The sequence below is a fragment of the Lissotriton vulgaris genome, chromosome 1_2 (genome assembly GCF_964263255.1).
Source record: "Lissotriton vulgaris chromosome 1_2, aLisVul1.2, whole genome shotgun sequence".
Lineage (NCBI taxonomy): Eukaryota > Metazoa > Chordata > Amphibia > Caudata > Salamandridae > Lissotriton > Lissotriton vulgaris.
Window position 1 is genome coordinate 358,435,535 of NC_141686.1, and position 144,179 is coordinate 358,579,713.

The following is a 144,179-nucleotide window of genomic DNA, read 5'->3' on the forward strand; positions in this document are numbered from 1 at the left end:
TCTGCGTAGACTACAGGGGTCTCAATGCAGTCACTAAGACTGACGCCCACCCAATACCAAGGGCAGACGAGCTTATTGATAGGCTGGCTTCGGCCAACTACTTAAGCACGTTTGACCTGACAGCTGGGTATTGGCAAATCAGGTTAGCTGAGGACGCCAAGCCTAAGACAGCATTTTCAACCCCTGGTGGGCATTATCAGTTCGTGGTGATGCCCTTTGGTCTGAAAAATGCACCTGCCACCTTCCAACGGTTGGTGAATCATGTCCTTACTGGGCTGGATGACTTCTGTGCGGCGTATCTTGACGATATTGCTGTCTTTAGCTCCACCTGGGAGGATCACCTGGTCCACCTGCGGAAGACGTTAGAGGCACTGCAAGCAGCAGGTCTCACTATCAAGGCCACCAAGTGCCAGATAGGGCAGACACAGGTTGTATACCTGGGCCACCTTGTAGGTGGAGGTCAGGTTCAGCCACTGGAGAGCAAGATACAGTCAATCAGGGACTGGGCTCCTCCAACCACCCAGACTCAGGTTCGAGCTTTCTTGGGCCTGACTGGATACTACAGGAAGTTTGTCAGGAACTATGGGTCCATCGTGACACCATTAAATGAACTGACAAGTAAGAAAATGCCAAAAAAGGTTCAGTGGACAGCGAGCTGTCAAAAAGCATTCGATGACCTAAAGCAGGCCATGTGCACGGCGCCTATCCTCAAGAGTCCGGACTACTCCAAACCATTCATTGTCCAAACAGATGCTTCTGAGTTGGGTGTGGGAGCTGTTCTTTCTCAACTGAATTTTGATGGTCAAGACCAGCCCATTGCTTTTATAAGCAGACGGCTGACCCCTAGAGAGAAGAATTGGTCAGCTATTGAGAGGGAGGCCTTTGCTGTGGTTTGGGCCCTGAAGAAGCTGAGGCCATACTTGTTTGGCACTCACTTCAAGATTCAGACCGACCATAAGCCCCTCTTGTGGCTAAATCAGATGAAGGGTGAAAACCCCAAACTGCTTAGGTGGTCCATTTCCCTACAGGGGATGGACTTCACAGTGGAACATAGACCTGGTACTGATCATGGCAATGCTGATGGGCTCTCCAGTTATTTCCACTTAGAACAAGAAGACTTACCTGGTCAAGGTTAGTTAGTTGTTCCGACGTTTGGGGGGGGGTCATGTAGGAGAGTAGGGTCTGCAATCCTATGATCACCCAGATTTTTTGCTTTTGTTTCACTGGTTTACGACTTCCTCTGGCTGTGGGCCTGCCAATCAGACCCACAGCCTGGCTGTTCTCTTTATAAATTACGAGATGTACCCTAGGTGCATTTACCAATTGGTACTGGGCCACCTTATCAGACCCTGTAACCCAGGGCGTAGGTGTACCCAGGGCCGTCAGGGGCTGCAGCATGTATTATGCCACCCCTGGCTGGCCTCCTAAATTTGACACAACTGGCTGCATGACAGCTGGGGCAAAGTCGTGTAATCACCCTTTGCTGTAGATATAGTAGCCCTATATCTAACCCTCCAATGGACACCCGAGTTCCTATCAGTCACTCCTATGGCAGGCCTTGACAATCCTGAAGGCAGAGTGCATGGGCTCGCGTGAACTAAGCTCTGGCCCGAGCCGAGCCCGGTTGCAGCTTGCGGAATCGAGACCCAATGGCTGTTCCATGATAACGCGTACCACATCGGTAACTCCGGTGTCGCGTTATCAAGACATGTCGAGTAAGGTGTCATACGAATCGGGATGCTGCCCTCTCACCACCTCTGGCGACGAGGTTAGCATTCCGCCCTTCTAGAGGGACACGACATGTACGTAACTGTGAACCCCGGTTAAAGTTAACGAAGGCCTCAGCTCCACAAAATGGATGCTGCCACCACAGACACAAGTCTGACCTCCTGCTGCTGGGAGTCCTTCCAGCGAGGAGCACTTGGACAAAGGGTTTCCTGTCAAGGGCGGTGTTCGCACCGTCCCAGACAGGGTTTGTGTATTCTGGGTAGGTAGGGCTTTTGCGAGAAGGTGACTGCGGAGTGGCACCCCGGTGCTCACTACGCATCTGCCGGTTAGAACCAGTTCCAGGGGCGACAGCCCTGGCCTGGGGAAAGTCCGGCAGGGGAGAGGGGTGTAACTACCCCCCTTCCTGGTCCCACCCTTAGGGCAGGACCTAGTCATGTACCCACCCCTTTCTTTAGGATAAAGGCCGGAGCGGGGACCCTTCCAAATTAGATCATCTTTGAATCAAGAATACTTTCTACGAAAGGACTTCAAGACTCTTCTTAAGATTTCTCCCTTGTGGCTAAGGAGTAGTCACCCTGCATCAGCGGGCACCATCTAAGAACTCTGCGGTTTGCTGTAAGTCCTTCCTCAAGGAATCCGACGGCCCAGCTCGACGAGAACCGGCTTCCCTGGCACCTCTGACCTCTACCCACGTCATCAGCTCAGCTGTGATCTGTGGGTGCGACGAGACCTCGAGGGACCGGCCATCATCAGAACCTGCACGCTCTTAAAACCAGCACGACCATCGAGGTAACTCTCTGGTGAGTGCTCTGGGGTCCGAGAAGCCCCGACCCTGAGCCGCTCCAGCACCGAAGTGCAGTCTCCCAGCATCTCCACGATCTGCGTGGGGCCCTTCTGCTCGCTGCTCAGCACGTTGTCTGGTCACTTGCCGCTGGCTTGTGCCCTTCCGTGACGACGACCAAGAATCAACACTGCCGGTCTGGTTGCTCCAGACTGGCCCTTGCTTCCATCTTTCCGAGAAGCACCCCGGACCCTCCTGGTCCACCCAAGACGCCGACAGCGACATCCGTCGTGGGACAGCTCGCACCTCCACCGTGGTCGCCGACAACGCCTCCTGGTCCGTGAGACTGCAGAGCCGAGCGTCGCCCACTCACCTGGTCGAGGTGACGGCCAACCGGTGCCTTCCTGGTACCCTCTGACTACTGGCTAGTAGTACGAACTTGGTCCCCTCTGCTTTCAGGTTTCATCAATCTCTACGAACTATACACCACTGGTCGCCGGCCAGCAACTCCTTTTCTTCCGGCTCCTGGCTCGTCAGCGAAGACCCCGACGCCTGTAAGACTTGCAGCCGCAGCCCTCGTGGCTAGGTAACTCGGCATTTCGGTGCCTGCATAGCCTCCTTACTCTAGGGTCCCGAGTCCCTCGCTTCCGACTTGCCTTAACCTTTCCGTGTCCTCGGACACTTGTCTTTAAACGTGCACTTGAAGTATTTGCTAAAGAGATTTGGTTGTGCTTAGTACCCTGTCCTCATAAAGAGTACAGGGCTGTTGTGATTCTTAATAAATATACTGTTTATTTTCATAACACTTGTGTGGTGTCCTTTCACTGGGTGTTCAAGGGGTACATGTGTGGTAAACAGCTGGCTTAACGCGCCCTCTCGAGTCTTTAGCCTTAGACTGCTCGTATCCACGCTACTAGGATAGCTGGTCTATAGGTTGACTTACAACCAAACACCATAAGGGTCGTTGGAACGATACATAGCGGTCGCTAGAATAGCGAACGTTGCATATCGGGCCAACTTCTCACAATCACTACCAGATGCCATGAATGTATATACTAGTGCCGGGGATGGGGGGGGGTGTGGTACTGCAAATCCGGACCCTGCTGTTTCACAGATATCGAGGTCCAACACTCGTGTCGCAAAATATCGTCATACCATGATGAATTTGGTATCTACGGACCGGTAATGATTAGGACATTATCCCTATGCATTTGCGTCATGATTGAGTGATGCTAACACCCTAAAATCGTAGTTTCCGTCCCGAACCCTCAGACTCCATTTTGTAAACGGCATCCATCTTATGACTTGCCCTCATATAAGTCAATTGATTAAAGCCGAGCTTGATCTAAAAGGACACATCCGCCGTGGCTGACTTTCCCATGACCTGGCCGAAGCTGTCTCCACTGCCTCCAGCCAAGCCTGTTTGGGCAGCTCCTCGCCCAGTGGCCGAGCAAGATATCATCAAGGCACAACATGTCATAAGCCATCCACTACATACAGACCCTGTTTTCCATACACATACACCTGTCCATGATTTTTGTTTATGACCCGTTTTATGATGGGAGGGTGCCCGACCTTATTGGTGTTTCATCGATATCTGATGGGAGTTCTGGATCTGGCGGGGTAATCCATCACAAACTGGACATCTAAAATATGTGCTGACCAGCATGACTTCGCTCTTTGTATTATTGTAGAAATATTTGTATAGCCATATCATAAACTCAAGAATTCTTGCCTGCAGCTGTTATTTATGTATATAAGGAGAAGGCTGGTTCTGTAAAAACGAACAGTCTCCTGAGAACTTACGGCCCGTGTTGTCGTACTTCTAGGACGCATGTTACTTGGTTGCAGCCAATAAAACTCGATCACTGACTTCAACTAGAAGACTCTGTGTTTCTGTAAGTCCAGAACAGGGAGAACTCAGAGGTCTTCGGGTGTGGTCCCCTGGCACCACCGGGTCTCTAAAAACCCGGCACCTCAGTTGGCGCCCAACTTGAGGCGATATCAAGCGGTGACGGTCCAAGCCAGATGTTCGTGAGGAGCTTCGTGTGAAAATTCCGGAGGACGGCCAGCCACTTCAGCGACCCCTGCATGTCGACGTGGTTCCGAAGGTCTTTGCTGCGAGGTTCCCCGCGTCCCGACGGCTACGAAGGACTGCTGCCCTGACTATCGCCCTGTTTTGGACCCAGTGATCCTTGGTAGAGCGAAACGATAGACGAGTCTTCTAGTGACGTCACCGATCTTCAATATTCAGTTAAGTATAAGTGGAGCGTCTCCCAGTTCTTAGTTTGGTTCTTAGTTTTGGTATCCCAGAGATACGGTTTGTATTGGTTCTTGCAAGCACCAAAACCGAGGGATTTGTGTATTCACGACAATATCATAATTAGATAATCCCTTGAAGTTTGAAGCTAGACTAGTGAGCGAAGATGCCTGGTCTCAGCAGACTTGGAAACTTGTTTTGTCTTGGTTGTAGTAAGGACTCCCGATTAGAGGATTCGTGTCCGGTTCCTCCGATTGGAACTCCAACATATGAGTTATATATAAAGCACGGAGTAGGTCCTATCACGTATAATGAGGTATGGATAAAATACACCTGCAAGGATGGTGTTTTAAAATGGCCCCAATATGGTAGTTTTGACTCAGAAATATTAGATAACCTCGAGGTCAAATTGTTCAAGAAGAAAGCCCGGCCGGCGATGTTTGACTCTTTTCGCTTATGGCGCAAAGAAGCCAAACAGAAAGAAATAAAATTAGCAAAGAAGAATAAAAGAGGTATGTCGATGGTACAAGCTGCCATCGCATACAGAGATAATGAGGAAGAGCAGGAAAGTGAACAAATGCTCAGAAGCAAGAAACTAGCAATAGATAAATGCTACCCTATGTTACCACATGGGGGACAAGACTCAAAGGGAACATCCGAGAAAGATCCATTAATGTCCCATTTATTGAACTCACCACTCCCATATACATCGAGTATTGTTGGACCCCCGAGGCGTATTGTTATACCGCGCCCTGGCGCACGAAAAGCAGCTCTTGCACAAGCACCAGCTCCTCCTCAGCTGGTTCCTACTTCTCCGGCGCAGCCTTTTCAAGGGCCGCCGCCTTTGCTACATACTCCATCTACTTCTACAACTTTGCCTACTGCTCCAACTATTCACTACGATACTACGTCTGCTACTGCCTCGACTTCCTCTGCTGTTGCTTCGACTTCCTCTTTACATCAGCCTGTCTTTTCTGGCGCATCTGCCTCGCCGCAAGCTTCTCCTTCTGTCAGACAGAGAGTGGCAAGTACTGTCACTGGTCTATTCTCGTCCTTCTTTGGGTCACCTAAAACGACCCCTAAACCAGAACGTAGACAGTTGCGTAGTCAACTACCCGACTACGAGGAAAGACAAGTACTGAATGAGTTAGCACGCAAATGGGTTACTGATACTGTAAGATATGATGGTCAGTCTGTTATGGAAGTCTTCCGTCAGTGGGATTCATCCACTCAAAGATATGTATTTGAAGAAATGTGTGTGTACCTCTGGGAAGATTTACAAGACAATGACCCAAAACGCAGAATGCAGGAACTAGCCCGCATGCGATTCAAATTTTACGAAGGCATGATTATAGGTGCAGATGTTGAAAAAGCAATGGATCTGTTGTTATCTTATAGGAGTAAGGGAAACAGCTCTAGATCGTTTAATGAGGATGATATGTCGGGTAGGAAAAAGGCGCGACAGTACCCCATGAGAGAGGTTCCTCCGGTATGGAGGGAAGGTGATGCGAATGCACAACCACCTGTTCCACCGCATTTCCAGCGTGTATGGGTACATGTCCCCTGGAAAAGATCCGAAGTTTTAGCACTCAAACAGACACTACCCGATCCCCGTAAAAACCCAACTGGGTATTACAAGGAATTAACAGAGACTGCCAGCTCATGTATAATGAATTTAGCAGATATAGACATGTTGTTTGGGAATGTTGTTCCGCATCCTTTATGGAGTAAAATTCGTCATGTAGATCATGATCAAGAACTAGGTGACTCATGGGCTAATATTACTGCTACAGATGCTAGACAAGTAGGTGGTTCTAAACCCGAGCCTTTAATAGCAGATCTTCCTGGTAGGATTATCGCGTACATGAAAACGTTAATGCCTGAATTACGTGTTAATTGGGACAAGCTATCTGCGTGCAAGCAGAAGAAAGATGAGAATGTGTCTGACTTTTTCACGAGGTTTGAGGAGACTTTCACTGATCATAGTGGTCAGGACATGGCTACCGAGGGTGGCCAAAGATTGTTTGTAGACAAATTTGTACATAATCTACTTCCTGAACTGTGCAATAAATTGAAAGATTCAGAGAGTGCTTGGGCTGTTTCCACGTCAGCACAGATTTTAGCCACAGCCCAGTACTATGAAAATAGACGCAAAGACGAGCTAGATAAGTCAGACAAGAAGACTAAAGAACTAAAAACTAAAGTTCTTCTCCAACAAGCCTATCCGCCTCGCACTCCTAGTCAGCCCAATTATCAGCAACCACAGCAGTATTCGAGAAACGCGCAAGGAAACGAGTTTTCCCACCAGCGTTCTCCGTATGGCCCGAATCAATGTGCATATTTCAAAGAAGAGGGTCATTTCAAAAGTAATTGCCAAGCTCTTGCACGATGTTTAAACGGTGTCTCTGGCGCAAGAGGTAGAGGTGTTCAACAGGCTCCTCGAGGTAGGGGCCGTGGAAATTTCTCCCAGAATACCATTTCTTTTCCGCCTCAGAATTCTATGAATAGCTTTGACCAACAGAATAATGCATCTTCCAGGTCAGCTCAGTACTATGCAGATGACTATTACGCAGAAAACGAGAATGAGGGTAATAATTGCTAGGACAGCCATGGACAAAGAGAGGGAGTTGTTTCAGTTCCAGTAGATCAGAGTGGACCTTATATTGAGGTTATTACATCCGGAGTGTCGGAGCCATTTCTGCTGGATACTGGTGCTACAAAAAGTTCTATTATGCACTCAAAGCTTCCTGGCGCACCTTTGTCCGGCAAAATGAATGTTTCAGTAGGTTTTTCTGGCGCCCCTGTTAGAAACCCGATCTCCAGTCCAATGCCCCTTTCTGTTGGCCCATGCAAATTAGAAGCACCCCTCATCCTTGCAACAGGTTGTGGCGAAAATTTGTTAGGTTTGGATTTGCTGAAGAGATTATATGCGACTTTGTATTGTTCTCCTTCGGGAGTACAACTCACCCTTGGTAAGAAAGTGATTTCCCCGATGTATTTGTCAAAGGAAAGAATTCCGACTGAGTTGTCATCTCTTCCAGATGTACTTTGGGCGAATGGTTCAAATGATGTAGGTCGTTTGGAGATAACACCGTATGTCATAACATTGAAAGCTAATGTCAGGTTGCCACGTATTCCCCAATATAGAATGTCAAAAGAATGTGAAACGGCTTTGCTAGAGATAGTCCACAATCTGATTGCGAAAGATGTCATCGAAGAGACTACAGGCAACATTTGTAACAGTCCTGTTTTGCCTGTCTTAAAGCGTACCGATCCTTCACAGCCCCCTGTGTACCGATTTGTGATCGATCTAAGGGAAGTGAATAAGATCGTTGTACCACAGTTTCCAGTCGTCCCCGACATTACTGCCTTATTGACAATGGTTCCAGCCTCAGCCAATTGGTTTTCAGTGATTGACCTGAAGAATGCCTTCTTCAGCATCCCGATTGCCGAGGAGAGCAGAGATATCTTTGGCTTCAATTTAGGAGGACGAAGCTTCCGCTTTAGACGCGCTCCTCAGGGCTACTGTGAGAGTCCATCAATATTCAGTCAGGCTCTGAAAATACAACTAGATATGATGGTTCTACCTGGTGGCGCGACTCTGATTCAGTATGTAGACGATTTACTGATCGCTGCAGATACTGAAGAGGTTTGCAAGCAAGCTACGTTGTCCTTGTTGCGTCATTTATGTGACATGAAGCACAAGGTCTCGCTTTCCAAATTACAATTTTGCCGACAAGAAGTAACCTACTTAGGTCACATCTTATCGAAGGAGGGAAGGAGACTGACCCCAGAAAGAATACAGGCAATTGCAGAACTGAGTGTCCCAAGGACACAAAGAGAAGTGCGTGCCTTCTTGGGCATTACATCATACTCTAGACAATGGATACCGAATTTCTCACTGTTGGCCAAGCCCTTGCTGGCATTAATGCGTAAAGACACACCCAATCCTTTGCCTTGGTCTGAAGATTGTCAGGCAAGTTTCCATGAGTTGCGTGAGGCATTATGTTCGGCTCCTGTGTTGGGCAACCCCGACTACAGCAAGCCCTTTACATTATACGTCCATGAGAAGGAAGGTTGCGCATTATCAGTCTTGACGCAGCACTTTGGGGACAAACAACGCCCATGTGCATATTTCTCCGCGACTCTAGATCCTGTAGCTAAGGCATTACCAAGTTGCTTGAGGGCCACTGCCGCAGCGGCTGTCTGTATTCGACAGTCGGCTGGGTTAGTCATGAATAATACTCTGACCGTTATGGTCCCACATGCAGTAGATATCCTACTAAACAGGACGAAAACGCGACACCTAACTAGTGCTCGACTATCCAGTTATGAATTGACCCTGTTAGCAAGTCACATTCACATAAAGAGGTGTGATACACTCAACCCTGCTACGTTACTACCCATTCCACCAGCAGAGACAGAAGAGGTCGACAAACATGATTGCTGCTTTAGGACAGAGGAAGAGACAAAAGGGAGAGTAGACTTGCAGGACACTCCCTTCCCTGAATGTAATGATAATTTATTGGTTGATGGTTCATGTTTCAAGTTGCCAAATGGTGATACGACTGCAGCATATGCCGTGACAACATTACACACGATTGTAGAGACAGCTCGCATCCCCCAGAATTCTGCACAAGCAGCAGAGTTAGTCGCACTCACAAGAGCGTGTGTGTTGGCGAAAGGAAAACGAGTGAATGCGTACACTGATAGTCAGTACGCCTTTGGCGTAGCCCACAGTTTTGGAAGATTGTGGCGTGAACGTGGGTTCCTGACGTCACATGGTGCGAAAATCCAACACGGCCAGTTAGTACACGACCTTCTCGAGTCACTGACCCTGCGCCTACAGGTTGCGATTGTGAAGTGCAGCGCGCATAGGAAAATCCGAGATGATGTTGGCCGAGGGAATGCATTTGCCGATGAGGTCGCGAAAGAGACTGCAAGGAACACAATGAGTCGGATGTATGTTGTAGGTCCTGCTAGATGGACCCCTGATGTGGGTATGTGTGAGGACACCATCGAAAGTGTGAAGTCTATACAAGCTGATGCTACTGAGAAAGAGGTGAATGAATGGAGAGAAAGCAAGGGTAAGTTAGACGCGAATGGTTGTTGGGTCGAACTGTCAGAACATCAGCGATGGTTGTTACCTGATGCCTATGTGCTCGCAGTGGTAACAATGGCCCATGGAATGGCACACATCAGTGTGAAAGGAATATGTAAGCTGTTGGCCCCAGTATGGCAGAATAGTGGTATCCCAAAATGTGCGGAGAATCTGGTCAGAAATTGTATGGTGTGTTTGAAGCACAATCCCGGTAGGGGAACCCCAACCCCAGCTGGTCATTTTGCACCTCCAACGTATCCGTTCGAGGTCTTGCAACTCGATTTCATTCACATGGAGAGGGCAATAACCTGAAATATGTCCTTGTTGTCGTTTGCGCCTTCTCCAGGTGGGTAGAAGCGTACCCCCTTAAGAACAACACTGCATTGTCAACTGCCAAAGCCCTTGTCAAGGAATTCTTCCCTAGATTTGGCATGCCTAGAATTGTCTGGAGTGATAATGGAAGTGAATTCGTGGGACGAGTGATGAAGAGAGTGTGTGAGTGTCTAGACATCCACCAGAAGTTCCATGCTGCAAATCATCCCCAATCGGAAGGATTGGTAGAGTGCTATAATGGCACGTTAAAATTGAAACTGGCCAAGATCCAAGCCAGCACAGGTCTCAAGTGGCCAGACGCCCTGCCTTTAGCACTCCTGTCTACCAGGATGATTGTCCATTCCAGATTAGGACTTAGCCCACACGAGATCGTGTTCGGACGCCCAGCAAATATATGGGGAGTACCGAGACCCAGGAGGCTCAGTGAGATAGAGTACCCTGCACTGTTTGACTATTTGCACGAACTGACAACTAAACTGCATGCTTTACATCAACAGGTCCACAGCTCCTCTCCACCGGCATCTGACGATCCAAGCCACGTCATCAAACCCGGCTCCTGGATCCTGATTCGGAATTTCAGACGAACCAAGAACGAGGAGCCTCGCTGGACCGGACCTTTCCAGGTTTTGCTGTCCACCTGCTCTGCAGTACGTGTCCTCGGGAAGAAACACTGGGTGCACGGCGCCCATTGCAAAAGGGTCCCGCTCCCCCTTCCATATGACCGATGGGTCCGGCAAGGAGTCGCTGACTCCGAAACTGAGTTTACACCTCGTTTTGTCCCCTTCAGCGATGCCCGATTAAAAGGAACTGGTACCGACAAAGAGAGCGATTGTATTTTGCAAGGATCTGTGCCTCCGTCGATGCAGTTGGACACTACAGAACCTGAAACATTGTTTGAAGATCACACCGTGCCTGGAAAGGAACGATATAATCTGAGGTCAAGACCAAGGAACTGACATAACCGAATTTGTGCGATTTTCCCCCTTTTTCCCCATGAACTATTTTTGATTTCACAGCTCTCTCGCCCAGGGAACTAGCTCATTTTTGATTTTCGAACCGCCATCCGGTTCTGCTGCTAGGGCCGCGGTTGAAGTCTGAGGAGTGCAGCCTGGGACGCCTAGGTCAACGGTTCTGGTCAGTCTGAGGGAATTACCCCGGACTGGACAGAGCGCACATCTTGGCAGAAGCAACCTCCCACCGCGGGCAGCAACCAGAGGATGGAGTTTCCAGGGGTTGAGAGACCTGCTAGACACATGACCTTTGGAAAGAAAATATGTACTGTAATGGCAAAAAGGCGAACTCTAGTGTTAAGCATCTCAATGTTGTGTAGTATAATAATGTTTTTAACTGGCTATGCTCTGTCCATTTTTCAAGTTCCATTCATACACAACACACAGCTCGCACCTCCTCCTACTGTTCCCGCACACTCCTTTCACCCTCTACCTGAACACGAGTCTGCCAGAAGACTAGAATTCGTAAATAACTCCTTTATCCAGCTCCTACACCAGCACCAGTCTATAATGAACACATCGAATTGTTGGATATGCGGACTCATGCCACACACTACAGATAAGGGCATCCCTTACTTTGTCCTGCCATTTAGTTATTTCGGTTCTCTGTGGGCTTTCCAGACCATGTTCCTGTTTTCCCTTGAACCATACGTTCGAGGGGAGAACTCAAACAATAAGGCACTAGTGGCAGGGATCCTAAATATGAGTAGAGATATTGACACGGGTAGAGCAACTCCCAAAGATGAGTTTACCCCATACAGCAGGTGGAACATCACCAAGTATGGGATTTCCTTAAGTGAGAGCCAGAAATCAAAGAAATCCTCCCCAGTCTGGATAGTGCCCCACCGAGGTCACTTATGTCTGCAAGGTATTGGCAGGGATCCCAAAGCACAGTTGGGGAAGAGCATATGCACGGAGACGTATGTGTTTGCCTCCCGATCTTCCCCTCCATTCTTGGCGGCTAAAGGCACCTATTTCATCTGCCATGACAAAGCCTACACATGGTTGCCCCCTGACTTCTCGGGCACATGTTTTATCTCGTTTCTGCTGCCACCCACCTACACGGCCGGGGCAGATTACCATCGGAACAGGACAGTTAGGGGTGTCGTGAGTCAAGACGGCACTGCGGGTCAGGAGTTTGGAGACTTCGCAAAGGGTTTTCTGCCATTTTGGGGGCCCATGGTAAACAGCAGGAACATTCGACAATTGACGAGCATAGTTGAATCCGCCGTGACTGAAACGGCCGGTGCCCTTAGCAACTTGACAGCTGAGCTTCAGTCGGATCGACTTATGACCCTTCAGAACAGGGTTGCCCTAGATGTCATACTTGCAGACCGTGGTGGTGTATGTAGAGTGATCCAATCTAGTTGCTGCATTTTCATCCCCGATAATGCTCCGACGGTATACCAGGCCATCTCCAAATTACACAAAATCTCTGACTCCCTTCACATGGAGAAAGGAGACTGGTCTCTGCTAGGGTGGTTCTGGGAACTGATCTCTGCCTGGGGATGGAAAACTCTGATCTTCATCGGGATGATCTTAGCCGTTCTGTTTATGTTCTGCCTGTTTGTGCAGTGCGTTCCTGCAATATGTGGCCTCTGCACCACTTCATGTGTAAGAAAGCCTGTGTCAAGGGACGAATTGAGCAACAGAATGATGCTACAGCAGCATCTCCATGAATTCATCAATACAGATTTGGACTCAGATTAGCGTGAGTTATTGCCTAATATGAGGGCAAAAGGAGGTCTGTGGTACTGCAAATCCGGACCCTGCTGTTTCACAGATATCGAGGTCCAACACTCGTGTCGCAAAATATCGTCGTACCATGACGAATTTGGTATCTACGGACCGGTAATGATTAGGACATTATCCCTATGCATTTGCGTCATGATTGAGTGATGCTAACACCCTTAAATCGTAGTTTCCGTCCCGAACCCTCAGACTCCATTTTGTAAACGGCATCCATCTTATGACTTGCCCTCATATAAGTCAATTGATTAAAGCCGAGCTTGATCTAAAAGGACACGTCCGCCATGGCTGACTTTCCCATGACCTGGCTGAAGCTGTCTCCACTGCCTCCAGCCAAGCCTGTTTGGGCAGCTCCTCGCCCAGTGGCCGAGCAAGATATCATCAAGGCACATCATGTCATAAACCATCCACTACATACAGACCCTGTTTTCCATACACATACACCTGTCCATGATTCTTGTTTATGACCCGTTTTATGATGGGAGGGTGCCCGACCTTATTGGTGTTTCATCGATATCTGATGGGAGTTCTGGATCTGGCGGTGTAATCCATCACAAACTGGACATCTAAAATATGTGCTGACCAGCATGACTTCGCTCTTTGTATTATTGTAGAAATATTTGTATAGCCATATCATAAACTCAAGAATTCTTGCCTGCAGCTGTTATTTATGTATATAAGGAGAAGGCTGGTTCTGTAAAAACGAACAGTCTCCTGAGAACTTACGGCCCGTGTTGTCGTACTTCTAGGACGCATGTTACTTGGTTGCAGCCAATAAAACTCGATCACTGACTTCAACTAGAAGACTCTGTGTTTCTGTAAGTCCAGAACAGGGAGAACTCAGAGGTCTTCGGGTGTGGTCCCCTGGCACCACCGGGTCTCTAAAAACCCGGCACCTCAGTGGGGGGTGAGGGTTTGTTTGCAATGTGAAGTTATTTCCTAAATGTAAAACAGCTTGTGCGAGGTGTGCTGACACTGTAGGAATTGCTACCCCCCCCTTGTTGGGGGCTTGGATTGATATATTCAACAAGAAACTCAATAAACATACTTTAAAAAAATGTTAATAAAAAAGAATTCAAAAAACAAAAAACAGCAGCAAGGGAGTTGGGCAAGAAAAGAATGGAATCTCCTGAGTGTGAAAGATTTTTCTGAACTGTACAGCCATTTCTGATATTTCAGGAATTGCCTTAAATAAATGGAAGCTCCAAACTACCTGCTTGTGGAACGGTGGAGGATGAGTGGAGTCTGCAACCTGCTGTGATACTTTGACAACTGAACAAGCTATTAACAATGTTCTCTACAATTTGTTTCCTCTGTGTGCGGCAGTGCAAGATCTCTGTGCGCTGCAGCCAAGGCTATGTGTGCCAAGGAACTGCCCACGCATGCGAGTGCAGCTGCAAAGACCTGTGGCAAACACTATTCTAAGCATTTATTTACGATGAGAGTGAAAAATACCCATTTCCACACATGCGGCTCCACGTAGCAGGGTCTTGCGACAGGGCTGCATTGTAGATTCATACACAGTGACATGAATTGTTCACACAGGTACGTACACTCCAGGTTTACCAAAAGACAGGGCTCTGAAGGTCGTGCCATTATATGATTTTACTGAACGTTCTCAATTGGAATACTGTTCATTCGACTTTCCCAACATCAGTATGTACAGAGAGTTTGAATGCACGTGTATGTGTGGAGGAGCTGAAAAGATGTGTAAACACTTTGATCTTGGCCCTTCGGTGAGGCTACAGACATCATGCGGTACCATTCTCAGCCGTGACAGTACTTCAATGGACTGAAATTGGTGCATAGCCAAAGCAGCGTAACTAAGAATCCTTTGAAAGGTGCAGCTGGAAACATGCAAACAAGAATCCTGTTCTTCACTGAGAACCCTACCAGTATTTGGGCGCCTCTGAGTTTTCTTTTACTACATCCGGACATAACAACAATAGACCAATGCCTAAACAAGCCAGACTTATTGGCTTTGTCAATGCTTGTTACCTGTATCAAATAGATGAGTAACAACGATTTTGTTCTGATAACAATAACTGAAAAGTTCTGCCATTCACACCACATTCATCTGCAGTCTCTCACTCTGTTAGAGGCACCTTGACCCCTTTTTTCCCCACATCTTTTTTAAATCCTTCATATCACGAGCATCGTCTCTTTCCTCCTCTTCAGCACCATCCTTTCATCTGATTTACTGCAACATTCCCCCACACAAACACCACCGCCTGCAGTAAGCACTGCATTTTGTTACCCAGTGGCACTGTTGTGTAACTCCTCCAAACACGTTCCCACAGGTACAATTTGCACACGTGTGACCATCACTCTCTGTGGTGTGTGGAGAGGACAAAGAGTGGAGGTGTGTGCAGTCTGTACAGCAAAAGGAGCCACTGACGGGAACTGTGAGAAGCCGACACTGCACTCTGCCTCAAATCCAGAGCGGCCAATCACATCCCATCATAATCACACACCCACAATTTCTACTCAATAACACACCTGGATGCAGCACAGTTTACAGTATACACTGCACAAGTGCCATGTGTTGCATACTAAACTACTACACAACATTTGGAAACACAAATCTTCTTAGGTAAAGCAGGGTGAAATAACGTGTCACACATCCAGTGCATTTTGTTTTTGGTGGACTGGTAATGCTGAGTGGCAGCACAGTGAACATGAAATGCAAAGTGCTACAGAAAGAAAGTACTTGTAGCTACTAAACAAAAAGGTTTAGGTGATCCTCTAAACCAAAACGTTTGTTGAGCCTCAGTTACAATTTACACACATACACCATTGTTCCTGTGTCGTAGTAAGCATGTAAGGTAGCGCAGATGGTTAACGCATCCACGCCGGACATCTGCAGCACGCAGAGCACAGGCCACTTGTACAAAGCATTTTTGCAGTCGGAAACGTCCAACCGCAAAAATGCTTTAACAAATGTACCAAATACAAGTTGTGATTCGGTAACACGCTACCTACTCGTAATTAGTGTTTGTGATTTGGTATTTAAAAGGGGCGTGTTTACGGCATTTCTTCCAATTACTGAATCTGAATGGGCTGTATGAATGTTTTGCGACCAAATTAAGGTCAAATTTTACTGACTCCCTTAAGGAGGTGGAAACCCATTTGCAAATAGGTTGGGGTCCTTTGAAGAATGGAAATAAAAATATTTTTAAGTGCAGGCATCTGTCCCACGGACCCCAATGTCTACTCTTAAAAATGTTAACAATAAAGTTTATTTTTTTCTTTTTAAATGCATCCCATTATCCTTTAAGGAAAATAAGCTGCATTAAAAAAATTAAAAAAACAGACTGCTTTATTAAAAATCAATCATAGACATGGTGGTCTGCTGACCTCAGCAGGCTGCCATCTCTGTGATGGCTGTGATTCCTAATGGGTCTCAAATTGCGACCTACCACACTAAAATGCATGAGGTAGGTCTATTTGTCACTCAATAGCAATCGCTAATGAAACTCAAGAGTTTCATACATTAGGAATTCCAATTTCCAAATTGCGACTCAGAGAGAATCACAATTAGGAAATCGGTGCCCCTGATGCTAGAACATCCTGCCCTGCCCTAAGTCTTGTTTTATTTTGCATTCTTCGAATGAGGAAAGCAAAAAAGGGCTGGGATGAAAAAAAGAAATTAAAAAACAGTCTGGACACAGTACTCACTCCTTAAAAGAAGTGAATCAAGTTATACCTGGCGGCACTCATAGATACGGGCTGCTTGGTGGGTTCACTGCTTTCCAGTTGGTTGCGGTAGCACTCTTCACTACCGAAGCCTGAGGGCGGTAGAGCTTACAGAGCGACTCAAAAATAAATGTGCGCCCTATAGGAGGGGATCTTAAATGCACAGAATGCTGACTCGAACCCATTGCAATGCAAGATACAGCAGGATTTATTTAGGAAAAGATGTCTACATACATTTGGAATAAACACAGTTCAACTACTAGCTCCTAAACATATGTGGTAAAAGGTATGATGGGAAGGGAAAAGAGCCCACGTTTCTTTCTGCAGCTCCAACGGTATTCACGCACCACAAAGAGCGAGCAGCACCTGGGCTGAAGATGGAAGCAAGTCCGTTCCGAGAGGCGAGTACCTCTGTGCGCTGCAGAGGGGTACGGTCTTTGATTTGTTGGGACTTTGGCATCTGTGAATAGGGGGCTGTGCTGAGAGCCCTAGCTGTGAGCTCAAAGTTGTTGTGACGTGTAAGTAGTAGTTTAGTGTGTGTTTTGTAAGACGGCGTGATAGCGTTGCCGCTGTGCCCTCATGTAATGCATGAGAGAGGTGTTAATGAATCCTATATTCGGTTGGTACAATAGAATCAACTAGCAGTGAGAAATGCTCAGCACATTTATAAAGAAATAACACGAGGATGCGATTGGTTACCGATCATAGTCTCTTTACATTCTTGTACTGCTGCTCACAATCACGCTTCACAGGTGACCAGAGCTGCAATTACAGAGCCCAGGTCTAGGTCGAGAAAATGACACATCTTAATGATGCTGCCTCACTGGGGGCACATATGCCTTAGCATGCTTGCGGAAGGGTCAGAAATGACTTCTCTAAATAAGTTTAGCTCAGGCATACCATTATGCACGTGCTTGCCTTTGAACACTTTTAGCTGGGACTTAAACATCAGTATGCCGCACATTATGCCCTTAAATACCGAACAATGCTAATTAGTGCTTAGCCTTTTAAAATAAATTAATCTGCAAGGCGCGGATCACGCCCAGAGAGGCACAGCTGCCTGTAAAGTCCTGCAGCCTCTCTCAGAAACTAGTGCAGCAAACAGCATGCGAAGAAGAAAGATGCTGCACAACTTGTGACCCTCGGCAACCCGATAAACTGTGGTTTAAGAGGCACGCTGCTCGTTCTCCCCTCTTCCACCGTGGTATGTTGCTAGGCCCAAGATCTGCTCTCTGTGCTCCTTCACGAAAGAGATCTTTTTTCCACGCTGCTCGCTTTATAAAAGCAAGAGCTGCAAATGATGCCTCAGTGATGTGTGAAGTTTATGCGCTTTGCAACGGAGTTTGTGCACTCGTGGTTATTACACTAAATGCACGTACCCTACAGGGAACACTGGCCATTAGGCATTTTTTACTATAAGCCCTCGCTAAGTTACAACATTCCAGTAAATCTTACTTTGGGGTAAGCAGGACATAAGATTGTTACAGTGAAAATGGATCTATCTTGTTTGTATTAATGGTGTTGTAGAAAAGTTCGTTTTGAGTGAAGTTCCTGGCATAAACTGTGCAGTGATAGGGTTCAATTTAGTGGGTATTATTTCGTGCCGTTGCATATGTGTCTTTCGAGTAAAACTCTTCTCACACCCAGTGCAGCGATGAGGCCTCTCACTGGAGTGTAAACTTCGGAGCCGTAGAAGATGTGCCTTACCAGAAAAGCTCTTCTCACACACAGTCCAGTGATAAGGCTTCTTTCCTGTGTGTGCACTTTGATGCCGTACATGGCCTTTCTTTCTGAGAATAGCGCTTGGACGACAATTTGCAGTGATAAGGTTTCTCTCCTGTGTGTTTGGTGTTACGAGACTTGACTTTTGAGTTAAGCTCTTCTCGCACACAGTGCAGTGAAAAAGCTTCTCTCATGTGTGTACGCTTTGATGCCGTACAAGGGATCCCTTATAAGCAAAGCGCTGGGAACACTCAGTGCAGTGATAAAGCTTCTCTCCTGTGTGTACGATTTGATGCCGTACAAGGGATCCCTTATCAGCAAAGCGCTTGGAACACAGAGTGCAGTGATAAGGCCGCTCTCCTGTGTGTGCTCTTTGATGTAGTACAAGGGTTGCCTTCTGAGAAAAGGTTTTGGAACACACAGTGCAGTGATGAGGTCTCTCTCCGGTGTGTGTTCTTTGATGCAGTACAAGGGTCGACTTACGGGAAAAGCTCTTTGAACACACAGTGCAATGATGAAGTCTCTCTCCTGTGTGTACACTTTGATGCCGTACGAGGTCTCCCTTTTGAGAAAAGTGCTTTGAACACACAGTGCAATGATAAGGTCTCTCTCCGGTATGTATTAGTTGGTGCTTTAGTAGATTTGCCTTTTGATTGAAGCTCTTCTCACATATGGTGCAGTGAAAAGGTCTCTCTCCGGTGTGTATTAGTTGGTGCTTTAGTAGAGTTGTCTTTTGATTGAAACTCTTCTCACACATGGTGCAGTGATAAGGCTTTTCTCCTGTGTGTATGTGTTGATGATCATGAAGAATTTTCTTTCGAGTGGAGCTCTTGGCACATACAGTGCAGTGATAAGGCCTCTCTCCAGTGTGTACGCTTTGATGAGGCCTCTCTCCTGTGTGTACGCTTTGATGAGGCCTCTCTCCTGTGTGTACGCTTTCATGAGGTTTCTCTCCTGTGTGTACGCTTTGATGAGGCCTCTCTCCTGTGTGTACGCTTTGATGAGGCCTCTCTCCTGTGTGTACGCTTTCATGAGGTTTCTCTCCTATGTGTACGCTTTGATGAGGGCTCTCTCCTGTGGGTACGCTTTGATGAGGCCTCTCTCCTGTGTGTACACTTTGATGAGGCCTCTCTCCTGTGTGTACGCTTTGATGCCGTACAAGGCCTTTCTTATTAGCAAAGCGCTTGGAACACACTGTGCAGTGAAACGGCCGCTCTCCAGTGTGTGTTCTTTGATGCTGTAAAAAGTTGCCTTTGAGTGAAACACTTTTTACACGTTTCGCAGGGATATGGCCTGAGGCTGGTGTGTCCTTTTTTGTGCCTCACAAGAAGTGTCTCATTGATAAATCCTTTCTCACACACATTACAAGCAAAGCTTCTCTCCCTCACTTGCATTCCGCGCCGTTTTTTTAAGTAGATATTTTCAGTAAAATTTATCTTGCCTCCGGAACCTTTATGGCTTTCTTTCCCATTCATACTTTCTAGATGTGATTGTTGTACTGCAAAATAGAAAAATAATTGAAAATCACATGAAGAAAATATTTCTTGAAAAAGCTGCATTGTTATAATATGGAGAAGTGAACAGTTACAATTCAGGGAAAAATCGTATGTTCTAAGAAAAAGAGTCACACTTCCCTTTGAGACACAAATGGAGGCTAGTCCTCCTACACAAAGTGTGTTTACCTAGTCCTGCAGCAGGAGCATGCTGGGAAATCAAGTGATTCACAAGAACCACTGTTGGGCATGGGGTTTCTGGTTGGCTAGGGTAGGCACGTAAGCCAGGTAGAATCCACCACTCTAGTCAGGGTAAGCCACAAACACACCTGAGATAATCTGCGCTCACCCTCTGGTAGCTTGGCACGAAGCAGTCAGGCTAGTTTAAAGAAGAAATGTGCAGAGCATTTGTGAAACACGCTAGTGCAGCAACACAGTGAGTAAACCACAAAAGGGAATCGACGCAGGATTATGTAAAAATAAATTATATATTGTACATCAAACAAGACCAAAATGACTTAAATCACACCGTTAATGCAAATAATGCAGGTTTGACAGAGAAAAACACAAATTACTATGAAAACATACGTCACAGCGCACCTACGCTCCTATTACACTTCATATGGTAACTGTAGTGAACGTGGTTGAAGTGATTGCATTTAGAAACCAAACGTACGGCGCAGGAGCACCTACTAAAAGCTAAACAGTAATTTAGCTTGAGTCTTCCAGCAGTTCTCCTCTATGGACGGCCCTGCACCATTCTTGCGGTCATCTCCAGAGCAGAGACAATGCTGAACAAGAAATGCCCCTCACGCTCTGGCGAGTCCGGAGCCCGCCGGGGCCGCTTGAATCGCGTCTCTTTGCCCAAGGGAAACCAAGCCACCTGTGAAGGAGAGTGGGGCGGCTTTACCACTCTTCTGGACCCAACCCGCCTCACAGTACCTTTGTGGGTGCAGGGTCACTGTCCTCAGGGCATCTGTAACTTGCTAACAATGTTGTCATGTCTCGGGAGAGGGACCCGACATTGAGACCTTCGGGCAGTATACACGTTAAAACCCGAGGGCGAGGCTGGCTGGAATGAGCCTCAGAATGCTGGCCCGCCGCATGTTACAGAACAACGTGTCATCGAAAGGCCTGCCTTGAAGGCTTTGTGCAGCTCCTATAGCTCTGCAGCCTTAGACGCTGGACTGTACCACCTCAGAGCACTACAAGTCTTCATGGGGCTGTTCCTCGAGTCTCACGACCAGAGGGGCCACACTAGTTTGTTCTTGGTGGCATCTGACTGTGGTGATATCTTGCCTAACTCCGGGGGTGAGGTTCACAATACAATTCAGCTGCAGTTCAAGGATGTGTTTGTTTCTCTGGTAATGCCTCCAGGTGAAACAACGCTGTTCTCACTAGTGAGGAATACAGGCATTTTTACCACTGTTGACAATTTCTCAACTTCCTTTTTAAGGAGATTTAAACCGATATAGCTCGAGAATATATGGACGGCGTCAGCACTATACAAGCCACATCTAGGGCAGTGTGTGCTTGTTCCGCTCATCCATTTAGCCATTCTATCCGGGGTGTAATATAGTCCAAAACATGTTTTATAAAATTGCGCTTGCACTTTGGTGAACATGAGAATTGAGCATCTGTAATCCCCACTTTCTCTTGCCGTTTCAGTGACGCTTTTGTCATATCATCTGGAAGATAATCTGTTATTTGTGAATAGATCCCTCCAATCTTGTCTTTTTTCTTTTCGTGAATCAAGGTCTCGACTAGTTCATTGCTTCTGAGGCCCACCCGTTCCCCACTTTATGTATCAGAAAATCTCTCATTTGCAAATATTTAAAAAAACCTTGCCAGGCTAAATCAAATTTATTCTTTACCACTTCGAATGACAGAATCCCAGCAGGAGAGACAAGACACCCAATTTGAATAACCCCTGCCTCGAGCCATCTATTCATGTAGTTATCCCTAAAGATTTCTGGAAGGCTTGAATTATTACCTAAGGGAGAGTAGAAGGACCATCTTCCTAGCCCAATTAGTTTTTTAACAATTTTCCATACTTTTAAGCTGCTAAGGAGTGCTTTAAATTTTTCTTTCTTGTGGTAACTATCGGATTGATGCTTCCAAAGGTACCCTCTGTTTTCATACCCAATAAGTAGTTGAAAGATAGAAGGCATGCGGTGCCGTGTTTCCTCAGGTTCTCAGGTGTTCTGCAGCAATTCGCTACTATATAGTAGTACAGCCGCCCAATAATACGCTTTCAGGTTTGGGAGGGCAAGTCCTCCTCTATCCTTCGGTAGTGTGAGAAATTTCGCTGCCCGCCTGGGTTGTGAATAGGCCCAGATAAAATTTAGAAAGATTCGTTCAAGAGTTTTAAGCCAAGCGGGTAAGAATTTCAAGCATCCTAAATAAATATAAGATTTTAGGAAAGAAAATCATTTTAATAACATTAGATCTACCAATAAGGGAAAGATGTAGATTATTTAATCGTTGCAATTCCTTTTGAATAATTGGTATCAAGGGTTTCATGTCAACCAGTTTGTCTAAGTCTGCGGTAATATTAATTCCCAGATAGGTAGCTTGGTCCATAACTCTGGGATCCCCCATGGTGCTATTTTTGTTCAGGACAATCTGCGTTTTCCCCTGGTTAAGGGCATACCCGGATACTAGGCCAAACAGGCACGCCTCTTCCTCAATGATCCTTATGGCATTGCTATGTCATCTGCATAGGCCAATGATTTTGTGACAAAATTTGAGAGATTATGGGTTGAATTCTCCCATTCCCTTCTAACCTACGAATAAAAGGGTCAATATAAATGGCAAAAAGCAATGGTGAACAAGGGCAGCCTTGCCGAGTTCCCCGTGAGATGTTCAATTCCTTAGTTAGGTAACCATAACTGAGGCCCTAGGGTTCAACGGTGCCTGGGCACAGCAGGGGATTCCCTGAAGGGCCTGGCTTATGTTTCTTTATTTTTTATTTTAAAGGGTTCCCGGACACTTTCTTGGGGTTCTCGGACCCTTGCAAACTTGTGTATCCTTATTGGACATCGATAGGGTTTCAGACCGAGCAGCAGGTCTCCCAACATCACAAATGTCCACCAGGGTACAAGGCCAATAACTGTGCCTGCTCAGACACCTGCCTAAGGTTTGCGGACCTCAACGGTCATGATGTGGAATCCAACCTCTGTTCAAAATCAGCAATTTCTTTCTACATTTTAACATTAGGCAGCCCCTGTGCCAGGGAGAGACAGGATGGCACCACAGCTCTTTATGGCTTCTTTAGTATTTTTACAGGATGCGGGGAACAAGTCTCGTCATCATGTAATGGTTCAAGATGCAGCCAGCCAATCAGGGAGCTTCAGGTCCGTAGACCCAACTTTGGGTTCACGTATCCGGAATGGATGGGCGAACAAGCTCCCTCATCCAATCGGATCCAATATATTTTTACATTTGGGTCCGTGAGTGCAGATGCACGGACCATTCGTCGGCTAAAGGTCCAGCTAGCTCTATCTTAAATGACTAGTGGCTTAATTTGAGGACCACAAAAAAACACTGCATGAAACTAGCCATGCCAATCCCAAATAGTTTTGTGCAGATTCATTGAACTGTGCCAAAGTTATTATATGTGTATAGATATAATTATATCACATGGGATTCTGTAATCCCTGTATTAATGGCAGTCTCTAATTTCTTCATAATCAGGAATTTGTGATGCACCAAGTCAGTGATTATGAAAAAAAAGACATCAGAACTCTGCTTTTATATGTTACTAGCAGCCCGCCCCAGCGTTGCCTGGGGCAGAAAGGGGCTGGGGCAGTACACCCGCTCCCGCCCGACCCCCTCCTGCACCGACTCCCTCCTGCCCGAACTCACTCGCGCCCCCCTCCCGCCCCGACTCACTCGCGCCCCCCTCCCGCCCGACTCACTCGCGCTCCGACATTTGCATCACACAGTCTCACTTTCCCTTTCTTTACCTGTGCCGCCGCTCCTCACTGCACAGTCGCTCGTCACTGCACCGCCCTCCTCCTTCGTCATCACGCACGTCGTGTAGCGGCCAGCGCTATGTCCCGGCCGGCGCTACTTTCAGGGGACTACTTTGTTTACAAACTTAATTTTTTTTAATTTACTTTTTTTATATTATTTATATAGCCTATGTCCATCTACACACCCTGACATTTTCATAGTTGTATCGGGTGTGTAGATTGGTGCTGTGGTTCCCGAGTTTACCTGGCCAAAAGGTGCAAGTTCTCTCTTTATAATAGTAGTATAGATGACAGTCGAGTTCTGAGGGCACAATGCCTGCTGCCAGCGCCAGCAGCTGATGTGAAAAGAAGGTATTTCCAGTTCCTCAGCCTGGAATGGGGACGAACAAGGAACAACAAGAGCTACTGGCCTATTTGTCTCATGCAGAGTCCCATTACCAGGCCTGTTTCTGTACAGTCCTGTGTGGAAAAGAGGAGGAGAATGCAGGGAAACATCTGCACCCTGTGTACTCGTACTCTGGGGGTCAGTATCGCTCAGTGGGTTCCATCCAAACCCTAATCCTCCCCTCAGAGACTTTCTAAAATCTCCAATACGCATTTTGAAGAGGTTACATGTGTTAGTTGCACTCCGAGAGTCCAATTATAGTAAAACACATACCTGGGGTAGCTTCGAACAGCAATAAATGTGATTTTGTATTTCCTCTCTCCATTGAGTCTTCATCTGCAGTATTTGTATCCAGTCCTAGGAATGATTGAGACACACACTGACCCCGCTCATCAGGACAGAGCAGTTCTGCCTTGCAGTTCTGATGTTGATGCTGTGATTCAGGGTGCAGTGGTTCGAGTATGTAGTTCTGATCTGAACCCTCTGCATCAGTACAGGGAGGTTCTAGCTTGTACTTTTGATCTGAACCATGTGCATCTGCACAGGTCTGCTCGAGCTCGTCGTTCTGATCTGGTTTCTGTGATTCAGGAAGCACTGACTCTAGCTCTCGGTCCTGTGCCACAGTGTGCAGTGTTTCTAGCTTGTACTTCTGATCTGAACCAAGTGCATCAATACAGGCCGGTTCTAGATTATCATTTTGATCTGGTTCCTGTGCTTCAGGCCGCATAGATTCTAGCTCGTAGTTCACGTTTGGATCCTGCACATAAGGAAGTTCCTGCTTCAAGCATAGGTGTTGCTGTCGGCATTGGGTTTGTTGTGACCCCAACTCATCAAAGGACAACAGCCCAGACTCTAAGTGTTCGTCTGATGACATCCCATCAGGTGTCACGGGTTGTAGGCACTGGTTCTCCTGAGGATCTTGGAAATCAGAACACATCAATTCTTCCTCCAAGGGATCATCATGTCCATTCCCATCTGGTAGTGCAGGTTGTACACAGAGCTTTTCCTGTGGTTCGTGTCCTTCAGGAAATAGCGGGTGTGGGCAGAGGTTCTGTTGCTGCTCCCAGCTTTTTGGTTCTTGCTTCAGGGGTTCATCTGGTTCCCTCTTTTCTGGGAAGGCTGACTGTACTCTCTGGTCTTGCTCTGGTGCCTGGCCTGTCTGAGGGCACCTGGATAAAGGACAATCCTGCTGTACTCCATTTCTATCTGGAAAACCAGGTTGCATGCACTGGTCTTGCATCAACTCGTGTACATCTGGAAACCAAGGTTGCAAGCACTGGTCCTCCCTTGGGTCACATCGATGTAGCCACATTGGCTGTAGACAAAGGTTTGGCTCCTCTGGACGCCCTTGAACATTGGTTGGAGAGGAGAGCGTACAGTCCTGCTTTGGTGCATGCCCATCAGAGAACACTGTCTGAAGACACAAGCTCTGTTCACCTAGACTATCAGGTTGAGGTGTCGCAGGAGACCGACTAACAGCACAATCTCTAACGCTCGCTGGACAGATCACCTCCAAAGACACTCCAGCATTATCTAGGAAGCCTTGATCCTTTTCTATCCAGATTTTCTTAATCAGCCCAGCGACTCTAGAAGGTACGTCCTCCACAGTATTCATCAAGTTCTCCAGTTTGGCTTCCAACTCCTCCAGCATGGATAGAAGGATAATGTGCGGCAGGTTCTCCAAAAGCGGTTCCAGCTCATTGTCCCTCTGAGTATCTTTTCGAGATCTTGAAGCTGAGATGTCATGAAGAGGTAAAGATGGGACTGTGGCTCTTACGGATTCACGTGAACACTGCGCTGTCACTTTCTTTCCTGGAGCCCGTCTTCTCCCCATTCTGGTACTTTGATTTCCAAGTCTCAAGTGTCTGCAGAGAGAAGGAAAAGAGAAAAGACAACACGTTATCACAGGACAGTTCGGTCAAAATACTCCTTCCTCTCTCACCAACCCCAGTGTGATTAGAGAACATCGCTCATTTCTTAACACGCTGAAGAGGAATACTTGTGGCCCTGGCATCGTTTGTGGGAAACCGGCGAAATGATTGTTGTTGAGATTTGGGGTTTGCGACCCAGCCAAGGCCCGCCCCTGAAAGTGGTTTGGGGTTCTGCGCGAACATTTAGCTGTAGGTTTACACATATATAGAAGTTTAGATGGACAAGGTAGGGGAAGAGAAATAAAGAGAAAGTTATGCGATTTTCACAAATGGGATGGATAAAATCCTGAGATCAGTGCTTTGAATTTCGCTGCTGCAGCAGGATTGCCCATGGTCAAAAGGGGATTTATTTGTTATTACAAATATTCAGAAACTAAAGCTACACGTTCAAGTGCTATGTGCATAAGTCTTTTTATTGTAATATTATGCACTAGTCCACTAAACTTAGAAAACGTAACCCATAACAGGATTTCCTGCAATAGGAGTAACAAGCTGACTGAACAGCCACATAAAACCTTTTTGCAAGAAAAAATATAGACTCAATCACAAAAAGAAATATATTTATCAATGTCTGTTCAAGCTTCTTTGATAGTATTTGGCTGGTGGACTCTAGTCAGCTTGGGCTTTTAGATGCTTCTGCCGGCCCTGGGTTCTGAAGGCTTAACACGATTAAATATTTTTGGGCATCACACAGACTTCAATGACCCTAAAAGCAGTAATAAATTAAAATGTATTCCAAATAGGGAGCCCCAAATATGTGTTGCCCGGGCCCCACAAATCATTAGTATATCAATGAACTCGAAGTCGGCTTCATATGCTAGTTATGAATAAAAAAACACCTTACTTTATGGAACAAAGTCCGGATAACAAAGGGTTCAATGTACAGAACTGTGGACAAAGGTGCTTAATAAAGACATGTATTCTGAGAGAAGAAACTAATATTGTTCTGTAAAAATATGCTTTTGTTTCCTCCTAGCATACCTCTCAATCATTGCAGAGACAACCTCCCACTGAATACAAACATCAAAGAACAAGGTCTGAGCAGGTATTGGTGAAAATGAGTAACAACTCCAAACGGACCCATTCTGGACAAATGTCTGACGTTACAACGCATACATTTACAACGCATGCACTTACAATGCAGTTTTTAGATCGCAACATCCACTACAACGCATTTGATTATATCGCATGACACTACATCGCATTTTAAAAACTACCTTTACATCGCATTCCATTACATCGCATACTACCTTTACAACGCATACCATTACAACGCATACCATTACATTGCAGTTAAGGTACGTATTGGATAGTATGGGGATACAAGTTACTATTCTAACTCCTGGGGGTGCAACAGTAGGGTAAGTGTTGGATAGTGTAGGGGTAAAAATTACTATTCTAACTCCAATGGTATGCGTTGTAATGGTATGCGTTGTAATGCCTGCGTAGTAGTGAATTGCAATGTAGTATCACGCGTTGTAATGCCTGCATTGTAGTGTCATGCCTTGTAAAGGATGTTGCGATGTAATGCCTACGTTGTAAGTGTAGTGCAACGTAATGGTTGCGTTGTAAAGGTTGTTTCCCATTTTCCAGATATAAAGGAGTTAAGACTACACACTAAGGCCACACTAAATCTTTGATGTATTATAACAAGGTCACAAAGTGACCCCCTTGCACAGTACACCTCAAGTCCTGAATTTCACCAAGGATACATAGAATTCTGGCACATGTAGCTTGGATCTAAACACTGTTAATATGGGTGTTTAAATTTCATAATGCAACGTTCTTTAAAGAGCCATGACTAAATGAAAGGATTCATATATAACAGTGGGCCAGGTAGTCTCACAATTATTAAACATTACACATACACCTGCAGGCTGCATCCCCTGATGATAGTGTGAGACCTGTAGGCAACGGTGGTCAGGAGAGCACAATCCTACAATGTAAATATATATTGGACTAATACAGTGTAGAGTCCAGACAACAACAAATCCAAATGATGTCAGTAATTCCAAATAGGATGCAGGACAAATAGTTAAGTAGAGTTCATATTTTGTTTCATCTTTTCCTTTATTAATTTCTTAAAAGTGATTATCCAATTGATAAAACGACAGCCGACACGTGTTTCGTCCGTACTCTGAATTAGTACAAGGACTTTTTCAAGGCTAATGGGGTAAGGTATTACGTCATGTGCATTGTCAAATCACGTGGAAAATATAGTCAACTCGATGCTCCTGAATGCATGAGTAATCACAGTCCGAGTGGCCCGATTAGATAGGTTGAAAAGTATGCTGCTGGATGAATATCAAAATGGGGATTCTTAAACATCAGTTCAGTAGTTAGCTAAGTTTAGTCCACAGTCGGGCAAGAGGATTGAGTGGATAAAAAGTAGACTGCCGCACACGTCCTGGTCAAAGCATTCCAAGTAGCGGCGGTAACACCAATATTAGGTTACAATGTAGTTAAACGGTGTAATATAACACCAACGTGCTACAAAACACCTCGAAGTTGCATGAGGCGTAATGTGTACTCCGGCACCACTTGGTAATGGCACTCCGTTTACATTTACATTTACATTTACATTTACATTTACATCCGTAGTGTGAGACCTGCAGGCTGCATCCCCTGATGATGGTGTGAGGTCAGTACACCTGCAGGCTGCATCCCCTGATGATGGTGTGAGGTCAGTACACCTGCAGGCTGCATCCCCTGATGATGGTGTGAAGTCAGTACACCTGCCCCTGCACCCCCTGATGATGGTGTGAGGTAAGTACACCAGCAGGCTGCATCCCCTGATGATGGTGTGATGTCAGTACACCTGCCCCCTGCATCCCCTGATGATGGTTTGAGGTCAGTGCACCTCAGGCTGCACCCCCTGATGATAGTGTGAGGCTAGTACACCTGCCCCCTGCACACCTTGATGATGGTGTGAGGTCAGTACACCTGCCCCCTCTTCCCTGATGGTGTGAGGTCATTACACCTACCCCCTGCACCCCCTGATGATGGTGTGAGGCCAGTACACCTGCCCCCTGCACCCCCTGATGACGGTGTGAGTACACCTGCCCCCTGCACCCCCTGATGATGGTGTGAGGTCAGTACACCTGCCCTTCAAATGATTGTGTGAGGTCAGTACACCTGCCCTTGCACCCCCTGGTGATGGTGTGAGTCCAGTACGCCTGCCCCCTGCATCCCCTGATGATGATGTGAGGTCAGAACACCTGCAGGCTGCATCCCCTGATGATGGCTTTGCAATCTCCTGAGGCACAGCCGGGAGCAGCAGTAAGATCGAGCATTTTTCATTGTTTAAAACTTCTGATAATACTCCCTCTGAGGCGGAAAGCCGGAGGTTAGCATGCTGCATCAAAAAAATTGTATTTTAACTCTGTCACCACTATTTTTCACTTACTGTTGTTTTTAATTTCGGTAACTGACCACGAAGCTCCCCTGAGCAGAAGCGCTGCAGTCAAGCGCTCAGCCTGCCCTCCTAGACCCTCCAAAACACAGCGAGCCCACGCTGCCTGAGAGGAAAACGCCCACACCGCCAGCGCGGTCGAAGGCGAAGCCACGCCCACTGCGAGGCCACGCCCACCGGACTACTTAAACGCTCCCGAGAGCGCAACACCCACTTCTGATTATACTCCCTCTGAGGCGGAAAGCCGGAGGTTAGCACGCTGCATCAAAAAATTGTATTTTAACTCTGTCACCACTATTTTTCACTTACTGTTGTTTTTAATTTCGGTAACTGACCACGAAGCTCCCCTGAGCAGAAGCGCTGCAGTCAAGCGCTCACCCTGCCCTCCTAGACCCTCCAAAACACAGCGAGCCCACGCTGCCTGAGAGGAAAACGCCCACACCGCCAGCGCGGTCGAAGGCGTAGCCACGCCCACTGCGAGGCCACGCCCACCGGACTACTTAAACGCTCCCGAGAGCGCAACACCCACTTCTGATTATACTCCCTCTGAGGCGGAAAGCCGGAGGTTAGCACGCTGCATCAAAAAATTGTATTTTAACTCTGTCACCACTATTTTTCACTTACTGTTGTTTTTAATTTCGGTAACTGACCACGAAGCTCCCCTGAGCAGAAGCGCTGCAGTCAAGCGCTCAGCCTGCCCTCCTAGACCCTCCAAAACACAGCGAGCCCACGCTGCCTGAGAGGAAAACGCCCACACCGCCAGCGCGGTCGAAGGCGAAGCCACGCCCACTGCGAGGCCACGCCCACCGGACTACTTAAACGCTCCCGAGAGCGCAACACCCACTTCTGATTATACTCCCTCTGAGGCGGAAAGCCGGAGGTTAGCACGCTGCATCAAAAAATTGTATTTTAACTCTGTCACCACTATTTTTCACTTACTGTTGTTTTTAATTTCGGTAACTGACCACGAAGCTCCCCTGAGCAGAAGCGCTGCAGTCAAGCGCTCACCCTGCCCTCCTAGACCCTCCAAAACACAGCGAGCCCACGCTGCCTGAGAGGAAAACGCCCACACCGCCAGCGCGGTCGAAGGCGTAGCCACGCCCACTGCGAGGCCACGCCCACCGGACTACTTAAACGCTCCCGAGAGCGCAACACCCACTTCTGATTATACTCCCTCTGAGGCGGAAAGCCGGAGGTTAGCACGCTGCATCAAAAAATTGTATTTTAACTCTGTCACCACTATTTTTCACTTACTGTTGTTTTTAATTTCGGTAACTGACCACGAAGCTCCCCTGAGCAGAAGCGCTGCAGTCAAGCGCTCAGCCTGCCCTCCTAGACCCTCCAAAACACAGCGAGCCCACGCTGCCTGAGAGGAAAACGCCCACACCGCCAGCGCGGTCGAAGGCGAAGCCACGCCCACTGCGAGGCCACGCCCTTAACATCTACTACAAATGTGTCGGCCATTCCAGCGCAGCGGACGAGCGCAGCGGGAGCGCCGTTTGCGCGCCGAAGGCGCGCCTAAGGCAAGCCCGTCTGCGCCCGTCCGCGCACGACCGGGCCTAGGGCCAGACTATATGCCTGTCCCAGCCGCCTCTAAGGTAAGCTATTCCCGCAGAGAGCTCCTCAGCCTTAGACCCACTAAAAACAGCTCATGCCTGGCACTACACGACCCCACTGTCCCTTTTCGCCGCTGTGACAAATGCAAACCAGGCAATCTCTCCCTTCCAAAACCCCCCGTCCCTCCCCCTGTCCTTAAAATCTCGACCCTTAACTGCAGATCACTTCCCAAACATGCCCTGCTTATCAACCATCTTATTGTCGACCTTAAACTGGACATACTTTTCCTCACAGAAACCTGGATTACGGAGCATTCCAACGCTGACGTCATCCTAGCTCTCCCCCCGGGCTTCCTCATCATGTCTCAACCCCGTCCCCTAGGTAGAGGAGGTGGATTAGCCATTATCCACAGGGACCACTTTATCTGTCGATCCAAAGACTGCGCGATCCAAGACTCAGAGAGCTGCCTCTTCACGATTCAGCTGTCTTCGACGAACTCCCTGTCAGGCCTTCTGGTGTATCGGCCGCCCGGCCACTCTGGCCCCTTCACAGCCGCCCTCCTGGAAACCGTTTCCTCCGCGGCACACCTGACACCTAACTTCCTTATAACAGGCGACCTAAACATCCATCTCGAGGATCCCCTTGACACTGGGGCAACCGACTTTATTGACGACCTAGCGGCCTTGGGTCTGCTTCTCGCCAACTCTGAACCAACTCACACGAAAGGGCACCTTCTCGACCCGGTGTTTTCCAACATCCCTTCCCTCCTTTTCATTAACTCTCAACCCCTCCCGTGGACGGACCACTTTCTAGTCACGACCCATCTCCCTGGAGCTTTCAAAAAGCCTCAAAAACCCCCCACCTTCACCAGAGACAGAGCGTGGGCCAGACTCTCGGTGGAGGATTGGTCCACAGCCCTGGACGCTTCGACCCCCAGTCTTTCTGAGGACCCCTCCACCGCCGACTCCCAAGTCAGAGACTGGATATCCTCCACTCTCGATAATCTTATCCCCATAAAAAATCGGGAGATCAAAAACAGGATAAAAGGCCAGGCCCCCTGGTATACTCCTGACCTCAGGGATCTACGCAAAGAGTGCAAAAAGGCCGAGAGGCAGTGGAGAAAGGACTGGCTCCACAGTAACAAAGACCTCTACAATAGTGCAGTTAGACGCTACAAATCAGCTCTCAAACTTGCTAAGGCAGGATTCTATGACAACAGAATACAAAACGCCACCAATTCCACAAAAGAAGCGTACCTGATTGTCAAAGAACTCCTCAACATTCCATCAGCACCCACCGTTTCCCATGCCCCCCCAGACAGAAGTAATGACTTTGCCTCCTTCTTCGACTCTAAAATCTCGCGAATATTGGACTCTCTCCCCAGCATCACCCCCCACATCTCCACTGATACTGAGGTCTGTATCAACAGCCCACGGCTGTCCTCCTTTAGAGCAACCTCCCTCATTGAGGTCTCCGCCACGTTAGCCAAAATGAAAAGCGGCTCTCCTCTTGACCCAGCCCCGGCCAGACTATTAAAAGCTGCCGCCCCCAGCATAGCCTCCACCATCAGGGATCTCATTAACATCTCCTTGCGCCAAGGCACAGTGCCGCCCAACTTGAAAAATGCGGTTGTCAAAGCCCTGCTAAAGAAACCCCATCTGAATCCTGACAATATGTCTAACTATAGACCCATATCACTCCTTCCCTGCATCAGCAAGATGGCGGAGAAACTAGTTAATTCCCAACTCTCCCAATTCCTTGAGACCAACAAAATCCTGCGCCCATCTCAAACTGGCTTTAGGCCCGGCCAGGGCACGGACACAGCCCTCCTCTCCGTCATTGAGGAATCAAGGCGCATTCTGGATTCAGGAGGATCAGTGGCAGTGATCCTCCTGGACCTCAGTGCCGCCTTTGACACGGTGGATCACCGTGTCCTTCTACATCGCCTGGCCAGGGCAGGAATTGTGGGCTCAGCACACGCCTGGATTAACTCCTTCCTATCAGGCCGTTCATTTCAGGTGTGGGACGGCAACTCTCGCTCAGACCCTTTTCCACTCACATGTGGAGTCCCGCAGGGGTCCTCGCTTAGTCCCACCCTGTTTAATGTTTACATGGCCCCCCTGGAAGACGTTGTGACCCCCTATGGGATCAAAATTGTCAACTACGCTGACGACACCCAACTTGTCGTCTCCCTCTCCCAGCTGGACAAACACCCAGACAGCCTGCGGAACTGCCTCCAAGACATCTACTCCTGGATGTGCGAATCTTCCCTAAAATTGAACGGTTCTAAAACCGAAATTATGCTCCTGGGCAACAAATGGTCATCAATCCCCGCTTCGGTGTGGCCGGACACCTTTGGTGAGATACCCACTCCAAAGTCAGAAGTCAAAACGCTAGGCGTTTGGCTGGAACCAAGCCTCACCATGAAGACCCAGGCAACCAAGACCGCTGGATCATGCTTTGGCCTCCTGCGGTCAACCCGAAAAATTCTCCCTCTCCTTCCTCCAATATCCAGGAAACTGCTGGTTCAAGGGCTCATCCTAGCCAGACTCGACTATAGCAACGCCGTCTACCTCGGTGCACCGGAGTTTACCTTAGCCAAACTCCAACGGGCACAAAACGCCGCGGCAAGGATTATAATGGACCTCCCCCCCAGAGCCTCTGCCAAATCAGCCCTCAAGGCCCTGCACTGGCTCCCTGTCCGCCAACGAGTTGAGTTTAAGGCAATGTGCACCAGTCACAAACTCATTAATGGTGCCGGCCCTGCCGCCCTGAAAGACCTTGTCGCCCCCTACAAAGCCCCTAGGGCACTGCGCTCGGACGACGAGCATTTGGCCATCGTCCCTAAATTTAAGAAGGCTCGGACCGGTGGCCGTCGCTTTTCGGTCAAAGCCTCCTCAGGCTGGAACGCACTGCCTCGCCACTTGCGTCTGGAACCCTGCCACGCCCTCTTCCGGAAAAAACTAAAAACTTTCTTATTCCCCAAATAATCCTCCGGTCCCCCCTCCTCTTGGGATATCACAGCTCTATAGCGCGGGGATGCCTCCGGGTCACCAGGCGCTTTATAAATTTATAAATAAATAAATAAATAAATAAATGGTGTGAGGTCAGTACACCCGCAGGCTGCATCCCCTGATGATGGTGTGAGGCCAGTACACCTGCAGGCTGCCTCCCCTGATGATGGTGTGAGGTCAGAACACCTGCCCCCTGCACCCCCTGATGATGGTGTGAGGTCAGTACACCTGCCCCCTGCACCCCCTGATGATGATGGTGTGAGGCCAGTACACCTGCCCTCCCCGATGATGGTGTGAGGTCAGTACACCTGCAGGCTGTATTCACACCTCTTAGGTTGCACGATGGTTGTGAGAGGCCTAACTTACCCCTGATGTGTCTACGATTGAAACTGAAGGTAACAGCAGCCTCCTCCTTCCACTGGACAGACAGTCAGACCGATCCTCAGAGCTCCTCCTTCCCCTGGACAGACAGACCCTCAGGGCTCCTCCTTCCACTGGACAGACAGACCCTCAGGGCTCCTCCTTCCACTGGACAGACCCTCAGGGCTCCTCCTTCCACTGGACAGACCCTCAGGGCTCCTCCTTCCACTGGACAGACAGGTCCTCAGGGCTCCTCCCCCTGGACAGACAGACAGACAGATCCTCAGGGCTCCTCCTTCCACTGGACAGACAGACAAACAGACCCTCAGGGCTCCTCCTTCCTCTGGACAGACAGACAGACAGACCCTCAGGGGCTCCTCTCCTCTGCAGGAGGCCGGGGCTCGCTGCTGGTGCTGACTCTGCCCCCCGTGACCCAGACACTATCACACTCACAAGCCTGAGGAGAGCTCGGCAACATCTGGTACTGACGCTGACTCTGCCGACCCGGAAGCAGACTTTACTGAAAGGGCGGGGGGCGGGGCTTATGCTATCCTGAAAGGAGGCTTCATGCTGCCCCCGGTGACCCAAACACTACACTGTTCGCCTCTCAGGCCCGAGGAGAGCTCCATCGGCTTCGCTGCTTCTGCCCCGGGTGACCCGGAAGTGAAACTGTTCACAACATTGAAAGAGAAGAGACCCTGAGAGAGGAGAGAGGGTGAGAGAGAGGGGGGACACAGAGGAGGGAAGGGGAGGGGGGGAGGGGAGACACAGAGGAGGGAGGGGGAGGGGGACACAGAGGAGAGGGGACAGAGGAGGGAGGGGGAGGAGGAGGGGCAAAGGGTGAGACTGAGGAGGGAGAGAGGAGGGGGGAGCGAGGGGGAGAGGAGGGTGGGAGAGGAGGGTGGAAGGGAGGGGGAGGGAGGATAGAAGGGGGAGGGGGAGAGGAGGGATGGAGGAGCAGAGGGGGGAGGAGCAGAGGAGGGGGCGGAGGAGGTGAGTCCAGGGGTGTAGAGAGGAGGTGAGTCCAGTTGTGTAGAGAGGAGGTGAGTCCAGGGGAGGGGCGAGGTGAGTCCAGGGGGTGTAGAGAGGAGGTGAGTCCAGGGGTGTAGAGAGGAGGTGAGTCAAGGGGTGTAGAGGGGGGAGGCGAGTCCAGGGGTGTAGAGGGGGGAGGCGAGTCCAGGGGTGCAGAGAGGAGGTGAGTCAAGGGGTGTAGAGAGGAGGTGAGTCCAGGGGTGTAGAAGGGTGGTGAGCCCAGGGGTGTAGAGGGGAGGTGAGTCTAGGGGTGTAGAGGGGAGGTGAGTCCAGAGGGTGTAGAAGGGAGGTGAGTCCAGGGGGGAGAGGGGAGGTCAGTCCAGAGGGTGGAGAGGGGAAGTGAGTCCAGGGGGAGGAGAGGGGAGTTGAGGCTAGAGGGGAGCTCTATTGACTTAATTAACTAAAAGGCAGAGGGGCTGAGAGCAGCCACGTCTCCTGACTGTTGTCCAGACTGACGATGCTTTTATGCCGGATGTCCTGTAGCAGATCTTTGGTTATAAGAGCTTTAGATCTAAGAGGTATCTTCGCCTGAAGGGATGTCTTTCCACATTTCCGGACAGAATATCACCTCTTCTAACTGATTCATATTTAGGTTTTCCTAATGAGGATACATTTTGTGTTGTACAATGTTTGAAAGCGTTTGAGCTTTGCTCTGTGGGATTCAAGCAAGATGCCGAAGGCCATTTGTTGATTGCCAAAAGCCATTTGGTCCTGTCAGATCAGCTGATCTGGTCTGATGTGTTGGGCATTTTATGGCAGAAGACGGGGTTGACAAGAGTAAATGTAGGCACACTCAATCAGGGGCTCAATGGCACAGAATTTTTTTTATTATGCGCCAGGTTAGATAATCTAATGATTGTATAGATTGGTCATCTGATTTTACTTTCAAGACATTTTATTATAAACCAATATCCAATGTGCCATCTGTGCTCGTTGACCAGCTTTAAACAAGCATAATCCCAGCCTCGGGTCCTGACATAGAATAAAGAATTATCTAGCTCCTGCATCAAGAATTATTTTCAATTCTATTAAGGGCACAGGGTGAGGATTATCCCAATGTTAGTCAACATGTGCATTAGATGTGAATTAGGTCCTGAATATTATGTTGGTGTTGGGTATACTCCATCTCAACAGTGACAGAATATACATACCGCCAACATGAGGGTCCATCTGCTTGATTTAAATGCAGGTGGGCCTTCAGTGTGTCCATAATGAGACTACTTTGTCTCCACGTGGCATAACTTCTCCAACAGCCCTCAGGAGTAAGGGCCATTGCAGAAATGGCTACATGCCCGTCCAGTTTAGATCCTAGACATGTAGTAATTTTATGCTGTTTCTTAACGCCAGAAGGAACAATAAAAGCATTATAATGCTCCACTCACCATGGGAGAAGACTCTCATGGCGAAAGGAGCATTATATTTTTTGTTTACAAAAAGAAAATCTAGTTTCAGGAATTTTTATTTGTGCAAACGAAAACAATTACTCCATGTTACAGGACTGCGTCCTGCTGGCACTGCCCCGTAGAAGAGAGTAATACACATTGCCAGGAACCGCCGTCATTTTTTGATAAATGACTGCCTGCTTGGCGGTCATTTATAAATTAGGTGGACGGCTCTCCACCATGGGTATGAAGTAATATATTCCGTTCCCTTAGCAAAACTGCAGGCCATCCACCAAGTAATAAACCAAGCCCATAATATTATATTCAATAATTGTGTCTGGTTTGAATATGTTCATTTGAAGTCCCTCTCTGTTATTTGAATGTTCTGTTTTGGGTTGGACGTTACCTTGTTTGATGTACTGAGCAGAAGTGCAGGAAAGGCCTCTTTAGGAAGTGGCCAGGTCTTATGGGCATTGCGCCATTAACAGGTTGGATCTGTGATTCATCTGGAGTTTCTGTCTTTAGTGACAAAAGTTTCACTTCCATGACCTCCTGGAGGGTTCTACTCTTTAGTGGAATTCCGGATCGTTACAATTCCGTTTGATCACAGTGACTTTTCGTTCTTCTGGAAGTGAAGTTCCAAGTTGTTGATCTTTTGGTCGATTGAGCAAAGAGAGAGGAATAGTTTTGGTGCCTCTGATTGATGAAGGGACATGTATGCGCTGATTAGTCACTGAGTTGATGGTAAATGTAGTTTTTGTGTTTGACTGTTTTAATGGCCGCTGCAAATATTGCAGCAAAGATTGAGGAGCATAATCCTCACCTTCGTATAGTTAATAGAATTGATAGTTCTTGGCACAAAACTTGCTAAACCTTTTATCCATCTAAATCTTCTGTTACGTTGTACACTCCATTGCACATGAAAAGGATCCAGCTCTAGAAAGCCCTTTAAATGTTCAATGATGGCATACACTCCAGTGTGCGTGAAAAGCTTCCTGTTTAAGATGCATGTATGATACCCCTCCAACCCTAGGACTCTCTGAGGCCACATATCATGTGTCGCTATGTACTGCAGGAGAGGGATTAGTTTATAACATTCTTCAGCCAGACAACCGTCCTCGCAAATGTACTATCAAAAGTTCCCATGCTTCTCTGTTTTAAAAAAACATATTTTATAGATTTTTATGCTTAACAATCCAGCGAGACAGCGAATCATATGTAACAAAATGCATATCACAGTTTCCTACTGTAATCAGAGGGCGATCATTACAACTTACTTATATCCTGTAAAGAGGTGTTACCACCATAGACGATGCAGTGACAGTGTTTTAACTCGTAGTAGCAGTGCTGGTGTCACTGGTATATTCATTCGTTCTACATCAACTTAACATACCCCCGCCTTCCTATAACTTACAACATAAACCTTACCACACCCTCCTGTCCTCCCATGAGCCAATAAATAATTGGTTTGGTCCCTGTTCGTATGTATATTTCAAATTAATTGGTTTACAGCTGTGCGTGTATCTGGTTTGTTAATGTCTGGGGGGGTCTGCTTTTGGTTTTCTAGGTTTTGTATTGGTGAGTGAGTATCTAAACTACAGCGTCTGAATGTAATAAAGCTTCAGAGGATATAAAGAGTTCACGCACTGCGGCCCATTCTAGTGAAATAGGGGTCTTTTTAATCCCCAGGTTTCCTCCCTCCTTATAGCCATGCTCTCGGCCCTTCCCCATCTGACTCCTTCTCCATGCCAGGTGAGCACTGCAGGGGGCAATGCGGATTTCCACCTCATAGTAATTGAGGGTTTTTCCAATATTAGGGCTAAGTTCGCAAATCGGGTTGCACTGTTGTTTTCTTGCGTTTACGGCGCAGTCCTTGTATACAGTATTCTGCGGTGTGTACCCCTATTATGTTCATAACAGTTCCTTAGACCTTCATCACATTTGCCCAGAAGGGAACCGATCGAGGACAAGCCCATAACCTATGTAGCAGATCAGCAGTCTGTGCAAAGCATTGGGGACAGCGATCTCCCACCTCCGGTTACATCTTTTTTTAATCGGAGTGGTGTAAGGTAGGCCCTATGTAACACCAAGTGTTGAATAAGTTTTAATTTGGCATTGCAGGATACCTCTTTGGAGTATTCTAATGTGATGCCCCATTCTTTGTCAATTGTTTCTTTACCTATATCAGTGCTCCACTTTTCTCTAAGTGCCTCCAGTGAAACTGCGTGTGGGAGTGAATTCCCTTGTACAGCCATGGGGTTAAATGCCTTCCATTGCCCATAAGGCGTAATGTATGTACTAAATTGTGTGTGGGGGGCTCCCTGCTATCTGATGTCCAGTTCCGTCTAATGTACCTTCTGATGCCGCATGTAGAATGTAAAGGGAATTTGGTACCCCTTGCTTTCTAACAAAGTTCTCATGGTCTAAAAAAACACTGTCAGTGGAACAGCATCCCAACAGTGTTTACACCTTCTCCTGTCCATCTGGAGATGCTTCTAGTTGTTATTACTCTTATTTGTGTGGGGATCCCTAACCATGGAACATTAGGGGCGTAGGGGAGTAACCTCTTAGTGTATTGGATTGTCTTTTTTTCAATACCTGAAGGCTGTTTTCAGCAAAGGAGGAGCCGCTATTGGGGTCCTTCCTCCAGGCAATAACAGGGTATGGAGGGTACTCTGCTCTGGTGTCTGTTGCGTCATCCCTGTCTCATGGAGGGTCCTCTGCTCTGGTGTCTGTTGCGTCATCCCTGTCTCATGGAGGGTCATCCCCGTCTCATGGAGGGTCCTCTGCTCTGGTGTCTGTTGCGTCATCCCTGCCTCATGGAGGGTCCTCTGCTCTGGTGTCTGTTGCGTCGTCCCTGTCTCATGGAGGGTCCTCTGCTCTGGTGTCTGTTGCGTCATCCCTGTCTCATGGAGGGCCCTCTGGTCTGGTGTCTGTTGCGTCATCCCTGTCTCATGGAGGGTCCTCTGCTCTGGTGTCTGTTGCGTCATCCCTGTCTCATGGAGGGTCCTCTGGTCTGGTGTCTGTTGCATCATCCCTGTCTCATGGAGGGTCCTCTGCTCTGGTGTCTGTTGCGTCATCCCTGTCTCATGGAGGGCCCTCTGATCTGGTGTCTGTTGCGTGGTCCCTGTCTCATGGAGGGTCCCCTGCTCTGGTGTCTGTTGCGTCGTCCCTGTCTCATGGAGGGTCCTCTGCTCTGGTGTCTGTTGCGTCATCCCTGTCTCATGGAGGGTCCTCTGCTCTGGTGTCTGTTGCGTCATCCCTGTCTCATGGAGGGTCCTCTGCTCTGGTGTCTGTTGCGTCATCCCTGTCTCATGAAGGGTCCTCTGCTCTGGTGTCTGTTGCGTCGTCCCTGTCTCATGGAGGGTCCTCTGCTCTGGTGTCTGTTGCGTCATCCCTGTCTCATGGAGGGTCCTCTGCTCTGGTGTCTGTTGCGTCGTCCCTGTCTCATGGAGGGTCCTCTGGTGTCTGTTGCGTCATCCCTGTCTCATGGCGGGTTCTCTGGTCTGGTGTCTGGTGCGTCATACCTGTCTCATGGAGGTTATGACCTGCAGTCCAGTGTGATAGCCATTGAAGTTGACTCGCAAAGCAGTGTGCCTTAAAGTCCGGGACCCCCAAGCCTCCCTGGTCAGTACTCAGCTGAATTTTCAAGAGCCCCACTCTCCTGCGGCTCCACCCCATTTTAATTCTGAAAGCAGCATGTTCAAGGTCTTGAAGATGGTTTTTGGTACTACTACTATGGCAGATTTGTGAAATAATATAGCAGTCTTGGGAGCATAACCGTTTTTGAAATGGCAACTCTCCCCGCCACCGAAAGTGGTAATGAGGTCCAGAATGCGATCTGATTTTAAGTGCCTTGGTTGCATGTAATAGGTTACCGTCCAGTAGTTCCTGCGTTCCACTATATATTTGTATGCCGAGGTATTTGAAAGTAGTAGGCTCAACTGGGAATGCCCAGGGGCCAAAGCGGGTCGGCTCTACCCTTGCTGTGTTATTGAAATAGTAGGCATACGATTTGGACTCATTCATGGAAAGGCCTGAAAGACTTTGGAATGGAACAAATATACTTGGGATGAGCTTGAGATCACCCTGTAGGTTGTTTAAATAAAGAATAATGTCATCTGCATATCATGAGAGAATATGGGTGGTGTTTCCGATCTTAATACCCTTTTCTGTTGCAACGGAATGTAGTTTGATGGTTAATTGTTCGAGTGCTAATATGAATAAAAGCAGAGACAGCGGGCATCCCTGACACGTGCCACAGGCTACCGCATAGGGCTGTGAAATGTTGGCACCCGTGCGGGCCCGTGCAGTAGGTGCGTCTATAATAAGTTAACCCATCTCACAAACTCCCGCTGGATAACAAATTTTGAAAGGGCAATTAGCATGTATTTCCAGCTTTGTGTGTCAAAAGCTTGCCTCAGTTATGGGGAGATGCAAACAACTCCAGCGTTATCTGTAGTTGTAGAAGTCCCAACTCGGTATAGTCGCCTAGTACTGAGGGAGGTGTTATGGGCAGGCATGAAACAGCATTGATCTATGTTTATTAGTTTTGGCAAATATTGAAGTAGTCTACGGGATGATATTTTGCTTAATATTTTATATTCAGTGTTTAATAAAGAGAGAGGTCGGTATCCGGACATGTCCCTGGGGTTCCTGCCTGGTTTTGGGAGGGAAGTGACCAGTGCCTGCCGTGTAGTTGGAGGGAGGGACCCTGTGTCTAGTGATTCCTGGTACAGGCGCCCTAATTGGGGCACCAATGCCACTGAGAAGATCTCATAAAGCTCCACCGGGAGGCCGCCCAGGCCCAGGGCTTTGTTTCTTGAGATGTTCTTTCATCGCTACTGTCATTGAAATTTTTGAAATGGGTTCTGCTAACTCTTTTTGGTGCGCTTCTAGTAATTGGGGTAATACGAGACCTTCTAGGAACACCTTCAAAGCATCTTCCTCTGGATCGCTAGGTGATGCATATAATTTCATGGTTTCACAATACTTCATAAATGCTGTGTTTGTGTCCGATTGCGTGTTTACTGTGATTCCCTCAATCATATTGCTCTCTTGTACGGGGGTGAAGGTTGGAGTATCTTTCAAAGTCCTGGCCAGGAGAGAGCCATCCTTATTAGCCTCATGTTGTTTTTGTGTATATGTTCGATTAATCTATGACTCTTGGTCACTTTAGGAGTTCTAATGAATGTGTTCTGAGCACACCTATTCTTCTCTAGGTTTTTAGAAACGTATTTTGTAAGATTTTTTGATCTGCGTGCTACAATTAATAGAGTATACCCAATACTCTGAATTACAATGAAACAAGTGGCTGGTCAACTAACGTTGACACAGACTTAATTGTGCACAGCCTAATTAAATTTGTTGATCTGACAATTTTTTCACACCATCAACTTATTTTATTTATATTCCTTTAACAGTTGTAGTCAACGTCATTACTGTTACATTGTTTAACATTCGACATTATTCATGTTTGAAGTACATCAAAACAATACAGAGTTCAAAATTTCACCAAAAACAAAACAATCTATATAATGTTGGTTAGATTGGCATTCGCCCAATGCATTTCGGGACGTTAGAAGAGTCCCTTCGTCAGGGGCACCACTGTAAAAAAAACATAATATACGGGCACATCAGTTTTACGTTAAACATTTCGAATGTACAAGAAAAAGGTTATCTTATTACGAACAAAAAAGTACCTTCACCATTATCACCCATGTGAAGTTTGTGTTAAGAAAAAGACTTTTTAACTCACATCAAGGACCCTCACTTCCACACAATAGCCGGGTGGCTGGAGTCAAATAACTAAACAACTTATATCTGTGAACAAAATTCAAACCAGAAGTAAGAAACACTGTGTTATCCTCATATTCATCTAGCATGTATCTCCGGTATCAAACCACCAATCTGCATACCTAACGACTTGGTTCCACGAGTAGATATAAGTTTCACCAAATGAACTCAATTCACCATTCGGATTTTACTCGGACCAATATCGACCTGTAGCGAGTTGTCAAAAAAAGCCATTACCTCCTTGTAATCTAATTCTACCCTTCAAGTAGACACAACGTTGTTATATACGTACCTCGTTAAGCTTCAAAAAGGCTCTAGTTCTAATAATCAAGCTACATCCACTCGACACCACAAATGGTCGACAAACCTGTAAAATAATTACAAAAAAGCCATCACTCTACTATCACAGATAGTTTCTGAAAAGGTGAGAATTTGGAGTATTCTCTGACAGTTTGGCAAGGTTCATTCGTGACCAGTAGAGAGATGGCCTTTTTGTCATTATTTTACAGGTTTGTCGACCATTTGTGGTGTCGAGTGGATGTAGCTTGATTATTAGAACTAGAGCCTTTTTGAAGCTTAACGAGGTACGTATATAACAACGTTGTGTCTACTTGAAGGGTAGAATTAGATTACAAGGAGGTAATGGCTTTTTTTGTCAACTCGCTACAGGTCGACATTGGTCCGAGTAAAATCCGAATGGTGAATTGAGTTCATTTGGTGAAACTTATATCTACTCGTGGAACCAAGTCGTTAGGTATGCACATTGGTGGTTTGATACCGGAGATACATGCTAGATGAATATGAGGATAACACAGTGTTTCTTACTTCTGGTTTGAATTTTGTTCACAGATATAAGTTGTTTAGTTATTTGACTCCAGCCACCCGGCTATTGTGTGGAAGTGAGGGTCCTTGATGTGAGTTAAAAAGTCTTTTTTTTAACACAAACTTCACATGGGTGATAATGGTGAAGGTACTTTTTTGTTCGTAATAAGATAACCTTTTTCTTGTGCATTCGAAATGTTTAACGTAAAACTGATGTGCCTGTATATTATGTTTTTTTTACAGTGGTGCTCCTGACGAAGGGACTCTTCTAACGTCCCGAAATGCATTGGGCGAATGCCAATCTAACCAACATTATATTGATTGTTTTGTTTTTGGTGAAATTTTGAACTCTGTATTGTTTTGATGTACTTCAAACATGAATAATGTCGAATGGTAAACAATGTAACAGTAATGACGTTGACTACAACTGTTAAAGGAATATAAATAAAATAAGTTGATGATGTGAAAAAATTGTCAGATCAACAAATTTAATTAGGCTGTGCACAATTAAGTCTGTGTCAACGTTAGTTGACCAGCCACTTGTTTCACTTTAGGAGTTCGGCATGTGTGATGCGAGACTCTTGTGGGGCCGGTTCCTTTGAGGTCTCAGTGATTGTTGTCTGCTCCAGTCTACTTTCTATTTCTTTCAGCTCTCTATTAATCGTTTTTCGGGCTCCCACTATTGTGCTGATAGCTACCCCTCTAATAACTGTCTCAAATGCCTTCCCATTCTACTTGTCGTGATTCTGTAGTATCTGTATTTTCAGAGAAATAATTTGAAATAGCTGTGGCTAGGGTGTTGCGAAATACAGAGTCTTCTAGTGTTTGGGGCTGCAGTCTCCATGTTGGGATTGGAGTTGGAATCTTCCTCCAGGAAAATGTTACCTCTAGGGGGTTGTGGTCCGACAGCATTTTCCTGAGGTATTTGGTTTGGGAAATTTGTGCAACCAGGGGCTAAGAGCAAAACACCCTATCTATTCGTGTATGTAACAAATGTTGGGAAGAGTAAAATGAACACTCCCAGCCGCTCTGATTTTTAGTGCGCCAAGCATCAGTTAGTGCCCAACCCTTTGCCCTTCTATGCAGAGAGGCTGCTTGTTTCTTGGCACCTGTTCCCTGCAATGGAGGGTGAGAGCGATCGAAGTCTATATCAAGGACTGCATTGTAATCCCCTCCCAGAAGCCAGGGGGATTCTACCCTATCAGCTAGGATATTGTTACGGGTACCTAAGAATGTATCCTGCTCTGCATTTGGGGCGCATATGCTGCCAATCACTATATGCATATCATCTAGTGTACCGTGGATCAATATATAAATACCGGTCACATCCACTCTTTGGTCTAATGCAACAAAGGGAGTGCCGTTTCTGATTCATACAGCAGCTCCCCTTGTAAAGGCAGAGTCTGTTGTATGGTATATTTGAAGGGAGTGCCGTTTCTGATCCCTATAGCAGCTCCCCTTGCAAAGGCAGAGTCTGTTGTATGGTATATTTGAAGGGAGTGCTGTTTCTGATCCATATTGCAGTTCCCCTTGCAAAGGCAGAGTATGTTGTATGGTATATTTCACCCCTCCATTTTCTATGTAGCTTGGTGGCCTCTGAGTTAGTGAGTTGTGTCTCCTGCATTAAAACAATATGTGACTTCCACCTATTCAATGGGGCATATATTCTGTGACGCTTTTGCACAGATCCCATTCAGCTAACATTTCAGGTTGTTATTGTGTACTTTCCTACCGTAGCCATAAGTTTGTGTATGTTTTCTCTTACGACTTGTCATTCCTTGACCGCTTGTATACATGGTGGACTTACCTAGGAGTGAGCTAACTGTTTAAGTACCCTTAACATTACCCCATACAAGCTCTGTCCGAAGAACTATGGTGGACCAAACTACAAAACAAGGTTGATTATAATACAACTTGAACTTTGGTGCAGTCACAGTGGGGGAGATGGGTACCAAAGTCTGCTGTGTTTCTATGGGCGGAGTACTCTCAGCTGCCATACAGCTGGCCGGACGCAGGCCTTTTGTAATGTTGTGAATGTATTGCAAGGCCAAGAGGGCATATAGCTCAATGTCTCGTCTACCTTAGGGTATTTTTCTAAGGCCTGATTTGACCTCGAGTCAAGGTATTCATCCAAGGTAATCGTTTACTAATTGTGGGGTGATGGACGGGAAAAGAGCCATACTGTTCTCAGAGTCTGAATGCAGGTTAGTATCTACGGATGATTCGATTGACACAGCCAGGGAGAGAGTATCTTGGTCGTCAAGTTAGTTAGTGCTGATTTTTGGCTTTTTGTTACTTGTTCTGGAGTTAGGCTTGTCTTTTGTCTGTACGGAATGGTTTTCTGCGGCCTGATCTTTCTTAACGTGATTTATGCGACTTTTGTGATTTCTGGTTGGGGGACTGTGCCGACCCCTGCAATGTGTCGGGAGCCTGTGTGACCTACGTCCATTCCAAATCCTCCTCTGGGTTTTCAAAGAAATAAGAATTCTGTTTGTATATATCACTTTTAGTCGGGCCAGGAATAGGAGGGCATTTTTGAGATTGTGAGCTCTGAGCGTCATTTAGACCTCCTGGAAGGAGGCTCTTTGGTGCTGAACTGCCAACGTAAAGTCCAGGTATAGCGAGATTTGGCAGAACTCTAATGCTACTACGTGGAGAGGGCGCTAGAGAGCTGAGCTGAGCAGCCGTTCCCGTTCCTGTTCCTGAGAGGTGCTGCCGGGCGAGGTGCGGCTTTTGCTGTTTGCGGGCTGTCGTTCCGGAGTCTTTCCGAAAGCCGTTCAGTGAGCCCGAGCCCGAAAACCATGTTGGTAAGGAGTCGCTGGGCGAGAAGGCGAGAAGGGCGAGCGGGCGGGTGGTGTGAGCGCTGTGACAGCCGCGCTGCAAAAACAACACCGCTGCCTCCGCTGCCTCCTTCACCGGCTTTAGAAGGAGAAGGAGAAGCAACTTTGTGGAGGAGCAGAGGAGCATGTGCGTGAGCGGGCAAGCGATCAAGTGAGGGGGCGGAGGGGCGGCGTGAGCGCTGTGCGAGCGCTGCAATAACATCACCGCTCCCACCATCACTACAACCACCGTCAAGGAGGGGGGAGAGCCCTCCAAGTACCGGGACCGGGGCCGGGTAGGGCCAAGACAACGTCAACGTCAGGACAGCGTTGGACATATTTGTCCCCTTTACAGCTCAGACGCAGCATCTAAGAGCTCACCTAAGAGCTCACTAGCAGACACCGCCAATACCAACAAGGAGGAGGAGAAGAGCCCCTCTAAGCACCAGAGCCTGTGCTGGGAATACGCTGCGGGACGCACGCGAGGATTTGAGTGCAGGTACTAGCCTGTGAGGAGCCGCGAACGGACGGGCGGGCAGGTGTGAGCACTGTGAGAGCGCTGTGACAACAACACCGCTGCCGCATTCGCCATCACTGCCATCACCGCTGACAAGGAGGGGGAGGGCCCCCAGGCACCAAGCACCAAGCCCTGCAAACAGTTGGTCAGGTCAGGACTGCAACGGCCACACTCAACACTCAACACCCGCAGACGTCGTCAGAAGCCAGCGGGCAGTTCCCCTAAGCCGACGAGCTGTGAGTACCAATCTTACCCACATGATTCTCTTCTGCGGGCACAACCAAACGCTTCTTATATAGCACCTAAAGTCAATAAGCCCTGTCTCTAAGGCGACCGGAGGTACATACAAATCCAGATTTTCCAAACAACTAGACAAATAGACATAAAAAATAAACAAAACCCAGAATGAGATCCGGCACAAAAAGGCAAACCACTCTCAGCAAAAAGCAAAAAAAACCCAACCTAAAATCAATCCCTAAAGAGCCCTCAACTTCGCAATCAGATGGAGAGTCCGAGGGATCAAGGGAGAGGCAAGATACGGGAAAGTTGGTGGCAATACCGGAGAATCCCGGTTCAGCGACACGTAACCACGGGCAACAAAAACATGGGCAACAAAAAATTAACACATTTTTTTTTCTGAAAGATCCGGTTTCAGCGATTTTTGCCGTAACAACAGAGTCACAAAACCTCCCGAGCCCAATACTCCCAGATATATCCAAATCGTTACCTGCATCAAGGGTTCCAAACAAGGAAATAAAGCAAAATAACCAATGTACAGGAAACTTACAAAGCAATTTTGCTCATACAGTGAAAACCAACACTACGAAAAAACAGATAGAAACAGTCCAGGCCCAAGTGCACAATACATTTAGTCCCTCTGAGAAAATTGACTTCAATCAAGAAGTGGACAGTAAACCCGCAACTCACTCATGTACTCAAGAAATAAAGGACACAAATAACCCAAAAACGTATCTGTCATCAACACAAGGCCCGCTAGACTCGCTTGAAAATCTCTTCGCTAAATCAAGTTTACAAAACACAAGTTATAAAGAGAATACTAATAGCAAGAAACCAGCAGACGAGGTGGACTTGGGAGGTTCATTAAGCCAGAAACTCGATGGGGAGACAGAGACAGAAAAGCCCGCCTCAATCACAAACACCCCAATGCAGATTATAACAACTAAGAAAAAAACAAAAAGAGCATTAGACTTTGAGCAATCCACAACTAAATCCCCCTCCACAAAGGGGTGTACCCACGAGCAGAACGCCTCAACACCGCGAAACTCAAAGGATCACAACAGTAGCCAAAGAATTCTGATTGATGACACCAGTGGTGTCAGCAACGAGGCAATAAAGCAAGCCCAGTCGGACCCCATTCTAATTTCATCGACAAGCAGGATTGAACAGTCCAGCGCAATCTCAGGAAATGGAGTCGGTCCTCAACACAACCCAAATTGGGGGAAATCCCTAATTAGTACATTGGATCAAGCAATAAAAGCATTAAACTTCCAATCGGACAAAACGGAAGTACAAATAGACCTAATAAACATCATCGCTGAGCACATTTCCAACTTAAGCTCTAAAGTCGACACAATATTAACCTTATTACCCAAGAAGGAAAACGAGGTTAAAAACACAAATAAAAGTAGAGACCGCACAAATTCAGGAAACAGATCCCAACCCAAAAATTATGCAAAATTTAGCCGCTGCAACTGCGGCAGTATAATTGAAAAACTGGCCACCCTTCCAGAGATTCTAACTGACATCCTGGGAGTAGTCAAATCAACCGGTGAACAAAATAGAAATCGGGAACACACGGAAGCCATCCAAAAGGAAGGAATCCCAAATGGTCAATCCGGAAGCCAACTCCAGGACCGACCCCCTAGAGGGGCCGAGAAGAAAACAACTAAAGGTCAAGACGCAAGGGTGCTGGAAAGCCAAGAAGAGCAAATCTACTATGGTTCGCCTACCGTTCCGACTGAGCAACAGGATAAACTAACAAAACGTCAAAGAAAAAGAGCAAGGAAAGCACGGCCTAAACAAAATAAAAAACTCATTGGTGCCCCAGAACACATGTTCCCAATGTTTACAAATAAAGTAAGCCAAGACCTCGATGTAAAAAAGGACAGGCTTAAAACTCCAGACAGTAGTCAGGTCCAACAAAACCTGGAAAGGGTAAGCTTTTCTCTTGAGAACTCCGTAAAGGCGGAAGCAATACAAAAACTAGAACTAAAAACCCTCAATGGGCCAACTGGACTCAAACAACCAACTGAAGACACAATTAATCCTAGACGTAACACAAAGGAAACTCCTCGAATAAGAACTTACGCAGACAACGGCCCAAACGACCGTGACAAAGACATGGACATCCACATTGACGCTGGCAGCACACAGCCCAATTTGACCCTTTTGCAAAGAAAAGAAGAAGAGGAAATATGCAAACCCGATAAAAAGTACCAGACCAAAAATTTAGGTACGCCCGTAAGGGAAGAAAAAACCGCTCAACGCGAACATGATCAGAGAGCTTTAAAGATTACGACTAACGCAACAGGTAGGAGTGTCATAACAAAGAGAGACCTCCCCGAACAAGAGCAACCAGCTCAATGTACAGGAAATAGACTTATGAAGCAAACAGAAACCAGTAGGGAGACACCATCAGCCCACGAAAAAGAAATCAATTTTACAATAGAGCCTTTAACAACAAAAAATAATGCAATACCGCAGGTGGACAATTTAACACTAACATCAGACGAAATTGAACCAGTCGTAACTTTTATTCCAGAATTTGAAACAAAAGGAAGGCATGATATCCTCAATAGAGGAAACATCTTAAAACTGCTTAATGAAATTGTGGACCTTAAAGGAATAGTTTCACAAGACATGGAAGCAGTAGAGTTCCAGCAAAATAGAGCAAGGCCAGGAACAGAAAATTCAGTTACTACTTGGAAATCAAAAGATCTTGCAGCACAAATCTATGCACATAAAGAAACATTCGAGAACTGAGGAATCAAAATACTACAACATTAGCAACCGAAATACCCTCACCCCCTTCAAAATAGCCCAGATTACCACAAGGACAAGGAGCCCCAAAGGCCCCAAACAAAATCATGTTTACACTCAGCCCGAGCAATCTCTCTAGAGAAAGGAACAGAAACAAAAACCATCTTAAAAAATCAGACAATTACATACCGGTTCCACTGCAGTAATCAAGACTGGTCATGGATCCCGACAGTACTTAGCGAAAAGGGCTCCTAGAACTGACAAAACAACCATAACCAGAAAACGATTAATCGGCAGGCAGAAGGAAAAAACAACTGCGGATTTAATCAACTTATGCTCTTGGAACGTGTACGGTTTTAGCTCCATGGATCAGGATCATGAAACTCAATTTTTTTTGACAATCTGGACATAATACTCCTACAAGAAACCTGGAATCTGACACAACTAGGATTTCCAGGCTTCACTGACCATCACATACTCGCAGAAAAGCACGCAAAATACGGTCATCCCCGGGGTGGCCTAACAATCCTTGTTTCTCAGAAGTATAACTGGAACCTGGAAATATTGGATGTTGGACTAAACTGGGTTCAAGAAATAAAAATTGCAATACAGCCCCTGCAACAATTGCTAATCTTAAACATTTATATACACCCAGACCGTAAAGCAAAAAAAGAAAAATTGGAAACATTGTTAATTCTTATTAAAACCTTACAAAAAACCAATAAACAAAGCCCCATGATAATCTCAGGAGACTTTAAATTTAATTTACTTAGCATTAATAGGGGCAAACGAACAGAGAAAAAAGGGTAGCAGTTGCGTCCACTCTAACGGAACGGGGGAAGATAGCAACAATGGGCCTAACAATACTAAACAGTAATAAAAAAGAAGGTCTGACTCAACCGTGCCCTACCTATGTGAGAGGCAACGTCAAATCGACTCTAGATTTCACACTCGTATCAACGACCCTGATAAACTCAATCGTGGAATACTTAATAGTCCAGCGCTTGGAAAGCGATCATTATCCACAAATCCTTAGGTTGGACATCGCCGCACCCAGAGCAGAGAGAATGAGTTCATTAAATCAAGAAACAGAAAAAGTTAACCTGCGAAAAATAAAATGGAGGGGCGGAGATACACAAAAAATCATGACTAGGGCCACCAACTTTATGTTGAAACATGGGAGCCTTGACAACGGAGACCCTATAAACAACTGGGAAAACCTGTTGGAGGAAATAAAGGAAAACCACTCAGCTCAGTCGAGAGTAATCAGAGACCCAATAAGAAAACCAGCGCCCTGGTTCAACGCAGATCTAAAACAAGAAAAAAGAAAATTAGCCTGGGCTCAACGATCGGCTGCAAAGGGCCAACGAACAAATACTGCAGACCTCAGAAATATGAGAAAGGCATACCGAAAAAAACTATGGGAAGCAAAAGGCCAATACCAAGAATGGGAATGGACAAAGCTACTGATCTCCAGCAAAAAAGCATCCTCTAGAGAGGTCTGGGTAATCATTAACGAACTAAATCTGGGTCAGGCACTGCAACAGGATCCCGGGATCAGCAACACGGAATGGGAGACATACGTGAAGAACCTTTACTTAACAAAGGATCCCAAAAGAATTGAAAAAAACCAACAAGGGAGACCAACGGAGTTCAAGGCCCACAGTTTAAAACAGAAAGACAGCGTTATCGCAGAACCAAACTTCAAATATGAAGAATTATCGATCACACAGGCCCAAATAAAAAGGCTAATCCTAAAATTAAAATCTGAAGGGGCTCCGGGGCCGAACGGCATTCCAACTGCAGTCTATAAAACAAACATGGACTTCTGGGCTGATCTTTTAACTACACTCTTCAATTACATCTTAAAAAAAGGAACTCTTCCGCAAACATGGGTAGGAAACATCATCCACCCAATTTATAAGAAAGGGGACCGGAAAGAGCCAGGAAATTATCGATTAATTTCCTTAATAGATGTTGAAGCCAAGCTGTACGCCTCGTGCCTGCTGAAAGAGCTGCAGGACTGGGAAACATCAACAAAAATAATCCCCAGGTTTCAAATCGGTTTCAGACTGGGGATGGGGACTACTACCAACCTGGCCACCCTGGGCCTGCTAACTGATAACGCCAAAAAAAGAAAACATCAACTATATTCTTGTTTCGTCGACATTAAATCAGCTTTCGACCATGTAAGCAGGCCCAGGCTGTGGAGCAAACTAAGAGAGTGGGGGATGCCGGAATACCTAATAAATGCAATTATCAGCCTATACAGTGAGACATGGGCGAAGGTCAAACAAGGGAACGGTAGAAGCCTTACTCACAAAATCGAGACACAGGATGGTTTAAAACAAGGCTGCGTCCTAGCCCCCAGTCTTTTTAACTTATATCTTGCCGACATCGGACGAAAAATAGACTTAACTGAAAGTCATGCCCCGAAACTTGATAACCTTCCCGTGCCCATAATGCAGTACGCTGACAACATAGTCTTACTAAGTAAAACACCCGTCGGACTGCAACGCTTAGTGAATACGTTAGTTTCGTATCTAGCAGAGGAAAATCTGGAGTTGAATAAAAACAAAACCAAAGTGCTCCGAATCTCGGAGTGTAAGAAATTGAAATATACATGGTCAATCAACAAATCTCTTCTCGAAGAGCAGGACCCGTACAAATATCTGGGGATGACCATCGAGCGGGGCAATACAAAAAAAAGGCACATACAGGTACTAAGAGGGAAGGCGCAATCATTAATATATGCATATAGGCAATTGCAAAAGACAGTGGGAGGTCCAAACTATACGCATCTACTCAAAGTCATGGCTGCTCAAATCATTCCAACTTTGTCTTACGGACTAATCGGATGGCTCGGAAGTGAATCAGCAATCCTAAACAACCTACAAAACAAAATATACAAAGTGGTGTTTGGGTTGCCACACGCAGCATCGCCAGCCCAAGTTCGATTAGAATTCGGCTTACAAAACCAAGATATTAGGTCAAAGTCCACATTTGTAAAATTCTGCCATAAGATCCGAACAGCACCCAGAGAGTCCCTGGATAACTTATGCTGGGAGGAAATAAACTTTTTGGTAGGCAGGCCGAATACCAATCAATGGGGAGAATTTCTCAATCAGAGTTTGACGACATTGGGCCTCCACAAAGTGTGGGAAAAAAATATCGATCACAAGCAATTCTGCAAAATAGCAAATGGTTCGGCAAAAAAGATTTCCTTGCTCAAAGACAAAAGAACTCTAAGTAAACGGAGACACGCTTGGACAGTAGTTAACTCTTACACCACCCAAAAACCGCAAGTTTTCCTAACCCAACACTATTGCCAACAGTTTAAAAAAAACGCTTATAGCGTATCGTCTGGGCATGCATTTTTCTAAAGATCTAATGCCTTCCTGGAAACAACAATCAGACAGTGCGAACTGCAGACTATGCGGATATAAGAACGAAACCGTGTCACACATACTATGTGTATTCCCAGCGCTGCAGGTCTTAAGAAGAAGATATCTTCGGGCAATCTTCAACACATTGAAAATCCGCACCTGCAGGCAGGCGGTGATACGGTGGCTAAGTGGCGTCTCACCCATCCTTTCATGTCGGGGAATCAAATTCATGGCTAAGGCAACAAAGCTATTACAAGAAAAGGATCAGGCACAAGGAATTTTCCCGTCCAGAACAAAAAAAAAATGAAGTACAGGGACAGAATCCAAAAGACAAAAGTGATACAAACGGACCTAGGACGCTTTTCACCGAGTAATTTTGATAACTGAAATCATTTTTGATACACAATAATCCGACTCCATTTCAATTTTTACTTGCATTTTATAATTGTCGTTGCACTGTTTTTATCGCTTGTAAATATTGTAATGATTTTAATTAATCACACAATAAAATAAAATGAATGAAATGAATGAATGAGATTTGTTTGTTCTCAAATTGAATTGTGGCCTTCTCCCTGGCAGCTCTAAGTAAAGTGTCCCGATGTTTATAATTAAGTATTCGCACTATTATTGGCCTTGGTGGCGCCCCAGCTATCGGTGGTCTCTTGGGGATTCTGTGTGCCCTTTCCACGCTAAAGGATTCGGTTAGTCGCTCCGGGCGATCGTGTCTTGTAGCCACTGTTCCACGAATTGCATTGGGTTTGTTCCTTCACTTCGTTCTGGAAGCCCCACTATTCTCACATTGTTCTGCCGTGAACAGCCTTCGGCGTCGTCCACCCTATCTTGTAGGCTGGACATCAGGCACCATAGTTATTCTATCTGTTCTGCGCGGGCTTTGTGTTGTGGTACCATTTCAGTGTGGAGCATTTTATTGTTTTTCACAGTCGTAGCTGTTTTGTCATGATCCGCCATTAGGAGCGCGAAGCCTGTTGTTAGTGTGCTCATTTGTTGCTCAATCACCTTCCTTGATTCCCTGACTTCCTGTAGGATAATATCTAGTTTATCTTGACGGTCTTCAGCGGCTGTTGGGGGAAGGCAGTCTGGATCAGGTACTTGGACTGCGCCGTCCTGCTCGTTATGTTCCGCTCCCCCCGATGCGGGTGGGTCTGGTGGTTTCTCCCTTGTACGGCCCATTTTTGGTTATGCAAGGGCGTGATTGAAGCAGTGATTATCTTTTAGGTCAGTGTCACCTTCTTTCACATGTAATTCTCAGCATCTTTGCACCTTGCAAGCAGTGTGAGGTAACTTGCCGGATAGTCCCCAGAAAAAAACAACAAGGTCGCTATAGGGTGGTGAGGCCTTACTCATGAGCCACCACTACTTTTGGAGTGCGCTGGTGCCAGTTCTGTGGTGTATGCCCAGGGAGTTCCTTCTATTTGTACCCGTATTTTATTGGGCAGATGCAGTTCTAGGTATGGGCTCCCGGCGCAATACACAGCCTTACAGACTCGCTGCTCTCACTGCTTATCGGGGGTCTGATGAGGGGCAGGTGATTAGTGGCACTCGTTGCTAGTTCAGAGCCCGCTGGTAGTCAGACTTCAGGGCTCGCCCAGGTATCTAGAGATCGGGTCTGCATGCTTGTTTGAGTTCAGTCTGCCCACCTGGTACCTGAGCGGAGAGGCCCGGAGCCCGGGGTACATTCCACACTCACAGTTCTCTTATTTGCTCCTACTGTAAAGGGGCTCCAGTGGATTTGGGCCTACGTTAGATCGCAGCACAGCCAGGGCCCGATGAGCCCAGCACACCCGTTTTTGATCGAGGCCCCTTTGTTTTTCGATCACTTGATAATGACCTGGTGGAGACCATGCCACATAGACCTGTTTACATCGAGACTGGATCACCTGTCCCTCGGTTTTTAAGCTGCAGACCGGACCCTCTAGCAGAGGTAACTGATGTGTTCTGTCAAGACTGGAGGCAGGCGCTCAATTATGCATGTCCCCTGTTCTCCATGATCGTGAAGCTTATGGCACAGGTCAGGAGACAGAAGATGAAGCTGTTGTTATGGACACTGGTTTGGAGATTGCAAGCTTGGTTTCCAGTTCTTCTTGACCTTTCTTTGGATTCTCCAATTCGTGTTCCCCAGAATCAAAATATTCTAAGGAATGTACAAGGAAACTGCCACCTCTTGGTAGAGAAGGTCATTCGCCACTTCATGGCAAGGAAGGTTACAGGGAACTCATCCTCCGGTATGTAGACTTCTCAGAGAAATCAGACTTTCACTTCCTCCCCTAACCTAGATATTCACAGTTGTAGGACATGAATGTGGTTCTGCACTTCTTGGAATCTTGGCAGGACAACCAATTTCTTTCCAGAAAGTAATAGTTGAGTAAAATAGCTACTTTGTCATGTCTTATATTAGGTAAATGGGTCTCTGATGTCAGAGCCCTGGATATTTTTTTCAGAGTGTACACACTGGAAGTAGTTACCTTCACAGTGTCAAGAAATTCCAAATCGCACACTATGATAGTTGAATATCTGGCATTGCCAGGCATTCCTAAATTGTGCATAACTTGTGCATAGTAAATTGTTTACGAGGTTTTGAGACCATAACAGTGGAGGTGAGACTCCCTGGGACAAATCAGCTGCTCACTGCAATCAAGAAACCATTGAAGCCGGTTCCCCCAGCAACAAATGCACAATGGTTTCGGTGGAATATGGCCAAGGATGGAATCGGTGTCTCTAGCTTTTAGTTGCACTCGGTGAGGGGTTCGATGGCATCAAAGGCCTATACCTTGGGTAGCCGTCTTGAGGATAGTTTGAGGGCGACAGCCTGGTCCTTGGACTCCACCTTAAAGAAATTCTACTTAAAACCAGTGATGGTGGTGGCACCACTGGTGGCTAAAAACTTTAAACTTGCATAATCAGAGTCTACGGTCCTAAGAAGGAATGTCATTATTGCTCGCAGCATTTAACTGACGTGTAGGACTGCCTGGTTGCAGGAAGCTGTTCTGTTTTAACTTGTGTGTGTGTGTGTGTGTGTGTGTGCGTGTGTGTGTGTGTGTGTGTGTGTGTGAGAGACCTTGAGTGCTTTTTAAATCTTTGGCATCAGAGTCTGTGCTTGACCTGTATTTTCTCGCTGCCATAATCTGTCTTTTAAAAACTTATGCAAATTGCACAAATTACTCGCTGCTTTCTCCCTATCTGCACTCACCGTATCTGGGACTTAAAATCTGCCAATCCTTCCCCGGTCCACCACCAGCCATGAGCGGGCTGTTTGTGTGGAGGGAGTTGAGAATGGCGGAGACCCACTTCCTGTGTGCCACGCTCCTCTGCCATTTTGGGTGAGGAGACGGTCTAGTTGCTCAAAACTCGGCACAAGCCCAGTAAAAAGGGGCCGATGTCGCTGAAGCACGCAGCTGGCACACCAATGGCGCGCCAAGCCAACTCGACGGCAGACATGCTGCCTCCCCCACTAGAGATAGGCTCTTCTACGCTCGGAATGACCTCCTAAAAATCAGGAACTCGGTGAGCAATTGTAGACACTCCTATGGGGATGCCATTGAGGGCCCATTCTGCTGTATACAGTGCCGCTTCAGTACTGTACTAGCCCAGTCCCCACGCTGCTACCTCCCCATCCCAGTAATCATCTTAGCATCCTCAATCTGAACTGTCGCTCCTTAGCCAAACACTTCGCTGATGTCCATGACCTATTAGAGGACACCTCCCCTGACCTGCTCTTCCTTGCCGACAGGTGGCTCTCTGATGCCATGATAGCCGAGCCAGGCCTTGCGCTCCCTTCTGGCTACTGCATCCTTACTTTAAATAGGGAGTACAGAGGTGGGGGCATCGAGATTATTTTTAAATCTTGCTACACTTGTACTTTTGTAAAACAGGTGTCACCGGATGCAAATGTGCACACTTTAAGATCTCACTGAACCCCAACTACATGATGTCGGGGCTCCTGGAATACCGGCCCCCAGGGCCATCCACTGACTTCAGGTCTGCCCTCATGGTGACGGTCAGCGTATTAGTAGTTAACGCCACTAACTTTACCATCACTGGGGAGTTGAACCTCCATCTGGATAATTATGATGACATAGACACAGCTAACTTTGTAGCTGATCTTGCGGCTTGTCAGCTTGTGCAATTGGTATCGGGTCTGACGCACATTGCCGGACACCTGTTAGACCCAGTCTTTACGAACATACCCTCACTTACAGTGCACACGCCCATCCCCATGGTATGGTCAGACCACTACCTAGTCCATATGTCACTCCAGGGTATAACCCCGGCTCGTTCAGTCTCCCTCAAACGTCCATGGCACAAATTGAACTGGGAACAACACCTCTCGGTTACCTGGCCGAGGCTGCCGGTTGACGCCAACAAGGCATACAGGGTATTCTCGGACTGGATCAGGTAACCGTTAGACAGCCTAATCCCTGAGAAAGGGTCTATTAACCACAAAACTAAAACTAGACCATGGGACCAAGGCGACTTGGCCAATGTGCGCAAGAGCTGCAAGCGCCTGGAGCGTATATAGAGAAGGGATTTCAATCCAGCCGTGAAGGGCATTTACCGGGTGGCGATTAAGAGGTACCTCAAGGCCATTCAATTGGCCCGAGCGGCATTTTATGCCAATAAAATCTGCGAAAGTGATAACCCTGCAAAGAGCGTGTTCTCAATACTCTCTAGCCTTCAATCCCAGCAGACTGCCGCTGGGCCAACCATCAAGTCCAATGAGCAGTGTGAGGACCTTGCCACCTTCGTTGTTAGGAAGGTGGATAACATCTATAGGTCCTTCCCAACAACACATAGTAGCAAGCAAGCAGCACGGGGGTCTAAAAAGGCGAATACCTTAGACATCTTTCCGCCTATCCCCGCCGACCAGCTGCCAACACTGTGTAATAAAGTCAAGTCTGGACCTCCAGCAGACCAGCTCAAACCAGACCAATTCAGGAAAGTGCTTCCTACTATCTTATCCTCCATGGGTCAGGTGATAAACGGGTCACGTGCCACGGCCACTGTGCCAAGGGAATGGAAACAGGCCAAAGTGATACCCCTGCTTAAAAAACCTTCACTCGACCCTGCCAAGCCAGAGAACTATCGTCCTATTTCCTTGCTCCCCTGGGTGGCAAAGATCACTGAGGCCTTTGTTAACTCCATCCTATCTGACTTTCTGACCAGGAATAACATGCTGGACCTCTCCCAGAACAGCTGCCGACCAGGTCAGAGCACGGAGTCTGCTCTGCTGGCTGTGACAGAACAACTCTGGTCCGCACTAGATGCTGGTCAAACGTCGGTGCTGTTCCTGCTGGATCTGAGCGCCGCGTTTGACGCGGTGTCCCATGCCATACTGCTGTGCGGCCTGGAGGAGGCAGGAATCACTGGTCCGGCACTGGAGTGGCTTGCCTCTTTTCTTCATGAGAAGTCGTTCGTGGTAACAGTCCCTGCATATGCGTCAGGTGAACACCTCATCAAACAAGGGCTGCCATTGTGAAAAGCAACAATTTCTCTTAAGGTTACCAATGCTGCTCGGCGGAAACACCTCTGATTCACTTTCTTTTATCTACTCAAATAACGAGGCAGGCGATGGAAACTGGAAGGCAAGAAACAGGTTTATTTCTCCAGAGGAGAACACATCAACTCGGACACCGGAATGTCTTCGGGAGGTGCTCTAACTGCATCTCCGTGGCTCGGTCTTTTATACACATTTGCATCAGTTTATTGGTTGGTTAAACATCCTCGGAATTCCTGCCCCAAGCAGGTTTCCACTCAAACCCAGCAGCAGGCGTCCCCCACCCAGATCTAACAGGTGATCGCTATCTCGCAGCTGGGTATTTCGGCAGGATCAAAAGGCATGTGGGATCGGTCAGGTCTAATGGTTCGCGCCATTGATTAAATCTCTGGCAGTGAAACAAGTCCTGCTGTGTGTTGGTAATAAACTTATGTCCGCAAGGGCCGGTTAGCAACTGGGACCGGATTGAGCAGCCAGGTGCAGTGAGTGAGGTTATCAGTAGGGCTTGCCCGTGTACGGAGGATGAAAGGACGAGCGGGTTTAGGGCGGAAAGTGACTCCGGGGCTTTGTCATGATGACAAGCTTTTATTTTTTTTGGATTTTTGGATTTTTTATTTACAGCGTTTTTATATAGCGCAAACTTGACCCTAATCGGGTATCAGAGCGCTTTACATAGCACCAGTTGCATTACATGAGGACACATTCATTTTTGTTAGGCACGGGGAGATTAAGTGATTTGCCCAGAATCACAGGATGTCCAGCGTCATTGCCGATACTCAAACCCAGTTGTCCAGATTCGAGGTTGACCACCCTAGCCGTTAGGCCAACCCCAGTACATCTATCCGTGCTTCGTCAGGGCGCTGGGGAGGACAGCGGGGTCAGGGTGAAACATAGGTGACCAGCAGAGTATGAAATGGCTGCGATGTCTAAGATGGTTGCCGCTTACGCGCACGCAGAGGCTCTCGCTAAGCAAGATGGCGCCGGTAATGTTCATGTATGTCGCTTTACATTTTTACACCACAGGGTTCCTCCCTCAGCCCCCTGCTATTCCATCTTTACGTCCAACCCCTGGGAGCAGAGGACTGACCATGGTCTCCTACGCCGACGATACACAGTTGGTGGTGGCGTTCTCGAATAACACCGAGCGGGACGCCCTCAAGTTTCAGGACGACCTAGCAGCAGTTGCTGAATGGGTGACCACCAACAGTCTCCAGTCGAATGCCAGCAAGTCGGAGGTGCTGCTGGTGGGCAAGGACCATGGTCAGTAGTGTGAATGCTGGTAGTGCTTCCCCCCCACCCCCCAAGCAGGTTGTGAAAAATGTAGGGGTGTGGATAGACTCATCTCTCAACTTCCGAGCCCAAACCAAAAAGTGCCAGGGACCTGCTTTGGACTACTTCGGGGGCTTCGACCCCTATTAGGTTTCTCCGATGCACCCACACAACAGATCATCATTCAGGCGTCTGTAAAGTTAAGACTGGCCTATGCCTGCTCTCTGTATCTAGGGTCCAATAAGGCTGAAATTCTGAGGCTACAAAGGGCACAGAACGCGGCTGCAAGGACCCTGCTAGGTCTACACAGGTCCTGCCCGGTTTCCAACGCCTTCCTGCACCTTCACTGGTTGCCTATAGCCAGGCAAATTGAATTCAAGTTTTTATGCATCGCCTTTAAAGCCTTGAAACTGTCGTCCACTAACATCTTGGCCAGCCTCCTCTTGCCTTATGTTCCCTCATGCCATTTTTTCTCACAGTCAACACTTGGGAGTGGTCTCCTGAACACAGAAAGTCTGCGCTGGAGGCCGCCCTTTTCGCAGCAGAGCAGCCCTCCTTTGGAATGCACTTCCAGCTCACATCCGGGAAGAGGTGACTTTTAATGGCCTTCCTGAATTCTACAGGAAGGCCATTAAAACTCACCTCTTCCCGGCACCATAGTCCTTACCTCAGTTCCACCCTTCCATCCTTACATGTCAGTTGCTCTGCTGTCAGCGCCGGGACGCCCTGTCGCTGGGGCAGCTGTTGCACTTCACAAGATGTGGTAACATAACATAACCATATTTCTGACCTGTCAAGAAAGAAAATTAAACTCTATTAATGTCGCGGAGGCTAGGATTTTCCGACCCTACGTACAACTAATACTGCACCCACTAAAGAAGGAGAATGAAAGCTTGTTGAGGATAGGCCTTCTTTAGTATTGAACGATCTTGACAAATCTGCTCCCATTCGATTGAAGATTGTAAGAAATACTTTGAGTAATGTGGACAATTCTACAGTGGCACAGGGTCAACGAATTACGTGACTCTAAAGGGGTTTTTCTTTCAAGCTGACCAGAAACATTATTACCAGTGTAGGAATGACAAAGAAGAAGGGATTTTGCACAAATAAAGAGGAAGTGCTTCGCCTTGTGCCTGTTTTACGTGGAAAGCAGGTGCTGTTTTTTTCAGAGCATGGCACTCATTGGATAATACGAAGAGAGAAATGCGTACTCCTTACATCTGTGCTCTTAATAGGATAGAAACCTTTATGCACAATAGCTAAGAAATCTCAGCTCTTTCTGTTAGGGCTCCATTAAAAGGGCCTTTCCCCATGATGATAAGCAGTTGTTTCCAGTCGTTCATAGTGTCATAGCCTCGTCATTCCCAGGATTTTTCATCTTTAGTCGAGGATTGTATGCAACATTTCTCTAACAGGTTTACTTGTCTTCCCCGTCTTCGAACATATATACTCCTCGATCCTGATATTATTCCTTCAGGACCTCTTCTCAAGTCCTCCTCCTTTACTGAAATATTATATTTATTTTCCCCAACTAAGTTATGTGGCGGGGTTATTGCTCTAGCTCAGAGAATCTGTTTGTCGCCTCCTACAATGACTTCATCTTGTCATCCAACTCATCCGTGTCCCTTTGTATGTCAGCTTCACATAAACGTTCAATTTATAATTCACTCTCACACTGTTGCACCAACTGTGTGACACAACAAAATTAAAACCTTAATGGGGAGATTGATTCACGTACCTTTCCCTGGTAGAGACCACTTCAGCACCTAGTATTATTTGACACAGGGAGCTCTCCACTTTCTTCCCTGAGACTTCTGCAACTTCCTTTTGAGGTGACTAGATCTGGTTAGCTGAACAACGTCAATCCTGTAACAAATTTCAAACAACTGAATCTCTAAGTTGGTCCAGTACCTCTGCCGTAACTCCCCACTTAGTTGTTAATGGTATGGTTCCTGCCACTCTTAAAGTCACCACAGCAAATCCAGATTCCTTGGTTTTAAAAAGTTATTACTGATATTGTTACTTTCTTTTGCTCTTAGCTGGTGGAAAGGTTTGTAGAAAAACCACTTTCTCAAGGACACTAGGGCATGATTTTGGCCATCACACAATACAAAGACAGTGCCTCTACCGATTATGGATGAGCTGAAATGGGAGCAGGAGCAGACGCTTTGTTCTCATTAGATCTCGCTGCTGTCTTCGCACAGTTGAGTACTCCATCTTGGTGAAGCATGTTGAGGCTTTGGGCATCGGGTGCTAGGCCCTAAAGAGGTTCATATCATTCTTTACAGGTTGAACATGTGTCGCCAGATTGGGCAACTTTCCGTCCAACACATTGCATGCAATTTCAGAGTGACCCGTGGGTCCTCAATCTCGCCCCATTTGTTCACCAGCTATGTAATCCCACTTGCTGAAGCTTTACTTGAGAAAGGTGTTCAAGCATTTATGTGTTCTGACGACCCCCAGATCTTGCTGTGTCTAGACAGTTAACTCTCTTCTCGACGCACATTCCACCAAACAATGCCTGTCCTATGGCAGTGGCTGGGTTGCAATAAACTAAAGTGAAATGTAGCGAAGACAGAAGTTCTGCTTGTTAATGGCCATACTGACTTATGGCTTGATGCCTACTTGCCTTCGGAGATGGGCGCTCTTCCACTTTTTGCTCAAAATGTGTAGAGCTTGAAAGTAAAGATCAACAGTTCTTTCTCGGTCTGGCAAGTTCTGTCAGTTGTGCCATTGTGCATGCATCACATTAAAAACCTGAAAGAGATTGCCTCTTATTTGACACTAGAAAGCAGGTACCTTGTAGCAGCTGCATAGATTGGGTCCAGTTTGGACTAGTCGAACATCCTCTACTTACAGTTTCCTACACTCCACAAGAATGTTTATTTTGAGAGCCCAAAACATGGCCAATGCCTCCTTCTCAGTAGTGGAATGTCTACATTCAGGCTCCGGCAAAGCCCTACATGCAAAGGCAATAATGGCTTGCTTTCAGATCATGCCGCTGTTTCAGTTCCACTCCTGGGCCCTTGTCTCTGGCGTCCGTAACAACGCAATGGGGCAAAGCTATGTAGATTGTGAGCATTCACAAGACTCTCCTTAACATCTGCACATTCTTCTCGCATTCCCTACTCCACACATAGTCTGCACCCTTCCTCAGCAGGGCTCACATGGCACATGTAAATTAGGTACAAACTGCGAATAGAAAGTTTCTCACCAAAAACGTGAGTGCCTCTTCTTTCTTTATGGGTCTAGGTATTTCTTGTGTGGCTTTAATTGATTCATCTTTGGGGCAGACCCCATTAGCAGAGATTACGTGACCTAGGTAGCACAATTCCTGACCAGAAAATGTGTATTTTTATCTGGGAGTTTAAATCTATTATTTCTCAAGGCTCAATATCATAGGGAATATCTATTATGGTAATGCTTACCACATTTTAATTTAAAAAAAATAAAGAATTACAAAAACGTAATAAGTCCATTAAATTATAGGGTTAGATTTGATGAGGTCATGCTGATAAATTTTGAAGCTTAACAGATCAGCTCTGGATAGGGAGTCCTCTCTGGCAGGGCAGAGCGGACCTGCATGAAATCTCACCATATCACGTAAGGGCAGCACTGAGCGGGTTTAGATGTGTAGGAGGGTAACCCCTGATGTCCTCAAGGACCGCCGGACCTTGAGCATGGTAGATCCTCTCCAGCTCTTGAGACAATTTAGTTCTTTCGAGCCATTAGCTGGACTGAATAATTTTTACTTAAAGCTTAAACAACGTGTGGTGAGACAGGAAGGAGTATTTTGACCTAATTGTCCTGTGATAATGTGTTGTCTTTTCTATTTTCTTCCCTTCACAGACACCTGAGGACTTGAACATCAGAATTTCAGAATGGAGAAAAGGCAGGTTCGAAGACAAAAAGAAGAAGTGCAGAGTTCACCTGAACCCGTAAGATCCACGCTCCCATCTTCTCCTATCCATAATGGGCCGTCTTCAAGATCCCAAACTGATGCTCAGAGGGACTGTGAGATGGAACCGCTATCGGGAAACCTGCCTAACATGATCCTTTTATCTATGTTGGAGCAGTTGGAAGCCAAACTGGACAAATTGCAGAATACCCTAGAGGACATGCCGTCAAGAGTCGCTGGGCTCATGGAGCAAATCTGGAAAGAAAAGAGTCTAGATCACCTTGAAAATGGGGCAGTGTCTTTGGAGGGGGTCAGTCCGTTGATGGTTGGAGATTGTCCTCTCAGCAGGTCCCCTCCGATCAATCTTTCAGTCAGGGCCAAGGAGGTGAACCAGTACCCTCAATCTACATCTTCACCTGGTCGTGATCCACAGCCGAATCAGTGTCTTCAACCTCTGTCTCCTCATGGGCATGAACCACAGCAGAGCCAGTGCCTCCAACCTCTGTCTCTGGATGGCCCTGGACCACAGCAGGACTATACTGGCTTCAGGTGCCCTCCTCCAGATGCTCAAGTTATCCCAGGTCTTCCACCAGTGTTTGATGGCCATGAACCACAGCAAGACCACTGCATGCAACAAGAACCAGAGGAACACATGAAGAAAGAACCATTGTATGCAGATAGTTGGGGCGCACAACAGAACGTCTGCCCTCAGCCACTGTTTCACAAGGGACATGAGCTACAGCAAAACCAGTTCAGACAACCAGTGCTCCCAGATGGGGAGGGACCAAGTGAACTCCTAAAGCAAGAGTTGTTGTGGTTTGAGGGTGACGGTCAACGGCAAAACCTCTGCAGACAACCAGCATTTCAAGAAGACCAGAGTCTGCAGCTCAACACATGCCTGCAGGTGCTCTCTGGTGCACATGAACCACATCAGAACTGCAAGACCGAACCAATGCACCTTGAGGCACTCAGTCCAGATCGCGGCTATAAGCTAGAACCACTGAGTCCTGAGGACTACGATCAGAACTACAAGCAAGAACCACTGGCCCCTGAGAACCGACATGAGAACTCTGACCTACAACCAACATGTGCTGATGCGCAGGGCCCATCTGGAGCCTCATCATTCCTGCCACAGAATGCTCCTGATACTGATGGAGCTATCGCTAGAGACCCATTTGAGAGAGGAAATACAGACGCAGATGGATTGCTGCTCAAAGCCATCCCAGGTATTTGTTTCGTACTAAATGAACATGCAGAATGGCGAGTAACTTGTACAGTTCTGAGGGAATGTAACATAAAATATCTCCAAAGTGGATCTTTCCAGATTTTTAGTAAGACCTGCAGGGGGGCCAAATCTGAGTTGTGTGGAGTGGTATCTTTGGGGGCCTTGAGTACACCAGAAGCGGTTATGTACCTGGTATCTCCTTTATTTTCGCAAAGGAGTTTCGCCTTCCCGTTCAGTGATAGGCTAGAATTGGGACTCTGCACATGAAAAATGACCTGAAATATGGTACGCGCATGAGACGCCCCATTCCGGGCTCAGGACCTCTGAGGAATTATGTGGCAGAATCTGTGATTTCAATCCAAGCTCCGCGATACTCACCATCCCCTAAGTGTGAGATGAAAGTGAGGTGTTATTCACCAAGAGTAAAATTGCCCTTTTTTGTTGCTAGTGCAGACTAAAGCACTTTAGAGATGGGACTGGATCTATGTGATGTGTGAGTGCACAGATTGTAGGAGGATTTCTGGGTCAGTCAGGGTCTGCCGCATAAAAGGGGAAGAAGGCAGTGTGAAGAGGAAAGGTGATCTGTAAGTCAGGTCTGTAGTGGTGGGATGGGTGGGGTAAGGTCCGCTGCACCCCAGAGCCTTCGGTAAGAAGTGGTCTATTTCTGTGGTGTGTAGGTACATGTACATAGAACTGGGGGGCCTGCAGGTCAGAGAGGGCCAGTTGTATTATATCATACTTCATCGTGTAGAACAACGTACAAGGTCAAAGAGGTTTCAAGATTAAGTGTGGTCTGTAGGGTTAGGTGCACAGTACAAGGTGTTCTGAATATCAAGCCGGGTTAGTTGTATTACAGTATACATGATAGGGTGATAGATTTTATTATGTTTATTTTATCTAATATGGGCCCCATTATAAGGCCTCAGCTGTGTCTCCATAATGTCTCCTATTACATTACCCTCACTTTTAACTCTCTCTAAGTCGGCAATATCAGCAATAAAAGAAACTCTGCTGAAGGGTGGGTGAAGTAAATGGTGATTACTCTGAGATATGTGGAATTACTGTGGAAATTTGGCTCTGAGATTTGTGGAATTACTCTGGAAATTCGGCATCTGATTCCCCCAGTCATTCCAGAGTAATATGATTGCATACGTTTATTATTGCCTCTGTGATCATGTTTATGCGAACAATAGCTTTACAATATTACATGCATCTTTTGAAGGTCAATTCATCTTTCTTCCTTCTTTAGATAGCTATTGTGTCTTAGCCCCTCTTTAGACACTTCAGTGCATAGTACGAAGTCCAAATCATGCAAGTTTCTGCCTCTCTGCACAAGATGGTGCCGTGCAGTGTGTTGCGATAAGCTGTAAGCATAGCCTGACAGCATCTTCCACTTTGATACCGGCCATGAAAAAGCCCTGATTGACCAATCTGTTCATCCTCTCTGCTTGGTCATTACTCTGTGGGTGATGACGACTAGCACATTTATGCTTGATACCAGTTCCATTCAAATACTGCTTCATCTCCCTCCACCATTATCCGAAACCAATTCACCCAGAAAACTCTCTCTTACTCGTACAAACCGTACTTGCAACCAATTTGACGTACTCCACAAGCACAATGGCAAATTTCTGATGCACAGGAACCATCTGAAACAGACCTAAAAAAATCCTTACATTCATGGTCCCGTACTGTCAGGGAAACCCACTTCTGTCATAAGCAGAACTGTGTATATCAGTGTTTTATCATTTTGAAAACAACTGGTAACTCTCTCTAATGAATTTTTCCACATCCCTGTCGATGGCAGGCGACCAGTATTGCATTGTCAGTCGTTTGTTTTTCGATATCACAGCTAAATGTCTCACCTCTGACAGTATGACATTTGCTATTGGTCTGCAGTTTTCACAACAAATCGTTTTTCTTTTGGCCATTCTTTCCTCATGAAATGAATCACTTTCAATAAAATAGAATCTTCATCCCACACACACACACAGACAGTTTTTACCCGGCCAACAAATACTTGCTGCAGTACATTCCTTATCCTCACAGTCATTCTCTTTGTTCTCATGTTCCACATCTTCCTGCCCTCAGGGCAGTCGGGGCCAGCAATCAGTATTTTTGTTCCTCTCTCCTGCAGTGTGTTCAACCTCAAAATGATGTTTCAAAAGTTTCAAACTTAACCTCACCTACCTGGCAGTAGCCTGCTGGTGTTCACATTAATACCATTCAAAAGAGGTTTATTATCTGTTCATATTCTGAACTTGGCCCCACATAAGGATGACTTGAACTTTTAAGTTGCCCTCATGCAGTCCTACATCCCACCCTCAATGGTCGAGTATTTACGTTCACATGGTTGCAGTGTGTGTGATGCCATTGCACATTCCTCATTTTCTTTACCTTGAGTCACTACAGCGCCATTGCCAATGCTACCAGTATCATCAGTGATAGAGCACTCATTGCCTGGTAGATATGGACTCAGAAGTGCTGCATTGAGCAGTTTCCCCTAATCTCGGCAAATGCACCTTCCTGTCCCCAAATCCCTAAATCATTCTTTTTGAAAAGGTTGTGAAGTGGTTCCGCAATCACCGGAACATTTTCAGTACATTTTGAATAAAATGCATACATTCCCGTGAGGAGGACCCCGAGAGTAGGGCCCTGAACCCCCGTTACCGGTCCTGAAAACCAGAGATACCACGGAAAGCCAGGGGACCGCAAGGGTTCACCCGTTGCTCCCGACCTCCTCCTTGCATGAAGAAGGAGGTGGCTTTATGGAGAAGGACCAATCAGGAAGGCTGACAAGAAAAGAAAAGGCGGAGACGGAAGACGCGGAGTGTGCATCGAGTTGTATTAGCAGGATCCCAGAGGAGAGAAGAGGGAAGAAACGTTGAGAAAACGGGATGACGACGGCAATGATAACCCGGACGAAGAAGAGGAGTGGAGCGAGGATTGGTGGATCCCCACCTCCCCAAGGAGAGCTGCAGCTAGGACGGTGAGTGAACCGGGCGAAGTGAGGGCATCAAGCTAGCAGCGGAGAGCATATTGAGGTACAGGGAGGAAGTCAAGGGGTGGTTGTACTGCGCCAAAGTAAGCCACATATTTTCTTTTCTTTCATGAGGATATTTCCTTGGGGTCTGCCTTTATTTTTCTTTCACCGTTTACAGATGTCTTTGGCTAATACTCGTCTCTGGTGATTCTCTTCCTATAACTCCTGAGTGACTCGGCTTGAATTACCTACACGGGGGAGGGCCACGTTAATTAGGCGTTAACCCCCTCTTCATGAACAACGTGGCGTGGTGACGGACACGATCCCATCTCCTGACCTAAGACTTTTCTGAGAATCCGAGTCTCACCATCCTTTTTTGTTCTTATCCTTTCAAGCCATCTGGGGGACGGACAGTCAAAGGGGATATCAGGAATCACCAGGATACAGGAACACACACCAGAAGAGACTCTCCGATCACCCGCCAGGACAGCAGCTCAAGAAGAACTCATGATTTTCTCTACAAACTACAAATAAACCAGAACAATTGATAAACTCCTAAAGCCTCCTAGCTTCTATTTCCGCCCATCCCTCCCGCAATTCCCTTAAACTCAAGTTGTTGGTCACAGTGTTTTGGAGCAAGTATTTCAGTTACTGTCAACGGTCTGGCCATAGTGAAATCGCTTTAGCTGAAACCACATGCCCAACATTTTCAACCAATCATACATTTATCTTTTTTTTTTTTAAATCTCAAACCTCTTTTCAGGAAGGCTCTCAAGATATTCTAAGTGTACGCATATGCTTATCTAAATCTTTGCCGAAAATCAAAGCATTGTTTTGGAAAACCAAAACTTCAGAGAAACCATTCACCTCCTCTGCCATCCTCCTTTGGAATATGGCTGTTGCAGGGGCGAGACCAGATGGCATCGTGTGAAACTGATCTACTCCATCAGGAGCCACAAATGTCCTCATATGTCTTGACTCCTTCCTCAATAGCCCTTGATGATACCCTGAGGCCATATCCAATTTTGAGAAGATTTTTGCTCCAGCAAGTGTTACCATTTCATCTATTATGGGTAAAGGATGATATATGACAGTGCCCTTTTTGTATGGTCACCCCCGCGCCCCCACATTTTTTTCCCAATGCTGATGGCTTTGATTTGCTAACCAGACCCATGAGCCTGTGCTCTCTCCCAAAAACTGTTACATGTGAATTGGTAACCCCAGTTGGCAAGGACTTTAACCTGCTTATATGTCACTGGTATGTGGTACCTGTGGTACCCAGGCAGGGCCATTAAAGGGATCATTAGGGCCTGAAGCTCTGTTTGTGCCACCCCGATGTTAGCAGATCTGCCATTACAGACTGCGAAAGCAGTGCAAACCTCTCAGACTCGACTTTGTTTTCCATGGCATCTTTCTTTCCCCGTCTCTGTTGGTCTTTTCTGCTGTCTGTCTCTATGTTTTCCTCTAATTTTCATCTCTATCTTTCCATACCTTGTCTCTGCCTCTCTCTGTGCCCCAGAATCTCTGTCTTTTTCACTGCGCCTGTGTCTGCCTCTTTTCTGCTTTTCCGCTCTCTCTCTTCCACTGATGGTGTCTGCCTCTTTCAATGCCCCAGTCTCTGCCTCTCTCTTTATCTTTCATTTATGGCTGTGGCGTGCCAGAACCAAAAACAAACCACAGAAATATTTCATTGCAGTTAAACCGCACTCCCATGCAGCAACTTCATGTCGCACAAACAAAAATACGCTGGGGTTATGTTAGAAACGGGTAGTGTGGTGCAGAGCGGGTCAAACTCCGGAGGAAATGTGTATAGCATCATCGCAGCACACACAGGCGACACACAAGGCACACTACAAAAAGAGACTCCACACCAGGTTAGGTGAAAAACAGTATGTGTATTGTAAAATAAACACATCAGAAGGGAATCACAGGTGCAGATAAACTGTGCCAGCCTGCACCGGGGAATAATTCACAGGGGGACTATATACAGGGCAGCGCCAATCGGGCCGCTGCCAGACCATCACAAGTCCAAGGATAGCTGAAAGTCCATAAGCAATAACGTCTCACCGGCTGTACCTCCTGGTAAGTAGACATGCACTTGGCATAAATCACTTTAAGCATTTGTCAAGGTAGGCCTAAACATGAAACCAGCCACGTAGGCATTAGGGAAAAACAGTAGCATAAAGGCATTAATCATGAAAACACATTACACATAACTTCAGGCATAAATCATCGTTGCCGTAGCCTGGAATGGTAACCTCATGTTAGGCATAGTATGCAGAACACCAGCATTGCAGCCTTAGGGGAAAAGAAACCCTTAGCACTAGGCATAAAATACACAGTGGTCCGGCATAAAGCCTGAATCAACACCTTAGGCCTACCGTCACAGTGGACCTGAAAACACGAATACATTAGGCATAACGGGTGAGCATATTCTGCATATCATTAGGCACACCATACTCAGCTGGGGCCTAAACCATGGGAGCATTAAATCACCATAGATTTGGCACTTTACGCAGGACCCCCACAAGGTAGCATTAGGGTAAAAGCATTGCCAGCATTAATGCATTAGGCATACAAACAGTATGAATAACCTATTAGGTGGGAAAAGCATGCATTAGGCATCAACCTGTGGGCATAAACATAGTAGGCATGAAGCATTCTCATTAGGGTAAAAACGCTAGGCAACATCACCTTAAGCATTAGCAGATGCATAAGGCACCTCCTGCGGTACATGGGGCCTAATCATATTAGAATGGGGCATACACATGAAGCATTTCATCATGGCGCACATTAGGATAGAACATTAGCATAATGGTGCATCCCTAGTAACCCCCAAACATCCTGTAAGCATTAGGGGGGAAAGAAACCATTAGCAATATAACCACATGCATTAGGCATGAGCAACATTAACCCCTTCGGTGCTCATGACGAGCTCAGCTCGTCATGACCACACCCGTTTTTATTATGGCCCAGCACAGGAGAAGGATATCATCAGCAGCGATGGTGTTAACAGTACACTTTATGTAAATACACCTGGAATACCTGCCCCAAAGTTTCAGATTCGCTTCTGGCACTACTGCGCCTGGGGAGCCCCTACTCGGGGGCTCTCAAATTACCAGTGGCCCAAAATCAGCACTGCAAACCGGAGGGAAAAGCATTTGTTATCATCCTAGGTACAAATGCATTATGCAACAATAGTATGCAAGAAATCATATGGGGCAATAGGCTTCGCCACCATAAACACAGTTCGCCCCAATCAGGGGCACAACACTCTGAAACTGGCCCCAGGCCAACTGGCCTCTCTCCGGGGCTCAAATGCCCTATATCCCGCAAAGTCAGGGCTGGCTGCAAAAACAGCAAAAGCAAAGTGCGCAAAGCACTGGGGCAGGGCAGGAGTGTCTCCCACTCCTCTCTCTCTTTTCCTGAGGAGTACAATGCCCCCTAATATGTTGCAGCTGCCCACTGTCAACCAAGCAGGCAGGGGGGAATCCAACACAGTGAGATCCCCTCGTAGCGCTTTAGAATCCCGGCGCTGCAGACGTCCGCTCCTCTTCTCCTGAGCACAGTTGTAGCGCCTTGGCAGCAAGCAGAGCACAGTCAATGCGAAGGGGAATTGAAATATAGCACTCTGACAGCACAGCACTGCAGGCGTCAGCTCCTCTTCACCTGGCACCTTGAATATAGCGCTTGCAAGGCACTAGGCCCCACTAGAAGCTTCAGTGACAGAAGATCGCGTAACTCTTCTGGTAGTCAGGAAAACAGTCCCCACCAGACACTGGAGTGCAGGCAGAGCAGTACAGTCACTTCGAATATGGCACTCACCAGGCGCTAGGTGACTCACAGTATGGGGTCCCACCCGTGGGAGTAGCGCCCACGCTCCTCACCTCCTTGAGTGCAGGCAGTCAAAGTATAGCGCTCATGAGGCGCTAGGACAGCAGAGCAGGCAGGCCAGGCTGGGCAAGATCAGCAGACAGTGGGCACTCATCCGTACAGGACAGCAGCTCCTCGAAGCAATCCTCTCCCATAAAGTGGCACTCCTCCTGACTTAGCAGTCTTCACTCCAGCAAAGGCTCTCACTGGCCTTGTGGACAGCAGAGCGGTACAGATGGGTTCAGGGGCCAGCACACAGGCTCTTGCGGCGGTACATCCTGGCAGAGTGTCCCCTCTCATTCCAGTCCACCCTCAGTCTGAGCACATGGCATCTCTACTGCTCTACATATATCTTCCCATCTACCAGAAAGAGCTGGAAGCTTATAGAAGGTCCCTGGCAGTTCCAGCCTCCTCTTCCACTGTGGAGAAAGTGTAGAGCACCTTGTCACTTCAAACACTAGACAGCCAACCCAACTCAGGCAGGCGGCACAAGCAGACAGAAATTGCATCCATTACTATTACCACCAGGTCTGAGGTAAAGGATTACTCCATGTTTCTGCTCAACCGTAGGTCTCTTCCTAAGCATTGCTTAGAAATCTCCCTGCTCTTAGATGAACATACTCCGGATGTGATCTTTTTGACCGAAACATGGCTGAGTCAAGACTCTCAGCCGGATCTGGTGCAGGCCATTATTCCTGGTTACCAGATAGTGCGGTCAGATCGACCTCAGGGTAAAGGCGGTGGGCTTGCGATTATTTATAAAGACAGCTTTGTTTGCCGCTGCCTGACGGAGGAGATTGAGGATTGCGAAAGTCTGCCTTTCGTGATCGAGTTTTCCCCTAACACCAGTTTCACTGGCATTCTTATTTATCGCACCCCTGGAACCATCGGACAATTTAACACATCTCTCTTGTCGGTGACCTCAGATTTGGTTACCTCTCCCTCAAATTTTACTTTACTTGGAGATTTTAATGTTCATTTTGATAGTCTTTCGGACCCCACGGCTCTAGAGATGATGTCAAGTTTAGCCGCCATCCAATTAGAGCAATTAGTTCCCTCTCCAACGCATGAAAAAGGCCATCTATTAGACCCGATCTTTAGTAACTGCGATCAACTTAAAGTGGGCACTATGAGCTGCCTACCATGGTCGGACCACTTTTTGATAGCCTTCACTTGGACCACAAGTAAACCTCCACCATCAATGTTCACATCCTGGAAAATCCGAAAGTGGTCCAAACTCTCGGAAGACAGTTGGACGAAGGTCCTTAGTACCACTAGACCTCTACTCTCCCATGACCCATCGGCTAATAATAACGAATACAATAACTGGATCACCTCCTCATTAGATTTGATTCTTCCTTCGTACTTATCTGGGTCAAAGAGACAGAGTAAATCAGCACCGTGGTGCACAGAAGTACTTAGGGATAAAAAGCGCTCCTGCAAAAGATTAGAGAGGAGATGGCGCATGACCTATGACCCCACTGATAAAGCCACTTACAGGGATGCTATTAGGAACTATAAACTTGCAATAAAAACCTCACAAGCAGCCTATTATAATGATAAAATAATAATGGCTAAATCTAAGCCCAAAGAAATATATCGGATAGTTAATTCTCTGACAAACCACCCACCCTCCCACCCCCACCCCCCGCTCGCGGCAGACAACAGTAACTCCTCTTCTAGATGCAACGAGCTGGTGGACTTTTTCCTTCAGAAAGTTAATAAAATTTACCTCTCCTTTCCAGACCAAGTCATTGAACTACCCCACCCCCCATGCTCTGATTCGGCCCTGGATATAGTAATTCCCCCTCAAAATAAGCTAGATTCCTTCCCCTTGTTGAATTTGGAAACTCTGGAGTCTCTAGCACAACAAATAAAATCTGGTTCTCCGTGCGACCCTGCTCCTCCGGGCCCACTGGTGTTGGCCAGCAAAACTATTCTCCCTACTCTCATGGAGTTGTTGAACTCCTCCATTCTGAGTGGGACGGTACCTGTGGCATGGAAGCATGCAATGGTACGGGCCTTGCTGAAAAAACCTGCCCTTGACCCAGCTAACCCCAGTAACTGCCGCTCGATCTCTCTGCTCCCATAGGCAACTAAGATCTTGGAGAAGCACATTAATACCATCTTGACGAAGTTCCTCGAGGAAAATCATCTCCTCAATGCTTCCCAGACGGGCTTTCGCCCCAAACATGGGACAGAGCCTGCTATATTGGCTGTGACAGAGGAGGCGAGGCGGATCTTGGATCGGGGGGGGGGGGGGTCAGTGGCAGTGATCCTCCTCCATCTGAGTGCCGCTTTTGACACGGTACATCATAAAATTCTGATGAACCGTCTCGCCGACCTAGGAGTGTCCGGAGAAGCCCTGGTTTGGTTCAAGTCTTTTCTAACTGATAGAACCTTCCAGGTTCTTGACGGCACATCCGTCTCGTCGAGCAGGCCTCTGGGGTGTGGAGTTCCTCAGGGTTCGTCACTGAGCCCTACGCTCTTCAATGCATATATGAGGCTGCTGGCTGGGATTGTTCGTCCGCATGGTATTAAAATCATTTCCTATGCGGACGACACCCAGCTGGTGGTTTCCCTTGTGCAGAAGAGTGGCCTCCAGTCGCCGCCTAATCTAGCAGTGTGTCTGGAGGAGGTGAGGAGCTGGATGATGAGCTCCTGTTTGAAGCTCAATGACGACAAGACCAAGCTCATGCTCTTGGGCACGGCAGCCCCTTCCACTTTGGGGCTGTTATGGCCCGTGAGCATGGGTGCGGTCCCTGCCCCAGATATAAAATCAAAAGTCTGGGGGTATGGCTAGACAAGTCGCTGAACTTCAATATACAGGCTACCAAGGTGGCGGCCATCTGCTTTGGCCTCCTTAGAGTGATATAAAAAATCTTTCCCCTTCTTCCGTTTGAGGCCAGGCAGATACTTATACAGGGCCTCGTTCAATCTCGCCTGGATTTTAGTAACGCCCTTTATCTTGGAGCACCGGACTACACCCTACAAAAACTTCAGCGCACTCAAAATTGTGCAGCTCGTGCATTAATTGAAGTCCCACGAAGAACTTCAATAAAAGCTGGGCTAAGAACATTGCACTGGCTGCCAGTCAGGGACAGAGTAAAGTTTAAATCTCTGTGCGTTGCTCATCAGGCTCTCTGGAAAATGGGCCCAGAAATCAATCGTTCCCTGATCTCCCCTTATTTGCCCAATAAAGTGCTTCGCTCCTCGTCTGCATTTCTGGCTAAGACTCCTAGAATCTTCAGAGCCAGAGCAGGAGGCCGTTCCTTTTCTTATAATGTATCAAAGCTATGGAACACCCTCCCTCTGCACATGAGAAACAGCCCTAATCTATCCAGCTTCCGGAAGCAGCTTAAAACTTTTTTGTTTCAGTAACTAGAACCCTTGCTTTTTCATCTGATGGCACTCTTTTAGTCTTAGCGCCTGGACGCCTGAGGGCAGCTGTAGCGCTTTACAAATCTTATTTTCATTTTCATTTCATTTTAAAAGTGACATTTCTGCAATGGTGAAAATAAAGGTGCGTACGCTATTACACAGCATTTATTATTTTCCTCTCACACCATGCATGGCATATACATTTCCTACCATGGGGGAGGAGGAGGAGTTCCTAATATAACTATGTAAGGCAGAAAGCACACACACTTTGCACTGGTAACCAGCGCCAAAGTGGCCAACATCCTGAACCCACCAATTCCATCACAGCGAAAGGGCTAGGGGAAAGGCAAAAAAAATTCGGGATGACCAAGCAGGGCCAAGTCCAACAGGTTAGTTCCAGCAAACGAGAAGAATATCCTCCTGTCAAAATAAAGGCTTATTTATAATTCTTGGTTTGTGGATTTAGCACTTTATTTTAAAATAATTAGGAAAGTAGCAATTTAGTGAAAATGCAATAAAAGCAGGGGTTGCAAAGTCTGATTTGCTTGCCTGAAAATGAATTATTTTTAATACCCCAAACAGCTGTTTCTAAGCTTTTCCTGTTGAGCGAAGAGAAAATAAAATGTGAAGATCCATTTTTTTAAGTAACTTTTTTTAGTCTATGCTGCCCAGCATTAGTAAAGCCTATTGGTCCAAACAGCAATGCCTATTGTCTGTGCCAACGCTTGTTTTAATTAGGCTCTGGATCCGCGGATCTCCCCCAATTCACGCGAGGTGCGCGCTGAGCGGCGTGGTGGATCCTCCTGCGGCAAAAATACAATGTTTTTGGGTAATTTCTTTCCCAAGAGGGGTCCCCCACAGACCCCTTCTTCAGTCCCATGGGATCAGGATACCTCTATCCTGATCCCTCATATCCTATTTACACTTTATTGCTCCACCCCGAAACCCATGTCCCAATTCACAAAATGGCGGCTGCAACTTTTCTCACGGTTTCCAGCCAGACAATCACAGCTTTGCTGTTGGCGCGTGGATCCGCTCCCAAGATATACATGAATCGTTTTTCTTAAAGAACTCCAAAACTACTCAACAGATTTACACCAAATTAGAAAGAACTCTTTCTGGACCAAGATCTAGATTTTTGCCAAATGTGGTGTAATTCCGTTCAGCGGTTTGGGCTGTAGTCCTGTCGAAAATCCTATGGGAATTTGCATGGGGAAAACGTGTTTTGGGAGCCCCCTCCCCCAGTCACCTTTTCTTGGTCCCTACTTGACGAATCACCCCGAACCTATCTCTCTCTTTCTCTCTGTCTTAGTTAGGTGTCGAAACAAGGTAAAAAGGAACGAAAAACAAACCTGAAGTTCGCCAGGTATAATTTTCTGAGCTAACTGTTATCTGTACCTCCACCATACTCTGCTTATACCGTCACATATTACATCAATCATGATATGTTAAATTACATCATTGATGAGATCACTTTTGAGCTCTCAAACAGCATTACTGATGACATCACTGATGACATCATAGTCATATGCAGCATAACATTACTGAATGTACATGTGGAAGTCAATAGCATGAAAATAGTGTAAGCCCAGGAGACAAGTGTAAATACGAATTTTAAAAACTATATTGTGCATGCTTTTCAAATCACTAAAGTTCAGATGGAAGAATTAATCCATGTTGAAAAAGGTAATAGCTGAGTGCACCTGAAGTGGGTTACAGAGGTATATTTGAAAGTAGGTTGTGGCTTAACGCCCATTCAAAAGAAAATCTGTGAAAAAGGCCAAAGTAGCTGTTGACAATTCATTAACAACCTGGATTTCTGGCCCAAGTTAAGTAGTTGTGATACAGTGTTCCAGAGACCTTTTATAAGCTGTGCATATTTATTTGTAGAACTTAACTAAAGATTTTCAGGCATTACAGATTATTGAATAATATAACATGTACGGGTGTCCCACTTAGAGGAGTTTTATCTCATTCTAGTGCTGTAGGCATGGCCCTTAGGTTGCAGCTGTGATGCCGATCTCCAGAACGTGTGCAGTGTATTTGACTAATCTTCTTAGCGCTGAGCCCAAGGAGCCCTACAGAAGCAAACGTATACTTGTCAACCTCTGGACTTAAAATCTGGATCCATCCGAAGTCTTTAAGTTGATAATAGAAAATTGTCAAGCATGTTGAATTACTTAAAGTCAACACACTCAATAGTACGGTGTTATAATGTCTGTATGGTGTCATCAGTGATGTCATCAATATTGTCAGTTGTGATGTAATATATGAGGTCATAAGCAGTGCATGGCGGGGGCTCAAGTTCTAGTTTGGGTTATAGTTGGTAAATATTAGTGTTTTGGTTATTTAACATTAGTTTTTGTAGTATTTCAACACATAACTATAATGTTACTTTTAGCCTTGAGTCAAATGGGTCTTAAGTTTTTAGTGATACGAAAACACTCTTCCTATGGAAACTCTGACCTAACTATAACTACTTCCACTGCGCTGTGTGTGTGCAGACTCGTAACTTGTATTTCCTCAACTCCCCACAGAAGAGGTCCAAGACAGTACTCCTGGATGCTTAATTTGTGTTCAGCAAGTGTCGGAGTGATGCGTTGTGGCTTAACAACAAGCCTTTGTCTACCTCAAGTGAACTGCCCTAATCTCCATAGATCTGCATCTATTGGTCCGCGATAAACAATCAATACTCATTGCCTGCTCCTTTTTACATCATCAGTCGCAATCATTTTTAGGATGCATTTTTTGTGCACCAATGCACCATACTAAAAACAGGTTCATTATAATCCTCTTTGTTCATTCATACAGTGTTTAGAGCTTTACATTCATTTTCATGGTATTCGGTATCAGCTTTGGTTCTGTCATTAGTTAACATAGCAATGGGACTTAAACTCGACCTGTCACAAATGTATAATTAAATTATTGTTTCTATAGCATCCAGCAGTTTGTTACTACTATGTAAATGCATGTGGGTCCATCAGATGATGTCATTCTTTTGTGGTGGATCATAATGAGTCCAAGCAATAGAGCCTGGCCCTTAGCAGCTTAGCAAACTAGAGGGGAGCGGGTGAAATGAGAACTATGGCAGCAAGTATCGCAATGTATTATTCGATGCTCTGTTCCATTGCAGAAGAGTAGAACCCTATCTATGAATATATCGCTTGGGACTCGACAGTGAGGGTATAATTATACAATGCAAGTCATTGCGGTAATACCAGAGTGAGAACCCCAGTGGGCATATGATTTCCTACAATCACATATTCGCCCACGTGTACACAGCATTCATACTGGATCAGATCCTCTGATATATTCAGTTTCACAGACCCAGTGGGCTCTATTCTCAAAAGCAGGCATCGCTCAATTAATCCGGAGTTTGTATAATGCAGCTCTTCACCCCTGAGGGTCTTAAGGCGCAGAGGGGGGGAGGGGTACTGATCCCTCTGGGCGTGGAGGTTCCGTTGAAAAGCCGGGTCCTGAAGTCCTTCCTGAATTGGATCAGCGACAGGGATTGCCTGAGGTAGGAGAAGGCTCTTCCTCTGGCTTTGGTCTTGTGGATCCGTGGGACGGTGGCCAGGGCAGGTTGAACGGAGTGAAGTCGTCTGGCGGGTATGTGTAATGTGAGGCAGTGGTTCAGGTATGCTGGTCCTATGTCGTGGAGAGCTTTGTAGGCATGTGTGAGGAGCTTGAAGGTGATTCTCTTGATGATTAGGAGCCAGTGGCGTTGTCTGAGGTGCTGATATGTGGCTGCAGCAGGGGATGTCTAGGACTAGTCTGGCTGTGGCGTTTTGGATGTTCTGTATTTTCGTGAACTGTTTCTAGGTGACGCCTACGTACAGTGCGTTGCAGTAGTCAAATCTGCTGGTGATGAGTGCATGTGTGACGGTCTTTCTAGGTTCTGTGGGGATCCAGCTGAATGTCTTTTGAAGCAGGATGAGGATACAGCGTTGATATGGTGGTTCTTTGTGAGCGAGGAATCCAGTATGACGCCGAGGTTGTGTGCACAGCCTGTAGGGGTGGGAGGGGTTCCTAGTGCGACGGACCACCAGGAGTCGTCCCAGGCTGAGGGGCGGGTCACAGGATGAGTACTTCGGTCTTGTCTGAGATGAGCTTGAGGCAGCTGTCTTTCATCAAGGTAGCAACGACCTTCGTTCCGCTATGAAAGTTGAATCAGGCGGCTGTAGATTAGTTGGTGAGGGAGAGGATCAGCTGGATTGGTTGTTTGCTTAGGAGACGATGTTGAGTCTGTGGTTTCTGACGATGGCCGTGAGGGGGGCCATGGAGACGTTGAAGAGGGTGGGGCTCAGGGAGGAGCCCAGGGGCATTCCACGGCTGATCTTTGTAGGTTCTGAGAGGAACAGGATAGTCTGACACTGTGTTCGGCCGGTCAGGAAGGAGTGGATCCAGTCCAGTGCCTTGTCGTTGATACCGGACTGTTCCCATTGGGCGCAGGGTCAAGACTAATTTACATATGGCTGGGTCCAAACTGAAATGGCATGGTGAGCAAAAACTATGGATTTAGGCCCAGATCTCTGAACTGGGGTGAATGTATGACTTTGTTATGGATTCTGTCCATCAATTGTTCTTTTTCCATTTGTCACCCTGACTGGGATGGGTATGCCCAGACGTGGGTCCCGTGCTCTCCATGCCACTGGAGTCAAGCTATCCTGGCTGTTGAGGGGTGAAACCCCCAAACCAGTCCTAGGATGCTTGTTTCCAGTCTAGGGAGGACCTGGCCTGGCAGTTCGGGCTGGACTGTTCCCATTGGGCGCAGGGTCAAGGCTGATTTGCATATGGCTGGGTCCAAACTGGAATCGCATGGTGAACAAAAAAACGATGGATTTAGGCCCAGATCTCTGAACTGTGGTGAATGTATGACATTGTTCTGCATTCTGTCCATCAATTGTTCTTTCTGCATTTGCCGTGGATACCACCGTCCTGAAATCTTGTGATTAGGTGCGGTGGGAGATGTTGTCGAAGGTGGCCGAGAGGTCCAGTAGGATGAGGGTGGCGGTTTCGCCCCAGTCGCGGAGGGAGTGGATGTCGTCGATGGCTGCAAGGAGTCCGGTCTCGGCGCTATAATTGCTTTGGAAGCCGGATTGGGAGTTGTTCAGGACATAGTTCACTTCAATGAACTTGGAGAGTTGGGCATTGATGTCCTTTTCAATGACCTTGGCAAGGGGGGGACTAGGGAGATAGGTCTGAGGTACTTGAGGTCTGTCGGTCGGCAGACTGCTTCTTCAGCAGGGGTTGATCTTGGCATGTTTTCAGGCAGCAGGGAAGGTGTCAGTTTTGATGGAGCAGCTGATGATGCTGCGACTGCTCAATGTAAGATGTGGTACGGGAAAGGATCCGGTGGGGCTCTAGAGTGGATGCTCTTTATGGTCTTGAGTGTGTCATCTGTGGTGAGTGGAGTCCAGTTGAGCATTATATGTTGAGGTAAGGCCTTGTTGTGTGCGGTGGTGGCAGGCGTTGTAGCAGGGTCTTGGATGTCAAAGCTGTCGTAGATCTGCCTGATCTTGTGGTGGAAGAATGTGCTAAGTTTGTTGCAGAGGTCTTAAGGAGGGTGAGACGTCTATGGTCTCGCTGTTGGGCCTAGCGAACTCCTTCACGATGGCAAAGACTTCTGTGCTGTTGTGTGCGTAGGCGTTGATTCTGTCTTTGATGGCCGTTTTTTTTGTGGTTTTAAGGAGAAGGTGGTGTGCGTTGACAGCGGTTTTGAAGGTTGCTTGGGTTTCTGGGATTTTGTTGTTCCTCTATCTCTTCTTGAGTTGTCTGCTGGTATGTTTGGACTTGTCGAGGGCTGAAGTGAACCAGAAGGCTTTCTTGAAGTTTTGCCTGCCTGGTGTCTTCTTGAGGGGTGCTGGTGTGTCGGCTCAGTTGGAGATCCATTGGTGACGGTTGTGTGCTGCAATGTTGGCGTCTGCTGGTGGTGTGGTCATGCTGAGAAAGTTGACGAGAAGTTATTCCGTGGCCTTGTTCCAGCTACAACAGATGGGGCAGAGTGGGAGGAGGGTGGTGGTGAACGGTGGGAATGGCTACGTGCACACAGTGCAGGTTGGTCCAGAGAAGTTTGGTGGTGTGGCTGTAGGCGATGTTCTCGCTGACGGAGAAGACGAGGACTAGCGTGTGTCTGGTTGTATGGGTCGATGTGGTGACTAGCTGCTTGAGTCTGATATTGGCGAGGTTCTCCAGTCAGGAGTCAGTGTTTTGGTCACTGGGGTTGTCCAAGTGGAAGTTGAGGTCTCCGAGTAGGATGTAATCGGTGGATGGTAGAGCCTGGGGAGGGATGAGGTCTTCGATGGCATCACTGAAGGGTGGGGGCTGGGGGTCTTGTAGACTAGGACGCCATATAGTGTGGTGTTGGGGTTGCTCTGGATCTGGAAGGTGAGGTGTTCCATGGTAGTCGTTGAGTCATTCGAGTAAGTGGTCAGTTGGTGGTTGTTCTTGCGGATGATGGCTTTGCCTTCTCCTGGTCGGTCGACGCTGTATTTGCGGGTGATTTTGTAGCCACTGGGGATCGCGGTGGTATCACTGATTTTAAGTCCAACTTCTTGCGCCTTCTTGGTGGGCATTATCAATCTAGTATGATTGTGAGGTATACCCCCCTTACCCTAAATAGAGCACTGAGAAATGTAAAGAAATTCTTTATTTTTAATCTTGCATGGAAATGGTGGCTTTTTTTAACATGTGTTCCAGAGAGTGTCAGTAGTGGGAAAGTGTGCAGATTCGACATCAGTAAGCATCCTATGTGCCCGTGTAATTTCTCATCTTTATTCAGGCCCTTGACTTCCTTGATACCCAACTCTGTATTATATCTTAAATCGATTCTTTTCAATTACTTCTCTTGATCACTTCCTCTGATATAAGGCCAAAGAAACCGAGCGCGTCTACAATGCTATCATGGCATTTTACAAAATCTCCAGACATTGGTGAATTTAAGTCTGCCTGTTTGATGCCTCTCCTGTGCTCCATCACTTGCCAATGAGGAACATCCAGTTGGCCACATATTGTTTTCTGTGTGTGCATTCTTTCACGTATATATACACCTAAATCTTTGCTACAGGTTAGGAATTGATTGCTTTTCCTTCCTGTTCTGCAGAATAACCTCCTTTATTTTGACACCAGATTTGCAAGCCATACATTTCCCTAATTTTTTGAAACCTTTTAGGTTAGATGGACCCTTTCTCTCATTGGACTATCTGTATAGCTATGGGCTTGTTTGTCCTTTAAGGATAGGGCTTAACGATACTTGGAGGGATGTGAGGTAATATTGTGTCTAATCACCTGATCAGCTTTTAATATTTTCCTTTTTTTTTTTTTTTTTTTTTTTAAAGTTTTATTGTTTTATTGCAAGGAAATACAGCAGGGCGTTATACTAAGCAACATAGACAGAAAAAGACCATGTAAATAAAAAGGCAAAATATTTCAAGAAAAAAAAGCAAGTTATATGGCAAAGTTTTGGCAGAAAACAAAATTAGAATAACAACTGTAGAGTACATAGATTTAAATTAAATCCAATCAGCAATTGGTGCCCAAATTGTTTCTCCCATGGTTCTTTTTTTAACCCCCTTGAGCTTGTAAATAGCCGATTCCATATTAAACATAAATAATAATTTTTCCTTCCACATAAAAAACGTAGGGGGATCCTGGCTAATCCATTCTTTGGTGATACAAGATCTAATTGCAGCCATACACAGAAAAAGAAAATAAGAGATTGGTCTAGGCCAAGTTACAGTATGATCTATACCTAGCAGTACTAATTCATTAGTTATCTTTATGTTACATTTCAGAATAGTAAATAAAAAAAATTCAATTTCTTGAAACAATAATGATAACTTAGGACAAAAGAAAAACATATGTAATTCATCAGCTGCATACAGTCCGCATCGGCTACAGTTCGTACCTGCTATCGTACTCCATTTAACTACTTTTTTGGGAGTATAATAAAGGTTGTGGATACACATGAAGTGTTGGGATTTCATCATCCCGGTTATGAGACATTCTGCAGCCATTCTAATTGACAGTAAGACATCAACATTTGCTATACCTAGACTATTGGACCATTTAGTCTGGCATTGGCCTAGATCATCACCAAATTCCTGCATTAAACTTAAATATATAGGACCAATTCGAGGTTTCCTTTGTAAAAGCTCTAATAAAGAATTTATCGGTGGCATAAGAGGATGGCCCTGTAGAAAACTGCAAAGTTGTAAGTATTTAAAGAAATCATTTCTACCCAAGGAAAAATTGGTTATTAATTCCTGAAACGAGATCATTTGCCCATTACAAAATAAGTCCCCCAAGTGCTTTATTCCTTTCTGCTGCCACCTGTGCATAATTAAATCAAAGAAAACTTCTGGGAATAACTCAGATGATATAAGAGGAGTATAGAAATTTAATTTCGCTAGTTTAATATGTTTTCGAATTTTCTGCCAGATTCCAAAAGCAGATTTCAAAGTCTTATATTTAGTTTTTTTATAGTAACTGGGTTCTACTATTCTCAAGAAGCTGCCCTTGACTTTCTCACCCAAAAGCAATTGATAAATTGATGGGGTCTGGCATTCCGCAAGTTCAATTCTTTCACCCAAAATGAGGGGACCAATATATTGTAAAACAGCAGAAAAGTAATAAAACAGAAAATACGGTACATTCCAACCGCCACATTCCTTACTAAGAATCATTTTTTTAGCTGCTTTTCTATGGCGTTTATAGCCCCAAAGGAAACGAAATGTGGTTCTTTCTAAAGTTTTAAGAGAATGTAATGAGAAATCCAGAGGAATTGTGCGAAATAAATATAGAACCTTCGGTAGGACCAGCATTTTTAAAATGTTAGAACGGCCGAAGAGGGACAATCGCAGATGATCAAGACGCTGTAATAGGGTGTTAATTTGAGCAATAATAGGGTTTAGGTTACGCTCTGGAATTTTTTCTATAGGAAGCGAGATTTTAATACCTAAATAAGTGACTTCAGAAGAAGTGGGAATATTAGCAGGTAAGTTTTCTCCAGTGCACAAAACTTGGGTCTTATCTAGATTGAGTCTGTAGCCCGAAAAGTATCCAAATTGTTTGGCAATTTGATCAATAATGGGTATAGCTGTTTGAACATCTGTAGTAGAAATCACGATGTCATCGGCGTAAGCAAGGACTCGGTAATTAGTGTTGGCTAAATGTATGGGTTTAATATTCGATTCAAAAAAAAAACGATTAATCAAGGGATCAATATAAAAAGCAAAAAGTAAAGGAGAACAGGGACATCCTTGACGTGTACCTCTAGAAATTAATAAGGGTGAAGATAATTGTCCATTAATACGAATATATGCTTTAGGGGTAATATATAAAGTTTGCAAGGCTTTAACAATCCCCTGACCTAGTCCCTTCTTAAGCAAAATTTCCCAAAGATAATCCCAAGCAACCCGGTCAAAAGCTTTTTCAGCATCTAAAAATACTAATCCAATATTAGACCGAGTTGCTTGGGACCAATCCAAGAAAGAAATCACCCGTCGAATATGATCAGCGGTATCTCTAGCTGGGATAAACCCATGCTGGTATTTAGAGACTAAAGGGGAAATAATATTGGAAAGTCTACCTGCTAGGATTTTAGAAAAGATTTTACTGTCAGAGTTTATAAGTGAAATGGGGCGAAAAGAAGAAGGCGATAAAGGAGGTTTACCTTTTTTAAGGAACACCGTGATGATGGAATCATGCCACGATTGTGGGGAGTTACCTTGCTGTGCATTTAAACATAGCTCTAATAATTCTGTTTTTAATGCATTCCTGAAGTGTTTGTAAAATTCTAGCGGAATGGCGTCGGGTCCTGCAGCTTTTCCTGAGGCTAGGGACATTAAAGAGAGTTCTATCTCCTCCCAAGTAAATGGCAAATCAAGTTTCTCCTTCTCTTCAATAGAAAGAATAGTATTCAATACTGGATTAACAAATCGATTAATCTGGTCTGAGCACTCAGGACGAGCTTCATCCGTATACAACTGAGAATAAAAATCTCTAAAAACTCCCAGAATGTCTTCAGCTCTGCTGACTGTTATCCCTAAATGATTATCTATTTTATTGATACAAGCATAAGCTGCCTTCTGCCTTGCCCTCTTTGCCAAAATTTTGCCTGAATTTTCACCCACTTCGTATAGTTCTGTCCTATATACAGAGATCTGTTGAGCAAGTTTCGTAGCATGTCGTTGATAAATAGTATTTTTTAGAGTTACTAATTTCTTTGTAGTATTTTCCGTAGGTAACCCTTGCTTACATAGTTGCATAAGTTTAATTTCTAAAACTCTAAGATTTTTAAGTTCAGAAGTTACCTGGTTTCGTGTCTCTTTTTGTTTACTCAAAGAATAACTGAGTGTTTCACCCCGAACCCCACATTTAAAAGTATCCCAAACTATTTCTGATGATGTAGTATCTTTATTGTTAAGAAAAAATTCTGGGATCCAAACGTTCATACGCTCAACATAGCCTGGGTCGCAGAGTAATTTACGGTCAAAGGACCATGCGCGTATAGTATTAACCATATTTAGGGCAAGCTTAATTATTAGAGGATTGTGGTCTGAGATGACTTTTGGGAGAACCTCAAATTCAATTTGTGCTGGATCATCGTATAGTCCCTTATAAACAAAAAAGTAGTCTAATCTAAAAAATCTTTGATGCGGTGCAGAAAAAAAAGTATACCCAAATATGTTTCCTCGCTTCTCATGCCCTACATCAATTAATCTATACTCTTCGATGATCCCTTTAAGTGCTAAAAATACCTTCTTCTTCCTCCCCTTGTACGAAGCCCTACTATTAATGTCAAAATTTTCTTCCAGATGCAGATTAAAGTCTCCACAAAAGATAATATTGGGTGACCATTGTGCCAGCTCTATATTTAAAAAATCCAATGCACCCGAATCGTCCAATATAGCTCCATACAAGGAGCATATAGTAACTAACAAACCTCCAACTTTAAGTTCTGCAATTACCCACCGTCCAGTTGGGTCCTCTTTAACTCTTTTAACTTCGCCTATTTCACGTCTCTTAAGTATTGCAACCCCACGTGTATTGGAGCCTTGGCGAGTGCATCCTACCACTTCCAACCCAAGATCTTTTAGGGTCCCTCTATTGGGCCAGGCAATATGGGTCTCTTGAATGCAAACTACATCCACCCGCATAGTTGATAACATCTGGGCAAATATCCCTCTTTTTCTTTTATCATTTAAACCACATATGTTAATGGAATATATTAATAATTTAGCCATTATAAAGTGTATTTGAGTAAACTAAGCTGAGCATACACAAATAAGCATCCCCTGCCAAAATTCGATATCTGCCAAAACTAAGCCTTGCACAAAAGTCACCTAGACATTCCAACTGTATAACCTTGCACCCCAAAAAAAACAAATCTTCCCACCCTCCCACCCCGTTGTTCCCCCCCACCCCTCCCTTCCCACACCACCCCCCCACCAGAAGCGTAAGGGCTAGTGCCCTCATTGATGGAATGTGAGTATCAGCTGTGAGCCCCCCCCGGATCTGACCCTCCTAGAAAAAAAATAGCCAAAGAAAATGCAGTAAAGAGAGAAAAAACGAAAGAAGCAACTAAGCCCAATACTGCTAAGAGGATCTACCTATTCGGGGTAGCTAGATCATAACCAATTGAACATAGCTTGTTCCTGTAGAATTTTACTACATAGTCTCTAGGTATTGTTGGGCTTTCATCTCTGATACAAAAAATATAGTTCTTCCTTTATGCACAACTTTGAGTTTAGCAGGATTAAGTAAGAAGGTTTGACCCCCCTTAGCTTGCATTGGCGCCATCAACTGTTTTAATCTCCAACGTTGTTGGACAGTTGCAGCACAAAAATCTGGTCTCACAAAAAATTCATGCCCCAAACCTTTTCTGGGTTTCGAAGGTCTTGCCAAGTCATACAGAATCTCACGGAGAAGATAATTCTGCACACAGATGAGGATAGCTCGTGGATATTTGTTCCTGCCTTCCTGATCAGTCTTTTGGTTGAATGGGAACCGGTGAGCTCTTATAATCTCCTTATCCCAGTCCCATCCAGTGAGATCCTGAAAGGCATCCGCAAACAAGTCTATTACAAAACGTCGAATGTCTTTCCCTTCAGATTTTTCTCCAATTCCCAGGACACGCAGGTTATTACGTCAAGCGCGATTCTCTAAGTCAGTTAACTTCCAATCCACGTCTTGCCTGGTGCTATCCAAATCTTTGATTGAATTCTTATGTAGCGTTAGCTCGTCTTCTACTGCTGAAATACGCGTCTCCGTCTCTTGCACTCTTGCATTAGTATCCGTGCTAGACTTGGCCAGACGCCGTTCTACATTTTGAAGTTTTCGAACTGCTCCCTGAGTCCGAAGACCTTCCGCCTTGGTTTCTTCTCTATGAGTTAATATCATGCGATACATCGAGGCCTGTAGCTTGTATATAGATTTTAAGGTAACCTCCTCAGACTCTTCTAGTAGCTCAGGAGTCTCAGAGTTTTCGTCGTCAGCTTCATTGTTATTAGCACCGGCCCCGTCCCATTGAGGTTGGTCCATAACTGTTGTTGTATTCTCCTTGGTTTTTCCCTCAAAGACCTTGCGGACTGTGTTTGAAGCTCCTTCATTGGTTAGAAAGTCAGGGCCTAAGATATCTTCCTCTGTGACTTGATTACATTCCTCCGCCCAATCTTTGAACTGAGAATGTTCTTCGCTGAGGAGTTCCTCCACCATATCGCCTTCCGAAGCAACAGATAGATCAGACATAGAGAAGAATTGACCCCCAGACTCTACCGATTCTGCGTCATGTTGTTGTTGCGAGTCATTTGGTCTAGGTGAGACTCTAACTCCCTCTACCGCAAGACAAAGCTCTGAAACAGCATCATCGTTGTTTCCTTCCCCCCTTACACCATCTTCATTGCCATTTAAGTTAGCTCCAGCTGAACCAGTGTCATTTTTGGAAAGTTGGTTCAAATTGGATTTATCAGGGTTAGAGCGTCCAGTATCCCTTGCTGGGGTCGCTTCAATTGTAGAGCTTTTATTAAGGGTAGTCGTAAGAGTAGATGTAGGTTTTTTCTTGAATAGGTCAGGTATTATGGGCTCTTTTAAAACCCCATTACGAGGTTCCAGATCTATTGCTGTGGTGCTGTTTGCAGCATTTGCAGAGCTTGCAGAACTTGAAGCATTTGTAGGATTGGCTAAATTAGAGGCGTTCTTTTTTGTAGCTCTGCCTTTGGGAGCCATGTTGAATATTTTTATACAAAAGGAATCTTTTTCTCAAAGCTCTCTAGAAAGTACAGCTTTTATCTAGGCTTTGCTAACTGCAAAAACTGCCAAAGGAAAGTACTTTTGCTAGGTGCAGCTGGTTCCGCAGTACACACAATGTAAGAAGTTCAAAAAAAGATGATGCGTTCCTCACTCACCGAAAATTAAGCATACAGCAGAAGGAAGAAAGTTGCTACATTTTATGAGCAGCTACAGCCAAAGTTGCTTGAGCTAGTCACGTCTGTACGGTAACCAAAGCACCTTCAAATCCTCCTTAAAAGTAGTATTGGCAACAAGTAGCCTTGAAATATCCACAATTGTCCGCGGTGCAACAGTGTAGCAACCGGCGTCCCTAGTTGTTGCCTCCAAACACTCCACACCAGCTCCGCAGCGGTTCTGCAGTTCGATCCACCCGGTCCCACAGCTGACTCTGATCTCCGGGCGCCGTGGCTGAGAACGCCGCGGGCGCTCGAAAAACGCTCAGGCTCCCCACCAGCCGGCAGGGAAGGCGGTCAGCGCAATCCGGTAACCGGGACCGGCGTAGCGTGCAGGAGAGTCAGCCGAACCTTCTTCTTTCTCCTCGGCGCCGCGGAAGAAAGCCTCTCAGCTCCACGAATCCAGTCGCCAGCAGAGAAACGCCTCTCTCACGCCAGGACAGGACAGACCTCCAGGGGGAACACGCGCAGCTCCTCACACGGCTGCAGTAGCGGCCGCCATCTTGCTTCGCGAGCTTTTAATATTTTCCAATGTTTAGAATTTGTCTTGCTGCTGTGTACCTCGTATTGTTTGTAGTGATGAACCTTACGGTAATATCAGGTCTCTCCTTTGGTGTCTCTAATTTGAAAGTAGTTTATTCATGTTCTGGGTGCTCGCTTGGCTGCTGGCCGCATACTTTTTTCTTCCTTCTCATACACTTATTGGCTATCACAGTTTCTACGGGTCAGTAGCATTTCACCATAGGGGGTACTTTCTATCAGTTTCTGTGGATGCACGCTATTCACAGTGCCCTGCTTTTTCCTTTTTAGGTAGGCTTGTGACCATGTGTGCTTCTCTAGCTCAGTATGGATAGCCGGATCATTTATAGATTTATTTCTTATCTAATGAGTGAATTTTAGGTTGAGATCAGTTTTTGTCTCTGGATTAATCTTTTAGACATTTCCCTACTTCCGTCCCACAGCAGGGAAAGGTCATCTATATCCCCGATCCAAATCAGCGCATGTTTTGTCATGTTTTCATTTTGTGATGTCCAGACCACCTGTTATGTGCCCGGGCTAGGTCCATGTAGTAAAGTGGCTCATTTCATATATTGTCCTATTTTTTACAGTAACATTTCTTCTGTGACCTTTTGCACATATTTGCATGCACGGCAATGTTGGATTAGTTTCTCTGAGACTTCTTTGTTTACACATCTAGCTTCGCAAAACATTATCACGATGCCTCGAACACTAAGTATAAGGCCTCTTGACGCACTATGTTCAAATGTCGTATCTTCAACCACAGGGTGACAGGGCTATCTACATATCTAGAACATAGACTAATTTATACGTACATCACAAAGATGGTTTCTATTATAAATAATGAGCATCCCAATAGATTAGTAGAAGAGGCGCTACAGCTGACACCCAGAGTCCGTGCAGGCTGAGACTTCACTATGCAGCGGGCTGGCATCTCCGTGAGGGGGAGTTCAGTGCATTCTTCCCTGTCAGGTAATGGGGTGGAATCGTCCCTTAGTGGGGATTCTTGGCTTCCCACCCTCACACACTCTAGATGCACGCAGAGTAGGGAGTGCATAGTAGGCGTACGCCTGATTACTGCCTTGTTTATATGCCTGCATATATACACTGTTTTAGCACCATGGTAGAACTATATCCACTATTTACGTGCTTGTAATCACTGTCAGCTGCTTCGGTCTACTGATTATTGCAGCTTATGTATTCTATACAAGAATAACGTTGGTTCAATAAATATACTGAAAACGTCCCCCTGTGTATTCTCTGTATATTTCTCTGAGAGCAAGTAAGCTTGAGTGACTGAGAGAAAGGTTCTGTACTGTTTCCAAGATCCCTGAGGGGTCAGGGTTGTCACGTTCAGAGGTTGCCAGAAACCATTGGCTTCCTGGTAAGGTTAGGGAGGCTTATGGTGGCACTGTGAGCTAGCTGGTCTCTAGGCCAACTCATCCTGCGGAGGTGCCCGGAGCCAGTCTAGGCACCTCATCCAAAGTTTATGTTGTCCAACAAACGTGCAGGTCTTACGGATTAGTGGGAACTACACGACACACCTGTTCCTTCCACCCGACCACAAATACATTTGCATAGCTGGGAGAGCAGGTGCCCATTGCTGTTCCTGAGATTTGTCTGTAATATCTATCTTTAAATATGAAAATATTGTTATTTAGGCAAAAGTCATGGTCATAAGCATCCATGTATAGTCATATAGAGATATTGGTCTATTGCAAAAAGCGTGTTTGTATGCTCTTAGTCCTTGCGTGTGTTGTGTACATAATTAGTAGGATCACATCCTAGGTAATTGTCAAATATGATTGTCTCCTGTGTATATCTTTTGTAGAAAATTCTCTCTTTCTATACAATATGATGGGAGGCTCTCCACAAGAATCAGCAATAAATGGTTTTAGTTTGTTGCTCTGTTTTCCAGTAAGCTATTGTTGGAGGGCACTATACGCCACCCGTGTTCTTGCATACATTTGTTAGAAGGTAAAAGCATGGTACAGTAGAGGGTAGTGTTTTACACAAATGAAAATGTTGCCATTCCCATTTCACAACAATCCGTATTTAATAATTATTGAAAAGCCTTTTGTTCATAATTGCAAACCATCATTAAAACCACATTCTTATCGGATGACATTGGTACTTATGTTGTCATTACGTAATGTGCTAATGGCCTCCCTTTGTCCATTACTCAAGTTGGATCTGATTCTTCCCTTCTTGCCTTGACTGGTGAACAATTTATTTGAACAAGTCTTTGGCGACCAAGTCACTAAAGACATCCAGATTATCATGAGGCAAGAAGGAGTTATATGTAGCTTGCTTTTTGAAGCAAGTTAGGCTTCCCTGATCTATCTGTGCCTCATTTCCAAGTAACGCTTCCCGCTCTTTCGTTGCACATATATTTCCTTCATCCAGACCAGCCAATGTCATGAAGTATCAGCGTCTCTTGAACACAAGTCATGTTTTCTGTATTGGGCCCCCTATTCTCATGTTCATTGGCTTGGGTCGGATTTTATGTTGATATCTTTGAAACGGAAATATGTCAATTCTACATGAACTGTAATCTAAGTCCCTACTGGGGCAGAAATATAAGCCAAGGTTCTGGATATTTAGTTCATCCATTGTCAGTTAATGTTGTTATGATTTAATAATCATATCTCGCCTTGCTCTATCACCTTTCTCTTCCTATGGGGTGAGTTATCTTTTTGTCTTCCATTTGCTATTTCCTGTCTTTCTCTTCCTCTGTTTGTGCCTCTTGCTTTTGTTTTTCCTTTTTATGATATTCCATTGTTCGTCCTTGTCTCAGTAACCCGTACTCAGCGAAAAAAGTGGCAAGTTGGTTTCTTCCTAGGTAGTTGCTAGCAGAGTCGTCTAAGTCACCTTCTTAGCTTGATTCCTCTGTCAGAAGTTCATGTTGTCTTTGTGTCAATGGAATTGTGACTGCTCTCCTTACTTATTCGTATCATCTGACAAAGTTTAAGACTCTTCCAGTACAGTAGTCTTGCTTTTCCTTTTAAAAGGTCCTCTTTTGTAGCTATTACCTCTTTCTTATCACTTGTTCATCATTCTCGTTGTCCTTAAGTTCAGCTCTTAGTTTCAAGTGCAACAAATGCGAGGTTGGAAAACTCCACCAGACTGCAGACTTAGAACTGTAACAAAAAAAACCAAGTTAGCAGGCCTTTCCATCTATGAACTCATGATCTGGAACAACATCCCTGTATCAGGACCGCCCCGACATTGCTCCCGTTTAGGAAAGAGTTGAGGACTCCCTTCTTTAAAAATAATTTATGCTCATCTTTGGCCCTAGCTTTAGGCTAGGTTTGCAGTATAGAAATAACATATAGATACGTACATAAAGAAGCTGGCCTAGCCTACACTAACGTTTGAATACTTTTGAAAAAACTCTTGTGAAAATGTTCATGGGAGAGTTGAGAATGGTTATCCCACCAGAGCACCCCTGGCATCCAGTTAAGATGTTAATGTTGTCTTATCAAGAGTAACAAGTCCACCTTTTAAGCCGCTACATCACTGCAAGCCTTAATTTAGATAGTTGTCTACCTAGTAGCAGTCACTTCCTCAAACAGTTAGCAAACTACACGCCCCATCAGTAGATGAACAGTTCCTGCAAGTTTACAAAGACAAAGTTAAATATGCACCCAGAGTTAAACATGCACTCATGCTCTGCATTATCAGAATTGAAAATGTATGAAAAATAAGACGTTTTTTTACCAGCACAATTTGGCAAATGATTTTCTACTCGTGCGGAGACTAGTGGTGGGCGGAATTTGTGTAGTTTTACAAATGTTACACAAAACTCAGCAAATAAAATCTCTGTGAGCACACAGAAATCTGCGAACACGCAGAGTTGCTTCTTCTGCCCGTTCACAATGCTTTTTTCCTGTTCGCGAATGCTGATTGCGTGCTTGCGAACACACATTTTGAAAGCGTGAACAAGCAAAAAATACCACGAAGCAGCGGATCGCGGAAGTTTTGGCAATTCCACGTTCTACACGGAACGCGAAATTACCCAAATTCCACAAATTCCGCAAGCGGAACTGAATTTCCCGCCCAGGCCTAGCGGAGGCACCACAGAGAAATACCACAGGCTGAGTCCACGTGTGATAAAGATGCACCCATGGCTTTTCTACCCAACATAGCCGTAGTAGATATTTGTAAAGCAGAAACATGTGGTTCTCTGCATCCTTTCATAAAATATTTCTCTGGTGACATCAATGCAAGGAAGAAGCCCAGAAGTGCTTAATTGTTCTAAGCATATTAGTAACTCAATTAGCAATTCTTTCCTATCAATCAATCAGCTGTTTATAGAGCGTGCTACTCACCCGCAAGGGTCTCAAGGCGCTGGGGGGAGGAGCAGATCCGGGTCAGTCAAAAAGCCAGGTCTTGAGGTCCTTCCTGAACATGTGGAGGGTTGGGGAGCGTCTGATATTGACCGGGAGCTCATTCCAGGATTTGGCTGCGATGTAGGAGAAGGCTCTCCCGCCGGTTCTGTTTCTTCGGATGCGGGGACCTCTGCCAGGGCGAGGTCAGTGGAGCAGAGGTTCCTCTTGGGTACGTGGACATCATACTCAGTCGTTGAGGTATGTGGGTCCGATGTTGTTGAGGGATTTGTAGGCGTGGGTGAGGAGTTTGAAGGTGATCCTCTTCTCGCAGGGGAGCCAGTGGAGGGCTCGTAGGTGTTGGGTCATATGTTGTGGCGTGGAGTCCCTAGAAAGAGCCTGGCTGCGGCGTTCTGGACCTTACCGATTCTTTTAAGTTATTGCGCAACCTGTGATGTGCCACAGCTGCTGCAAATGGAAAATGTTACTCTCTTGCAAATACTGTCAGTTTGTCATGTTGCAGGCTCACATGCATTGCCCACTTGCTGTATGGTTGGAAAGTGTATAGGTTGCTCAGATTAAGCAGTTTATTTTTTTTATTTTACACATATAAGCAGTCGTACTCCGATGGAGAAAACAACACAATGATTTTAATTGGAGTCTGCGCGCTGATGCATTATGCCTTTCTGGTATAGTATTACGAGTTGTTCTCCAGATGAAAACTCAATCTTTAAATTATTTTCTTTTAGTAGTCAGAACCCAACCCATGAGAGGTCACCATATGGGAACCGTAGAACTACAAGCAACGAATGATTGTTTACAGGTAGTAACATTTTCCTTCCTTCCTAGATATTACTGTCCACCTTTCTCATATTATAACCGTGCATTTCTTTCAAGAAATATTTCCCATGTATAATTCTCAGTGTTCATTTCATTCTGCAGCACAGCAGTCGCAGACAGAAAGTATGAATGGGAAAGAGAAACTTAAAGCTTCTGGAGGAAGGAAGAATTTTGCTTATAAAATGAATGAAAGAAACCACCAAGGAATACAGAGGAGGGAGAATTTTAACAATAAAAGACTACTTGCAAGGCAGAAAAGAATAAGCACCAGCCTAAGAGCTTATGCCTGTGCTGAGTGTAAGAAGGCATTTACTGGAAAGACGCGTCTTTTACTGCATGAACAAACACACACAGATCGGTATCCCTACACTGAGCATGAAATGAGGTTTGCTGATAAGGCAACACATGAAAAAACTCACAAAGGAGAGAGGCCCTTTCACTGCAATGTCTGTGAGAAAAGTTTTACTCAGGAGGGAAATCTTCTAAAACATCAAAGAATACACACAGGAGAGAGACCTTATCACTGCACTCTGTGTTCCAAGAGTTTTTCTCGGAAGTGGACCCTTGTACGTCATCAAAGCGTACACACAGGAGAGAGGCCTTATCACTGCACTGTGTGTTCCAAGGGCTTTACTCTTAAGGCAAGCCTTGTACTACATCAAAGAACTCACACAGGAGAAAGGCCTTATCACTGCACAGTGTGTTCCAAGAGCTTTGCTCATCAGACAAACCTTGTGCTGCATCAAAGAACTCACACAGGAGAGCGGCCTTATCAATGCACTGTGTGTTCCAAGAGGTTTTCTCGAAAGGCGACCCTTGTACAACATCAAAGCGTACACACAGGAGAGAGGCCTTATCACTGCACTGTGTGTTCCAAGGGCTTTACTCTTAAGGCAGCCCTTGTACGCCATCAAAGCATACACACAGGAGAGGGGCCTTATCACTGCACTGTGTGTTCCAAGGGCTTTACTCTTAAGGCAAGCCTTGTACTACATCAAAGAACTCACACAGGAGAGAGGCCTTATCACTGCACAGTGTGTTCCAAGTGCTTTGCTCATCAGACAAACCTTGTGCTGCATCAAAGAACTCACACAGGAGAGAGGCCTTATCACTGCACTGTGTGTTCCAAGAGGTTTTCTCGGAAGGCGACCCTTGTACGGCATCAAAGCGTACACACGGACCAGAGGCTTCATCACTGCACTGTGTGTCGCAAGGGCTTTAATCTTAAGGCAAGCCTTGTACGCCATCAAAGAACACACAGGCGACGGCCGTGACGCCGCACGGGATATGGAAACTGCTGTAAACAAAAGGTGGTGCTCAGCAACCTCAAGTAACACATACAATATGGAAGCCTTCTCCAAGCACTGCCAAAAAACCTTCATTTAAAAAAAGAAACCTGATCTTTTACATCATCTAAGAATCTACAGCTGAAGTTAAACCTCCCATGACATCTAACAATCCTTCCGGGCTGAGATCCTCCCTTTCCTCTGAATGTCAGAAGAGCTTTGAGTTAAAGGACGAACTCTAACGTTCGCAACGTCTCCAAACAGAATGTAGGTTCTTCAACGTCACTAACGTCACTTCACCAAGCAACAAACTTCACAGAGGCTGATTCACTGCGAATTAAACCTGTCAGACTCCCATGAAATGTGTGCAGTGTTGAGGACATGTTACCAAGAGTGGATCATAAACTATCCTGATAGACATAACTTCTAGTATTCAACAAAAAATTATTGAAAGACCTGAGCACATGGGAAAAAGAAACTAGTAGAAGAAATAGGAATCAAAAACCACTTGAGGACAAAAAATATAAACTCCTTTCATCACTAAAGCAGGAACATCTACTCCCTGTCAGTATCTTCAGACCGGCTGTGTAAATATTCTGTACAACCCATCCAGGCTGAGAGATCAAAAGAGGATTCATGGCTGTCCAGATTCTAACAACTTACAAAGGAGGCACCAACCATGTAATTCTGCAGTTTCAACTGCCGAGACTGTTACACAATTCATATTGTTTTGAGATGGTTTAATCTGGTGAGAATTATTATTTTTTGATAGTCAATGTTATTATCATTTTGAAAAACAAACAAAAAGACAGCATACATCATACACAGTAAAGCCAATTCCACCTCCAACAGACAGTAAACAACTCCACTGTTAGGGCAGGAGTATTTATGCAAGCCACCCAAGCTGGAAAGCATGGGACAGCCAAAGCTGGCAATTTAAAACAGTAGGTTCAGCCATTTGCTCCAAACCTAATGGAACCTTGCGGGAGAACCATGTGTCTCAAAGAGGGGTTACTCCTGGGCCGCGCACCAATCCACTCTCCGAGTATGAGTTCAAAAAGGGGGGAGCCCTCAAAACTCATGGACCTGGGTCAATATGTAAGTACAGAAAGGGAGTGGTCCGAGTTCAATTAGAAGTAGTTTAGCAATTATTTTGTATTAGTGTATATACAAGAAACACCACATTTTATAGTTCACCTTAAATACGGTTGACGTAATAAGAGTAGGGTATGCAGTATTAAGAAATCAATTGTATTTATTCCACATACAAGTTTGCTTGTTGGTTTTTCTAACTGCATATATTTACTTCAAGGTCAACTGTATTCCATCAATGTAATTATAAAATCATTGCATTGTAGGTGCTCTCAGTGCAAAGAGAAAGGGAAGTGAAGGGTTTGTGAGGGACAGGGTAAAGGTGGTGTGACAATGTTGCATCACATTTAAATCATAACGCCTTTACAATTAAAGTAATAACAAAGTTCCCAAAATACATCACACAATCTTTCTTTTTTTCTATGGTGTGTAGAATTTAGGCGTAGTCTACGTTTCGACCTACATTCAAGAGCCCATCCACCACATAGACCACTAATACCAGTTAATGCTATGTTTTCCAGGCTCTCTCTCCTGTCCTGATGAAGACCCCAACATGAGGGATAATTAACCCTTTCATGCTTACGGGGTCGAAACGTAGACTACGCCTAAATTCTACACACCATAGAAAAAAAGAAAGATTGAATCTTACCTATGTGTGATGTATTTTGGGAACATTGTTATTACTTTAATTGTAAAGGTGTTATGATTTAAATGTGACGCTGTTTTTTGTTTAAGCTGCTGAAGCGGCTACCTGCCTGGACCTGGTGCGATTGGATTCCTTCCTCTTCCCACACCTCGCGGCACCCGCTGCGCGGGTCCCGCTTCGCTTAGTGGGAGGTCCTTCTGCACGGCTGACTGAAAGAATTGCTGGAGGCAATCCGAGGGAGTGCTGCATGAGCAAGCAGGGCTGCGAGTGACCAGCGGGCCCTGGACTACGAATCCCAGGAGTACCCGCCAGACCTCATCATCGGCACCTGGGCCACTCTCCCTGTCTGCTCCGCCCCTGAAATCTTCAAAAACTCTTCGCCCCTGGACATCACTTGGGACGCTGTTTTTTGTTTAAGCTGCTGAAGCGGCTACCTGCCTGGACCTGGTGCGATTGGATTCCTTCCTCTTCCCACACCTTGCGGCACCCGCTGCGCGGGTCCCGCTTCGCTTAGTGGGAGGTCCTTCTGCACGGCTGACTGAAAGAATTGCTGGAGGCAATCCGAGGGAGTGCTGCAAGAGCAAGCAGGGCTGCGAGTGACCAGCGGGCCCTGGACTACGAATCCCAGGAGCACCCGCCAGCCCTCATCATCGGCACCTGGGCCACTCTCCCTTCCTGCTCCGCCCCTGAAATCTTCAAAAACTCTTCGCCCCTGGACATCACTTGGGACGCTGTTTTTTGTTTAAGCTGCTGAAGCGGCTACCTGCCTGGACCTGGTGCGATTGGATTCCTTCCTCTTCCCACACCTCGCGGCACCCGCTGCGCGGGTCCCGCTTCGCTTAGTGGGAGGTCCTTCTGCACGGCTGACTGAAAGAATTGCTGGAGGCAATCTGAGGGAGTGCTGCAAGAGCAAGCAGGGCTGCGAGTGACCAGCGGGCCCTGGACTACGAATCCCCGGAGCACCCGCCAGCCCTCATCATCGGCACCTGGGCCACTCTCCCTGCCTGCTCCGCCCCTGAAATCTTCAAAAACTCTTCGCCCCTGGACATCACTTGGGACGCTGTTTTTTGTTTAAGCTGCTAAGCTGCTGAAGCGGCTACCTTCCTGGACCTGGTGCGATTGGATTCCTTCCTCTTCCCACACCTCGCGGCACCTGCTGCGCGGGTCCCGCTTCACTTAGTGGGAGGTCCTTCTGCACGGCTGACTGAAAGAATTGCTGGAGGCAATCCGAGGGAGTGCTGCAAGAGCAAGCAGGGCTGCGAGTGACCAGCGGGCCCTGGACTACGAATCCCAGGAGCACCCGCCAGCCCTCATCATCGGCACCTGGGCCACTCTCCCTGCCTGCTCCGCCCCCTAACTTCACTCAATCCCTATATCTGCAAGACCGCACTCTCGCTGCGCGAGAGCGCACCCGGGAGAAGCCCGGGACAAGGGCGGGGCCGTCTGTGGCCGTCTGTGGCCGTCTGTGGCCGTCCGTGGTCAGCCACGGTTGGGTTGGCCCACCCCCCTTGGTCCTTGGTCACGGTTCTCTTCTTCCTTCGTCCCATATGTTACTAGGTATAGTGGGTTGGTGATCTATTTACTCTTTTTAGTCTTTCAGTGTTGTTATTTTTACCTTGCTATACCTGTTGTATTTACTAATTGTTGTACAGCCTGATCCACTTAAAACATGCCCCTACGCTCGGGAAAAGACCGCTCTGTTACCCTGCAGACATCCAAAGGGCCTTTCTCTGGTCCTTTGGATGCTTTTATTACCAAGGCTACGGGAATTCTGGAGAAAGAGATAGCCTTTGTAGAGAAAAGGCTATCAATAGACCTCATTAGTGGGAAACGTTGGTCTTTGGGGCCTATTGCTTCTGTAACCAGTCCATTACCCCCACCTTTACCTTCCACAAGTTCTAATGTTTATCCTGTTTTAGTGGATGTTCACCGCGAAGCTGAAGGTCCCTCTTTGCTGCATTGTAGTATCGACTCTGATAATGTCGACACATTAGGGAGTGGGGTGGAAGGTAGTGTGCTGTCAAATAGCCCTTCCCTATTATTTCGTCCTCTGAAGAGGAATCCCCGTATAGTAATCTCCCTGGCAAAAGGAAGCGAAATAAGAGACGACAGAGAGGGGGTGTGTCAAAAATACCAAAAACGGCTTGTCAATCCCTGCCAACTAACAACCATGATATAATTAATAGCTCCCAACACCCCCGCCTTCCAGTGATCATGTTACTTTTCCCATTGCTCCATCAGGGGTCTTGAATCCTTGCCCAATAAGTATGTTTAGTAGTAGTGATAATGACTTACTTGTAAAAATTGAAGTTTTATTTAAGACACTCCTGTTGCCGGTGTTAGAAAGAACTAGGTTGATGAACTTGAAATTAGACGGTCTTGAAAATATTGTAACCACCAACTCCTGTTTACTTAAAAAATTGGTGAATGACCAAGCAGCACCACGGGCCCCTGTCGTTACTGGTAATACTAAGCCCCAGGGAAAAAAACTTAGCTCCACTCAGGCTCCTTCATCTGTCAGGCAGTCCCATAGTAATCCTATTGGGGAGAATCTTAATGGCAGTAATGTATTATCAAATATTGCTCCCAAACCATCTTCGACCACTGTGGTTCATTTGCCAGTACATAAGAAGGCTAGCTCTAAATCCAATGGTCTGCCACAGCCAAGTTCCTCTAAACTAGCATCCAACACACTGGCCCAGACCTCCAAGAAGGGAGTGCCTAATTCTTCCTCCCAGCCCACAGGGATTCTGGTGTTGCTGCCGGGCGTGTAAATGTATGAAAAGGGGACCACCACCAGCGGACCTACCAATAGATGCTACGCCTTATACTATTGTTCTTACAGGTGTTGCACCCCTAAGGGAGGGTCATTCGGAATCTCATGGCGACCTTATGAACAAGGTCGCCTTCTGGTTAAATAAAAATCGTCCTCTCCCACCTTCCTCTTCAACCAAGATCCTGACTGTTCGCAGAGTTGATTGGGTGGGTTATTGCACGAAGGATCTAGAAGGCAACTGTATTCTTATAAATTTTCGGGACCCCTGGGTGGTAGAATATATTCGCAGGGAGGTTGGGGGATGTGCAATCCTTGGGCTTGAACTACTTTTACCCCAAAAGACCTGGTGTACCTCGTCTCAACTGTTTTCCAATGCACAGACCTGCAGGGAGGAACATGGTAGGGAGGATACCCCACTCCCCCTTCTATCCCTGTCTGTCAAACCGGTTTGAATCCCTGTCTGGTCTAGAGGGCATTTTACATAGTGAAGCTAAAAGTATCAACTTGGTGGCCCACAACCCAGAACAGTGTATTAATGAGGGCGTTTCAGGGAGAGAAAGTGATACTGCTAGTCCAATTGCACTTAATCAGACATCTAGCATCCCACTGAGATTGGTTGTAACCACAGAGGAGGAACTGTGTGTATTGGAGTCCATCCCACCTTCTAGTCAGGTTGGGTCGCTTAAGGTTGTTTCCTGGAATATAGCGGGACTAAAGGGTTGTAACGACTCCGAGGATTGGGCAGATTTTACAGACACTTTTGATATTGTCATCCTCTAGGAGAGTTGGGCCCCCGACCCTATTTATCGAGCAGGGTATCTAAATTTTTTCAAGCCAGCGATCCAGGGCCCTAAGGGCAGAGCCTCAGGAGGTCTAGTGGTCTGGGTAAGGCAGTTTATTGGATATAGACCGACCGAAATTACAGTGGCAAACCCTGACCTTTTAGGAATTAAGCTTAGTAGGGCTGACGAACAGGATATAGTAATCATAAATATTGATGCCTGTGGACGCCCAGATGGTCGTAGGCCGATCATCATGGATGATTTAGATCTGCTCCTTCAGGCAATAGGAAGGGACAAATTCATCCTTGTAGCCTGGGATTTAAATTGCTCATTTGAACCTCTGCTTAGTGTGGGTAAGGATTTGGGGGCAGCGGAAGACGCTGTCTGGGATATCCCGCCTTTATTACTAAATAAGGGTGTAAAGGATACTGAAGCAGCACTTCTCTGGCTAGGGCTGTGTTTGGAGAAAGGTTTGCGAGCAGCAAATGGGCGCACGACCTCCGACAAGGCAGGGCATCCCACTTTCAACAACGGGGTCCGCATGAGCCGAATAGATTATTTCTTGATTAAAATAGAATTCTGGTCAATGGTGATTGACATGGAGGTTGTGGTTCGCCCAGAGAGCGATCACACCCCCCTTTCGTTAGGGTTGAAGTTTCAAGGTGATAGTGGCGGGTCCCCCATAATCCCCCGTCTAACGTCCGAAGCCATTCTGACAAATGATAGAAGAAGAGTTAGGTGTTCCAGGGTAATCGAAGATCCCTCCGTAATAAATGACATAGAGAAGGAAGTCTCGGCTACAATGAACAACATGAAAGCCCCCCCACCTCCATCGGGGGGCATTTCTCTGATTAGTGACCTCCATGACCAGTGCTTCTCGAAACTTAAAACTCTTTTAACAAAACCATTTAACCCAAAGAAAGATAAGGCATCAGGTTCACAAAATAAATGGTATAATAAGAGCTGCAGGGAAGCGCACTGTAGTTTGATCAAGGCGATCAAATCCCGAGTTACTGGTGACATCAAAACTGCGCGGCAATCATATAAAAGAGCTCAATGGGCCGCTAAGAAAGCGTGGGATGAGCATCACTGGTCCGAGCTACTCTTGGCGTGCCAATCTTCTAACCAAATTAAGTTTTGGGAAACAGTAAAGTGGGGTACGAACCCAGACTCCAGAATCCCTGTTAATCATGTTCTTCCTGTCGAGTGGGTGGCCTTTTATTCTTCCCAGTTTAGGGCTTCAAACACAGATCACCACACTGAGCAGATGAAGGGAGTACATTCACCATCTAACTCTTGCCCTACCTTAGTCTTTACCTCTTCTGAGGCAGAGCAGGCCCTCAGTGCAGTGAAATTAGGTAAGGCCCCAGGAATGGATGCAATACCGGCAGACCTTTTTAAAATTAACTTACACATTTGGGTTCCCTATATAACCATGCTCATTAATACCATCGCCAAAGGGGCAAGGATCCCGGATTCTTGGAAAGGGGCGGAAATTTTACCAATTTTTAAAAAAGGGGACCGATAGGCCCCGGGTAATTACCGCCCGATCAGCTTAATTGACTCAATCCAAAAAATAGCTGCTAGGATGGTCCTCACAAGAATCCAGGGGTGGATGGAACAGGATAACATTTTATCACCAATGCAAGCTGGATTTAGATCTGGCACCAGTACAATAGATCAGGTCTTTAGATTAACTATGTTGTACTGGAAGGTGGTCCTGTTAGGAGGAGGAGCAATCTACGCCGTCTTTGTGGACCTCAAGTCGGCTTTCGACCTTGTGCCCAGGGAGAAAATGTGGAATGCTTTTAAATCTATGGCCATGCCGCCAGAACTCCTGAATTTAGTAATTAGGTTACACGAGGACAATTTTGCCAGGGTGAGATGGGGGAAACAAGGGCAGGTGACGGACAGCTTTCCAGTAACACGCGGCGTCCGTCAGGGGTGTGTGCTGGACCCTACCCTCTTCCTCCTGTTTATTAATCAGGTAGTTAAGTTTTTTGTTGACACCCCGACAGACGCCCCAACTCTGGGAGGAACAAAGTACCCGTTGTTAATTTTTGCGGATGATACTTTGCTTCTCTCAAAAACTCGGAGGGGGCTACAGATAGCACTCAACAGATTCGATGCGTTTTGCAGGGTAAACGATCTGCAAATCAATATTGGTAAGACTAAATTTATGGTCTTTAGCAAAAACCGCTCCATTAAAAGCTCGGTTAGTTTAAATGGTGCCTGTATTGAACAGGTAGAGGTAATGACTTATTTGGGTGTGACATTGGACTATCGCCTCTGCTGGAAACCCCAGGTTGAGGCATTATACCTCAAATTTGCACGCCTCACGGGTTGTTTAATCCAGGAGCACAAGAAGTCCTTCACCAAACGTATTGCCCCAGTACTTAAGATCTACGAAGCAAAAATTAATGCAGCCACTCTGTATGGTGCTGACCTTTGGGGTTTTAAAGACCTAGCCTCTTTGGTCAAAGCCCAAAATAAATTCTTGAGGAATTTGATAGGTCTCCCCCAATCTACACCTATCAAACCTCTGTTTTAGATTTGGGCTGCAAGCCCGTCAATGAGTTGGCTCGGTATCGTTTGGTGGCGCTGTGGGGCGCTGTGGCGACGGATCTGGACTTCTCCAGAGCTCAGCCTCTTTGCCAGTGAACTAGCCGAGGTAAAATCATTATGGGGCGCCTCAAATATTGCATGGTTGAGGGAAGTGAAACTGGTGTTGGAAGAGATGGGTTTAACCCAGCTTTGGGTCTCCCCGGGTACCTCTTTGTTTCCTTTTAAACAGGATTTTAAAGATCTGTATTGGGCCTCTGTCAAGCACTCAGCTATTGTTCAGTCAGATGATACCACTAGTCTAAGAGGTCTTTTTCTGGCCCATAAAGTGACCCCCTCCCTGGAGATCTACTGGGACGTGATCACTAAGACTCTCGACCGGAAATTATACCACTAGTTCCGAGTCGGGTCTCTACCCATTAACTCTTTTACAAAAAAGTGGTCTGCTAATTCAAAAGATACTTGCCCCTTTTGTTTAGTCCATCCGGAGAGTGTGGGTCATTTTCTTTTCGCCTGTCCTGCATACCATGCCCCAAGATTGAAATGGATTAGGCCTATTTGTTGTAGGCTAGGAATCAAAGGGAGCACCGAAGCCATGAAGATTTTTCGCACCAATACCTCTGAGCTGGTAGTGGTTGGTGTTGCTAAATTCCTTGGGTGGGCATGGGTTATTCGCTCCAGGAACTCAAATGTATTTTAATATTGAAATGATATATGTGGTATCATACTTTCAAAGTCTTTTTATACTGTTTAATATCCTTTTAATGATGATTGTAATGATGGTTTTTATCAAGTTTTCATCTTTCTATGTTCCTGATATTCTTGTCTTTTATGATTTTATTATCGAAATAAAGACTTATGAACTGAACTGAACTGAGTCGTGAAGTATCCTTGTGATTGCTGTGTCCCCCACAAGATCACCTAGTGGTCAGCAGTGACCATGTGTGATGAGTTTCCTTTAGGGCCCACTGAGCTCTCCCTCATTTAAGCCACACTGCATGTGACCATGGAGCAAGAGACAGACTGATGCCTGGTGCTAGGCTTTGTGCGAGGCTCCTATGGAGTCACTCAGATTCCAGTGCCCAGGTTGCAACCCACATTTGGGTGAGTGCACGGAGCTTGCTGTGGTTGGTAGCAAGCCCTGGATCTGCAGTGACGTGTGTGGGTCTCCAGGAATGAACAAAGTGGTAACGGTGGCATGTATGTATGTGTCTGCAATGATCGCCCTGGGTGCAAAGTGAATGATGAGACTAGGAATTGGGGGCCTCAGCTAAAGCTGTGATACCGGATTATTGTCAAGAGCAAGTCAGTGGTCACAATATTGTTACAGCTGCGTTGGCACAATTACGGCATATCAGCCAGACATAACATTTTATTCGGATTACATAGGCCATAAAAGTACAAGTTACAAGCATATTAGACTCAAATTTAATTTATTAAAACACATAGATAAACACATTCAGGAAATATAAACATGGTATAAAATCTCGATAACTTAAATCCCAAGACCAAAGCCCAACCCATTAGCAGTATATTTTCCTAATTATAAGTGACCCTTTAATGAAAGTGATCACATCAATGCAAATCTCAGGTGGGTCAAGGTGCTGCAGAAATCTAAAACCTCCCTGAAAAGAAGTAAAACTATGAGGAAATAAAACAATGCGTTCTCACTGATTTATAAAGTTCTCAGAAAAGCAGAAAGGGCAATGTGCGTTGCCGTAACTAAGGGCAGGAGGAAGGTTCTCAAACCAAACCCCTTGATGTGGGAAAGCAAAAAGAAAACGCAGGGACCACAATCAAAGCCTGCTCATATAAAAGCTATTGTGGGCACTTTAAATACAAGAGAATTAAAATTCCAGCTCGTTGCCAGATGTCGAAGCAAGGTCATTTGCCAGAGAGGGAAGCTGAGCGGCTTGTTGCTGTGCATACGCTGCGCCTGCTCCTAAAATGGCGGCTTTATCTGATCTCTAGCTGAGCGGGCAAAATGGTTGGGGTTATTAAAAAGCTCTAAAGCTCCCAGCCTACTAAAAGTGTGCTTAAAACACCCTAGTTAAGGAATAACAAGAATTATCCAAGGTCAGGCATTCCTGAAGAATGCATTTAGAGAACCCTAGCGCCAGAGTTTGCTAAATTTTTAACCATAATAACAGTGTGGCCAGACCCAGGATATGCCACATAAAATGAAAGCCCACTCCCTAGTGACAGAATAAAATTGGCGTGCCCTGTGGCATCATCAAGAGCCTTCGCAGAAAACTGTTCTGCTGTTTGGAGTCTAGAGCTATCACACATCCCCCAAACACCGGCCCCATACGAGGCTATCGAAAGACACTTTGCTTTATATAAAGTGATCATTTCCCTCACTGGCCTATGACCTAACTGTGCTGGTGAGTGAAACATTGCTTCCAGGGTACTGTTAGTTTGTTGTACCGTCAACTCCTTCAAGAACTCCCAGTTGTCGATTGAAAGGCAACCCCAAATAACAACAAGCATTTGCAATGCAATATGTCTCATATTCGCGAGAGTTTAAGCTATTGGCATTGTAAATGACAATACCTTTTATTTATTTGTTTTCTAATTAACACATAAATAAAAGGCATTGTCATTTATGATGCCAATAGCTCAAACTTTTGTAAATGCGAGACCTATTCAAAGAAGCGTCCGCCGCTGTTCTGGGCTACTCGGATGGTTAAAGCGCGTATGGCATGCTGAATGTTGCAGGAAGCAACAGAAACACAGTGTCCTGAAAGGTAGGAGTCGGTAGACAATTATAAATAGCATGCACATAGCATTACTTTGGAAGAAAAGAAGGAGAGTACTCGTTTTTATATCAAAAGATAGTTATTCATCTTTATATAGTATCATTAGTTCCAAGGTCGGAGGTATACAGTTAAGAACAGCACTGCATAATTTGAATTAGTGACAACCACATGGAACTTGGTGCAAAAACGTGTACAAAGTGCAAGTGGCGACGCAAGTGAAAAGTGAACAGCGTTGGTGGCGCACTGTGCATAAGGTGCAAATAATTTACAGTGAGTGGCTTATAGGCGCATGTGACATTGTGATATCACAGCAGGCACGGGTAATATTATTAAATGTAGGGCCACATGTTACAGGAAAACATGTTGTGCTTGCAGTTGGAAAAACGGATTAAAGAAAATCGTGCTTGCAGGATAAAAAAAGGCATACCGTGTAACAACTGAAGTAAAAGGGCAAGTTCTCCTGGGAGGTTACAAATGAAGAAAAAGGTCGTACTAAGGAGGGACTAACAAGCCTATTAACGAATCATAAACCAGCATTTACGAAGTGCAATGACACAAGCCAATGACAAATATGGGCAGGGCTTCAATTCCATGCCCCAGTATGGGATGCCGCAGAGAAGCGCATGTGCTGCCCAGGCTCGATCTAAAAATGAGGAAACAATGATGCACCATAATTTGCCTTTTCTTGCTGCATAATTTACTCAACACCGCCGCATAGCTTGGTGCTCTCCTGCCACATAATTCCATCGCCCCTGCATATCAGCCACAGGCTCCAATCATAGAGAGACAGATTAGTTGGGCTTTTCACAAAGAGCAGAGATGTTTGCCTTGCCACTATGTCACAAATTCCAATCCTGCTACGATATCTCTCACAGCAGAGACCCGACAGCCGAACAAACTGTGACAGGTGAACGAAAATGACCACCTTCACCCATATTGAGGATGCCTTTCAACATCAACAATCTATTCTTTAGCAATCACCTAAAATATTCTCTTTCAATGTCAACTGTCTATTCTTTAGAAATCACATAAGATATGATCTTTAAGTGTGTAGTTGGAAGAAATATTTTATCTCCAGTTACCTGTAGATGAGAGGTCTACACAATATTTACAGGATGTTGTGATGTTTGTAGCCATGCCCTTGACACTGCCCCATTACACTCATGATCGCAGTTAGTATATTAACTTTTAAACACTGCAACCATGAGTTGGCAGCCCTGTGCACGTATTTCTACTGTCATATAGAAGGTGAGAATGTTCCATGCAAACATTTATGAATACCAACAAGCAATCAGTTTTGTAGGTTTTCAGCAACTTTGCTTACTTCTTGTCTCCGATAATCCACTGCTTGCCAGTGTGGGCAGATTAACTGGCAGATAATGTGCACGTGTATATTCGAAGCATAAATTTATAAATGTACTGGGATCCTGTATCGCGTTGCATATGTGCTCTACGGGAAAAATAAATTACCATTCTTCTAAAGTCTTATCAATTACTGATCAACAGTATAGGCCTTTTATTGTGTGTTTTCTTTGACCTCTATCATAAAGAAACCATTGTGGGGGCTTCCAAGCGCCCCGGCCTCTCCTTGAATACCAGGACAGCAGCAGTGAGCATGTCCTGGGGCTTCGCTGCCCACCCCGGAGTGATCTGCCAACCCTCTCCCTCCCCTGGCAGCTCCATGTTGTACTCCCCAGCGCTCCTGGACTCACCTTAGCAATGACCTTCCTCTAATGGGTCACCGCTTGCTGGATGATGCTGGAGACCTGTAAGTTACCATCCCCGCAGGGCACCACCCCCCAGGTCCTCCCGAAGCACACAGTCACTTTTATGCCACAGCTTATCATTGCACGCAACCCGGGCACCGGCCTGCGAGGCTAGCCCGAGCCAGGGAAAGAAAACAGGAGAGATCCGGGCAAAGCATTGCAGCAGTGCAGACTGATCCTGCCGGCCTGCAGTCGCGACTCCTACCCATCTCCAGAGGCTACAGCTTCGGCTCCAAGCCCAGGAAGGAGCGGCGGGCCAGGCTGGCTGCTGCAAAAGTGAAAGTGGGCATGGCCCGCTGAATGTAAGCAAGCAGGTTGTGGCGCCTAATGTATAAGAAAAACAATAAATAAAAAAGTACACATACCATGTAACAACCATGTAAAGGGACCAGTAGCCATGGGAGGTTACAAATGACGACATGGCCGTACTAAGGAGGGACTAACAAGCCTCATAATGAATCAGAAGACAGCATTTAAAAAGGACAAAGACACAAGCCAATGACAAATATGGGCGGGGCTTCTCTTCTGTACTGAACTACCACAGATCATCCCCAGAGCTGCGCTTATGCGCTGACTCTAGTCTCGACCTAAAACTCTCTACTTTGGCAACTGGAGGTCCCTGAATGATAACAGTTTTAGATTTACATTTCCTTGTCAAACAGAGCATTACAAATGACTTCTGCTGATTAATATGCAAATCTAGGGATGACAAACTCCACAAAGGTATCCAGGGCTTTTTGAAGGCTCATTGATGTCCTATTTAATAACATTCATAATATTTCTCAGATTTGCAGAGCACGGCTTCTCACCAGTGAGGGTATCCAGGGGCTGGTAATAGGACTGCGTCATCTGCATAAAGAAGTGTCGGGATAGTGCAAGTGCATCCCCTTGGGAAATCCAATTTCTTTGAAGCAAATTAACTTCTAGGCCTATATATATATATATATATATATATATTTTTTTTTTTTTTTTGTAGGCACAACTTATTTACACAGTGGTGGTAGCTGTGGTGCATATAGGGATTGGCGGCCGCTTTAGTTATTTACTTTTATTGTGCTGATATAAGTGAGGATTTCATTGCAGATCATCCCAGGGATGTCCGTGTCTACATTTTACATTTTTATTGTATTGCCTAATGTACATTTGACCTGGGCTGAGTTCAGCGAGTTTTGCTAAGCAGCACTCTGAGAAGTGACAAAATCTCCACCGCGCTATGCGGAGTTCCGCAAGGGGTGAATTAGAATACGTTGTGCCTTTGGCACTGATTTTTTTGCGCCAGATGTTTGTCCCGCACTTTAAAATCAGTGTGAACGGCACCACGCACAGTTCAAGAGGGCGCTGCTTCTTACCGCCACTTGAGTAGAAGTTCTCCTAGAGCGTCAGCTTCCTCAATGCGAAAGGAAGGTTTCTCAACATGAGTGCGAGTGCCCATCCCCGGGCACCCGCGTTGAGAAATCTGGCTGGGAGATGGTCTATTGCTGGATTTTCCTTGCTTGCGCCAGCCAATTTAATGTTGGTGAGCACGAGCAAGGAAATGTTTTTCAGCACTCCGAGTGCTCTGCAGAGTGCGGAAAACTCCACAAAGTCCATGAACGGAGCAGAGTTCACCGCCCAGACCTAATGTTTATGTATCTGTATATCATTGTTGAGACTACATTTTTTTTTTAGCTATCTCATCAAGAATTAAACATTTTATTAAGCACATATGGGTGGGAAAAATGCTTCTTTTTCTTTTACTAGATTTGCACAGCAACCAATCAAAAGAAAACTTAAAAACTAAATGTCCCATGATGTCAGTAACCACAATCCAGCAATCACTGCCCATTATGCTTCTCAAGTATGGCCAGCACCATCTTACTGCCTCGTCTTTGAGTATGCTCAGTTTCAAACAGTTCAACCACAGTATTCGGGTCCTACATGGGATTGCCTTCTTTGTCTAACCTGGAACACTGCATTAGTTGTATAAAACGTCACTCAGATGAACAGAATTGCATTCCAGAAAATCCGAATCCACCAGAAGAAGGACTGCTCACTCTTGCTTCTGTTCTCCAGATAGAAAAGAAAAACCTTTGGTAAACTCTGTTTCCGGAAGACAAAGCAAGGGAGTAAAATATTACTAAGCGTCAACAGCAAGTGTGCAAACACAATCAAGAGGGCAAAATACACTACATATTCAACATAATGTATGAAATGTACCTTATCAAGTCAATCAATCAATCAATCATCGTATTTATATAGCGCACTACTTACCCAGAGGGTCTCAAGGCGCTGGGGGGGGGGGGGCCGCTACTGCTCGAACAACCAGGTCTTGAGTTGCTTCCTGAAGGCGAGGTGGTCCTGGGTCAGGCGGAGGTGGGTGGGGAGGGAGTTCCATGTTGGATAATCCTTGCCTCCTTGTCCTTAATAGAATTTAACGCAATAGTTAAAAGATTTTTCATTCAATGTCGGGACAAGAGGCTGAGATTATGCTTGCTCAAAGCTGTCCCACTGTTTCAGAAGCCACATCAACAACATGCTCATGATAAAAGGTACAAAAAGTAGACTCCGTAGACAAATCTGCCTCTTTTGTGATCTCTTCCAGTCGTAAACCTAAAGAAGCTGCACCTCCTGGCACTGCAGGAGCTCCAAATACAGAAACATCCATTCCAGAGTCCAAATGTAGCCACTTCTGCCATCTGGCCAACCTGGTGGAAGAGACGGGTCAAACGGGATTCTGAAATGCAATCAGCAGCTGCCCTGCAGAATCCTGTCTATTCGTTCTGGTAATATCTTCAAATATTACTTGAAACAACCAACCAAACACAACATCTAGTTGTTAGGAAATGCAGGATAATTTATAGTTCAGTCGTGTGCATCACCTGATATCCATATATGCAGATGATATTTTACTATATTTCCGGGACCTTGAAGAGGACCCCACGGACATGGCTGAAGTTTTTAGCCGATTCGAAGCGGTGTCCGGCTTAGCCATAAACCCAGGGAAGTCCACTGGTTTCTACTTTCAAGACCTACCACACCCTCCCCTTCTCCAATTTGGAGATATCAGATCCCAGTGGCCCGAATACGTTCAGATACCTGGGCATACAGGTGTATAGAACCCCAGTGGACCAGATTGAAGGTAACGCCAGAAGGGCCATCACTAGCCTCCGTAGCAGTGTGGGGTTTTGGACGTGCTTACCCCTATCCGTTATGGGTAGAATCGCCATATCTAAGATGGTCCGGCTCCCCCGCATGCTATACTATTTTGTCAACCTGCCAGTCATTCTCCCACAGCAGATATTTAACACACTGAATACGATATTGATAAGCCTCATCTGGGGGGCGGGACGCAGACGGATCAGTCTCCGAAAGCTCCAATTGGGGACTAGACTGGGAGGACTAGGAGTGCCTGATCTTAGGGGGTATTACTACGCAAGTCAACTCCAGTGGCTTGCACGATGGGTAGCGGGAAGGAACCTGCACGAAATCGAGTTCACGGCTGACCGGCTGGCGCGGGGAGAATTGCATTCCTCGTTGTTGCCTGGGGGCTGCCTCCCCCCGGATTGCCACCTCCTCTTGCGCACGGCCCTGACGTGTTAGAGGAAGGCGCTGGCATACACTTCGACCACCGTGCCATTTGCGGAGAACATTCCCCTGTTAGGCATCCCTACAACTCAGGGCAGACTCACACAGTGTAGATTACGACCTTGGGCGGAGACTGGGGTGGAGGACGTGGGCGTCTTCTTTGGGGATGAAACTCTGTTGGACCATGACTCCTTTCTGCAGGCCACGGGTGCTCCCCAGAGATTGTATCTGCTACACGCTGCGGTGTCCCATTATATACGACGTACCTGGGCTCCACAGAGACTTCGCCCTGCGAGACATGAATTGGTCCACCTGGTATACTACATGGGAACGGGCTGCCACCTGGTGCGATGGCTGTACATGGGGATCAGAGAGCACGCAGCAATCCCACTCACCGCACTCAGAGACGGGTGGGCACAGGACACGGGAGAGGTGATACCAGATAAGGCTTGACAGACCGTTCTTGAACATCCCAGGAGGGTGTCGAGGAATGTTAAATTAGAATTCATACAGGTCATGGTGCTTCATAGGGCGTACCTTACCCCTCAGAGATTACACAGAATGTTTCCTGATTCCCCTCACTGCTGCCCACGCTGCAAAGAGGAGGAAGCTGGCTTTCTCCATATGTTGTGGGCGTGCCCGCAGTTGGGTGGTTACTGGAGGAGGGTCGGCCAGACACTGCATACAGTGACCTCCATACCGGTCCTGGAGGAGGCTCTAATCTGTTTGTTGGGACTCTGTAAACGCTCTAAGAATCAAAAGGCTAGGTTGAAGTTTTTAGATCTGGCCCTGTTATTAGCGATTAGAGTTATAACGATGAAGTGGAAGTCACCCAGACCACCCAGTGTATCCTTGTGGCAGTCAGATATGCTGAAGCCAAAAAAACTGCATTCAAGGATCGACTCGACAACAACGCCCACAACAGCAAGGAACTTTTCAACATCGTCAAGGAATTTTCCAACCCCTCGGCCAACTCCAACGACATCACCCCCTCTCAAACCCTCTGCGACTCCCTAGCCTCTTTTTTCCACAACAAGATTGCTGACATCCACAACAGCTTTGACAACCAACCCGGAAGCCAACCCACCCTACCATCAGCTGACTATCTTCCCCCCGTTAACACCCTTAACGCCTGGAACCCAATCACCACTGAGGACACCATCCGCCTGATGAATTCCATCCACTCTGGATCCCCCACAGACCCATGCCCTCACCACATCTTCAACAAAGTAGACTCCGTCATAGCTCCGCACCTCCGAGACGTCATCAACTGCTCCTTCAACTCCGCTACCTTCCCAGAAGACTGGAAACACGCTGAACTCACCGCCCTTCTGAAAAAACCAACAGCAGACCCCACCGAACTCAAAAACTACCGCCCCATCTCTCTTCTTCCTTTCCCGGCCAAAGTCATCGAGAAAGCTGTCAACAACCAGCTCGCCGCCTTCCTCGAAGCCAACAAATCCCTCGACTCTTCACAATCTGGCTTCCGAGCAAAACACAGCACTGAGACCGCCCTCATCGCAGCAACAGACGACATTCGAACTCTACTGGACAATGGAGACACAGTCGCCCTCATCCTCCTCGACCTCTCTGCAGCCTTCGACACAGTCTGCCACAGCACCCTTTTACAGCGCCTCAGAAACATCGGAATCCAAGGAAAGGCACTGGAATGGATCACCTCGTTCCTCTCCGGAAGAACCCAGAGAGTCCGCCTCCCACCATTCAAGTCCGAGGCCTCTGAAATCATCTGCGGCGTACCACAAGGATCCTCACTTAGCCCCACCCTCTTCAACGTATACATGAGCCCCCTCGCGACCATCGCCCGCCAACACAACCTCAACATCATCTCTTACGCGGATGACACTCAACTGATCCTTTCTCTCACCAAGGACCCCAGCACCGCCAAAACTAACCTACACGAAGGAATGAAAGAAGTCGCCGAATGGATGAAACAAAGCCGTCTGAAACTGAACTCAGACAAAACAGAAGTCCTCATCTTAGGTAAATCCCCCTCTGCATGGGACGACTCCTGGTGGCCGAAAGCCCTCGGAAAAGCACCCATCCCGACAGACCACGCACGGAACCTTGGCGTCATCCTGGACTCTTCACTTTCAATGAACAGACAAGTCAGCGCCGTATCCTCATCCTGCTTCAACATCCTTCGCATGCTCAGAAAAACATTTCGCTGGATCCCCACCGAAACCAGGAAAACAGTCACCCATGCCCTGGTCACGAGCCGACTGGACTACGGAAACACCCTCTACGCAGGTACCACCGCCAAACTCCAGAAGAAACTACAACGAATCCAAAACGCCTCAGCCAGGCTCATACTAGACATCCCTCGCAATGAACACATCTCTGGCCACCTTAAAGACCTCCACTGGCTACCCGTCAATAAGAGGATTACTTTCCGACTGCTTACCCACGCACACAAATCACTCTACGACATCGGACCAGATTGCCTCAACTCTCGACTGTCCTTCTACACCCCCTCCTGCCAGCTTCGCTCTTCCAGCCAAGCACTCGCCACTGTCCCTCGCATCAACAAAACCACCATGGGAGGCAGATCCTTCTCATACCTGGCTGCCAAGACATGGAACTCACTCCCCGCTTACCTTCGCCTCACCCAGAATCACCTAGCGTTCAGAAAACAACTTAAAACGTGGATATTTGACAAATAATCCCCCTCCCTAAGGATATCTAGCCCCCCTCCCCTCCCCAAGCGCCTTGAAACCCTCCGGGTATGTAGTGCGCTATATAAATTTTATGACTTGACTGACTTGACTTGAAGTGGGGCAGAACAGAGGGCACAGTGTTGAGGCGAGAAGAGGAGAGGGGACACAGGAAACATCTCATAGCGCAGGATTGGGAGGTTATGATGTTAGACCTGGAGGGGGTGGAGGTGGCGGCACTGCAGGCAGACGGTATGTGAAAGGGAGGATGATCCACGGTTTATAGTCAAGTCAAGTCAAGTCAAGTAATTTGTATAGCGCGCTACATACCCGGAGGGTCTCAAGGCGCTTGAGGAGGGAGGGGAGTTTCAATTTATAAACTTTATTTCGGTTCTTAAAAAGACACCATAAAAGCACAGATTCAACATACACAAGTTAAAAAGCAATATTAAAAATATTTAGTCTAAAAAATATAAATGTTTCAGATTTTATGTACTTGATGGAAGGGCCAGGATAGTTTTAGGGAATTTAACTGTCCAATGCGATTTTAAGGGACAATATCTCTGGTAGTCCTCAGTCTTGTTGCGATCCGAATGAAGTTTATCGTGCAGAATAAAGTGTAAGCGTCCTCTGCTTCCTTTAAAAATCTCAACGCCAGTTTCGCTTGCTTAAATCTTTGCTCTTTCAGGATACCCACCAGGACCGTACGTCTTGGTATCGCGTAAAAGGGGCACAGTAGGACAAAATGAAGGGTATCCTGCGGAGATCTATGATCGCAGCCGCAGGTACCCTTCTCCTCCACTGTGCGGGTAAATCCAGATGGTACTGCAAGGATGTGGTGTAACATATTAATTCTAAATCGGGTTATGAGGTAGCGATCCTGCGCATTGTACATGACCCTTAGATAAGGTTCCATACCTTGCTTCGGTGTGAGATTGTTATAAGAGAGATTGGTGGGTTTGAGCCTCTCTTTTTCTGCCCTTGTCAGTTTCAGCTGTGCTAAAAAAAGTTTTTTGACCGAGGTTTTGCACTCCGGGGTTAAAGAGTCGGGGGCTAAGAAGTATTCAGAGCAGCCAATCTCTGTTAACGAATCTTTAACAAATTTCAACCAGGGGATTGCATGACCCTTGTCTCTTTTGAGGCAATCCTCGATAATTTGTCTGGTTAGGGCCGCCTCGGGGTTGGTCCATACCTTCACCCAAGCCAGAAGGGGTTTGATTTTAATTTTATCCTCCAGGAAGGGTTCTTCCAGCTCTTCATGTATGATGTGAGCCGAAACACTCTGTGGGACTTTCAGTATTCTTCGTAGAAATTTATTCTCTTCCGTCTGGAGTGGCTGGATTTTTTTTCCCAAAAAGCCCCACACTTCTGCTCCATAATTTACTTTTGCACAGCAAATGGATCTATATAAAGTCAAGATTTGTTCCGGGGACCATTTCCCTAGTCTCTGCCCATACCCCATGATTGCTCCTACTGCGGCCGCCAATTTGGTCGAGTGTTTTTCGATCAGGGGTTTAAACGATAGGTCGTGGTCAAATAATACCCCCAGATATGTAAAGGACTTGACCTGGTCTATTTTGTGTGGCCCGATGTTATAGGAGAAAGATCCTTTCGTTGGTTTCCCTGATGTCATGATGAAGGATTTTTCCAGGTTTGTTGCCAGGTCCAATTTGTCCATAAATTTGACGAACCCATCGATTAGTTTTTGTAGCCCCAGGGGTGTTCTTGAGAGCAAAACCGCGTCATCGGCGTAAAGTAGTACAGGTACTGCTCGATGACCGATTTGGGGTGAGTCAACTTTAAGTTTAAGAAGGTCCTGCTCCAATGCGTTGATGTAAATGGAGAAAAGGAATGGGGCGAGGATACACCCCTGTCTTACTCCACTGTTGCAACTAAAGGGGTCGGTCTTTTTTCCTTCCTGACTGTATCTCACGCTTGCTGAGGTGTTGCGATGTAGATTTTGTAGGGTCTCAACTAGGGAGTGGTCCACACCTAGATCCATTAGCAGAGCCCACAGCTTTTTCCTGTTTACGCGGTCGAAAGCCGCAGAGAGGTCCATGAACCCCATATGTATTGTCCCCCTCCCGGCGATGGTGTATTTTGCGATCAGGAGATATAAATTTAGGCATTGGTCGGTGGTAGATCTGCCTTTCCTGAAGCCATATTGTGTTTCGGAGAGGATTTGGTGCTCCTCTGCCCAATCTTGCAATCTTGCTAGGACGACTCTACCCAGTACCTTGGCAGTCACATCAATGAGTGAGATGGGTCGGTAGCATTGGGGGTCGTCCCGATTGCCTTTTTTGTAGATAGGGACTATGGTCGCCGTTGACCAGGACTGGGGGAGGCCTACCTCCGCTGCCTCATTTAGCACCCTCGTGAGTAGCGGAGCCCATAGCTCCGGTTTGCTTAGGAATAAATCTGGTGGTATTCCGTCCGGACCCGGCGCCTTATTTTTGCTTAGTCCGGTTATTCCCAATTCGACCTCCTTTAAGGTGAAATTTGGTTTAGTGGGCTGATGGGCCTTGGAAAGCTCCTCTTGGGGTGCATGATTTGAATGGTTGTATAAGCTGTGGAAGTGTTTTTGCCATTGCTCCGGCAAGATGGTATTCAGGATTTTTGGGGCTCCTTGGTCCTGAAAACATGGGGCATTGATCACTTTCCAGAAGGCAGTAGAGTCCTTTCTTTCTGCGGCGTCCCTTAGGTCTACCCAAGCCTGGTTTTGTATGCTCTGTTTTCGTGCCTTCACGGCTTTTTTGTATTCGGCTCTGTTCCTTGCCACCTTTATTTTGTCCCTTGGTTGGGCATGTAGACTGTCCTTCAGGTTTTTCAGCGCCTTTGTGCATTTGGAATCGAACCATCTGGGGTTTGTGGGCATGTTGTTATTCGGTCCCTTGGTTCGAAGGGCGTTATTTACTACCTGCGCGATTTCTTCAAATGCTTTCACCACCGCACCTCCAGTTACGCAGGGGTCGAGGCATTTGTCGATCGCTGCTGATGCTTCACATAAGAGTTTTTTATAAAAACAGCTCCCATCAATATTGGCCCATTTAATTCTTCTGCCCTGGTCTACCACTCTTTCCAATGTGACCTTTCCCTTTACCGCTGAAAAGACAAAACCTTCCATTTTGATGATCACCGGGTTGTGATCGCTGAAGCTACTGGCCTCTATGAAGTTTGTGCTAATAAGTCTTTTTAAATGAGCCGAAACTAGTGCAAAGTCAATATAAGAATGACAGCCCCTGCCTTTGAATGTTGGAGTAAGTTCTCCTCTCTCGTTTAGGATGGCAAGATCCATGGTGTGGGCGAGGTTGTACCTTTTCATTAGTCTCTCTAGGTCCCAGCCCTCCGGTGAGTGGGTGAAGTGTGGGCCTTTCATGATTGTGCATTTTGACCAGTCATTATTGGCAGGTAACAGGTTTTCGCAGAGATGACAATTAAAATCTCCCATTAAAATTAAATTCATGGGCTCTGGTGTCTTAGATATAAAGTTCAAACAAATCTCAAGTTCTTTTATAGCTACTCCCTTCTCCGTTATGGCCGGTGTATTATACCAATTCATTAACAGGAAGGTTAGGCTTGACGAAGTAAACCTTAGTACCTGAAGGTGACGTGTGACCCATTTGGTGTTGGACCAGGTGCCATCAATGTCTAGGTGGACATAAATCGCGAGCCCCCCACTCGCTCTCCCTGAGGTAGCCTTTTTTGCAGGAACGAAAAAGCTTTCATAGCCCTCCATGCTATATTCGTGCGGATCAGTAGCCCAGGTCTCTTGGAGGCATAGGATGTGGAATTTCCTTATGTAGCTGAGCCAGTCCTGAGATGTAAACTTTGTCGCTAGCCCTGCGATGTTCCAGGTAGCTATAAGTAAGTTATCATAAGTTATTGCCTTGGGAGTCCTTCTACCTTCGCCTTTCGGTGGACTTGGTTGTTTGTCCTTTGCGGGTACGACGGCCATGCTTAGTTGCGGCCCGGGGGGGTTAACAATTCTGTTCTCATAATGTGTCCCCTCCCCTGTCCCCTGGGTGCTGGTTGGTGGTGTACTCCTACCTTCTGTGGTGTACACAGGGTCCATGAAGTCAGGTAGTCCGTGGATTACTCCCACTTTGTCCCCTAATGGTGCAAGGCTTGGCTCGTTCCTGCTTTGGTTTAATGATGGGGAGCAAGCCATTCTCTGTCAGTCCACCCCTTCAAGTGTACTGAACCTGTTCCAATGGTTGTACTGCGTCAATGAAGAATCATAAGTAGGAAATACTGGGAATACAGAATTTGGCCTTTGCCATTGAGGGGGGCCATATTGGAAACCCGGGTGTGGTGTTCTGTTCTGAATGAAATTCTGCCTGGGCCTTTGAGGTGCCAGGGGATAGAAATAAGATAGGTGGACCGGGTGGATTTGTGAGCGGGTGTAACTCGGGGGGGCGTTGCAGATGAAGTTGACTGCTGTCATGTCTCTAAAATTCACCGTAATGATGTCTCCTGCGATGGTCTTAGTGCCTTTGCCAATCCACTCGCCCCTTCTCACTGAAAGGATTTCCCCATAGATGTTTGGGGGCAGGGGCCTATGTATTTGCAGCCACTGAGCGCATTTGTTTTTTAGTTCAATTTGTGATTCCCTTTGGCCCTCCTTAAGTGGGGGCACTCCTGTAAGGACAACCACAAATGGTAATGCCTCAGGGGGGAGATTAATTGTCCGGAAACGTGTGGCTGTTTTCTTATCGTTTTCGGTTGCCACGGTGGGAGTGCGGACGGTCTTGGAGTCTGCCTTCTGGGTTTGGGCCTTATTTTCTTCAAGTGTTAGTGAAGAGCTAGGTAAGGGTTTGTTGTTACCGATTAATGATTGATTTTTATTTTTACCTGCTTGTGGGGTGGAAGCAGCCTTCTGTTTTTCCTTGGCTCCTTTCTGCGAGACACTGGTATTATTAACATTGTTGGGTTTGGGGGCACTATTTTGCACTAAAGAGACCTTCTCTTTCGATAGATTTATTGTCCCCGGTGCCTTAGAATTTGTCACGTCTCGTTCCTGCACGGGATGAGATTTCGGGTTTATCCCCTTATTGTTGACCAATGATGTTAATCTGTCTATTTTTGCTATAAGGGGCTTTAACAGTACCGTGATGGAATGCTCTAGGTCAGATTTCAAATCCGCCACCATGTTGGTTATCCAGCATGGTATTCCCGGAGTAAGCGGGGTGATGGGTGTAACCAGGTTGTGATTGCTGGACTTTGCGTGACCCTTTTTCTTCCCTTGTTTGCGGCCATCCCTATGCAACGTTTTCTCCTCCGTAGGTGCATCTAAGTCCTTTATGGGTGTTTGACTGCTTAATTGTGCGCCAGGACTGTCCCTGCTGGCTTCAGCGACCGCCTGGGCGCAAGGAAGGTCGGCGAAAGATGGTGGGGTTATGGGCCGGCTGGTATAAGTCTCCTCTACCGAGTTCTCAGATGTTTCTGACAAATTGAAGAGTGATTCCTGAGTGTCTTGGATGACGGTTACGGGTGGTAATGACAATCTTCTCTCAGTGTTAGCTATAGCATCGGAAACCGCCCCAATGGTCTGCTTAAGCATTTTGTCAATGGCAGTTAGGGTCGGTAGGGAAGGTGGATTATCCGATTTAGCTTTTGTGCTCGATCTTAGAGTGGGCATCCTGGTCTTCTTCGCAGTTTTCCTCATTGCAGGGGGTACTGTGTCTAATAGTGGTGGCCGATTGTAAGGTGTTTGGGGGGGCAATTTTTAGGGGGCTGGCCCAGCACGGCCTCTTCCGGCCCCTGAGGGCCACAGAGGGCCCGCCCTTTGCCCGGGCTTCGCTCGGCGTCCCGCTCGCGTCCCGCTGAGCGGTAGACTGTTCCAAATAAGATGGTATTGCAAGCAGGGGGCGTGTCTTCCTGGGGGCGCGACCGTGCACACCTGTGCAGCGCAGGGACTCCTGGTCTTACGAGTCCCTGCGGCGCGCTCCCTCGCAGTATCCTCGGTGCTCCCTCCTCCTGGGACAGGCTCTTCAGTGCGACTACTCCCCCAGCCTCGACCCCACGCCACTCACCGCGCAGCAACGCCCGCGAAGTGGGTGCTGCAAGTTGTTTTAGCGGGAGGGCGGTCAATCCCTCCTGGGACACGGGGAGGCCGGGTGAAAGCAGAAGCGAGGCTCTGTGTTCAAACGGGCAGCAGCGGTCAGGTCGGTTCCACGGCAACGGTCCGGTCAGGTCAGTTTGAGGAATCCCACTAGGGGCTGCACAATTTCCTGCTTTATTCACCTTAACAAGCAGGGGGTGTGTCTTCCTGGGGGCGCGCCCGTGCACACCTGTGCAGCGCAGGGACTCCTGGTCTTACGAGTCCCTGCGGCGCGCTCCCTCGCAGTATCCTCGGTGCTCCCTCCTCCTGGGACAGGCTCTTCAGTGCGACTACTCCCCCAGCCTCGACCCCACGCCACTCACCGCGCAGCAACGCCCGCGAAGCGGGTGCTGCAAGTTGTTTTAGCGGGAGGGCGGTCAATCCCTCCTGGGACACGGGGAGGCCGGGTGAAAGCAGAAGCGAGGCTCTGTGTTCAAACGGGCAGCAGCGGTCAGATCGGTTCCACGGCAACGGTCCGGTCAGGTCAGTTTGGGGAATCCCACTAGGGGCTGCACAATTTCCTGCTTTATTCACCTTAACAAGCAGGGGGCGTGTCTTCCTGGGGGCGCGCCCGTGCACACCTGTGCAGCGCAGGGACTCCTGGTCTTACGAGTCCCTGCGGCGCGCTCCCTCGCAGTATCCTCGGTGCTCCCTCCTCCTGGGACAGGCTCTTCAGTGCGACTACTCCCCCAGCCTCGACCCCACGCCACTCACCGCGCAGCAACGCCCGCGAATCGGGTGCTGCAAGTTGTTTTAGCGGGAGGGCGGTCAATCCCTCCTGGGACACGGGGAGGCCGGGTGAAAGCAGAAGCGAGGCTCTGTGTTCAAACGGGCAGCAGCGGTCAGATCGGTTCCACGGCAACGGTCCGGTCAGGTCAGTTTGAGGAGGGAGGGGAGTTACTTGTCGAATATCCAAGTTTTAAGTTGCTTTCTGAATGCTAGGTGGTTTTGAGTGAGGCGGAGGTGAATGGGGAGAGAATTCCAGGTTTTAGCCGCCAGGTAGGAGAAGGATCTTCCTCCCATGGTGGTTTTGTTGATGCGTGGAAGAGCAGCAAGGGCTTGGTTGGAAGAGCGTAGCTGGCGTGGGGGGGGTGTAGAAGGAGACTCGCGTGTTGAGGCATTCGGGTCCAAGTTCGTAGAGTGCTTTGTGTGCGTGGGTGAGGAGGCGGAATGTTATCCTATTATTGACAGGGAGCCAATGGAGGTCTTTCAGGTGATTAGAAATGTGATCTTTACGCGGGATGTCTAGTATGAGTCTGGCTGATGCGTTCTGGATGCGTTGGAGTTTTTTCTGCTGTTTTGCGGTGGTGCCCGCGTAAAGGGTGTTTCCGTAGTCCAGGCGGCTTGTGACCAGTGCGTGGGTGACCGTTTTTCTAGTTTCGGTGGGGATCCAGCGAAATGTTTTTTTGAGCATGCGAAGAATGTTGAAGCAAGAAGATGAAACGGCGTTGACTTGTCTGGTCATCGAGAGTGAGGAGTCCAGGATGACGCCCAGGTTCCGTGCGTGGTCCGTCGGGATGGGTGCTTTTCCAAGGGCCGCTGGCCACCAAGAGTCGTCCCATGGTGAGGGGGAGGTACCTAAGATAAGGACTTCTGTTTTGTCAGAATTCAGTTTCAGACGGCTGAGCTTCATCCACTCTGCTACTTCTTTCATTCCTTGATGTAGGTTGGTTTTGGCGGTGTTAGGGTCATTGGTGAGTGAGAGGATCAGTTGAGTGTCGTCAGCGTAGGAGATGATGTTGAGGTTGTGTTGGCGAGCGATGGTCGCGAGGGGGCTCATGTATACGTTGAAGAGGGTGGGGCTGAGTGAGGATCCTTGTGGCACGCCACATATGACTTCAGAGGCTTCTGATTTGAACGGTGGAAGGCGGACTCTCTGAGTTCTTCCGGCAAGGAACGAGGTGATCCATTCCAGAGCTTTTCCTTGTATTCCGATGCTTCTGAGGCATTGTAACAGGGTGCTGTGACAGACTGTGTCGAAGGCTGCGGAGAGGTCGAGGAGGATGAGGGCGACTGTGTCTCCATTGTCCAGTAGTTTTTGAATATCATCTGTTGCTGCGATGAGTGCGGTCTCAGTGCTGTGCTTGGCTCGGAAGCCGGACTGTGAGGAGTCGAGGGAATTGTTGGTTTCGAGGAAGGCGGCGAGCTGGTTGTTGATTGCTTTCTCGATGACTTTGGCCGGGAAAGGAAGGAGCGAGATGGGGCGGTAGTTTTTGAGTTCGGTGGGGTCAGCTGTGGTTTTTTTTAGAAGGGCGCTGAGTTCGGCGTGTTTCCAACTTTCCGGGAAGGTGGCGGAGTTGAGGGAGCAGTTGATGACGTCTCGGAGGTGTGGTGCTATGATAGAGTCCGCTTTGTTGAAGATGTGGTGAGGGCATGGCTCTGTGGGGGATCCTGAAAGGATGGAGTTCATCAGGCGGATGGTGTCCTCGGTGGAGATTGGGTTCCAGTCATTAAGGATATTCAAGGGGGGTGAAGGTTCGGCAGAAGGTTGGGTGGGTTGGTCTTCGGGTTGGTTGTTGAAGCTGTTGTGGATGTCTGCTATTTTGTTGTAGAAGAACGAGGCTAAGGAGTCGCGAAGGGTTTGAGAGGGAGTGATGTCGTTGGAGTTGGCGGAGGGGTTAGTAAACTCTTTGACGATGTTGAATAATTCCTTGCTGTTGTGGGCGTTGTTGTCTAGTCGGTCTTTGAAAGCGGCTTTCTTGGTTGTCCGGATCAGTTGGTGGTGTATGCGGGTGGCGTTTTTGAAGGCGTCCCTGGTGCTGGTGTTTGGGTCTTTTTTCCAGGCCTTCTCGAGGGAGCGACAGAGTTTCTTGGATTTCTTAAGCTCATCATTGAACCAGGGGGCGTTTTTGTTTCCTAGTTTGATTTGGCGTTTTTTCAAGGGTGCTAGGTTGTCGGCGCTGTGGGTTAGCCATTGTGTGAGGTTGATGGCTGCTTGGTTAGGGTTCGACGAATAGGCTGGGGGGTTTTGAAGAAGCGATGTGGAGATCTGTTTGGTGGTGATTTTGTTCCAGTTTCTTCGCAGAGTGGGTTGAGTGTGGTTGTGGGTTGTGGTCTTTTTGTAGGTGAAGTGAACACAGCTGTGGTCCGTCCAATGGAGAGCTGTGGTGCGATTGAAGGAGATGTGCTTGCTGTAGGTGAAGATAGGGTCGAGTGTGTGTCCTGCGTAGTGGGTGGGGGTGTTAACTAGTTGTTTGAGTCCGAGGTTGGCGAGGTTGTCCAGAAGGGTGGTGGTGTTGCTGTCGTTGTTCTTTTCCAGGTGAAAGTTGAGGTCTCCCAGTAGGATGTAGTCCTCGGAGGGGAGGGCGTGGAGGGTGATGAAGTCAGTGATGTCTTCACAGAATTGTGCACGGGGTCCTGGTGGTCTGTAGAGGAGAGTGCCTCTGAGTGTGGTCTTGGGGTCGATGTGGATCTGGAAGTGAAGGTGTTCTGCGCTAGCGAGGTTGACGTCTGCGCTGGTTGAGATGCGGATGGAATTTTTATGGACGATGGCAATGCCTCCTCCTGTTTGCTTGGTGCGGTCCTTTCGGATGATCTTGTAGTCTTCCGGGATGGCTATGGTGATGTCTGGAGCTGATGAGGCGTTCATCCAAGTTTCTGTTAGGAAGGCGACGTCCGGAGAAATGGTGTCTAGTAGGTTCCAAAGGTCGATGGCGTGTTTGTGGACCAAGCGGGTGTTGAGCAGGATGCATTTAAGGTGGTTGGTGTCAGGTCTCTGTTTGGTGTTAGTAGATGTGGAGTTGGTCTTGGTGCCGTCATACTTGCAGGAGTTGCAAGTGAATGGTCCATGGGTGTGTCCAGGTGTGGCTTGGGCGCAGTTGGGGAGTCGGCCGGGGTTTAGTGCTAAGAGGGTAGAGGCGTTGTATGTAATGCGGGAGGGGTGGGTGCTACGGAAACCAGGGGGTCTGGCGCTGGGCGCGGTCCAGGCGCGGACGGGCGTAGACGGGCTTACCTTTGGCGCACCTTCGGCGCGGCCGCAGCGCGTGGATGCTGCGCGTTGGGTCATCAGCCTTAAATGTATAGTGGAGGGGGCGGAGCGTGGGAGGGGGAGCTGGGAGGCGGGAGCATAGGGGGAGGGACGGGCTGCAGGCACAACAAAATGGACGGGGAGATAACAACAGGACCGGGAAATGCGAGCTGGCGCTGGAACACGGGCACAATAACAGTTTCAATTAAGTGAAAGCAATGCACAGCTTTCCTCAATGCGATATGCAAATCAGGCTAAACAATGCGTATAAATCACAGTTCACGTAGAAATCACCGTTCAAGCAGAGTAATGCTGGGCGCTACGCAGACGGAGCGGGTGCAGATCCAATAAGTGAAATATCAATTATGCCAGAGGTGGGGGAGCAGCGCTACGATACCACAAGCAGCGCTATGGATCACTGAGGCTGGCTGATTTCTTTGCAACGGAGTGTTACATTTTTGACTCATCATGACCAGGAGACACACAGGGATAGGGTGGGAGTTGCAGGGTGGGAGGAAGGATCGGGGTTTGATCCTTTATTTGTTGGCAACCAGACTCGATGGTAAGACGTTGTACACCGTACAAATGCATGTGCAAGCGCTTTTCTAGATGCGCAGGTTGGGAAAGGATATGGTATTTTGTACTTCTGTTTTTTCTTTACCTATGACATTTATACTACGCTGTAATAGTAAATGACCGACATATTTGGTTGGGGAGAAAACGAGAAAATGACTGTAATGTATTATGAGTGAAAAAGATATGATGATAATATCACTGTACGGTCGTGAATAAAGTGTTTTTAAAAAAAAGTTCAGACGTGTGAAATATCACTCTACTTGTAATATCCAATTTTCGAACACTCTACCCCTTCTTGCATGAAATGAGACTTAACAACATGGTCAACTCGGCCAGTAATTGTTTGCCTGAAAGATGGGAAAGAGCCTACTGGGTCCTGGAGCAACAACTAGCGAGTCGTAGGACAGCTGTAGAAGGAATGGGAAAGATACCAAAGTCTTCCAAGCAGTTGTCACCAGAATTAACTCTGCCTCCGCAGAGAATACCCTCAGAATCCTCATCTATGGAAGGAAAGCATAACATTCCCCCCAATGTGGAAGAAATGCATCGGTCGCTAGGGCGTCTGGATCCAGCCTCCATCTGGAAAATTATTTCAGTTGTTGATTCAATCTTGATGCACGCATGTTCATGAGACATGGACCTCAATGAAAATGGAGCTCCAGGACAATTCGGGCATCCAACATCCAGTCGGTGCAGTCTGCCAGATGTCTGGAATGCCAATCACCCACTGCCTTCTGGTGGCGCGGCCAGATATTCCGCTATCACTTAAATGCTTTGCTGAAGGCAGAAGTGCAATAACACCATGGCTATCTCTACAAATGTTCACAATTGTGTGCCACCCAATGTGTTGATATAATAGAAAGCTGAAACGCCGTCCATCCTCAATAAAATGTAGCAACTCACTTTGTTAGGTGCAAATTCTTGATCGCAAAGGAGCCCGCCAACAGTACCAGGGAGCTGATCTGCATTTTCAATTCCTCGGTTGTCCACCAGCCCCCTGTGAATAGCGTCCCACATCGGGCTTCTCTTCCCCAGCGTCTGACATCAGACTCCTTCTTGACCTTTGGAAGGCATCCAAAGATCTCCCTGCCGTACCACGCTTCCATGTGCCCGCACAACTATGTCATTTCCGTCCTAGAGCCGATCAATAATGGGACACGATTGGAGTATGCCTGGCCGCTAGAGGCAGAGATATTGTCTGTCTGCTCAGTGCAAACTGAAGTTCCTTCTTAGTTTTTAGTTTGTGGGTGTGAAAGGGTAATTGGCCATCAGTGAATCCACATAAAAGCCCAAGAACTCTATGGATTGTACAGCAGACAGAATCAATTTCTCCGAGTTTCTGACAAACTACTGTACTGAAACAAGCGAATTGCCCAAGACAAATGTTGCATCACTGCGATTGGCAACCAAATCAGTATGATAATGTAATCTAGATATATAATAAGACACACTCTGTGTATCCCTAGACGTTCCACAAAGCCTTGTTATTTTGTGACGCACCAATGACCAAAATCACTCATTTCCCCATTGAAACTGAAGAAAACAATGGTGTGGGATGAAGATTGGAATAATCGGATATGCATCTTTAAATCCACTCCGACCATCAAATTACCGTCCTGAAGGCGATCTCGCAACAAGTGTATCCCTTCCATTTTGAAGTGCCTGTAGACTATGAAATAATTGAACTCCCAAAAGTTCAAGACTAAACAATAATCTGACCCTTCTTTTTCATCAAGAAAATGTAACTACAAAACCCTCTGGAGTGTGGGCCAAACTGAGATATCTTTTCCCAAAAGATGCTGAATTTCTACATCTCTAAAATTCGGCTCCGCTTGGGAAAAATGGGAAAAACCTAAAGGGTGAGGTCCGCTAACTTGAAGTTGGATGCTGTAAAACTCCAACTTGAAGTCTGTTACCTTGTCTAGTATCCAAGTGTCTTGAGACAACATGTCCCAGTTGTTAAAGAAAAATCTTACTCTGCCTCCCCCCAAATGTTTGACATGGAATGATCTATACCCCAAAAAATAAGCATGGAGGGATGCCTCGCTCTGGGTGGTCCCCCCTTAATTGAATTATTGTAGTCCTTCTCAGTGGTAAGGGCATCAGGGGCTGAGTACCCTAGTACTTGTCAGTAACCCTGGGCGTAGTGAGGCTTCGCGAAGCTACGCGAAGTGGCAAAAAACTACGCCCACCCACGCACTTCGCGTAGCCCCACTAGGCGCCACCCGCCTCCCTCCCGCCCTCCCTAAATGCTTTAAATAAATATATAAATTAATTATAAAACCACTTATCTTGTCCGCTGCGTCCCCGGGGCTCCCGCTCGTCATCGCGCCGCCGGTGCCGCCGTCTTAGATACTAATGCGCATGCGCGGCCGCCCGCGCATGCGCATTTCTCACGAGAAATGCACATACGCGGGCGGCCTTGCATGCGCATTAGTGACTAAGACGGCGGCGACGGTGGCGCGATGACGAGCGGGAGCCCCAGGGACGCGGCGGACAAGGTAAGTGGTTTTATAATTACTTTATATATTTATTTAAAGCATTTAGGGCGGGAGGGAGGGCGGGTGGCGGGCAACTTCGCTACGCCCACGAAGTGGGTGTAGTGTTGCCTGCTTCGCCTACTTTGCAAAGGGCGAAGTAGGCAACACTACGCCCACTTTGTGGGCGTAGCGAAGTTGCCCGCCCAGGGTTACTTGTCAGCTACTCTCTGTAGAGAAATAGTTTTGATCTTGCTGGTGCAAACTCCGGCCTCATTTACAAGAGGCCTGCCCAGATGGAGCTTCACTTTTCTTTTAAAGCTCGTGTGGTGCAGGCCTCTGAATCATATCTACAAGGCGACGCAAAACGCTTCATAGATATGGAGTAAGGCTAGGCAGCGCAAAGCGCTGCGTTGGCTTACTCTGCATCAAGGAGGTGTTCATGGGTGTTGATGTGGGTTCTCCCACGAAACACCCATTTATTTTGACACCGCCCAAGATTTAGACACTCACGTAAACCTAGGGCAGCGCCAAAACCTTTCACCTTACACCTCCCCAAAGCGGCATAATGAGGAGAAATGTTTTTATTTCTCCTCTTTCCATGTGTGCCGCATTCGTCAGCAGACATAGAACGAGGAAAATGCCTCTCGTGATTGCTTTAGTGCAGGAAAGTGCCTCTTCCTGCACAAAATCAATCCTGCCAACAACACAGGCTCCATGGTGCAAGTGTGTGCGTTGGCGCTCGGCTGCAAAATGTGTGCCTGAAAGGCCAGTAATGCACTGTGTCCTGTATGGTGCATTCCTGCTCTTTCGATTGGCGCAGAGCAGGGAAACAAACAGGACTTGCAATTCTGCTGTATGCCAATTCTTGGTAAATGAGGCCCTCAGTGTTCCCCGATCAGTGTATGAGGTGGTATTGAACGTGTCTTGTTGGTCTAATTATCACAGCTCGGCCATGGGCTTATCGCTCGTGCAAAGCGGAGTGGGCACACTGGGGCGCGTGCATCAAAGCAGGCAGTAGAGGGCCACGCTCCTCCGATCAGAGAGGGCACACTGGGGCGCGTGCATCAATGCAGGCAGTAGAAGACTGCGCTCCTCCGACCAGAGAGTGTGCAGTCTGACCCAAATCTACTGCTCCACAGATGAAAACGCTGTGGCAATTGCCCACCGATTGCATCACTCGGCAGACAAGCTTCTCTTTCAATTACATTAACAATCAAATAAAAGAATCAATCAAGAAGCAAATACACCGTACATAAGCGTATATAAGAAGATCTGACCACAAACAGATATATGAATGATAACTGTGGTAAACTGGCTCTTTATAAAGTATACCAATCTTCAAGGTGCTCTTCTAGGGAGTTGTATGGTCGAGCAGCCTTAGGCTTATCAGAGAGGAGTGTCAGACATCTGTGATACACACAGAGTCAATAAATGGTACACACGACTCAATAAGGAGAGCCACACCAATTTATAAAAAAACACATATCCTGATATATATTTAGGCACCAGAATCAATACGATCAGGTAACAGTGCAATTTTCATGAGCGTCAATGCTATCCTATGGAGGAAAAACAAAGGCTGCATACAAGTTCTTTACAGCGACTCACCTGATCACTCTCTTGGACTTAAGGTGAGTATGGGGCAAGGTCCAAGGCAGCATCAACAGGTCACCCTCAGGGGCACTAGGGCGGCCGGGTGCAGTGGTGCAATTCAGCATCTGGTGCCCAATGTTAATCTACGGGGATTGGTCTGGTTGCAAAAAGGCTTTGGGTTTGGACTGGGAGGCCAGTCAGGCTGAATCAGCAGGTGGACTCGGCTCTTATGATACTCAGGGACACCTTTGGTCCTCTTCGCCAACGGTGCATGCCGTGTTGGGTTTTTGGTGTCCGGAGTCCTCTCAGTCCTGTTTGGGTGCCTACAGGATGCAGGGAAGCAGCTCTGCTGCTCCATGGGCGATCCTGGTTCGTGGGTGAAGTGCTGGCACTTCTCTCCGGCTTCTGCAGACACGGCAGCTGTAGGACAAGTGGTCTTTGTCGCAGTCGTCAAGGACAGCAATCCGGGTGGCACCAAGTCAATTAGTGTCTTATGTTCCTTCTTTCGAATCTTCACAACCGTCTTCTTGTTTCAGGTCATCAGGATCTGATTTCATGGTGCCAGGAACTCTCCTAAATACTAGATTTAGGGGAGTGATGGGTAGTAGCCAAAGAGTCCTGAGAGAAGTGGGCATAACTCTGTCCCAGAGTTCCTAATTCTGTCATCACAAAGATGACTCTGAGATTTCACGTTCACTCCGGTAGCCCATGTTAGGGACGGAACTATCCTGAAGGTGAACCCATCTGTCTGACTACTAATTTTCCCTCCTTGTCCAGGCGCCGAGCAGACCCTGGCCAAGGGGAATCCGCAGCCTCTCCTGTGAGCGAAGCCAGGTTCCCAAAGGTGGTGGGCTCTTTGAAGCTTCCTGCCTTGGAATGGTAATTCACAGGTCATCCTGTGGGAGGGGTTGTAAATACCCTCTGCCTGAGCGGGCTTTGTTTCCGACCTCCTGAGAGAAAGGGCGTCACTCTTGGGTGCCAGAACCTTGACTGTGGTGGAAGGCTGGCTAGGACCAGTCAGCATAGCACACTGGTAGTTGGTAGGTTTTCCAAGGTGCCCTTTGGGTGCATGTATTAATAAATCACCACTGGAATGAGCGTGGGCGTAATAATACGAGATGTTTGATACCATCATGTAGTTGGGGAACTCGTTTTCACCAGTGTTCTGCACATGCACTTAAAACGGCTTCCCTGTTCACTTTTACTGGCAGTAATTGAACTGACCAACACAGCGCCATATCTGCTCATGCAGATATGTCCACACATGGAGCATAGTGCTCCCTGCCTTAGGGCTGTAAGTCCCACGGTAGGGGTGACTTACCCACACTGCATGCAGGGTATGCTGGCATGGCACACAGGGAGGTGAGCGATGTGGTGTTTTCACTTTTGTCTGCACCAAGACATGCAGCCTGCAGTGGCAGTGTGTATGTTTTTGCTGAGGGGTCCCTTAGGGTGGCACAATATATGCTGCAGCCCTTAGGTACCCTCTTTAGCCTCCTTGCCCTAGGTACCTGGGGTACCATTTACTAAGGACTTACAGAGGGTGCTAAAGGTATTGCCATTTGTGGAAACAATTGAACAGTTTTGGGAAAGAGACCTGGCAATGGGAACCTGGTTAGCTGGAACCCAATGCACTTCCAGTCAAAATCGCATCCAATACTAGATAAAGTAGGGGTGACCATGTCAAAAAGGGGCGCATTCCTACAATAACGTCTGCACTCAAATACTTCCGCATTCATTTTGGCTGCTGAGCAGCAAAAAAGAGGAAGACAAGATGGTGCTGCCCATATTTGAGGAGAATAAAGGGCAGTGATTGGTAGGCAGTGGTTACTGATATATAGATAACTAGCAGCCCGTCCCAACGTTGTCCGGGTATGAATTGCTGCCGGCCAGTAGTATATTGTTTTGTAGGATTTTGTTTTGATAGCATTTCTTATCTGTGACAGGCCTGTGAAACGCTCCGATTCACTGTGCACTGCTGATGCACTTAAGAGTGCGCGTTCAGTAGTGTGTGAACTCGAGTTTCCCTACTTTATTTTTCCTTGCAATATTATATAGCGCGAACTCGACAACATGGCAGGAGCACAATTTACATTACAGAAGAACACATTAATTTGTGGTAGGCACGGGGAGACAAAGCGATTTGCCTGGAATCACAGGATGTTGAGCTGATGCCGAGATTTGAACATAGCTCCCCAGCTCTAAAGTTCGCAATTCTAGAACTTGTGGTGGGAGGTGTGTCTAAAAGTGTATGTCGGTCCTGGCCATCAATGAGAGAGACCTGTGCATTTTTCAAATGGGTGATGTTGCTGGAGATGTGGGTCGCCGTGCCACCAATGTACTTACCGGGGGAGGGTAAACACCCATTATTCCGCAACTTTCTTTCCGCATACCATCACTCCGCATACTTTCATTACGAAAGTACCATGACTCCGCAATGCCATTATAACGCATGGTATTACATTTTATATGCTTTTACCATGCATACATTTATCTCTCTCCTTCCCTTCGCAGCCAAAATCAGAGAGATCCATCAATGCCCAGCTGACCACCTTCATCGAAGAGAACGCCATCCTCGACCCCTCCCAGTCTGGAATCTGCAGCAACCACAGCACGAGATCACCCTCTTTGGCGCCAAAGGCAACATCCGCATGCTATTTGACCAAGGCCACAATGCGCCCCCATCCTACTAGACCTCTCTGCAGCATTCGACACCGTCTCTCACCGCACTCTCGCAACCAGACTCCACGACGCGGTATACAAAGAACCTCCCTCGACAGGATCCGCTCTTTTCTCTCTGGCAAAACCCGAAGGATCAAACTCCCACCCTTCCTCTCCGAACCCACAGAGGTCAGCTGCAGAGTACCCCAAGGATCCTCGCTCAGCCCTATGCTCTTCAACATCTACTTGGCCCCCTACGCCACCATTGTCAGACAGCATGGACTCAGCATAGTATCTTACGCCGACGACACCCAGCTCATCCTCTCCCTCATGAAGAACCCTTAAGACACCAGACTCTGCTTCCAGGAAGGAATGAAGGACGTCGCAGCCTGGATGAACAACAGCTGGTTGAAGCTCAACTCTGAGAAGACCGAGGTCCTCGTCCTTGGACCCTCTATCAGGAAATCCTGTCACACTATCCTTGGCTCGCCATGTGTTATTTGCCAACATACATGTGGTCAAAAGATTAATCATGTCGCAGTAATTCAACAATGAATTAACTGTGACCAGTGGTTTCTTTCATTATTCATTTGTTGCTGTTTTCTGTGACCAATGCTTATTTGTATATTGCCAGAACACGCCCAGACAAAGCCCAGCATCCAGGCTATAAATAGCCTTGCTCTTCAAAGCCCTGGTTGCTCGGCTCTTTTGATTCCTGGACGTCGTTCAAGGATTCCACAGAGCCCTGCGTCATTCAAGCCTTCAAGGAAGAATTCCCCAGAGCCTTCTCCTCTTCAGCAAGCACTGTGACTCAGCCTGCAGGCATTTCTCCCAACTTCAAGTTCAGACAGAATTCAAGGACATTGCAGAGCCCGCGAATCACTCAGAAGAGCTGCGTTTTCAATCATTGTTTATTTTAACTTCGTCTCCTTTCCGCTTCAGGTATATCTGTGTTAATTGCTTGGGGCTTTACATGCATTTTTGATGAGTGGACATTTTGGGACAATATTGATCTTGTTAATACTATCCTTTATGAGGACAATAATTATTTTGTTTGTATGACTATTGCCTAATGTAAAAGCACATGTTACTGAGCTGAGAATAGGCAATCATTATTATTTTTCTTGTAAAGTGTGTAACCCTGTTTGTACACGTATTTGGCAGCGTGTGCGCAGAGAACAGATCTTGTGCAGGTCGCCTGATTTAGGCATACATGTTTTAGGTTTGTTTTAAAAGTGACTTTATGTAAAGGCGCAAGTAACTCCCTCTAAAGGTGCGCCATCCCCAAGTTGTTGGAGAATCCTGGCAGCATATTAGGGACACTTTGGCCATAGCATTATATGATTGACATTAGGAAACTTCTTGCATACATTAGGTGAGATCATAGGGTGAAATAAATCTATTGCATAAAATCTCATGTAATGATCTAGATTACTCAGCCTAATACAATGCCTGTTTATGTTCTAGAAGCAAACTGTATATACCATAGTCTTTACTGAGAGACAAACTAGTTGACAAGGCATCACACAAAGAAAGGTAATGTGAACATTAACCCATGTGTATGTTTCACATGTAGTCCAACGAAATTGGGGAATGCAATGCTTATGCGCTTTGTGTATTTTTTTAGGATATATCTCAAGTAGCTTGCCGAGTAACCTTCCAGAACCTGGCTGGCCCAGACAGCACATCCTCCTTTTAGTGAAGCACGAAGCGTAGCAGTCTCTCTCTCTCTTTGTCTCTCATCCCAAATCCCCTTCCCTCTTTGGGCACCTGCTAGGCATTCTGTTTTTAGAAGCAGCACTGAGAAGTGCTCAGGGTGAGTTGAGGAATAGTCATCGCCCTTGCAGACGGACCTGGTTTTCAGGTGAGTTGCTGGACTCACATCTTACACCCTCCTCCACTGCCTGGGACAACACCTGGTGGCCTCCCGCCCTCAGAAACCCACCCACTCCATCAGACCATGCCCACAACCTATGCATCATTCTAGACTCCTACCTCTCCATGAGCCATCAGATCAACGCCGTCACCTCCACCTGCTTCAACTCCCTCCGCATACTCCCCAAGATCTTCAAGTGAATCCCCCCGAATGCAGAAAGAACGTCACCCATGCACTTGTAACCAGCAGACTGAACTACGGCAATGCCCTCTACGCTGGAATAAATGGAAACCTGCTTCACAAGCTCCAATCCATCCAAAACACCTCAGCCAGACTCGTCCTCAGAACCCCTCGACACAAGCACATGACCCAGCACCAACGAGACCTCTACTGGCTCTGTGGGAGGAAGAGAGTAACCTTGAAACTACTTACCCACGTTTACAAATCCCTCCACATCGGACCAAATACTTCAACGAGAGAGCCACCTTCCACGTACCCAAAACTAACCTCCGCTCCGATGACCTTGCCCTAACAGTGACCCCACGCATCCGCTGAACTCGAGAAGGTAGAAGAGCCTTCTCCTACGTCGCTGCAATGACCTGGAACGAGCTCCTAGTCCACATCAGATGGTCCCCTACTCTGCACACTTTCAGGAAGAGCCTCAAGACCTGGCATTTCGACTGATCCGTAGCTGCACCCCTCCATCTCAGCACCTTGAGTCCTTCGCAGGTGAGTAGCACGCTTTACAAAACCCCGATTGATTGATTAACGCTAACTTACACTAACTATCTAACCCTAACCCTTACACTAACTATCTAACGCAAACTTACACTAATTATCTGACGCTAACACTTACAGTAACTATCTAACGTACACTCTTACACTAACTATCTGACCCTAACTCTTACACTAACTATCTGACCCTAACTCTTACACTAACTAACCCTAAATCTTACACTATCTGACCCTAACTCTTACACTACCTATCTAACCCTAACTCTTACACTAACTATCGAACACTAACTTACACTATCTAACCCTAACTCTTACACTAACTATCTAATCCTAACTCTTACACTAACTATCTAACGCTAACACACTATCTAACGACTTACAATAACTGTCTAACCCTAACTCTTACACTAACTATCTAACTCTAACCCTTTTACTATCTATCCCTAACTCTTCCACTAACTATCTAATGTTAAATCTTACACTATCTAACGGTAACTTACACTAACTATCTAACGCTAACTCTTACACGAACTATCTAATGCTAACTCTTTTGGAATGCTGTTATGGGATGCAATACAATTAACTCTTAATTCCATTGGAATACCTCAATACAGTATTATCTTGCCAAACTAATCATGAACAGAACATAAGGCAGGGCGCAGTGTATTTAAATAATTGGAGATGTACTTTTAAGTTTTACATTTCCTGGTAGTAAAAAACCCACAAATTCATGTTTTCACCACAGTGAGGCCTACCTCTCACAAAGGATAAGATTGGATTACCTTTTTATCTTTAATAAGAGATAAGGTTTGTTTGGGAGGGGGTAGTAATGGCATGTTTGGTGTGTGAATAATTGCATTTTAAAACCCTCTGTTGTGGTAAAGTCGATTATAAGACACAATTCTAGAAATGCCACTTTAAAAAAGTTGCTATGCAACAACAACTGGTTCTTTAGGGAAAAGAACAATTTATTTCAAGCTAGAGGATTCTGGTTGTGATTAACTAGGACGTGCCAAATAATGGTGTGACATAAAAAATGATTTTTAAACACAGCAAATTTAATTAATAAGCACCACAGGCTTAGAAAAAAGTATTCTCTCAATGGATCTGCCCTCATGCGATTTCTTCTTCAATGGTTCCTTTTTAGGACCCTTACAGAACTTGGAAAAACTTGATCCTTTGTCCACCTCTTCACTAAGTGGAGGGATACTTCCCAGTTCATACTTTGATGAGAACCTCAAGAAACACGATATTCGTACTTTGACCGGGCTGTATTCATATTTTCTAGTCCTGAGGATGACCAGTTGTGATGGATATGAACAAACCTATTTCAGGTGGTTGAAACGTCAATGATACAAATAGGTGTTCCATACCAAAACCTTACATATGTACTGCCAAGAAATTAGGATATGTTTGAACAGACTAAAGAGTTCTAAATGGACACCGCATTATCCCCCAGATGCATCAAGCACCAATTTTGCTATTCCTTATTAGCGAAAAATAAGGATTCGCTAATAAGGAATAGCAAAAGGCTATGCATGAAGAAATCACTTTAAAAATAGCGATTTCTTAAAATTCCTTGATTGCTACTTGCAATTTGCGAATCGCAATTAAGGAATACCTCCCCATTCATTCCTATGAGCCTAGAAGCCCATAGGAATGAATGGGAAGACATTCTCAATTTGCGATTCACAATTAGCGAATCGCAAATTGAGAATGCATTTTCAAGAGTTCAGGGGTGTCCAAAGGACACCCTGTTGCACCCCTGAAATTAATCTGTGCACATATGTTGCGCACACACATGCCCTAAGGGCATGTGTGTGTGCAACATGAAACTTTGAAAAATGCACAAAAGTGCATTTTTCTAAGTTTTTGCAAATTACCATGAAGTTCAACTTCATGGTAATTTGCTCCCCCTATTAGCAAAATCGATAATTTTTTTACTTTGTTGCATTGCATTTAAGGAATCTCAATTTGGGATTCCTTAAATGCAATTGCAATTTAAGCTGCCGGCACCTGACGGAGGAGGACGTCGTATTGCAAGCTGAAGTAGGAACCAGGGGATGCTCTAAACTTACTTTATCAAGAGTGCCCAAGTAGGAGGATTGAAACATATCTCACCTACAACAAGCAAACAATAATAGACAGAACTGTCATTCCATGCTTAATACCCTGGTTCCAGCATTTTCTGGACTATCTTCCTTTCTTTGATGAAACTTGTATGCACAATTTCGAAATTCCTTTCAATTCACCGCCTTTTAACAAGAACGGCTCTGCCACAACAGATTCCTCCATTGAGAATTGTTTGTCAAACAGGATGCCCCTTTCATTACAATAGAACGTCACGGACATACCTACGCACACAATTACCACGGGTTAAGACCTAAGAATATCACCTTATGATCAATTTTGCCCCGAAGAAGTCCCAAGAGGACGAAACGCGTCGGCTGTAGCTCCTGTATATACCTGTCACTTTCAACAGAACTGAATAAAAGAATTCTTAAAGAACACAAGTAATAGCTGATGTGATTATTGTTGTTAACTCTATCAAAGTTAACATCCTCTGCAAACATTGAAGTGGTGCACCTTGACCTAGTGTAAAATATTTCATAGTTCATGTTTTGAACCAACACTGTTACGGTGGGTGTTTTTTGAAGTGTGCACACACATTGTCCCATGTATTATAGTGTGGGTCTAAAGTAATTTTGGGAGAATACTTGACTAGGTGCTGTTCTGTTGGGAATCCTCCACCGTTGCCCTTTTTCTAATGCAATTTAAGGAATCTCAATTTAGAGATTCCTTAAATTGCAATTTTTGCATTTGGGATGATGCATCCCAAATGCAAAAATACCGGCCGCAAAGGGGCAGATTCTGAGAATCTGCCCCTTTGCGACCAGATTTTCCTTTAATGCATCTGGGCCTATGTGATTCTTGTTCTTGTATATTGTCAATTGTTTGTTAAGTGGTATTACTTTTTATGTGACCACATTTTTCGTATGGTACTGATTTATGTTTATTATTATTTTTGCTGAAAAACAATCCTGTGTCTGTGATGTGTAGCACTTTGCATTTCTGCATTATGTGAATGTTATGCGGAAAGAATCATTTTTTTCTTTGTCTATGGTGCTTATTAACTAAATTTATGTTTTCAAATCCTGCATATGCCATACCATTCATTGGCACATCCTAGTTAATCAGGACCCAAATGCTCTAGCTTAAAAGAAATTGTTCTCTTCACTACAGAACCAGTTGCTGTTGTGTAGCACTATTCTCCCAGGTTAAGCAGGCTACAGGCTTTACCCCTTAGAATTCATGGACTTTCAGAAAGTTGCCATGTTGTTGTCTCTTCTGGATCACTAGACTAAGTGTTGTTGGCAGTTGGCCTTCGTGTATTCCTCTCAGACAGCGACACAACAGAGGGCCTGGGTGTTGGCAGGTTGGGCCACCCAAGGCAGGATGGGGAGGCGGAGCTGTGAACAACCCTAATTACACTTCAAAGACACTGCATCAGCTCAAAACCAAGGAACTTTGCACTAGCCTATGTTGCCTGCAGACAGACTGGGGCCAGGGCAAGGGGCAATAACTTCCAGACACCTTCCAGTGGGGAAGGCTCAAGACGTTTCTCCCACTTTTAAGTGGATACCAGGTATAAACAGGGACCACCAAACCAACTCTTCAGTACACTCCTGGACCTGCCGATACTACAGAAGAAGGACTGCTGAGGCCTGCTCTGCTCTCTAGGAAGGAATATTGGACCTGCATCCTTCATCCCAGGCTACCTGAGTGACTCTAAGGGCTAGTTTGTTGGCTGCCTGTTCTGAGCTACAGGAACACAACAAGCTTTAGTGGTCTCCCTGCAACTGCCCATCTGTCCTGTTGCACTGAACCTGCGTACCCTGCCTGCCTCTGTTCGAGTGAGTTCCTTATCCCAAGAGGTGCCTCCCAGGTCCTGGCCAGTGGCGTGGGATCTGTTGAGGTCTTCCTAATTAAAAAGGAGAAATACTAGACCAAGATCTTGCTAACCACCAACATGAAGCTCCGGTGAACCAGACTCTTCACGCTATAGCGACCGCCATTGATGACTGGGTACGTGAGAGCTGTACTTCGGCTATAGCACCGGCAGCCCACAGTGACCACCAACGTGAAGATACAACAACTACCATCTGTGACGTCCAACTGCTACAGTGTCACCCGGCCTGCTTGTTTTTGCCTACAGTGACGACTGTGCGGAATGCTGTCCCTTATCCCTGTGGCCTTTACTAACACGACTCCTACTGCCTAACTTTAGAAGATAACCTTTCCAGTAGGTCTAATCTGGTCCCTCTATCCTGCCTGTGCTCCAATATGGTTGGCTTGAATTTGTGACTTTCCCCTGGTCTCTCACGACCAGATACCCACGAGTGGCGCTTTGTGCTTTGAGGCGCTGTACCTACCTTAAATCTTTGACATTGCATATCTCCAGTTCTTCCTGTTGGATTATTATCATTTTGGTGTTAAATCAATAGAAACATATTTCTCAATGTTTTTCTAAATTCAGGTGGGAGTGTTCTTGTGTTTGTGTTTTTACTTTATTACTGTGTGAGTGCTGTGTTGGACTTGGCCCTGTTTGCAGGGTCATCCCAAAACATTTTGCCCTCCTCTTGTTTGTTTTTTCTGACCTGTTGTTGGTGGTTTTATGATTCTGGGCACTTTATCTCTGCTGATCAGTGCTAAAGTGCCTGTGCTCTTTCTTTTAAACTTGGTAAGATTGGTCTACACATGTTTGGCATATTTAATTTACCTGTAAGTCACTTGCGCAGTGGTATCCCATATACCCAGGTCCTGTAAATTAAATGCAATTGGTGGGCTTGCAGCACTGCTTGCGCCACTGACCGAAGTAGTCTTTCAAACCTGTCTCAGGCCTCTGTGACTGCAGAGCCTGCGTGTGCAGTTTACTGCCGCCGTGACGTGGCATGTAAAGGGGTTGCCACGTCTGCAACTTCCCTTTTACTACTTGTAAGTCACCCCCTAAGGTAGGCCCTAGCTAGCCCTAAGGAAGGGTGCTGTGTAGGTAAAAGGTAGGACATGTGCCTTAACTGTGTGGCATGTCCTGGTAGTGACAAACAGCCTATTTGTTTTCTAGTCGGGTGCCCTCTCATAGGGATGCATTGGGGATTCCCTGATATGTGCTTCAGTGGTAATTTCTGATCTGAGAGGGGTAGCATGGCCATGTCTGGTATGTTTGGAACAGTAGAGATAAATCCTGCTTATTGGCAAAAGCAAATTTATTATTACTATTTTAGAAATGGTACTTTTAGAAGTAGGAAGTTCTGTGTGCTAGGTGTGTTTGTGCCCTGTTAGGGTGTATTGACCGTCTGGTTCTGAGTGACATGAGACAGGGGATGTTCATTCACTCCAGCTAGTCCCTGGTGGGTTGAGGTGTGTCCTGCCCTGCCTGGGAGACGCAGCTGTAGGCTGAATAGATGTTGGCTGAATTCATACTAGCAGGAGAAGTTTTCCCTTGCACCTTGAATTTGCCTGGTTTGCATTTGGAGTGGTGGGAGGAGTTGTAGCTGCACCTGAATAGGGCTGTGCCTGTCTTCCATAATGCTAGCTCAACCTTCTGTGGTGTGTATGGGGCTGGGGCTGAAAATGTGAAAGGGGGTGTTGTGCACTTCAATAGTGTTTGAAGTGCCCCCCAGAACAAACACATTGCACTATAAGTACAGGGGCTGTGATGCCATGATGAGAGAGAAGACACTGCGTTGACTGCTGCGCGCCAGAAGAAACCGCTGTTTGAGACTAAGCTCCTTCCCTCTGGGAGGCTGAAGGGACTGCCCTCAACTAAGGGGCCCCATGTGCCGGCCTGCCTGTGCCCTGTTCTCCGTGCCACACCCGAAGGAAGTTCCCTTCAAGCACTGAATACCCAAAGGAGCCTGCATGACTCTAGGCGGGCTTGTGGGTGACGCGCCACAGTTCTTGTCCGGACCTGAGGAGGCTGCTACGGGGCACCCATCATTGCTGATTTGTTTTTGTAGCAGCTTTGTGTGTTGGAGGCAGCTGCTCCTGGGCATTTCCCATGAGTGGGGGACAAGTGACATCTCCTCCCAGTGGTGGAAAGTGGGTGTGCCCCCTCCGGCCTCTTGGTGACATATCGCTTGAGGGCGGCACTTGTCCTGGTGTTAACCTTACGGTGAGAGCCCTGGACGAAAACCCCAGTTCACCGGCGAAGTAAGGCCCCGAGTATGGCATTAACGCATTCCCTGTGGTAGGTGGGTAGGTAGCCCAAGAGCCTATGCAGGGAAAGGCAATGCTGCAGTACAGGGTGCAGGAGCGCAGGTGCCGCTCTTAGTTGTGGTAACCCATTGTCAGGGTTGCACCCTACGTACAGTACAAGGATGGTGATTTGCAGCAATGGTGGTATGCCGAAGGTGGGCATGATGTGGTTATGATAAGTGCACTGTACAAGTGGCTGCTATGGTGCACTGGTGATGATGTTTATACCTAAAGCCTTACGAGAAGCGCAATCCTGCCAGTAGTTACTGGGTATCCTAACTGTAATGCTTATGATGGTGCCTGACGGCCAAGTGATTGATGTAATCCCTGTGAAGTCATGACAAGTGCCTGGTGACACAGTAATATATGTGATTGTGATCTTATGTGTTTTTATGGATAATACAAATAATATTTTTATATAACCTTGTGTGGAGTTTCTTTTGTGGTGTGCCTAGTGTGTTGCTGCTGTGTGTGTGTTGCACAAACACTTTACACATTGCCTCTGGGATAAGCCTGACTGCTCTGCCAAGCTACGAAGGGGGTGAGCCGGGGTTATCTTCAGTGTGTAACTCCCTTGCCCTGACTACAGTGATGGAGTCTGCCTGGCCAACCAGAAACACCATTTCTATCATGCTGCACAAATACTTTTCATTTTGCCTCTACCTAAAGCCTGACTGCTTTTGTGCAAAGCTCCCTGAAGGCTAAGCACAGGTTCATTTAGGGACTGTGTGTGGTTCACCCTGAGAAGGATTGTGGCTGTTGATCGAATAGAGTTTCACCCCCTCAACCAACAACCCAATTTGTTACACAAGATATACCATGCAATCCAACTTAAGAACCTCAAGAAATAGGCTTGCTGGTTAATGCGTTAGCCAAAACTTAGCACTGTTTTGATACATCTTTAGGGTCTTAGATGTTAGAAACTTGCTAATCATGTCAAAGTTCCTTTTGTTCTGACCATTACAGGCCTTGGTGCATTTATTTTTTTCATTGTTTGTGGTTACTGTTTGTATTTTATACACTGGAATAAGATTTTAAAATATCGTAATGCTATTTTTTTAAGTGTGTTATTCATTTATGAAAAGAGTTTTGGGAGTTGTACTGTGTTTCTCATCTCGTCTAGTGGGGCTGGTAGTTACCAAAAAACACTCCCTACGCAGTGCTGCTCAGCGAGCGGTGTTTGAGCCAAAAACCAGTTGGATTTTGACTCAGTTTTTGGTGCATTAAACTGAGTCCTTGTTCTAGGGAGTTATAAATCCGGGCCCAACACCTCTGGGGGGGGGGAGGGGGTGCACCCTAGACTGTATCAAGAGTCCAGTTCACTTTCACTTTTCTGTCTGATATACTTGTCCTTTCTGCGATACTCAGTCCTCTTGCAGAACATTCATCATGATCCACCCTTAATGGACTCCTGCAGTGGAAGAGAGTCAGTCTTTCTTTTGTGTTTAGCCTGCTGCTTCTTAGTTTCCAGGGCAGCCTTTTCTTTACCAGAAACCTCCTATTCGGTTTTTGCTTTGAGTTGCAGTTTTGCGGATTGAGAACCTAAAATATTTCGGCCACAAAGGAGCATATTTCTGATTGATTCATTATAGGATGCTCCCTATTCATAATCCTAAACAGGAACTGCAGCCAAGCGCTAGCTCACTCCCAGAGCAGACCCTTCTCCTTGAATACTGCGATAAACGATCAGGAGGAATGTTTTAATATTCCATATTGACCTCATAGCTAAATCAACGCCTGGTGCGGCTTGATAGGATTGGATTGGATATTATTTAAAGAGCGTACTTATACCCAAAGGTGTCAAGGCGCTAGAGCAGACAAACGAGGAGAGAGAGAAAAACTTGGGATTGGCTTTTCCAGAATCTTGCCACGGCCATTTGCACTGATCCATTTTTCCATTCTTTTACCAGCAGGTTCGCTGAGTAATAGCGTCCAGGGCAGGCCTAAACTTAGTAGGCAATGGTCTCGGCTATTGAAGGGCTCTAACTTACCCACGTTACTGCCTGGGGTCTTTTCCTTGGGTCAGAATGTGGAGGAAAGCTACTCCACTCTCTGCCAGCACATCCTTGAGTCGCTTGACAAGGTGATTCCAATGCGCAGGGTGAAAGACAAGCCGTTAAAAGCCACTCCTTGGTTCCCTAGTGATCTGTTCCAGCAACGACTTCGCTGTAAACAGGCAGAGCGGGTCTGGAGAAGGCACTATCTGGAAGCAGATATGCTGCTCTATAAAAAATCCCTCCAGGACTATAAAGTACAGATTAGGGTGGCTAAAGCCAAGTTCCTAGAGGACACCTTGGCTAAAGCAGATAATAAGTCCCAAACCCTATTTAAATTAGTCAAGAACCTCTCTAATCCAGCCTGCGCTTCATCCACCATCCCGGCTTCTAAGGAGCTATGTGACTCCCTAGCCTTGGCGTTTGAGGATAAAATAAAAATCATCCTGAACTGACTCTCGGCCTCCAATCTGACCAGCCCCCTCGCCCCATGTTCTGTGGAACCAGTCAGTATAACGTCTCAGGAGGCCCTTGACGTGGAAGCAGTACAGCCTCGGCTGACCTGCTTTCCCACTCCTTCTCTGGAGGATTTCTGCCTACTGGCCAATGGCGTCTCATCTGGCTCCCCTTTAGACCCATTGCCACATAAGTTCTGGAAGTTGTTTCAGGGGGAGCTCTTTCCGCCGCTCCATTCCATCTGCTGCCAGTCCCTTGCCACGGCCACGGTCCCTGATAGCTGGAAACTGGCAGTGGTTACTCCTCTGCTAAAGAAGGCCACCTTGGACCCATTGTGCCCGGCCAACTATAGGCCCATTTCGCTCTTGCCTTTCTCAATAAAAATCTTAGAGAAATTGGTCACTAGGGTCCTGTCCAGCTTCCTTGAAACTAACGATCTTTTGGACGTGGCCCAGTTTGGATTCAGGCCGGCCCACGGAACGGAGTCTGCCTTGGTGGCCGTTCTGGACGACCTGCGCTCACGTGTCGACATGGGAGGAGCAGCATTTCTGGTGCTGCTCGACATGTCGGCCGCGTTCGATACTCTTGACCATGCGGTGTTACTGGGCAGGCTCTGGGAGTCCGGGGTGACCGGCCTGGCCCTGGACTGGCTGGCTTCATACCTCTGTAACAGGCAGCAATCTGTGGCCCTGCTGCTTTGCCGATCAGCCGTAAAAGATGTAAATCACGGTGTGCCGCAGGGCTCCGCAATCAGCCCGATTCTTTTTAATTTATATCTTCACCCTCTAATAAGTTTGATTAAGTCATTTGGCATCTCTGTCATCAATTATGCTGATGAAACTCAACTTATTTTTTCCTTTGAGGGCAGGGAAGCGGTTTCTATGGAATCCTTTCATCGTTGCATGACTGTAACGGCGGACTGGTTGCGTCAGAATTCGCTCCAGTTCAACGGAGCAAAGTCCGAAGTTTTCCATTGCTCACTGGACCGAATGCCCCGTCCTCTACCCGAGGGGTTCTGGCCTTTTTC

The 144,179-nt window shown here is 46.6% G+C and overlaps 2 protein-coding genes across 2 annotated transcripts; one reads left to right on the top strand and one right to left on the bottom strand.

The window, feature by feature from the left end:
- Positions 1–18,156: 18,156 nt before the first annotated feature.
- LOC147736835 (uncharacterized) lies at positions 18,157–26,069 on the bottom strand. Its single transcript, XM_086952706.1, has 6 exons — positions 24,509–26,069; positions 19,858–19,878; positions 19,508–19,544; positions 18,927–19,387; positions 18,593–18,758; positions 18,157–18,325 (listed from the first exon to the last, which is right to left on the bottom strand). The coding sequence occupies exons 1-6, from the start codon at positions 26,067–26,069 to the stop codon at positions 18,157–18,159; spliced, it is 2,415 nt and encodes an 804-aa protein (XP_086808832.1).
- A 9,113-nt stretch (positions 26,070–35,182) lies between these two features.
- Positions 35,183–96,819, top strand: LOC147736836 (uncharacterized). The gene is made up of 3 exons (XM_086953825.1): positions 35,183–35,224; positions 63,894–65,168; positions 94,657–96,819. Exons 2-3 carry the CDS (start codon positions 63,926–63,928, stop codon positions 95,826–95,828), a joined length of 2,415 nt encoding a protein of 804 aa, XP_086809951.1. The 5' UTR covers positions 35,183–35,224; positions 63,894–63,925; the 3' UTR covers positions 95,829–96,819.
- The last annotated feature ends 47,360 nt before the right edge of the window (positions 96,820–144,179 follow it).

What these genes read in the sequence shown, in the direction of transcription:
- LOC147736835 (XM_086952706.1), bottom strand. Translation starts at nt 26,069, where the DNA reads ATGGGGAGAAGACGGGCTCCAGGAAAGAAAGTGACAGCGCAGTGTTCA. An exon ending in ACAACAATCACATCTAGAAA is followed by an intron (nt 19,545 to 19,857) that starts GTATGAATGGGA and finishes CTAATAAGAAAG; the next exon opens with GCCTTGTACGGCATCAAAGC. An exon ending in AGCGTACACACAGGAGAGAG is followed by an intron (nt 19,388 to 19,507) that starts GCCTCATCAAAG and finishes CACAGGAGAGAG; the next exon opens with GCCTCATCAAAGCGTACACA.
- LOC147736836 (XM_086953825.1), top strand. Translation starts at nt 63,926, where the DNA reads ATGGAGAAAAGGCAGGTTCGAAGACAAAAAGAAGAAGTGCAGAGTTCA. An exon ending in GCTGCTCAAAGCCATCCCAG is followed by an intron (nt 65,169 to 94,656) that starts GTATTTGTTTCG and finishes TTCATTCTGCAG; the next exon opens with CACAGCAGTCGCAGACAGAA.